This window comes from Muntiacus reevesi, chromosome 5 (genome assembly GCF_963930625.1).
Source record: "Muntiacus reevesi chromosome 5, mMunRee1.1, whole genome shotgun sequence".
Taxonomy (NCBI): Eukaryota; Metazoa; Chordata; class Mammalia; order Artiodactyla; family Cervidae; genus Muntiacus; species Muntiacus reevesi.
Genome location: NC_089253.1, coordinates 108,874,790 through 109,018,968, shown reverse-complemented (window position 1 = coordinate 109,018,968; position 144,179 = coordinate 108,874,790). Strand labels below are relative to the sequence as shown.

General features: G+C 43.9%; 3 protein-coding genes across 4 annotated transcripts; 2 read left to right on the top strand and 1 right to left on the bottom strand.

The window, feature by feature from the left end:
* The first annotated feature begins 29,197 nt into the window (after positions 1-29,197).
* On the top strand, positions 29,198-34,829 carry RGS16 (regulator of G protein signaling 16). 2 transcript variants are annotated; one of them, XM_065936169.1, is made up of 5 exons: positions 29,198-29,339; positions 30,246-30,356; positions 31,117-31,178; positions 31,470-31,636; positions 32,942-34,829. In XM_065936169.1, exons 1-5 carry the CDS (start codon positions 29,296-29,298, stop codon positions 33,161-33,163), a joined length of 606 nt encoding a protein of 201 aa, XP_065792241.1. In that variant the 5' UTR covers positions 29,198-29,295; the 3' UTR covers positions 33,164-34,829. The 2 variants fall into 2 exon arrangements, with proteins under 2 accessions (XP_065792241.1, XP_065792240.1); XM_065936168.1 differs by having other exon boundaries at positions 31,114-31,178.
* Positions 34,830-44,602: 9,773 nt separating this feature from the next.
* RNASEL (ribonuclease L) lies at positions 44,603-63,750 on the top strand. Its single transcript, XM_065936167.1, is given in 8 exon segments — positions 44,603-44,717; positions 47,269-48,930; positions 55,755-55,840; positions 57,260-57,465; positions 58,380-58,512; positions 60,622-60,776; positions 61,446-61,555; positions 61,558-63,750. Coding segments are annotated over 7 exon segments (2,196 nt in total). The 5' UTR covers positions 44,603-44,717; positions 47,269-47,456; the 3' UTR covers positions 61,590-63,750.
* A 13,261-nt stretch (positions 63,751-77,011) lies between these two features.
* RGSL1 (regulator of G protein signaling like 1) lies at positions 77,012-127,026 on the bottom strand. The gene is made up of 21 exons (XM_065936988.1): positions 127,014-127,026; positions 123,528-123,610; positions 119,083-119,157; positions 117,525-117,654; positions 114,393-114,554; positions 112,364-113,331; positions 109,569-109,631; positions 108,907-109,129; positions 105,126-105,233; positions 99,214-99,319; positions 95,494-95,687; positions 93,217-93,334; positions 92,693-92,807; positions 90,129-90,255; positions 88,319-88,490; positions 85,133-85,271; positions 84,767-84,891; positions 81,820-81,929; positions 79,546-79,638; positions 78,425-78,491; positions 77,012-77,314 (listed from the first exon to the last, which is right to left on the bottom strand). Exons 1-21 carry the CDS (start codon positions 127,024-127,026, stop codon positions 77,278-77,280), a joined length of 3,228 nt encoding a protein of 1,075 aa, XP_065793060.1. The 3' UTR covers positions 77,012-77,277.
* Between the last annotated feature and the right edge of the window lie 17,153 nt (positions 127,027-144,179).

Below are 144,179 nucleotides of genomic sequence, written 5' to 3'. Positions count from 1 at the left end.
GAATCATATATTCATGATTCCTGTGTACAAGGAACTCATAGTTCAGGAGTGGCTAAATAAAGAGGGGGGATCTTTTTGTTAAGAGAAATTTTTATTTAAAAACTGCAATACATAAAACGAGAGGGCCTGGGCTGCTTTGATTGAGGTGGGGAGAGAGGAAGGAAGGGGTGAAAGACGTGAAAAGTCAGGGGTCACGTTGGCCGGACCTCACCATGTCCCCTTGAGGCCCTTCTGGGGTTTCTCAGAGGTCTGTTCAAAAGACAATAATTTGCATAAGCTTCTAAGAGAAAACAACACTTTCATGGTTTGGAGGATAGGCAGAGATTACTCAGGACCCAAAAACTCCTAAGCATTTAAAGGAAAAAAGTGATAAATTAGACTATTTCAAGAATTAAAACTTCTACTCCTAAAATGACAATTACTAAAATAAATAGAGACCAGAGTGGAAGACGATACTTGTAATCCTTACATCTGACAGTAAATTTGTATCCAGAAAATGTGAGGAACTCCTATGTGCTGTGCTTAGTCGGTCAGTCGTGTCCAACTTTTTGTGACCTCATAGAATGTAGCCCTCCAGGCTCCCCTGTGCACGGAGATTCTTCAGGCCAGAATACTAGAGTGGGTTGCCATGCCCTTCTCCAGGGGATCTTCCCAACCCAGGGATCGAACCCAGGTCTTCCACATTGCAGGCAGATTCTTTACCATCTGAGCCACCAAGGAAGTCTGAAGAACTCCTATAACTCAATAAAAAACAATGTAAAAATTCGGTCAAAAGACTTACATAGACATGCCACAAATGAATGTATATTAATAGCCAATTAACCAAATGATAAAACTAGTTAACACCATAAATCACTTGGGGTGTGTGAATCAGTAGCTTGCCAACACTGTGTTTTTAAATAGCATAGCCACCATTTGAAATGGCTTTGTGTGTATCCTTAACAGTTCCATGGATTTCTGAGTGTTTTTTAAAATTTAAGTTGTAAAACTTGTCCTCATATCCCTTCTCTGCCTCCAAATTATTTTTATCCACAGCACTAAAACCACAAAGATACAGCTAGATGATCCGTAGGTGTCAATGGTTTTGTAATCTTTCATTAATGGCCTCTGAGGTCTCTTTCCTAAATTCAAAAATGATATATTAATATTTGTGTTTGCCGGGGAGTGGTCTCCCAACAGGCTGCAGTTACCATCCTCTGTAAACATGCAAACCCACGTTACTAGAGTATAGCACCATAATGATTTTTCTTGCCCATAAAAACAGCTGCACTTGTGAAGTACAAGTGAAACCAAAGAGAGTGCTAAGAGACTGCTGTTCAGAGTTCCAAGAGGCTCTTCCAGGAACTAGAGAACACTTGGAATAATTACGCCAAACCCACAGTGGGGTTTCACTATACTCCCACCAGATTTGTAAAATGAAAATCCTGGTCACACAAGAGCTGGCAAGGATGTGCAATAACTGGAATTCTTATATAGTGCTAGTGTGAATGCAACATGGTACAAAGTGCTTCAGAAAGAAGTTTGGCAGTTTCTTATAAAACTAACTTATAACATATATATACATATATATATATATATAATTTATCAATAGCTTATAACTTTCTTATAAAGCTAACCCTATGGCTCAGCTATGGAGAAGGAAATGGAAACCCACTCCAGTACTCTTGCCTGGAGGATTCTGTGGACAGAAGAGCCTGGTGGGCTGCTGTCCATGGGGTCGCACAGAGTCGGACACAACTGAAGTGACTTAGCAGCAGCAGCAGCATGGCTCAGCTAAGTCAACTTATAGAGTTTTCATAACTGAAAATACTTGTTCACAAAAAGACATGGACACAATCACTCATAGCAGCTGTATTCACAATAGGCAAAAACTTGAAGCAACCAAAATAAGGAGGACAAGGCAGGATCAGCAAATTGTGGTGTACTCATACACGGAAAATACTACTCAGCAGTTAAAAGGAATGCATTATTGGTACATTAAACAATTCGGATGAACCTCAAAAGCAAACTGACTTAAAGAAGGCAGACACATAATACTATATCCTGTGTGATAATGTATACATGAATTTCTACAACAGGCAAACTAATCTATGGCTTTTAAAAAATGAAAAAGAGTCTGGCTGGGGATGGATGGAGTGGGATGGTAGTGGGAAACTGGGAAGGGCCACGAGGGATCCATCTAGGGTGATGGGAATGTTCTAGATCTTAATAGCAATGTGGATAACGTGCATGAGTGCATTTGTCAATACTCCTTGAGCGAAAACAGTTACGACCTGTGTATTTTGCTGTATATGTCTCAATAAAAATATGAGACAGAGACATCAAAAGCTTCTGATTTCAATAAGGCAGAGTAAAGACCTTCTTGTCTTTCTCTTCTCTCACAGTGGGGTTTCATTATATTCCCACCAGATTTATAAAATGAAAATCCTGGTCACATGAGAGCTGGCAATGATGTGCAATAACTGGAGTTCTTATATAGTGCTAGTGTGAATGCAACATGGTACAAAGTGCTTCAGAAGGAATTTTGGCAGTTTCTTATAAAACTAACTTATAACATATATATATACATATATAATTTATCAATAACTTATAACTTTCTTATAAAGCTAACCCCAAAACAACTCACAACTAGGAGAAGAGCAAATAGCAAAATAGACTGTAGCTTCATGAAACTAGCTAACATCTGTAGCAATAAAACACAGAGACAGAGAGCAGAGAGAGCAAGTGATTGACAAGTGATTGACCAGAGAGGATAGAAATCTGAGCCCAGCAGGTAGGAGTGAAGAGTGGGGTTTTGGTTGATTGACAGGGGTCAAGTTCACATGCCTGCAGAAGTGGGGATAGGATGCTGGAGCAGGACTCATTGAGAGCCCGGGAAGAAGGGTTTGCCACATCCTCCCCACGACTTCCCTAGGACACCATCATAGGAACCCACAAACTCCTCCTCTTATTTTCTGCAATCCTGAACCCTTCTCAAGGTTTAGGGTCTGGGAAATCCAAAGTCAGGAAGATCTGAAGTTTACCTGACTGGTGAGAGGAAGCAAAAGAAGAAATTTCAGGTAGGGAAGAAAACCCCAGATTAATATTGGCAGATATCCTTTTGCTACTTACACAAGCACGTGCTTGCTCTGTTTTCTAATTTTATATCTTGTGTTGTATTTCCACTATACATGAATCTGTGAAGGGGTGCAGGCACTATTATTCCCCATTTAATTGATAAGGGAAACTGAGGCACAGAGGATAACATGACCCATCCAAGGTCACATGACATGCTACTGTCTACTCAGAACAAGGGCCCTGGTCCCTTGGCTCCTAAATGAGTATTCTTCCTAGACTATTCAGTGATGACAGTGTTCTGCTCTTCAGAAATATGGGGGGTGGGGGCGGTGGGGAAGGAGAGAATATACTGTGATTTCCTTTCTGTACAATTCTAGAAAACATAAACTAATCCATAGGGACAGACAGCAACTCAGTGGTTGCCTGGGGATAGAAGGCAGAGCGAAGTGAGAAGCAGAAATTACAAGGAGATGAAAGATTTTAGCGGGTAATGGATGTGCTCACTGATTATGATGATTTCACTGTGCTTACATGTGTCAAAACATCAGATTTTACACTTTCAACAAGAAACACTGTTGTGTTGATTACCCCTTAATAAAGCTGTTTACAAAAATACAAATAGAAATGATTCATTTGCTGGGAGGCCCGACAATGATCATTTCCACTTTTTAAATCTCTAGGAAACATTCAAAAATATGCTAGACATATGGAATAATGTAGACCCCCACCTTCCTGGGGATACACTTTAAGAAGAGGACTTCCAAGAAAGGAACCAAGTGATTAAACATTTACTGAGTATCCGGCTTGTTCGAGTCCCCTCAAATTCATATGTTGAAACTCTGACTCCTAAGGGCATTGGGTTAGGAGGTGGGGCCACTGGGAGGTGATTAGGTAAAGATGAGGTCATGAGGGTGGAGTCCCATGATAGGATTAGCTTTCTTGGGAGACGGGAAAGAGCCTGGAGACCGCTCCCTCCCTAGGCCATGTAGGGACACAATGAGAAGGCAGCTGTCTACTGGGTCTGCCAGTGCCTTGATCTTGGACTTCCCGGCCTCCTGAATTATGAGAAATACAAGTCTGTTGTCTAAGCCATCTCGGTGATGCGATTTTTGCTATAGCAGCCCCAACTGACTAAGACAATATCTAGCATACTATCTTTTAAGTCCTTGTTGGTTATCCATTTTAAATAAAGCAATGTGTACATCTAACATATTATCTTTAAAAATCTTCACTAAATCCCATGCAATGCCCATTACCATCATATCCACCTTATTGGTAAGAAATTCTCAGGCAGTAAGAGTTGGGATTTGGGGGAGCCAATAATTAATACCCCCTTTTCCCACTCAGTTTCTAAGTGCTGAACTCTTTGACTGATTCAGGAGTCAGACACACAATGACGAAAATGTCAACTTCGTTACTGATAAAATCTGGTTTGGGAGGCCTGACTGAGAAGCGCTGCTAAATGGTTCTGTTAATAGGTTCTTCTGATCCTAACTGGCACATTCCAGGCTTTCCCTCAGGCCCCACTAAACTTAGAAAAAGAGTAGGGAGTTTGGCGACAGGCCACTTAGGACGTTGCTGCTTCCATCGTAGGACTGAGTCAAGTTGGGAAGAGAGGACACGAGTATAACTTTGGGGGAATCCCTTCACATGAAAAGGCAAGGAATCAGAATTAACATTCCCCCCAACAGTCCGGAGGAGCTCAGACACAGGTCCACAGGCCAAAGCAATTACTACATCAGTGGGTTTCATTCTGAGAGATGTGGGAAAAGTCATTTCCGCGCACTGAGTCCTACGTTAACTGGACTAAGGGACATTCGATTTAAGAAAGGCAGGAATGGACTTCCATGTTGGTCCGGTGGCTAAGAATCTTCCTGCCAATGCAGGGGACACTGGCTTGAGCTCTGTCCACACTACATGGGCAACTGAAGCGTGTGTGCCACAGCTTTTGAGCCCCGCACTCTAGAGACCATGCTCCGCAACAGAGATGCCACCACAATGAGAAGCTTGAGCACCCCAACTAGAGAGTGGCCTCCCCTTGCCGCAACTAGAGAAAGCCCTAGAGCAGCAACCAACATCCAGTGCAGCCAAAAATCATTAAATTGAAAAAATAAAGAAATCCAGGGGTAAACTTTTTGGTAATGGTATAACTTCCTATATTCTTTCATTCATTTAAATACTTTCTGTGCACCTACTCTGTAGCCCTTTGAGCCCACGACCAGACAGGCTAGGATAAATGTGATGGGCTCTCTGCTCGGGAGTGATCAGCCACTGCCTCCAGTTTTCTTTTCAGTGTATCTTCCACTGATTGATTTTGTGCATTCTTTTAAAAACAAATAGGATTACTACTTGGGACTCCTATAGATGTATCCATACCCTTTCCTGCCCCTTGCCTTTACTTATGCTATTCCTTTTGCCTGGAGTCCAAATCAATAAAACATAAAATTTTGAGCATCTGCTATGTTAGTATTGTGGGAGTTGGAGTACAAAGAGAAAAACTCTCTGGCTACTGGATGTTGTAAACCTTGGCCTTTAAATCTCTAAATCCTATTTAGCCTTTAAGGTTTACTTCCTCCATGAAGGCTTCCCAGGTTTCCCTACCTGCCCTGCTCTCTGATTTTTGCCCCCTTGGAGGAATTTGGATTGTAGCTTTGAATGGTACGTCTACCTGCTGATCAAATTGCCAACATCTGTTGAATCAAAGGAAAAGCAAGAGAATTCTAGAAAAACATCTACTCCTGCTTCATTGACTATGCTAAAGTCTTTGTGTGTATCACAACAAATTGTGGAAAATTCTGAAAGAGATGGGAATACCAGACCACCTGACCTGCTTCCTGAGACATCTGTATGCAAGTCAGGAAGCAACAGTTAGACCCAGACATGGAACAATGGACTGGTTCCAAATTGGGAAAGGAGTACGTCAAGGCTGTAGATTGTCACCCTTCTTATGTAACTTATATGCAGAGTACATCATGAGAAATACTGGGCTGGATGAAGCATAAGATGGAATCAAAATTCCAGGGAGAAATATCAATAGCCTCAGATATGCAGATGACACCACCCTTAAGGCAGAAAGTGAAGAGGAACTAAAGAGCCTCCTGATGAGGGTGAAAGAGGAGAGTGAAAAAACTGGCTTAAAACTCCACATTTAAAAAACTAAGATCATGGCATCTGCTCCCATCACTTCATGCCAAATAGATGGGGAAACAATGGAAACAGGCTTTGTTTTCTTGGGCTCCAAAAATCACTGCAGATCATGACTGCAGCCGTGAAATTAAAAGACGCTTGCTCCTTGGAAGAAAGTAATGACCAATCTAGACAGCATATTAAAAAGCAGAGACATCACTTTGATGACAAAGGCCCACATAGTCAAAGCTATGGTTTTTCCATGGAAAAACCAGATGTGTGGATGTGAGAGTTGGACTGTAAAGAAAGCTGAGCACCAAAGAATTGACTCTTTTGAATTATGGTGTTGGAGAAGACTCTTGAGAGTCCCTTGGACTGCAAGAGGATCAAACCAGTCAATCCTAAAGGAGATCAGTCCTGAACATTCATTGGAAGGACTGATGCTGAAGCTGAAGATCCAATACTTTGGCCACCTGATGGGAAGAACTGATTCATTAGAAGAGACCCTGATACTGGCAAAGATTGAAGGCAAGAGGAAGAGGGGATGTCAAAGGATGAGATGGTTGGATGGCATCACTGACTCAGTGGACATGAGTTTGAGCTAGCTCCAGGAGTTGGTGATGGACAAAGAGGCCTGGTGTGCTGCAGTCCATAGGGTCGCAAAGAGTCAGGCATGACTGAGCGACTGAGCTGAGCTGAACCTGCTGATTGGAGACTTTTCAGCCACACTGACCTAAGGAAGCACAGTGGAAACACTCCTCATTCTATGACTCATCTCCATAGTAGAGTCCCCGAAGAGTTGGACTTTCATTCGCTTGTCCCCAAATGTCGCTGCCTAGCATACAATGGGCAGCAAAGAACATAGTCAATGGATGGCAAAGCCTACTAGTGATTGGCCTGGCCCTGCGTCTTGTTGGCTCACATTTCCTTTGCTCACCCCTGCCCCTCCTTCTTCACCTGGCCGTTGCCATGGCTCTCAGGTCTCTCTACCTTCCCCTCTCATCCTCTCACTGCAGACTCTGCTTTTCCAGCCTGAATGAGCCCAGCCACGGATGTCCTTGCCTCCCCCAGAGACCAGGACCTCAGCCTTTGCTGTGCACCCTCTCATCCCATCCCACGGTCCAAGTCATTCCCAGGAAGCCAGAGTCGCTCTGTCCTGGGCCCAGAGCCAGATTACATTTCAGCGCAAGTCCGGGGACTCCTTTGGGTTTTTCCAGGTTTAAACTTCCCCATGTCTCATCAGGTCAGGGAATACGATCAGATCTCCCCACGTTTTCTTCCTTCTGCCTACCTCAGGAGCAGGGGCCCAAGGAGGCCCCCCTCTATTACAGGGGAAATTTGGGTTTGTGACAGATTCACCTCAAAAAAAGTGTGAATAAAAGGGGAACTTGGTCAGAGTAGGGGGCATCCTATGGAATTTAGACAGGGATGCCACCCAGCTGGCACCAGAAACAGTGAGCAGAGCTTTAACGAACCCGGGAGCCCTGTCTCTCCTCCCCTCTGTTCCTCTCTGCACCCGCCACACCCTGTTCTCTTCTTGGTTTTCTCTGTTTCCAGTTCACATGGTAAAAATGGCTGGCGGCTCCCGTGTTTACATAGCAGTCCTAACACGAAGACATGGAGAGGAGACCATTCTGTCTTTCAGTATTGGGTCAAAAAGCTCCCAGGCTGACTGGCCCAACTTGATTTGGATATGTTCCCTTGGGTCAAGGTCGCAAGCTCACTTTATCAGAACACAGTTTTGGCTGTGACTGTGTGGAAGCCGGAAGGGAAGGGGAAATTTCTGGAGAAGAGGGTACTAGAGGCACAATCCAAAAAGTGTCCCCCAGACCCTCCCATTGTAGCACATTTTGACAAGCTCTCCTCCTGGGAATCTAGTCCCCCTGGTTCTGCATTCAGCCACCTGGACACTGGTGCTGGTAAAATGCTTATTTGTGGGTGCATCTTCTGCCCCAGTTGGTACCCTCTCCTCAAGCTCCTGGAGGGTAGGGACAGGTTTAGGGTTCTTTGTTTCCCACACTGCTTATCCAGGGCCTGCATTTGGCAAATGCACCAAGTAGCTGTTAAGAGAATATAACACTTAGATGTACTAAGAAGTGTTCCGAGCCCTTTACACTTTAACTCATTTAATCCTTGGAATAATCCTACAAGGTACAAACATTTGAGGAGACTTAAGGGGTAAGTTGCATGTCCAATATGACATAGTTGGTGGCTGAGCCAGGATTCAAATCCAGACAGAGTGACACTCAGGTTTGGGATCCTAACCAGCAGATGTTACCAACTTCTCCACAAGGGCTTGGTGTGTTTCTGCCTCGCTTGATTTTTCAAGGGAGCCACATCTGTACACACACCCTGGCACCAGTGACCCTGGATAAGGTGGGGGACAAGAAGTCAGGAATTTCTTGGCGCTCCCTTCTTAGGTAGAATTAGTTATTCTCTTTTATGCCCATGCTTCACCTGTACATAGGTAACACCTGTAACTCTTTCCAGTTCTGATCTGTTTATGTGTCTATTTCACATATGTGACCATTTGGGGCCATTTTTAATATTCACTTAATATTCTTTATATTAATAATTAATAACCTTAATATTAAGAATATTAAAATATAAAAGTATAATACTCACTTAATATAATTTTTAATAAAAAGTATACCAGGAAATGAGTTGTAAGCTATATACGTAGGAAAAAAGCACAGTTAAAAACTGCCTGTCTCTTATTCTCTTCCTCTCTGCCCCAGTTCCCTTTCCACAGAGAAAACCACCGGCAACTCAACTCTGAGTTATTTATCTGGTGGTTTCCCCTATATTTCTAACTCAAAGAGCATGTCTCTCACTCTTGATTCATCCATTTTAGACGTTAGCTATAGACTTCCCATGATGATAAGAGGATTCTAAACTCATGTACTTTCCCTTTTCTTCTAGGCCTTCCCAATTTCTGGTTAACAATGCTTTTATTATTATGATTGTATAAATATTGTTTATTTTAAGCCAATTAATATATTTAAATTACATATCCTTTCTTGTACAACCCCCCCCCCCCCCCCCCGGGATGAATCAGTTCAGTTCAGTCACTCAGTCGTGTCTGACTCTTTGCGACCCCATGAACCACATCACACCAGGTCTCCCTGTCCATCACCAACTCCTGGAGTTTACTCAAACTCATGTCCATCAAGTCAGTGATGCCATCCAACCATCTCATCCTCTGTCGTCCCCTTCTCCTCCTGCCCCCACACCCTCCCAGCATCAGGGTCTTTTCCAATGAGTCAGCTCTTTGCATCAGGTGGCCAAAGGATTGGAGTTTCAGCTTCAACATCAGTCCTTCCAATGAACACCCAGGACTGATCTCCTTTAGGATGGACTGGTTGGATCTCCTTGCAGTCTAAGGGACTCTCAAGAGTCTTCTCCAACACCACAGTTCAAAATCATCAATTTTTGGGGCTCAGCTTTCTTCACAGTCCAACTCTCACATCCATACATGACCACTGGAAAAACCATAGCTTTGACTAGATGGACCTTTGTTGGCAAAGTAATGTCTCTGTTTTTTAATACGCTATCTGGGATTAATAATCACCTTTAATTTTCAACTGCTTAGTGTTCTATCAACACCTGATTAAATCTTCCGACATGCTTCCACAGCTGTGAAACTCTACCCAGTGCTGTGGAGCCTGTCAGATAATCCACCACCCCAGATGTGTCTCCTGGAGTCCTCTGACCCCTTTATTAGGATTGGTGACTGTCTCAAGTCTACCGTTTAGATATCATAGACCTTTCACTCACTGACTTCCTGGGAACTCCTATTTTTAAAAATTTATTTATTTATTTGGCCATGCTGGGTCCTAGTTGTGGCACTCAGGATCTTTGACCTCAGTTGTGGCAGGTGGGATCTTTAGTTTAGGCGAGTAAATTCCTAGTTGCGGCATGTGGGGTCTAGTTCCCTGACCGGGGATCGAACCCTGGGCCCCCTGCGTTGGGAGGGAAGAGTTTTAGCCACCAGACCACCAGGGAAGTCCCCTGGGAATTCCTTTTACCTTTCTCTTGCCTTGTAATTCCTGACTCCCACCCCATCTTCTTTCTTGTTCTTATTTCCTTGTTTTTATTTCCACAGGGCACACATTCCAGTAGTAGCTTTCTAAGAAAGGGTACATGGAAAATAGGTTTTTGGAAACTTTTTTGACTAAAATTCTCCTCTCTGCTCACCTTTGATTTGAGTGGTATAGAATTCCAGGTTGAAAACAGTTTCCACTTAGTCCTTTGGAGGCACCACTTTGTCTTCTGTTTTCAATGTTGCTGTTGAGAAGACAGATTATTCTGATTCCTGGGCATTATTTGTGGTCTGTTCCTCATGCCCCATCACTCTGGTTTCCCAGGTTGTAGAATCTTGTTTTGTCTGTTTCAGGGTTCTGAATTTACAATGATGTGGGGCTTGATGTGGGGCTTTATCCATGCGTATGAGCACTTAATAGGCCTGGCCCATTTGGACATGACTCAGAGACTAAGCAAAAACAATATGCTTCACCTGGGTTTTCCAGGTGGCGCTAGTGGTAAAGAATCCACCCGGCAGTGCAGAAGGAAAGATATGGGCTCCATCCCTGGGTCAGGAAGATTCCCTGGAGGAGGAAATGGCAACCCACTCCAGTATTTTTGCCTGGAGAATTCCTTGGACAGAGGAGCCTGGCGAGCTACAGTCTATGGGTCACAAAGAGACGGACACGAATGAAGTAACTTAGCACGCACACACACTTCACTTCGGGGATGGTGTGCTTGTATCATTGCTTTGATAATATCTTCCCTGTTGTTTCCTCTGTTTATTTCTGGCACTCCTATTTGTTAGAAACGATACTCCTAGACTTTATCTTCTATTGGTCTTATTCTTTTTATGGGGGGGGTGGGGTGGGATTATCTTTCTCTTTTTCTTTCTATTTTCTGGGAGATTTCCACAACATTGTCTTTGGACACTTCTGTTGGTTGTTTTTTGTTTGTTTTGCTATTGTATTTTTAACTGCCAAGAGTTTGTATTTTTTCCTCTGATTAGTCCTTAAATCTTAGAAACCAAAATTCTGTTCTTGTTTATTTTTAAGTTTATTTATTTGCCTGCACTGGATCTTGGTTTCGGCAGGTGGGATCTTCGATCTTTGTTGTGGCATGTGGGATCTAGTTCCCTGACTAGGGATCAAATCCGAGACCCTGCATTAGGAGTGAGGAGTCTTAGCCACGGGACCACCAGGCAAGTCCCAGCTCTTACTTCATGATGCAATATTTTCTCCTACCTCTCTGAGTATATTAATGATGGGTCTTGTTTGTTTTTTTCTTCTCTTCCCCACATTGTTTCTGTTGCTCCTAGGTCCCAGGGTATTATTCCTTTTAGTCTCTTTCTTTCACATTTGGCACTTTGCTCTAAGGTCTGGTGATCCTTGGTTTTCACTCACATTTAAGAGCAAAACAGTGCATGACTCAACGCTCCATGCGCCTGAGTGGGGCTTTTTCTGTGGGGAACTCCACAAATTGACCTCTAAGTCTCCTCTCTGGAGTGACTTGAACTCTCCACCGGAAAGAGAGTCCCCTGGGGCTGGGGCAGGAGGGAATAGATGGCTCCTCGGTCATCAGCGCGGAGGAGACTTGGGGCCTGTTTCCCACGGCTATCCCCAGGGAGGGAGCAAAACCCTGACAGGCCTGGCTGAGAGGGCAAGGGGTCCACAGATAGTACTTCCAAAGGTTGCTGGTCAGGAAGAGAAGTTACGAAGCATGAGTCTGACTGTGGCTGGGGACTGTGGCTGTCTGAGCCAAAACCTGAGCAGTCAGAGGACCAAGGCCCTAAGAGGGCCACTCACTCCCACTGCCTGAAGCCTTGGTGTTGTATGAAGCCTCATCACCCTGGTACCATTTCAGGGAGAGGTAATTGGTAGATCTGACTTCTTGTGTTGTTTTTCCTCTCTATCACCCTGTAGAATGGCTGCTCAGATACATTGGTGCTGGTGGTTTAGTCGCTAAGTCGTGTCTGACTCTTTGCCAGCCCATGGACTGTAGCCCCATAGTCTCCTCTGTCCATGGGATTTCCCAGGCAAGAATACTGGAGTGGGTTGCCGTTTCCTTCTCCAGGGAATCTTCCTGACCCAGGGATGGAAACCCAGGTCTCCTGCATTGCAGGCAGATTCTTTAGCATCTGAGCCACCAGGGAAGCCCACCACATAATAATGACATAAAATAAATTGTCAGGCCCTAAATTCAGGAGCTCTGCATAGGCTTCTGTTAGCCCCCCTGCATCCCTCAGCCTCCATGTTGTAAGTCTAGCCTGAATCCAGCACTGGAGGAGGCTAAAGAATGATTCTACCCTGCCCCACCCTACTCATACATTACCAAGGAATCACCGACCCTCCAATGGGAACAGAAGGTCAATGCAGCTGAAACTGCTATGTATTTGGAGAGAATTTCAGTCCTTCAGCTTAGGAATCACACGGGTGTGCACACGTGTACACGTACATGCACATATGACCGGGTTCCTACCTCAAGTGACCTGGGGAGAGATGAGGAAGGTCATTTCCAGCCCGGCTCCTGCCCACAGCTCTCCAGACAGAGCTTTGGTGTCTCTGGAGATGTAATCACAGTCCCAAACTGGTGTCAGGGACAGCTGGGGGCCAAATCGACTTGGTAAGAGTCTGATAATTCCAGAAAGGCAGGGTGGAGAAGGGAGACAGTGATGGCAGGGCACAGAGGCACACAGGAGGGCGGTGATGGGGACTGGATGCCCTCCTGAGCACCGGTGAGAAACGGTGCTCCCTCCCTCCCCTCCGCCGTCTCCCTGAGAGCCCCGGTGCTGAGGCAACGTGTCACCATATTTTCAGTAATTCTGCTAAGTTGCGTCTCGGGAAAGTGAAAGACAAATCTCCAGAGGTTTGTGTGTTTGATTCACACCTAACGTGGCAGCTGTCTGCTGCCAGGGGAAATGCTGCCGAGCAGGCTTCCAGCAGCAGCCAGAGACTGAGCCTTCAACTTTACAGCCATTTTGCTGTCTTGTTGTTTGGGCCTTGGGGAAGAGGGCCAATGATGCGATGCCAACCCTCCTTGCTAGGAATGACTCAGGCGCTAGTGCTTTGGGAGAATGGAAGTCTGGCCCAGGGGAGAGCACTTAAGAAGAAGGCGCAGCAAACTCTTCATCATGCCCATAGGTGAGAGGCTGCTCTCTCAGTAGATGCAAGCAGTCACATTCTAATAATACTTTGGGCTCGTCTCAAAGGGTCTTAACCAGAGAGCTTCATTAAAATCTCATGAGAGCCTCATGAAATATATAAGGCACTCCAGGCTCTGTATTTCAAAGAGAGAAACTGAGTCCTGAATGGCTGACCCGGTGGTCCCTGAGTAACCAGTAACAAAAAGGACCAGAAATTCATCTCACTTTCACTGCCTCTCATTCTCTCTCCATTCTCTTTGACTAAATTACCTGTTTTTAAAGATTTATTAGTAAACCTCTAAGTATATACACACAATCTGATGAATAAAAATCAAGAAGGAAAAATTCAGTTCACAATTCGAATGTCTTCAAGGATGATCTTTCTTATCAAAAAGCAGCTTTTTTTTTTTTTTCAGTTTATAAGATGTTTCCTCTCGGAAATGGTGAGCTTCCCTGGTATATTTAAATATTGGCTTATAGAGTGTTGCTTGCCAAGAAAAGTGTGTGAATGCAGGGGCAATGAAAACTTTAAGCTGAAATACCCAGTTGTCAGGGCTTCCCAGGTGGCGCTACTGGTAAAGAACCCGACTGCCTGCGCAGGAGACATAAGAGACCTGGGTTTGATCCCTGGGTGGGGAAGATCCCCTGGAGGAGGGCATGGCAACTCACTCCAGTATTCTTGCCTGGAGAATCCCCATGGACAGAAGAGCCTGGCAGGCTACAGTCCGTAGGGTCACACAGAGTCATAAATGACTGAAATGACTTAGTACACATGCACGCACACAGATGTCAGTGTGTGCTGAAAGCAGCTGGAGATTAACAATGATCGCTGAAATTAGGGTGTAAGCCAATGCGTATACAGAATTGATTCACAAAGATGTAAATCACATGCAGCTTTGGGGACCATATATGTTTTATGAAAGGGAGCCCTGCCCGTAGCAATGTAACCCAGAGACATAGAACCCCAGAGAAGATTTATGCAGGCTTGCTGGGCTAAGGCTTAGTGGGGGTGGAGTGGTCTGCCTTGACAAAGAAGAAACCAGAGACTCCAGCCAAATGGTCTCACAGAGTATGGCTACCTGGGAGACTGGGATGGCTGCAGTCCTAGGGTATCAAGAAGAGATGTAGGTGATTAGGTAAAGAGCTGGTGAGCCTAAATCCAAATGGAGTTTCCTGTCCCTCTCCCACCACGGCTCATGGCTGAGATTTGGCAGCAGATGCCTCTTTTGTGCCCAAAATTTGCCTGATTTTCGACTCCCTGGGGAGACAGTGTGTGCTCCTGAGAATATAGCAGATCTGTGTTCAAATCTGGGCTCAGCCATATCCCAGGCAAAATTCCTAACCTCTAAGCCTTAAGAGACTGCATCCTAAAATGGAGAGCATTTAAAGTAGCTACCTTGCAAAGAGGTAGTAAGCCTAAGAGATGATGTCCGTAAAGGATTTGTGTATAATAGGCACTCCAAATTAGTAGCTATTATTTTTATTGGAAGAGAGGCTGGAATCTCATCAAGGGGAAAGAGAAAGGCTGCCATCAACCAAAATGGCTTTGGAGGTGGGGGCAGGCCAACTGCAATAAACAGTGGATAGATAGTCAGCCCTAAGCTCAGGTTTGCACACTCAGCAGCAACTGGACCGATGCCAGAAGCTGCCAGCATCTGCCCAGCACAGCTTGGAACTTTGCATCAGAGGCAGCAGGGCGCCAATTAGGTACCCTCATCTGGGACTCTGAGTCAGAAACTGGTGATGCAAAGAAATGGGGTGGTGGAGACTTCGCTTTGGGGTTAGTGGTGGCTGCGGCATCCGGTTTCCAGGGGCAGCAGAGCCAGCAGGGGTGTCTGGGGAGTTCCAGTGTTGGCTGTGAGCAGGCTGAGATGTCTAGCCCTCAGTCGTGGCACCTGTTAGATACCCATCAGCGTGGTTTTGTGGAGGGATTTTTGACCGCCAAGCCTCTCTGTTCTTGTCTATGTTCTGAGACTTCCTGAAAATTCTGTGGGCTATCCCACACTCCCTTCAATGATTTTTTTTTTCTCTTAAAGTCAGAGACAGTCCATTTCCATCCTTAGCTATGGAAACTTGACCAGGTCATCTTTGTGACTTGCCTTACTTAAAGTGGTTCCCTCTTTGCTTTCCATTTCTTTATTGCATTCATCACGGCTTGTCATCATTTTACTGATTTGGTGCTAGCTCATCATCTCAGATGTAAGTTGCCTGAGGGCTTCCTCTGCTGTCCTCTGGGGCCTGTCCACTGCCAGGCTCCTGGAAGCTGCTTGGCATAGCATCCTGGTTATGCCCACAGACACCAGGGTCAGCCTGCCTGGGTTTGAACCGTGGCACTGCCGGTGTGAGATTTCAGACTTCTGTGGTGTCTCAGCTTCCCCGACAGTAAAGCAGGGACAATAACAGTTCCTGTGTATACAATTACTGCGAGGATTAAATGAGGGCACATATGAGAAGATGGCCTGGCATACTGTGTTCATGGATGAACTTAGGGGAAATCCAAGTAAAAATACAACTTTTCAGGGTCTGATGATCTGTGTCTCATCGCTTTAACCTTCACTGTCAGGGGAGGATCCTTTCCCTAGGGTTAGGCTGAGAGTTTACCAGGTTGAACTCTGGAGTCTGGAACCAAGGGCTCAGCCTTCAGCATTTTCTCCTCTTCTGAGTAACAAATAACAAATGCTGCCGGCATTTTGTTATTTATGCATCCCAAACCTGGGTGCTCAGAGCCTGGGAAGCCAACCTTCTCTGAAACCACCGAGTTATGGATGCCCGTCTCTTTCCTCAGAGGCCTCTCACTGTCTTTCCCCAGCCTGCTGGGGCCAGTGGGATGGCCACTGCTTCCAGGAAGAGCTGCTCCTTTTGCGGGGTTGGGGTGGTTCCCCAGGCCTTGGATGATCCAGGAATATCATGGCAGAACATTTCACCCCAATAGCCTGGATTTTAGCCAACTAAAACATCACATTCCTGGATGACTGCTTTTCTCCAAAACCTATGTGCTACTTTTTCCATGGCCTCGGCCTTTCCGGCGCAGAGGGCTGGAGGCCAAGTGAGCCATCCACTTCTCGGAGTCTGCTGCCCAAGTCTGCTGATGGTGCCTCCGAGCCTGGGGCTAGGAGCCCAGACATTTGCTGCTCTATTTTAAGATTCCCAGTTCCGTTTCCCAGAAGTTGTCAATTGGTCAGAGGAAAGGGAAAGCGGGGGTGGGAGAAATGAGGCCCAGGCCACAGGGGCTCATTCCTTCCAACCGGGTGGAAATTCCCATCCTTCACAGAAGCGAAGCTCCACCCCGCCTTTGCCCCAAAGGGAGTGACTCAGAATTCTTCACTGGTCGTGGTCACAATAAAAAAGCCTTGCTCATTTTAATAACAGAAATGAGGAGAGCACCGCGTTATTTGTATAACTCTTAGACTTCTCAGAGCACAGTCATATACTTCTCCCCCTCTATCTGTTGAGAACACAGACTTTGTAACTCCCTGTTTGCAAGTGAGAAAACAGAGGCACAGAGAGGTTGGTGACTGCCGGCGGTCACCCAGCTGGTTAGTCATATGAACCGGCCACAGAGGTTAGGTCTCCTCAGTTTTACACTATGTTCTGCATTCAGTCAGTTAGTCAGTTCAGTTCAGTCGCTCAGTCGTGTCCAACTCTTTGTGACCCCATGGACCGCAGCACACCAGGCCTCTCTGTCCATCACCAAATCCCAGAGTTTACTCAAACTCATGTCCATTGAGTCAGTGATGCCATCCAACCGTCTCATCCTCTGTTGTCCCCTTCTCCCGCCTTCAATCTTTCCAGAATCAGGGTCAGGGGCTTTTCAAAGGAGTCAGTTTACTGCATTCAGTAAGCGACCATGTATTGGCTTTCCCAGCATCACGGCACCTTCCTGTGCTCACCGGCATCCCTGAGAGGCAGGACGAAGCCTGGGGGCTGGTTTGTGGTAATTCCCGGGACTTCCTATTCTTCTTATGGCTGATTGCTTCTCAACCTCAACCTCACAGGAGGCCGTTCATTCATGCACATGAATGCACCTACTGTGTGCAGATACCCTGCTTTTGCAGGGTCACAACTGGTGGGCAAGTTGCTAAATGCAAAATTACAATAAAATGCAGTAAGTGTAAATAAGTGTAAGTGTTAGTCGCCCAGTCATGCCTGACTCTTTGCGATGCCATGGACTGCAGCCTACTAAGCTCTTTTGTCCATGAGATTTTCCAGGCAAGGATACTGGAGTGGGTTGCCATTCCCTTCTCCAGGGGGTCTTGCCAACCCAGGGATCGAACCCGGGTCTCCTGCACTGCAGGCAGATTCTTTACCGACTGAGCTACAAGGGAAGGGCAAATACAGAATGTTAGGGGAACACAATGAAAGGGTAATTCACTTTGTTGGGGACAATGAAGGAAAAAAGGACAGATGACGTAGTTTTTCCACTCAAAAATATTATTAAAGTATGGTTGATTTACAATGTCGTGTTAGTTTCAGGTATATAGCAAAGTGATTCAGTTATACAAATACCTGTTTGTTTTTTTTTCAGATTTTCTTCCATTATAGGTTATTATAAGATACTGACTCCAGTTTCCTGTGCTATACATTAGGTCCTCATCACCCAACTGTTAATTGGGAAATTTTTCAAACATACAGAGGAATTGAAGATGATTATAACCACCACCTAGGTTCAACCATTGTTAGCATTTTCCATATTTTCTGTCTCTTTCATGATAGACAAATTGATATAGATACCTGGATAAATAAATATTTATGTAGGCCCAGATGGAACTAGTGGTAAAGAACCTGCCTGCCAATGAGGGGACATAAGAGATATGGGTTTGATCCCTGGGTTAGGAAGATCCCCTGGAGGACGGCATGGCAACTGGCTCCAGTGTTCTTACCTGGAGAATCCCATGGGCAGAGGAACCTGTCCATGGGCTATAGTCCATGGGGTCACAAAGAGTTGGACACAACTGAAGAGATTTAGCATGCTACACACAGGTAGGCATGTAGATAAATCATTTCAAAGCTGATAAGGGATGTCATGATGCTCACTCCTAAATGTTCATGTGTCTTTGAAGAATTAAGGGCATTTGGAGAGGTGAATTTTGAATTGGGTCTTGTTGGATTAATAGTTCATCAGACAAAAGGAGAAGGTCATTCCAGGCAATGGCAAACAGTGAAAGGTGTGGAACATTTATGGGGAAAGTTTATGGAATGTGACCAGAGCTGAAGTTGTTGGGGAGCAGGTAGAAGAGGAGGCTGGAGCAACTGATTGGAACCAACTGTGGAGGAAGGGGAATATCCCACTAAGGATTTCAGTGTGGGGCCCCGGGGAGTGGGCAGGTACAGGTGGGAGGTACTAGAGGTTTTAAGAGGGTGAGGACATGCTCTGATTTTTTTTAAAATCTGGCCCCAGAGTAGGCAGGATGGGTAGGATGTGAGAAGATGGTTTAGGATTCGAGAAGGTGGACAGTGGCTATGAGGATGGAAAAGGAGAATCCAGAGATCAGATGATAGTAGACAGGGACTTGGAGGCTGACTGGAAACAGGAAGGGCACTTCGCTGGTGGTCCAGTGGTCAAGACTTTGCTTTTCAATTCAGGGGGAACAGGCTCGATTCCCAGGTGGGGAGCTAACATCCCACATGCCTCCTAGCCAAAAAAACCCCTAGAATGTGAACAACAGAAGCAATATTTTAACAGTTTCAAGAAAGACTTTTAAAATGGCCCCTATTTTTAAAATCTTTAAAGGAAAGAAAGGAAGAAGGATGAAAGTGAGAGATCATTGATGGTGAGTGAGAGTTTTAAAATGGCCTGTATTTAAAAAATCTTTTTAAAAAAGGAAGAAGGATGAAAGTGAGAGATCATTGATGGTGAGTGAGATTTTTCTGAAGACCAACTGAACAGATGTTTTACTGCCATTCATCCATGCCATTCATCTAGTCACATCTGTAAATATAATGGTGCACATACTGAATGAGTTTTGGACAAGTATGAAGACACCTAGTATGCAGGTGGAAATATGGATTTTGAATGCTAGAAAGAGCCAGAGAGATAGGTTTGGGTCCAGGGGTGCAGCAGCATATAGACGGTTGAAGCAAAACAACTTAACTCTGGTAGAGGCTAAAGTACAAGGAGAGAGGCTGACCAGGGCACAAGCTTGGGCAGCACCTCTACGGAAGGACAGATGGAAGACAAGAGGGACAGCTACGGAGGCGGGAGACCAGAGAGGGGCCTGTCCACCTTGTAGGTTCCCAGTGAGCATTAAATGAGCTCGTGTGTGTGGGATTCCAAACTCCAGGCTAGGACAGGTAGTCGCTGCGTAAGTGAAAGTACCATGCTTAAAGGGGAGGAAGGTTCTATCTAGGTGATGCGTGAGACTCCAGGGTCAAAAGGTGCCAGGATTGATCAGGCTGGTCCTCCTAACCTGTGCCTTGGAAGCTGAAAGTCGTGTTCCTGTTGCCAAGAAGGGAAGACCAGATTGAACTAAGAGAGGGAAGGTAAACCTTCATTGTGAGAATCCTCTTGAAGCTGGGGATGTGAACATTTGGAAAGCAGGGAAGAGCTTTCTGCAGCTCTGAAAGTGGCAGTGATGGGGCCGTCTACGCAGTGAGTGGCAGCATCACTGCATGGATGCAGGAGTCAGATGTGTGTGTGCTAAGTCACTTCAGCGGTGTTCGACTCTTTTGTGACCTTATAGACTGCAGCCCTCCAGGATCCTTTGTCCAGGAGATTCTCCAGGCAAGAATACTGGAGTGAGCTGCCATGACCTCCTCCAAGGGATCTTCCTGACCCAGGGATCGAACCTGCGCCTGTCTCCTGCATTGACAGGCGGGTTCTTTACCACTAGCATGACCTGGGAAGCCCTGGGGTCAGATGACCTGGTATCAAATCATGGCTCTGCCCTCTTGTCCTTTCTTCAGCTAGCCTGTCTATGCCTCGGTTGCCTCATCTGTGAAACAACAACAGCAAGCGTACCTTCTGCATAGGTTAGCATGGGGATGAGATGAGAAGAACCATAAATGTAGGGCACAGAGAACACTCGCTTCACATTAGTGATTGTCATCACCATCGCTGCAGTCGGGGGCTTCAGGAAGCTTGGGGCTGTGGCTCCAGCAGATTCTCCTGTGGCCCACACTGAAACAACCCAGCCAACAGGCGAGTGGAAGGGGAGTGACTCTCCAGGGCTCGGTCACACAGCTCTGCGCGTGTCTCTCCTGCTCAGATGTGGCCGGCCCATTAGGCAGAGCTCATTTCTTTCTCTGTCAAACATCATGCACCCCCCCTGCTGCGCTCTTCCCTCGGTCCACCTGGGCCTGTTTCTAGGACATCTGCTATGTCAGGGGCTGACGGCCGGGGAGCTTGTGGAAGGACCACCTGTTCCCACGGCTCCCCCCTCCCTCCCCTCCCACCCTGCCGCTGCCGGCCCCAGCCTCCAGCGGCTCACACAGCCCGCCACGTTCCTCCCTCTGTGCAAGCGGGCCGCAGGCACAGTGTAAGAGGCACGTTTCCTCCCAGCTTGTTATGGTGCTCACAGCAAGTGTTGATGCTTTGTCAAGCCTCCCACTTGGCTACAAGATTGCTTTTCCTCTGAGCTCCTGTATCAGCCCTCCCTGCCCCACCCACCCCCACTCTCCCTTTGGAAATGGGGGTTCGGGGACAGTGACTCAAAGGAAGGCAGGTTCCCTGACTCCCAGGAGATGGCAACCCCCTGCTGTAGCTCTGACCTGACATCTCTGCACGTGCGTGAGACAGTCACACGCCGGGGCTTGCTGTGTGACCGGTCCTCATGTGTGTCTGTGGCCTGCGTGCTCTGCTTCGTGGCTCAGTCATTGCGACCCCATGGACTGTAGCCCACCAGGCTCCTCTGTCCATGGGGATTCTCCAGGCAAGAATGGAATCAGTTGCCATGCCCTTTCTCCAGGGGAGCTTCCCAACCCAGGGATCAAACCCGGTCTCCTGCATGGGCAGGTGGATTCTTTATCACTGAGCCACCAAGAAAGACCCCTGGGTTATGGAGGGCTCTGCAAATGGCACAGCCCTGCCTGCAACACAAGGTCAGGTGTTAGCTGGCTGCAACCAGCTGAAATCTGCTCTTCCTACCAAACCCAGCACCTCCCTAGCACCTGCCTCTCTGGAACACCTAGGAGCAGGGGAAGGGGATAGAGTGTGTAGTGGCTTTCCTCACTGAAGACCTTCAGAGGGATGGTATGACATGGCACATCTCCATGTGTTTGGAGCCCTGTTTCCGGCTCAAGCTGGGCTCTGGAATCACTGATGTCAGCTAGACATTCCCCGACTTTGGGCTGGTTTCCCTGCATTAGGGGATTCTACAAGCCCCAGAGTGGGTCACGTTTGGGAGGCACATAATAATAAATGTCATTGTGTAAGCCAGCCTGTCTGCGACCCATTTCCAGAAAGTCCTCTGGCTGAAGTTCAGCCAAGAATGCTTGTGATCCCAAGAGCCTGGGGAGGCTGGGTTGACAGTGGATCTCTGAGACATCCACCGAGTCCAGTGGGATGCATTCCTCCCTTCCCCATCCAGCATTTCATGACTATACTTATATTAGGCCAGACACTGCGCTAAGCACAAGTTCAAGGTTCCAGGCCACCTTGAAGTAGTGTCTGAGGTGAGCACCCATGTCTCAAAGGCAGCTTTCCAACCGAGGAGGGCACTCACAGTGTCCCTAGAACCAGGGAGGGCCCGGTGTGCTGAACTTTCCTGAGAGATGAGGGTGGGTGGGCTGGTAGTTAAGCTGCTACTTGTAGAGGTTTCTGTCTATGGGAGTCTCTCAGTCCTCTGCCCCTACACACACACACACACACACACACACACACACACACCCTGCTGCAGCTCTGACCTGACATCTCTGCACGTGTGTGAGATGGTCACATGCCGGGGCTAGATGTGTGAGCAGTCCTTGTGTATCATCTGTGGCCTGCGTGCTCTGCTTAGTTGCTCAGTCATGTCTGACTCTGCAACCCCATGGACTGTAGCCCGCCAGGCTCCTCTGTCCATGGGGATTCTCCAGGCAAGAATACCAGAGTCGGTTGCTATGCCCTCCTCCAGGGGATCTTCCCTGGAGGGAAGACACACACAGACACGATTTGAGAGTAAAACAGTGTTTCACGTAGGCTGTTTGCAGAGTCTTCCCAGACAGCAGGGCACCTTCTTGCCCAGAACATTACCTACTAGCAGTGGTGGTCATTCTGGATGGAGGATACAATAGAGGAACCAGTCGGTCAGGACCGCCCTCTCCTCCCCAACCAGGTATCTTTTAGATTCCCTCAGTGCTTGTTTCCTGCCTGGAGTGATGCTCAAGCCAGCCTCACATCCTGTACCTGCCTCACATCCCAGGTCTGGAATCCAAGTCTTCACTCCTCAGCCCAGAAAAGAACAGGGAATTGGACTATAAACCTCCCTTTTCAGCCATTTGGAAATCCCAGACCTCACTTTTTTCCACCTTCAAATCTTTTATTATTTAGATAATACTACTCTAATGGCAGAAAGTGAAGAACAACTAAAGAGCCACTTGATGAGAGTGAAAGAAGAGAGTGAAAAGCTGGTTTGAAACTCAACATTCAAAAAACTAAGATCATGGCATCTGCTCCCATCACTTCATGCCAAACAGATGGAGAAAAAATGGAAATAGTGACGGATTTTATTTTCTTGGGCTCCAATATCAGTGCAGATGGTGACTGTAACCATGAAATTAAAAGATGTTTGATCCTTGGAGGTAAAGCTATGGCCAAACTAGACAGCATATTAAAAAGCAGAGACATCATTTTGCCCACAAAGGTCTGTGTAGCCAAAGCTATGGTTTTTCCAGTAGTCATGTACAGATGTGAGAGTTGGACAATAAAGAAGGCTGAGCACTGAAGAATTGATGCTTTCAAACTGTGGTTCTGGAGGGGACTCTTGAGAGTCCTTTGGACTGCAAGGAGAGCAAAGCAGTCAATTCTGAGGGATATCAACCCTGAATATTCATTGGAAGGACTGATGCTAAAGCTGAAGCTCCAATCCTTTGGCCACCTGATGAGAATATTAGAAAAGACCCTGATGCTGGGAAAGATTGAGGGCAAAAGGGGATGACAGAGAATAGATGGTGAGGTAGCATCACTGACTCAGTGGACATGAATTTGAGCAAATTCCAGGAGATAGTGGACAGAGGTGCCTGCAGTCCATGGGGTTGCAAAGAGTTGGATACGAATTAGAGACGAAACAGCAACAACAATTCTTTTATTCTAAGTGGTTTCTTAGGGCCTTGGAAAATTATAAAGTGAGAACAATCCAGATTTTTATAAAACTTTGTTTCTAAGATTCAGTGAGTGGAAGTGAGATGCTCTCAGAAAAAATGACACTTGTGACAAAAGTGCAAAGGGGAAGGGTGAGAAAGGGGAAGACAGAAACCCAGGGTGCCTAAGGAACTCTCCTGTTTTGGAACTGGTAGTAGCAGGGTCAGGTGGGGCTCATTCATGGCCACTGATTTATTTGGTACTTTAGGGAAAGCATCAACATGCAAGCATAGGCACCACAGGGAGGGGTCTAGAACAGCACACTGCAGGGGGACCCGGGACTCTGGGAGAGTTCAGGATTCAGAGACAGGCAGGCAGTCTGGTAGAAGTGTGGGGTAAAGCAAATCGTCACAGCCAGGCAGCCAGGCCCATCTGAGTGCAGCACACCACACAACGGCAAGCGCAGGGCCTGTGAAGGGCCCCGGGCCACATGCAACCACCCAGAAATCATCTACCAGGGGCTCCATCTACCAGCAGGAGGGCGAAGAGGAACAAAGGCCTCCCAGGGCCCCACAGACCCCAAAGGCTTTCAGAACTGGAGATCTGCCTCCCTTGAAAGCCGCCCCTGGTTTCTTTCCAAGGTAGGAGCCAGGGTTCTCATGAGCAAAGAGGGCTGGGGAGGCATCGCTGGGAAGAGAGGCGGGGCAAAGCAGCTGAAATGAGTTTTCCTGAAAAGAAAATAAAAGCCCAGACGTTAGCTGAGGGACTTAGCAGAGAAAGGGCCCTCGGCAATCACACATGAGAATCGCACACACAAGGGACAGAAGAAGCAGACAAGTCCAGGGCCAGTGATGACACACAGTTGAGGGCAAAAAAAAAAAAAAGTGGGAAGTGTGAATGGTGGGAGGGATGGGGAGCAAGGAAGAGGGGTAGGAGGTGGATACAGGAGAGAAAACTACGGAAGACAGAAGATGAAGGGTAACGTTCTTCCCAAGCCTCTGCTTCATTCATCTCACAGTGATGAATTCTGAGCTCTAGAAAACATCACACACAGACGGGATGGTGTATGTTAGGAACTCAGGCTCTGGACTTGAGCTGAGATCGAAACCCAACTTGACCACTTGCTAGCTGTGTGATGGCGGGCAAGTGACTTAACGCACCTCTGCCAGGGTTTACTCAAATGTAAAATGAGGACAAATATAGTACCTGCCTTACGGGGGAATTATGAGAACTGAAAGAATCCGGGGGAAAGAAAACACACAGAACAGAGCCTGGCACACAGGTAGTGTTCAACAAATGTTAGCTCCTGTGACCTTTGTTGAAACAGAAGCTAGCCAGCCAACATTCAAAGAATACACACAAAACCAGGCATGCTGCCAGGGGCTGGAGCTAAAAAGAGGACCAAGACCGTGATCCCTGCCTTCCAGGAGTTCACAAAGCAAACAGGCTGGGAATCAATTCTGAGTTCAGGGCAACATAGGGAGGAGCAAGTTCCAGAGATGAGAGAGCACTTGAGCCTGGCCTCAAAAATAACAAACTCTAGTGAACACAAGTCCTGTGGCTGTAGGACTCAGATAAGTGTTTGCCTCTATTATGGGGTGGGGTGGGAAGTTGGCTGGAAGAAGCATGAAGGTTTCTAGGATGATGGAAGTATTCCATAACTTGATTGTCTCTTAGGTAAAATGCCATCCAGCAAGCTGGTATGGTGTATGATGGCTATGTGGGTGTCTATATTCATCAAAACTCATTGAGCTGAACACTTAAGATCTGTGCATTTACTATATGCTAGCTGTATCTCAACCTATGTAAACTAGTTTACTGAAAATAAATTTTAAAGTGAGAACTGGCCTTAGTCATTAAAAGAAATGACATAGTATCATTTGCGGCAACATGGATGAACCTAGACAGCGTCATCCTGAGTGAAGTAAGTTAGAGGAGAAATATCGTATGGCATCCCTTATATGTGGAATCTGAAACAAGAAATGATACAAATGAACTTACAAATAAGAAGGAGACTCACAGACTTGGAAGGGGAACTTATGGTTGCCAGGGGGAAGGGATAGTTAGGGAGTTTGGGAAGGTCATGTACACTCTGCTGCATTTAAAATGGGTAACCAACAAGGACCTACTGTATAGCACATGGAACTCTGCTGTGTTATGTGCCAGCCTGGATGGGTGTGTGTGGGGGTGGTGGTGGTTGGGGTAGAATGGATCCATGTACACGTATGGCTGAGTCCCTTTGCTGTTCACCTGAAATTATCATTAATTAATTATCATTAATGTGATATCATAATGATATCACAATATCATTAATCTGCTATACCCCAATACAAAGTGAAAAGTTTGAAAAAAAAAAAAGAGTAAAATGAGTAGAACTGGGATTGGAGGGTCCTTAAGAAATCAAGAAAGTGCTTTCATTTCCTCTAACCACTTCCAGTAGACAAAGGTCCTATCTAGACCTCAGTCTCCATGGAAAGAATGGTCAGGGAGAGCTGAAAGAGATGGACGGCCATGTGGCTGGGGCCTTGTGGATGTTGAATCCTGACCCCAGATGACCCAGGTGCAGAGCTGTGTCTGCACAGTCTCCATTAAAGAGGGCGCATCTGCTCTGGGCTCTCGGGGCAAAAATGAGGTCACGTTCTGTCAAAGCCAGTGCGATTCACGGGCAAGCTCAACTTGCTGGATTGACAGCAACTGTTTAGTCATTACTGAAATTGCAGACATGAACCGACCTACCTGCTGGGAAGAGAATTTCGGATAAACCGTGAACTTCAAAAACTTTCTGCCTGGAAACTGAAGGGGTAACCATGGCAACCTGAGGCAGGTTGAGCTAGAAGAGGGCTCTTCATTTTGAGCAGGGAGCTTTGTGCTCCTGGATTCGCCCATCTGTGCACCATGCATCAATCCCTTTGTCTCTTTCGCTTTCTTTGCTGAATGAAAAAGTACTAGCTCAGGAATCTGGAGACTGGGCCCAGCGTTCAGCTGTTTTCAGCTCCAGTGCCCTTAACTAAGTGCCTTAACCACTGCCGTTTTGCTGTCTGCAGAATGGACACTTAAAAGTTCCTTTGGCTTATTCACGGGGATACAGAAAGAACAGGAAGGTTTGAGAAGGTTTTCTGCCTAACCACTATTCTTGTTGTCATGTGACCATATCCAGGCTGATTCCAATGTGGCACCACCGAGGGTAAGACCAAGGGTTCAATCCACCCATAAACTCGCCTTTATTGCTTGGAGAAAAGGTATCCCAGACCCCACCCATGTCCGCATTTGGCAGCTGTGTGCATTGGGGCAGGGGCGGCACCAGGTGAAAAAATAGCCATCATCCCAGTTAATGTGTCATAGTGTGGACCAAGGACCATGCTGAGCAGCAGACATTCAAAAAGGCCTCCTTCCGTGGCTTCCTGTCATGCCTTGCCCATCGCGCTGTCCCACACCAGACCGGCCCCGGACTTGTGAGCAAGGCAGAACAAGAGCCAAGGTGGGCGAGACTGGGTGCAGGTGGATCCGGCACCTAGGATGACACTGCTGCCTCTAACCCTGTCCTCCATGAGCCAACCCTCTAACGGGCTGGGGCGCTGGGAAAGTCTCAGCTCTGGCTTCAGAGTACATTAGCCTTTGACTTCCTGGGTCAGCTCCCGCAGGCGCTGCCTTAAAAAAGGAACCTGCTCTGACAGAAGATCCCCCACGCGGTTCTGATTTGGGCATCATTTCCTGTAGTGATGCCTCAACGACTGTTTCACAGCCTTCCTCCCCTCTTCCCCTCTGTGGTTTTTCCCTTTCCCTCCCTGACCAGCTTTTCTGGGCCTTCTCACTAAGTTTTGTCAGGGGAGATCTCTTCTGTGTCCTCTTTTCCAACCCTTTACTTCTAAACCTCACTGAGAAATAGCAACTCTCAAATGCCCCTCGTGAAATAAACACCTAAACTCCCAGAGTCACAAAAAACGTGCCATTGAGCTTTATCTTTTTTGTCTAGCAACCCTTGTATCCCTAATAAGTAAGTCTGAGAGTGAAGGCTGACTGAGTGCTGACTGAGAGTTGAGCGCTGTCCCAAGCACCTTCTGGGTGTGGTCATGGCTGCTGCATCTCCCAGATTTTCTTCTGGGACCAGACCCCCATCCCCCAGGGTGCTGGCTATTACAGGCTCACAGCAGTCTCTCTCAGTTGCTGCCTTGACAGAGGGAATTGCCTGGTTTAAAATGAGGTTGTCCAATGAAGCGGTGACAAGGGGTGCAAAGGCCCGCCCCTTGCTTCAGTGGGGGAATGCTCAGAAGGGCCATCCCACTCCAGAGCATCCCCTGGGGCCCACTTCGGCATTGCTTCCTCCTTCTGCCCAGCCCTGTTTCCCTCCCACCTTCTTAGTTCCCAGAACTCTCCCCAGTGAGTCTCTGCCTCAGAGGAACCGAGTTTCCTGTTTCTTGGGGGAATTCAAACTAAGAATTAAATGTATTTAGTCCTCACAACAACTTTATGAAATAAGTGCATCATTTATTCTACAGACAAGGAAACAGAGGCATGGAATGGTTAAGCAGCTCACCTAAGGTCTCCCGTTAGTAAATGGAGGAGCCCAGATTTGAAACCGAAAAAAATCTAGATCTTAACTCAGGTGCAGCCTCTTTTGCATTGCATTTGCAGGTGGATTCTTTACCACTGAGCCACCAGGGAAGCCCTCACGTGCAGCCTCTTAATAGCAATCCCAAGGGGAAGCATCAAGAAGTGGGGAAACTGGGGAGAGAGGCAGGGCATTTATTACCTGTATCTCAGAGATGAAGATGCTGAACTAGCTAACAACTGCTTAAAGGCAGGATCATTCATTAATTACCGAAGTGTTGGTATTCGGAGAGGAGCAGCGGAAAAAAGTATGGTAAATTCATATCTGAATTCTTGCAGAACACTCACTGTATGACTTTGATCAAATTATTCAACCTGAGTCTTAGTAACAAGTACATAGTAGATGCTCAATAACAGTAGATGCCCACCTCCACCCAAACACACACACTCTGTCTGCTGTTGCTAACTCTGATCTTGGGCAAATCTCTTTAACGTTCTGACTCAAGTTTTTTCCATCCATAGAATGAGGTGATGATGACAAAGGGCTTACTTGGTTGACCCGAGGCCATCTGGGTAAGAACACAGTAAATGGAAGTTATCAGTATAACCATGATGCTGTGCTGTCGGGCTTGCACCGTGTGCTCGCGTCCTTAGGGCCGAACAGGCTCAGGCCTGAGCTGTGATGGACACCAGGTGTACCTCCCCTCTCCACCACCCCCACGCAAATTCTCCTGGCATCGCTGAGTTGGTTTCCTGCTTTTACTAGCTGCCGGCGGTTTTTTTTTTCCTACTAAACGGTGCGCGCATCTCATCTCCGTGTGACTTCTCTGCCGCTTCACCCTCGCCACGCCGGCGTCCGCTCGGAGGAGGGGGGAGCCCCGTGAGCACCCCCGCGGGGCGAAGGTTGCACCGGGCGAGGGCAAACCCTGGGCCGGGCGCCCCGCCCCGTCGCGCTCCAGGCCCCGCCTCCGCATTCGCCCGCGCTTAGTACCGCTCTCCGATTGGTCGGCGGCGCGCAGCCTCTCCGCCCCCTACAAGGGAATAAAAGCCGCTGGCTCCGCGCATCCCGTTTAGTAAACCCAGACAGGCGCTTGCCGTCCTTTCTCTGTGTATTCGTGTTCTGCGGCGCCCGCTGGAGCCCGCTACCATCGTCCCCAAGACGTGCTGCCCTGCATCCGTAGCCATGTGTCGGACCCTGGCCGCCTTCCCCACCTCCTGCCTGGAGAGGTAAGAGCAGTTTGTCCAGATGCCTGGGGGAAGAAGAACAAGTTCCACCAACCTTAGGGAGTGAAGCGGCAGGCTTGCAGACCTGGGTGGTCTGGAGAACGGGATGAAAGTGACTTGAGAGGCAGAGGTCAACTTGGTTTCACGTTTTCGGATGCCTCTCTTAGAGCCTCAGGGAAGGATAGGTGATGGGAACCGAGAAGGCAAAGCCAAGGGAAGCAGGGAGACCACTGTTTACTGCCGTTCCCCATCATTCCCCTGACAAGTGGCAGTCCTACCCAGGTGACCTGCTGCAGGAAGACCGCGGTGGCATCACCAGGCAAAACTGAGTCTTCCCCAGTTTCTTAAGCACTTGGTTTTCATTCTAAGTTATAGATCTAGGGGCTAGTTATAGTTATAGATCCTTCCTCTGATCCTGGAAATACAGGGAACTGTTTTTCAGGCCCTCAGCGAGGGATGTCCTCACTTCCCAGGGAGCTACACACCCACTCCAGTCCTAGCTGGAGCCAGTGGTTGGGAAGGAAAAAGTAAAGATGAAGGTAGAATCAGCTTCCACACAGCTCCGAAAATATTTGTGACAAACCTAGAGAGTACTGAATTGCCTTGTGCTAAATCAACAGGAACAAAAAGTATGACGTAAGTAGGGACAAAGCCCATGTGTGCTATACTGCAGACCCCCAAACTGTAAGACAACCAAGTCACGGCTCAAATGTTGCTTTCATTGTTTCTGGGCTCATGATGCTGATGAGAGAGGTGAAGTATAGGCCCTGGGAACAGCTATGGGTTCCCAGGAACCCTCAGGCTTGGAATTTGAGTGACACAAACCTGTGCTTTTCTGGGACTTCATGAATCTCTTTGCCCTGGCTGAGCAAGGGGAGAATCCTCATGCGCTCATGCTTTGCCTTGCAGAGCCAAAGAATTCAAAACACGGCTGGGGATCTTTCTTCACAAGTCAGAACTGGGCTCCGATACCGGGAGTGTTGGCAAGTTCGAGTGGGGCAGTAAACACAGCAAAGAGGGGTAAGTCCTGCTGACCAGCCCGGAGCCCCTAGAGGGAAGGAGCCAGATTTAGGAAGGGAGTCCTGAGAAGGAAAATACTAGGAGAAATTAGGACAGACCATCGTGGACCTTGGTGACCTCTTCCTAGAGATTGTAATGAAACTTCTTGCTGGTGTGCTATGGCTGTCTGGCTCATGGGTGGCTGGGTAGATGGCTCCAGCCTTCTAAGTCCACCAAAGAATGAAGATACCCAGGGTTGGAATGTCTAGTTACCAGATTCTCCCATCTGGAGATGCCATTGCATGTGTGACCAGGGCAAGGGCAGGGCCCAAGGCCACTGGACCCTGCTTCTCCTTGCATGCAGTTTCCCGGGAAGCCCGGTTATATTGACTGTGGCAGGTGCTATGCTGGGCTCTGGGGTTGTGGGTAGGCATAATCTCTATTCAGGAGACCCTTATTTCCTTGAGAAAGTGTACAAAACAGAGAGTTAGGGGGAATCGGAGGCATTTTGGACAGCAAAAACACAGTCTTAAATATTTACTGAGGGCCGGAAGGTCCCTGCTTTGGTTTCTGATTACTAGATTGTCCACTAGAAAACACAACCATTTCCCTAAACCTCAGTAAAAAGTTGGGGAGTTTGAGGAGTCAGCTCTGATAATTTTACTGAGCAAGCCTCTGTGTGAATTATACAACTTCAGAGTTCTAGGCTAGGATTTATACTATGTATTAGTTTGTTGTTTTTTTAAATTAAAATCTTGCCTCCCCCCCCCTTTTTTAGCAGAAACTTCTCAGAAGATGTGCTGGGATGGAAAGAGTCATTTGACTTGCTGCTGAGCAGTAAAAGTGAGTTGTGTCTGTTGTGTCTGTCTGTGGATGGCACACGGGGCACATGGGTACCCATGTGCTGCAGAGCCAGCCTGAAGATGCTGGGAACGTGGGCAAAATAATAGTAATAGTAATAATAATCCCCTAGTGTGTCAGCCTCTATCCAGAATACAAAGGCAGGTCCTTGTTCGAGAAAATTACATCCCCAAAATAGAGCCATTAACTACAATTGCTGTCTTTTCTTCTTTTATTCCCGGCTGGCTGTCTCCACTGTCTGACCTGCCTCTTCCTCTCTCCCTGCAACCCCAGATGGAGTGGCCGCCTTTCACGCCTTCCTGAAGACAGAGTTCAGCGAGGAGAACCTGGAGTTCTGGCTGGCCTGTGAGGAGTTCAAGAAGCTCCGGTCTGCTACCAAGCTGGCCTCCCGGGCTCACCGGATCTTTGAGGAGTTCATCTGCAGTGAAGCCCCCAAAGAGGTCAGAGCCATGACCCATTTCTAGGGATCGTGCAGACTCTGCCTGCTCCTTCCCCGCTGAGAGTTGGGGATGGTCAGGGGCCAGTAAGGGAAGGGCTGAGTTTAGAAGTGGAGTGGCCTTATCTGACACAGGAGGCTGGAGATCAAAAAAGACAGGCTCCAGGCCACCCCTGGGTACCGTTACCCTCAGAGTCATCAATGGGACTGGAGGGGTTGGCAAGGGTTTTGGCTTCTGTCCACACCCACTTTTGTAAACTAAGCCCTTTTTAGAGACTCAGAATACTTAACACAACCGTGGAGACAGGTTATCGTAGGATAACCTGACTCAGTCCCCCAGCTGACCCGCCTCCCTCACTCAGGTCTGTTGGTTGGTGACCCTTTCAACCTTCCCCTGGCCTCCACCGTGTTTGATAGGGAATATGACGCCACCTTGTGGAGAGAGAGTAGTAATGGCTTGCTTTTGTATCTGTATTTTCTGAGCATTTTTATTTCACTCATCAAGATATGTTGGGCCCCAGTTACATGCAAGGCACATTTATAGTCATCGAGAATATGACAGTGAACACAAAGCCTCTACCCCAGTGAGAGAAGATAACAATAACCAATTAAATAAATATTGCCAGGGGGTGATCTGTGCTCTGATAAGAAGAAAGCAGGCTATGAGGGAAGAGTACCAGGGTACAGGGTTGGAGGATGTGACACAGGAAACAGGAAATGCAAAGACCAGAGAGTGCCTTTGTGATCACCGGCCAGCAGGTGGGCCCACGTGGAGCGGGAAGTGAGGGAGAGAGTGGGAGGTGATGTCACACAGGTGGCAGGAGGCCAGGTGCTGGCCCAGGTAGCCTTGAGGGCTCAGCACCCATGTCGGCCTTTTCTCGGAGTGATGGGGAACAACAGAACTGCTGGCAAACTGACTTGTGTTTTATAAGGCTCTCTTTGCTGCTAGGTGGAGAACAGGGTTCAGGGGAGGAGAGAGAGACCCGATAGGTGCTGGCACTAGCCTGGGAGAGAGGTGGTGATGACTTGAACCTGGGTTGTCACAGAGAAACAGGTGAAAAGAGGGTGGCTCTGTACCCATTCTTAACATCTCCTGGGTTGTTCTGAGGGAGTAGAGGGTAGAAGTGAGGACAGGCCCAGAGCTGAAAAGCCCATTGATGGTCGACTCAGCAGACCCCCAGTTCCTGGTTCAGAATCCAGTGCTCCTTCCATTGCCCCCCCCCTCCGCCAGGCCTGCCAGCCCCCTCACCTTGCCATCCCTGGCCCTGACCCCCCCAACTCACCCAAGTGCTTGTCCTCCTTCCCATAGGTGAACATAGACCATGAGACCAGGGAACTGACTAGGACGAATCTGCAGGCCGCCACGGCCGCGTGTTTCGACGTGGCTCAGGGGAAGACGCGAACCCTAATGGAGAAGGACTCCTACCCGCGCTTCCTGAAGTCCCCTGCTTACCGGGACCTGGCCACCCAAGCCATGGCCGCCTCTGCCTCCCCGTCCAGCAGCAGCCCAGCTGAGCCCTCACACACCTGAGCCTCAGGGCCTGGAAGGAGCCAGCCGGGCAGAGAGATTGAGTCACCCACCCCCGAGGTGCTGTCCCCGTGGGGGAGGCAGGTTCTGCAAAGCAAGAGAGGACAGCAAAGGAAAAAGCTGACGTGGTGACACCCTCACCTCCAAATTCTTGGGACTGAATTCCATGCATGAGAGGGTCACCCCTCTTCTAGGACCTGTGGACCAGGGCTGAAGATGAGGGTTGTTTGGGGCTCTCGAGGGGGGAAGAATGATGGTGCAAGAGTCATCATTGGCTCTGGCCATTCTCAACAGGACAAGGGATATTCCCGGGGGGCTTTGCGAAGTGCATGGATAAAGGGGAACTTGAAAATGAGGGAGAGAAAGACAACCAGGTTAGCCAGTTTTGCCTGTCGAATGGTTGGCCTGTTTTCCTAATTTCCAGACTGTCCTGGGCATGAAGGGAGCCATGGATGTGGAGTCTTCCCATCCTGTCCTCCTCACCTGCCTCTGGGCTACTGGGAGGGGGAGTCCTCTCGCTTGCACTTCTCAACACTTCTGTGTCCAGCCTGGCAGTCTTGTCAAGGCCAGAGAACCAATGTGATGCTTGTCCCGAATGAGATATTTACCTCAAAAACTGGCTTTCAAACCCCTCTCCAAATAGATAGAGAGCCCTGAAAACAGGCCATCTTGCTCATGCGAAATGAACCTTGGTGCTCTTGGTGGGCTCTTGCGGGGGCCCCTGACTCCATCTGTGCCGCCGGCTCCACCTGTGAGCAGGACCTGCTGAGAGCCTCTTGCTGGGATGTGCCCCCTCTTAGCTCTGAGCTGCCCAGAGGAAGGCGTGGGGCCTCTTGGTGAGTGGCTAGTCCAGCCCTTATGCTGGGCAGGGTGGAACAAGGGAGAAAGGGCTCCTGGGAAACAAAACCTCATGGCAGTTCCAGAAAGTCCGGTTTAAATCAAGCTAATATTTTATTTTTGTGAGGATGAGAACAGGGAAAAAGAGGTTCCCCAGGATGGAAGGGGAACCTTGTGTTTCTTTCCTGTGGATTGCGGGGGGTGTACTCACTGGGGTGTCAGTGAGAAATGAGGCAGGGACCTTGATGAACTTGGATGGCCCGTAGAAACTGGGAATGAAACGGGGGCGGAGAGAGGCTGCTGGCAAGAGCAGGACTAGGGAAAATCAGAACCTGCTTGTCACCCCAGGGCATCACCAAACACCCATTCCCTGGTGGGACTTCTGCCCCGGCCGGGCTGGGGAGGTGAATTAACCAGGCAGCCCCCTCTGGCCCCCAGGGAAATCCACACTGTTCTCTCTGCACTAGGAGCTCCTCCAGGAGAAAAGTATTTAAGCCTAACATATTGTTGGTTTTGTGACAGTGGTCATGGCACATTATTTTTTATTGCTGTTGTTGTGTTGTTGCTATTGTTATTTATTGCCATTTGCGTGTCTGCCTCTTCTGGAGAATCCACAGGAGCTGGTAGCCTGGCTGGCTCCCTCTTTCCAGCGGACGCTACCTCTTGAAGTGCTGGGAACCTCTTAGCGCCTGTCAGGAATTCATGGCCATTTAAATATTTATTTATTGTTGACAACGGGAGCTGGTTTCCTAGATGTGAACGATGTACTTATTCAACCCCCGTTTTCCTATTTGAGCATGTTATTTTATTGTGAAATAAAGATAAAACCCAGACATGAGATCTGTCTGCAAGGGCCGTGTGGTCAGGGGAAGAGGGAAGGGAAGTGCTCGGGGCAGGGGGTGCCTTGTGGGAGAGCTGGTCTCCGGAGATGTCACAGGACGCATGGGGAAGCTTGCTGGTGTATGGGCAGAGGCGCACGTCCAAGGCCTGTCTGCCTGGTGACTGGTTCTAACGTGGCCACCAGGATGGTAACCTCCTTTCAGCTGGTGACGGCCCAGCTCACGTCAAGCCGTTGTGTCCTGTTGGCGGTGAGCCTGGCCTGGGACCTGGGACCCGGGACCCTTTGCTGCAAGGCTGCAATGCTTGCACCTGGATACACGTCTCCTCCAGCAGCAAAATACAAAGGAGCTGTGGGACTCAAAAGAACTGCGTGCATGCGCAGCTGGGGCAAATTCTGGCCCCAAAAGATACAAAGAGACCAAAAAACACAACTGCCACTTTGGAGCAGCCTAGAGCAAAAATAGGGTACTGCGCAAGGGCCCTGCACACACCACCACCTAAGGGGTGGACAGAACACCTAGACAGAACACCTCCTGCCTAACCCCTGAACAACACTCCCACCCTCACCTCATAAAGGAACCAGCTCCCCGCTCCTCAGGGAGCGAGCAAGCAAGGGAACCTGTTGTTTGCTCTCGCTCCCCGCTGCTGCAGCAGGGGCCCTAGTTGAGCCATGTCTGAATTTCTTGTCTGGCCTCCAGTCAATTTCTATTGATTGGGGAAGGCCAAGAACCCTGGCTGGTAACAGGTGGACCCGGCTCAGCTGTCATTTCAGAGCCCATCTCCTCTGTCCATCTGAGCCAGCATGAGCCATTCCCGGTTCTTGGAACATCAAGGGGTGGTTTCCCCTGGCCAAGTAGCCACACATTGTCAGTTGGGGGCTGGAGACTTCTGTGGTATCTTCACCTTTGCCCATTTCCAATTTGCATTAGTGTACTTTTGGGCTTCCCTCATGGCTCAGTTGGTAAAGAATCCACCCGCAATGCGGGAGACCTGGGTTCAATCCCTGGGTTGGGAAGATCCCCTGGAGAAGGGAAAGGCTCCGCACTCCAGTATTCTGACCTGGAGAATTCCATGGACTATATAGTCCATGGGGTCACAAAGAATTGGACACGACTGAGCGACTTTCACTTCACTATGAATTCAAGGAATTAGCATTCCTTATAATTTCATAGACATCTTTGAGATGAACTTTGGGAAGCCACTTGATGCTTGGGACTGCTCCATTCCCAGGGAAGAGAATGAGTTTGTGCTGGGCTAGAAAGAACTTGGCGTTAGGCTTGCAAGGATCAAATCTGCTCTTCCTCTGCCAGTCACCTCCTTGTTCTCCCCAAATTCTTCTCTAAGTTGAATTATCTGTTTAGATACAAATCTAGGCCTTATATTGACTTACTTCCCCTCATTGTTAGTCTGTGGAGAAGGCAATGGCAACTGACTCCAGTAATCTTGCCTGGAAAATCCCATGGATGGAGGAGGCTGATAGGCTCCAGTCCACGAGGTCGCTAAGAGTCGGACTTGACTGAGTGACTTCACTTTCACTTTTCACTTTCCTGCATTGGAGAAGGAAATGGCAACCCCCTCCAGTGTTCTTGCCTGGAGAATCCTGGGGACGGGGGAGCCTGAGGGGCTGCCGTCCATGGGGTCGCACAGAGTCGGACAGACTGAAGCGACTTAGCAGCAGCAGCATTGTTAGTCTGAGTAAAGTGACCGGACTTCAGGTACATTAATTAGAAAAGCCCATGAACTCACATTCGAAGCCCAGATCTAACGGGCAGTTGTGTGTGTGATGCCAGGAGGGATTCTGAGGTTAAAAGCCAGGAAGGAAGATGGGAACAAACACCAGGGCAGGCCCTATCTCGTTTAGTCCAACGACAGCTCTGTGAGGTAGGTGTGATAACCCTATGATACAGGCAGGGAAACTGAAGCTCCCAGGGGTGGAGCCTGGGGGACCATGCCCAGGGAAGCTGGTTTGAGAGCGGGGCAGAGGTGAGATCTGAATACAATTACCCCAATGGGGGGTGAGGAGTCCAGTCTGTGAGAGATGGTCAAGGGATATGATGCTTGAGAGAAGAAAAAAGATGGCACCCAGAGAGTCAGGAATCTTGTCCTCATTACTTTCCTTCCACCTTTTTGTCTTTTTTTTTTAACATGCATTTATTGCATCTAGTGCATCCTGCATGCCTGGTAGAAAACCAAAAATAGCTGTACCATCAACTGCAGGCAGCCTCAGTTAATGGTGGATGGTGATTCTGGGTAAGTTCAGACAAGGGTACAAATGTGTATTTTCTGATGCAGTATAGGCTTCCCAGATGGCTCAATGGTAAAGCATCTGCCTACCAATGCAGGAGACTTGGGTTGAGATCCTGGGTTGGGAAGATCCCATGGAGGAGGAAATGGAAACCCACTCTAGTATTCTTGCCTGGGAAATCCCATGGACAGTGGAGATTTGTGGGCTACCATGCATGGGGTTGCAGAGAGTCAGACTCGAGTGAAATGACCAAGCATGCATGTATGGGTGCCAGTAGGAAATGGTGGGTGTGGTTGGCAAATGGTAGAGAAATGAATGGGGGGAGATGGACTTCCAGGGACGAGGTGGGTACTGGCAGGCTCGTCATCCAGTAAGTTCATCCTCAAGGCTTATTGCCCTCTCCTAGCCCTTCTTCACATCCTGGGTGGTCTCGAAGCCCATGGTGTAGCCTCAAGGTGGTAGATACTAGAGATAAAGAAGACTCTTGGCTGACCTTGGAGACCAATGGCTCTTGGTCTTTCAGGTATCAGACTCAGACCAAACACAGGACCCCTGTTGTATTGGTTCTCAGAGTGTTTAAGACATTTCCTGAAAAACTTGGAGCCAGCAAGACGTCTCCAGCATCTTTAAACTCACCAACTCAGTTCCTCCCCACAGCACTTCAGGCTTTGGCTTAGCACCCAGAGCCCTTCTTGAGTGGGCCGCCTATGCTTCTCTGGCCTCTGCTCCTCTGGCCTCTGCTCCCTCACCTGCCCCTTGAAAACAAATCGTTCACAGTTCCCACACTCACCCTACTGTTCAAGCCTCCTTGCTTCTGCCTCCTGGCCCACCTCCCTGCTGTGTTGCCTGCTCTCATCACAGCAAGCCACGGCCTCCTTCATCAGCCTAGGGGAGCAACTTTCAAAAGCTGGCCCCAGGGTCTTTCTGGGGCACCGTCCCTGAGCCTTTGGGTCTGATCACGGATGCCTGTGCTTCACCTGTCCCTGCTGTGCCAGTCTTTAGCCATAAAGCAGTGATCAGAGCACTCCATGCCTGCATTCAAGCCCTTTAGTGGCTCTCCTTTGACCCCGAGAGAGTTCAGATCTTAGGACAACATGCAAGGCTCACTCTGACCCGAGACAAGTCCCTCTTATGACTTACCCCCTGCCCAGGCGGCCCTTACCCACCTGCTGTTTTTCTCTGCTTGGAATGTCTTTTTCTTTTTATTTGTTTTTAAAAATTAGGGCTTGGGAGCTGTGGAGGAGAATGCCCTCCTCAAAAAGCCTCTTGAAAGTCTAGCAAAACCATCATCTTCTTAAGTGAAGCCTTCCCAGACATCCATTTCCTGGAATCTCTCTGACACTTCTATGATTCTAGGACAGCCTTGCCAACTAAAAAAACAACAACAAAACTCATAACCTGAAAGTTGAGAATTGTGTTTATTCGGTGGGGATTTTTAGGACTTCAAGCCCAGGAGGCAGCATCTCAGGTAGCCCTTGAGAAACTGCTCTGGGGGTGGGGGTGGGAGTGAGGGTGTGGAGGGGGCATGGGAAGTAGGGGAGGTGGGGGGAGGGGGTGGGGAAGGGAGTCAGGTTATATAGAAGTTTGTAACAAAGGAGGCAGATAGTCTGAACACTGAAGATTATTGTTAATTAAGCAAAATCAGCTATCTCAAATTAAGGAATTTAGGGCTCTTTTATGTATTGGAAGATGCAAGAGTCAGGGCTCACTGAACTCATTCCTTTCATATGCATCTCTGCTATCTGGGGCCTGTATCCTATTTTTTTTAAAAATTTTGTTGCATCCTTAGTTACTGTAGGGAGTGGTGGGAGCTGACAGCTGCTGGATTGCAAGCACTGTTCTCCCTTTTGGGGGCCCTCGGGGTTCAGATATTCACATTTGGAGGGTAGAATCTCAAACCGATGGCTGTGACATCCTTGTTTATAGATGTGGCAGGAGATATTCCTTTTCACACCCTCTTCTTACCTTGACTACTTCATGTAAGACATGACACTGTCACTTACTTCTTCACAGCTCTTTTCTTTCACTAAACCACTCTCTTCAAGATTGGGAGCCATATTATTTGATACAATGGGACAGAACAGAACATGGCAGAGTGCAACCCAGCCTGTAGAGTTGGAATGTTGGAGGAGAAACTGGTTCATTCATTGTATGACCTGGGGGAGTTATTAAGCCTCTCCAAAGGTCTAGGTCTCTCCTCTGTAAATGAGGACAACCATGCACTCTTCATAGAGCATGGAATGAAAAAGTATTTGGCACAACATTGATGTCTCATGAATATTAAACTGTAATTATTATCTGATTCCAGGTACTCAGCATGGTCAATAACTATTTATTGACTTTTTGAAAAGAATGGAAGGGTCACAATTCAAAGCCAGGATTCCAAGCCTACTTTTCTAATACTGTATTTTATTTGATATGAAGGGCATTTCAGAATTCCAGGAGAGGGAATCAAGTGTTGAGTCATTAATCCAGATAGTATTCACTTAAAGCCAGGTTGGCTGATGCTATTTCCAAATCAGTCCGGTTGTTTCTTGTGACTGTGGAGGCCTGGCGCATCCCTCAGCAGGCCATTCCTCACCCTCTGCTGCCTCCCTGTGGCTATGTCAAGTCAGGCTATATAAACTTTTTCCTTGGAATGCCTGTTCAGTCGCTGTCATGTCTGACTCTTTGCAACCTCATGGACTGTAGCACACCAGGCTCCTCTGTCCTCCACTATCTCCTAGAGTTCTCTCAGTTTCATGACCACTGAGTCAGTGATGCTACCTAACCATTGTATCCTCTACCATCGCTTTCTTCTGTTGTCTTCAATCTTTCCCAGGATCAGGGTCTTTTCCAAAGAGTTGGTTCTTCGCATCAGATGGCCAAAATATTGGAGCTTCAGCATTAGTAATAGTCCTTCCAATGAATATTCAGGGTTGATTTCCTTTAGGATTGACTGGTTTGATCTCCTTGCTGTCCAAGGGACTCTCAAGAGTCTTCTCCAGCACCACAATTCGAAAGCATCAGTTCTTTGGCCCTCAGCCTCCTTTACAGTCCAACTCCTACATCCACAGATGACTTACTGGAAAAACCATAGTTTCAACTATATGGTCCTTTGTCGCCAAAGTGATGTCTCTACTTTTTAATACCCTGTCTAGGTTTGTCATAGCTTTTCTTCCAAGAAGCAAGCATTTTTTTCACGGCGCAGTCACCATCCTCAGTGATTTTGGAGCCCAAGAAAATAAAATCTGCCACTGCTTCCACTTTTTCTTCTTCCATTTGCCATGAAGCGATGGGACCAGATGTCAGGATCTTAGTTTTTTGAATGTTGAGTTTCAAGCCAACTTTTTCACTCTCCTCTTTCACCCTCATCAAAAGACTCCCTAGTTCTTCACTTCCTGCCATTAGAGTCGTATCATCTGTGTATCGGAGGTTGTTGATATTTCTCCCAGCAATCTTGATTCCAGCTTGTGATTCATCCAGCCTGGCATTTTTCATGATGTACTCTGCATATAAGTTAAATAAGCAGGGTGACAATATATAGCTTTGTTGTACTCCTTTTCTAATTTTGAGCCACTCAGTTGTTCCATGACCAGTTCTAACTTTTGCTTCTTGACCTGCATTCAGGTTTCTCAGAAGACAGGTAAGATGGTCTGGTATTCCCATTTCTTTAAGAATTTTCTACAGTTTCTTGTGCTCCACACAATCAAAGGCTTTAACATTGTCCAAAGGGCAGAAGTAGATATTTTTCTGGAACTCTCTAGCTTTCTCCTTAATCTAATGAATATTGGCAGTTTGATCTCTGGATCCTCGGCCTTTTCTAAACCCAGTTTGAACATGTGGAAGTTCTTGATTCATGTACTGCTGAAGCCTAGCTTGAAAGATTTTGAGCATAACCTTGCTAGTGTGTGAAATAAGTGCAGTCGTGTAGTAGTTTGAACACTCTTTGTATTGCCCTTCTTTGGGACTGACTTTTTCCAGTCCTGTGGCCACTGCTGAGTTTTCCAAATTTTTGGCATATTGAGTGCAGCACTTTCACAGCATCATCTTTTAGGATTTGAAATAGCTCAGCTGGAATTCTGTCAGCTCCACTATCTTTGTTTATAGTAATGCTTCTTAAGGCACACTTAACATTATACTCTAGGATGTCTGGCTCTAGGTGGGTGACCACACCATTGTGGTTATCTGAAGAAATCTCTAATCTTTCCAACACTATTGTTTTCCTCTATTTCTTTGCACTATTCATTTAAAAAGGCCTTCTTATCTCTCCTTGCTATTCTCTGGAACTCTTTATTCAGTTGGGTATATCTTTTCCTTTCTCCCTTGCTTTTTGCTTCTCTTATCTCCTCAGCTATTTGTAAGGCCTCCTCAGACAACCATTTGGCCTTCTTGCATTTCTTTTCCTTTTGGGATAGTTTTGGTCACTGCCTCCTATACAATGTTATAAACCTCCATGCATAGTTCTTCAGACACTGTCTAGCAGATCTAATCCTGTTTGTTACTTCCACTGTATAATCATAAGAGGTTTAATTTGGGTCATACCTGAATGGCCTAGCAGTTTCCCCTACTTTCTTCAATTTAAGCCTGAATTTTGCAATAAGGAGCTGATGATCTAAGCCACACTCAGCTCCAGGTCTTGTTTTTGCTAACTCTACAGAGCTTTTCCATCTTTGGCTGCAAAGAACATAATCAATCTGATTTTGGTATTGATCATCAGTTGATGAGCATGTGTAGAGTCATCTCTCATGCTGTTGGAAGAGGGTTTTTGCTATGACCAGTGTGTTCTCTTGGCAAAACTCTCTCAGTATTTTCCCTGCTTCATTTTGTATTCCAAGGCCAAATTAGCCAGTTATTCTGGATATCTCTTGACTTCCTGCTTTTGCATTTTGATCCTCTATGATGAAAAGGTGGAGAAGGCAATGGCAACCCACTCCAGTACTCTTGCCTGGAAAAATCCCATGGACGGAGGAGCCTGGTAGGCTGCAGTCCATGGGGTCACTAAAAGTCAGACACGACTGAGCAACTTCACTTTCTTTCACTTTCATGCATTGGAGAAGGAAATGGCAACCCACTCCAGTGTTCTTCCCTGGAGAATCCCAGGGACAGGAGAGCCTGGTGGGTTGCTGTCTATGGGGTCGCACAGAGTCGGACACGATTGAAGCGACTTAGCACCAGCAGCATGATGAAAAGGACATCTTTTTTTTAAAATGTTAGTTCTAGAAGGTGTCATAGGTCTTCATAAAACTGGTCAACTTCAGCTTCTTCAGCATCAGTGGTTGGGGCAAAAACTTGGACGACTGTTATATTGAATGGTTTGCCTTGGAAATGAATGAAAATCATACTGTCATTTTTGAGACTGTGCCTAAGTACTGCATTTCAGACTCTTTTGTTGATGATGAAGGCTACTTCATTTCTTCTAAGGGACTGCCTAATTTTCCTCTTATTTAAGTTTGACTCTTTCCTTTGGAATTATATCCAAGAGATATAACCTTTAGTTTTTGTTTATTAATGCAGTTTAATAATGTTGTGAAACATTAATTGAATTGAAAATTATTAGCATAATTGTTAAGATAGCTCAGTAGGTACAGGGGTTACAGTAAGAATTCTTTCATCAACAGGGCTGAACTTAACTTTAAAAAGTGAAGCTCTTGGTGTGGATGTGGAGAAAAGGGAACCCTTGGTCTCAGTTCATGAGATTGTAAATTGTAAATTTCTCAAGACAGAAAACAGTATGGAGCCTCTTCAGAAAATTAAAAATGGAACTGTCATATGAGCTACTAATTCCCCTTCTTTTCTTTTATTGTAGCTATATGGGATAATGGGTGTTAACTAAACCTATTGTGATAATTACTTCATAGTATATGTGAACCAATACATCGTGCTATATGACTTTAATTTCCAGAATGACTTATGTCAGCTATTTCTCAGTAAAACTAGAGGGAATTCCCTGGCAGGTAGGACTTGGCGCTTTCACTGCCGGGGCCTGGGTTTGATTCCTGGGCCACGTGGCATGGACCAAAAAAATCAAAATAAAAAAGTAAAATAAAACTAGAAAAAAAATTTTAATGGACGCTCTTAGGTAACAAGAACAAGGTGTTCAGGGCATATTAAGTGCTGATCACAAGGTAATTCACTGTTACCGAACCTTTTAAATTGGCTCAGCTGTTCAAATTGCTTTCTGAGGAGAAGAAAGATTTAAAACTTAAATAATTGAGGAATGATCCTAAGGGTAAGGAATGTAATGTAGTTAGGTGCTAGATAATGGAGTTTCAGTTTTCATTATTTAGAAAATATCTCTCTTGACTCATACTCCCTATTCTGCTGTTTTCAACCTTCCTCATTCTACTTATTATTCTCTGTAGGATTTCCCCATAAAGCGTTTTATTTATAATTTACTTATTTTGTTTATTTTCTGGCTTCTCCCACAAGAGTGAGGGTAGGCATCTTTCTCTATGCTGTTCGTTGAGGTAGCTCAAATCTCTAGAAGAACTGAATTCACTTAATCACTTTGTGCCTCGTTTTCTCCATCTGTACAATGGGGTCAAAATAGCATCTATCTCAGGACTTAAGTGACTGAACAACAACAAAAATGTGTATTTTTTATTGGCTCAGAATAGTTCCTACAGCATACTAAAGAGCTACATAAATGCTTGCTACTACCATCATTATTATTAGTTCAGATAGCAAAAGCAGCGTGTGCAGAGACAAGGAGGTGGGAAGCAGTATGATGTGATGGGGGACTGGATGGTAGTAGTGATGATGCCCATAAGGAACTGGGATGGTCAGGGTCATGATATCATGACCTAAAATCATGTTACATATTGCATTTCTCGATGATTAATGGTCTATTTCTCCCTACTAAGATGCAAGCTCCAGGAAGACCCCCACGAGGCATTTGTGTGATTAATCACTGTATCCCAACATCATTTAACCACCTGCCTGAGGTCACCCAGCAGAACAGCCACAGCTCTGGACTGCCAGCCTGGTGCCGTTTCCAGAGTGCCCAGGCGGGTGAGGGAGCTTGGGCTTTGCGCTCACCTAGCTTTCCTGAGCCTCGGTTTCATCATCAGCAGGATTGTTAAGGGTTGACTGGGTGCATATCTCTTGTGAAGCAATGAACAAACTGCCGGGCACCCAGTCAGTGCTCAATAAATGTGTATTTACCGTTCATTTCCCTTGAGAAGATAAGGGATTTGGAACAACGTGGTCGGGATGGAACTGGATGCTGTGACCTGAACTGCCGCAGGCCTGGGGGCAGGATGCAGGCGGCCTCCCTGCCCCCTCCCGGCCCCGGGCTCCTTGGTCCATGGGATTCTCCAGGCAAGGATACTGGGGTGAGTGGCCATTTCTTCCTCCAGGGGATCTTCCCGACCCAGCGATCGAACCCAGGGCTCCTGCATTGCAGGCGGATTCTTTACTGTTTGAGCCCCTGGGGAAGCCCAAAGATGCTACTAGCTCAGGCCACCGCTGCCCAGTGTGGGCGTGGCCAGCTCAGGCCTTCGCGGTCGAGTGTGGGCGTGGCCAACGTTCCCGCCTCTTCCTGCCACTCTCCGGGTTCCGCCCCGCGGGCTCGGTCCCCAGGAGGGCCTGCTTTCTTGCTAGGTTAGATGCCGCCAGAGGAATGACTGAGGAGAAGGCATCTGCGTTTAGAAGGTAGGACACGCAGAGGGAGGAGAGCTGGGAAAGCCTGAGAAGGTGTTTTCTTTGAAGGATTCCTCGGGCTTTGGGGGACTGGAGGTGAAGTGGGTGTGGAACCTGGGGAGAGGAAGGAGCACACGGAGCCAGCCGGCCAGTCCCAGGGGATCCTTTGCTCCTGAGTCCTTCTGAGATTTCCAGGGTTCTGTCATAATCCACACATTATTTCTTCAAGGCATCTCTGTTTATCAGGCTCCTCTGGTCCTGTGGGGAAAATGAAACTGAAAGCAAGCCTCTCCTTTTGCAGGGCTTTTGTTGAGCTCTTTTTATTTTCCACTCTGATGTTTTACTCGGGTTTCTTTTATTATTGTTGTTATTATTATTCCCTGGAGCAGGAAATGGCAACCCAGTACTCTTGCCTGGAAAGTTCCACGGACAGAGAAGCCTGGTGGGCTACAGGCCGTGGAGTCTTACTACTATCTTTTTTTTTTTTTTTTTTGCATTTCCTCATAAGTTAGTCCAAGGTGTGGTGTTCTTAAATGATTGTATTACTTCGAAGCTAGCAGCTGGAGGAAGTGCCTGGAATAAATAAGGAGGCAGAGAGGAAAAGAAGTTTGAAGAAACCCTGAATCCTCCAGGTTTCTTTGAGCTTCTTTCTCTCCTTGATCTTTTCCAGCCCACCTCACACTCATTGTCACTAAAGTTGTTTACATAAACATTTGATCCAAAGAGTTCACTGCTGGGTGACTGTGCTTTCGCTGCACATTTGGTTAGCTCTCTGAGGGTAGAGGCTTTGAGATTGTCAGGCAGGTGGGACTGCTGAAAAATAGTTGCTTTGTGATTTTTGTAGCAGAAGCAGTTATAAACATTCAGGTAAGTTTGCTGCCCTCTGCCCTCTGAATTGCATCTAAATGGCTCAGATCTGATGGAGGGCAGTTGGACTAAATTGACATCTCCTAGGTTCCCTATTTGTGTAGCATGTAAAGCACTGGGTGGGAAGAATGGGATGTGTTAAGGTTTTTTTTTTCTTTTCATAAAGTGATGTAATTAGCTCTACCGTTTACTGAAGGCCTAATATTTCCCCCCCCTCCTTCCTTCAGTGCACTTTATATGGGGGGCTGTATTTATTGTTGTCCCCATTTGAGGGAACAGAAAATTCAGACTCAATAATCTAAGGTTACACAATTAGGAAGAGTCTAGAGTTACACAACGAGGGGCCAAACTTAGATCTTGCAGAGGTGGGAGTTCAAGTTGTTTCCCCTACTCCAGGAGTCCCCAGCCTCTGGGATCTAATGCCAGATGACTTGAGTTGGAGCTGATGTAATAATAATAAAAATAAAGTGCACAATAAATGTAATGCTCTTGAATCATCTCCAAACCCACCCCTTCCCCACCCCCAGTCCATGGAAAAATTGTCTTCCACGAAACCGGTCCCTGGTGCCAAAAAGGTTGTGGACTGCTGCTTACTCTACACTACTTTGAATAGGAGTGCACACTTTTGCACTTGCAAAGAGCCAGGAATGGACTGAGCATGCTCAACCAGAAATGCAGACTGTCAAAAAACACGTATCTTCTTATTAAATAAGGATTCTGATTTTTTAAAGAGGTCATTTATTTCTAGTAAGAGTGTGTTTATATGGCATTGGAAAAAAATATATTAATATAGGTTGAGAATCCTAAAAACAATCATAGCCTTTGACTAGTCATTCAGTTCTTTGAAATTAATTGTAAGAAATCTATTATAATATTATAAGATCTCTCATAAGAAAACATAAAATAAGCTAAATTTGCTTCAACATTATTTAGAATTGTGAAAAAAATCTAATTTTGAAACTCTGGTTTAAAAGTTACTTTAAAAATCTGCTCAGTATTAGGGAACTGAAACACCTCTCTAATGGTCTATTGCAGATATTAAAATATTTTAAAATACTTTGTAATAACACAGGACATTATTTATAGTAAGGTATTAAATGAAAGGAAGCTGAATACAAAGTTACAGATCATGAGCCCAACTATTTTTAAAAATAATTTATAGACTATACTAAAATATTAACTACTCCTGTTTCTAAGCAGAGGGAGAATAGAGTAATAGGTTTTTTGTTTAAAATTTACATATATTTATGTTGTTGTTGCTGTTCAGTTGCTAAGTTGTGGCTGACTCTTTGTGACACCCTGGAATGCACACCATGCTCCTCTGTCCTTCTCTGTCTCCCGGAGCTTGCTCAAATTCACGTCCATTGAGTTGGTGATGCTGTCTAACCATCTCATCCTCTGTTGCCCCCTTCTCCTCCTGCCCTCATTCTTTTCCAACATCAGAGTCTTTTCCAGTGAGTCAGCTTTTCACATCAGGTTGCCAAAGTATTGGAGCTTCAGCTTCAGCATCATTGCTTCCAATGAATATTCAGGCTTGAACCCCATGGGCAGTATGAAAAGATATATATTTATAATATTCTCTAATAAAAAATTCTATGATAGATGTATTTTGAAAACATTGCTAGTGAAATTAATTTCTCTAATTCAAATGTTTTCTCACTCTGGTAACACTACAAATTACCTCTCTCATCTCCAGGTGAAAAGTCAGAAGACCCCAAGAGTATTGGTGCCTTCTCACACTGATGGCCTGTAGCCAGACAATTCCTATTTCCCCTGACAGGAGTTTCTAACAGTTCCATGTCTCTTTGATCAAATCCCAAGGAGATAAGTTTTCATTTTCTCAAAGAGAAGGCAAGAAAGTTGTAGCCAGTGGTATATACCATCATGGAGAGTGAGAGCCATAACAACCCTCAGGAAAGACCCACACCCTCTAGTAATGGAAGGGCTTCAAGGGAAGACAATCATTTGTTGATTAAAGCTGTGAAAGATGAAAAGATTGAGTTGGTCCAGCAATTGCTAGAAAGAGGGGCTGATGTCAATTTCCAGGAAGAATGGGGCTGGTCACCTCTGCATAATGCAGTACAAGTTGGCAGGGAGGACATCGTGGATCTTCTGCTTAGTCATGGTGCTGACCCTTGTCTGCGGAAGAAGAATGGGGCCACTCCCTTCATCATTGCTGGGATTGTCGGAGACGTGAAGTTGCTCAAACTATTACTTCCCAAAGTAGCAGATGTCAATGAGTGCGATGTTAATGGCTTCACAGCTTTCATGGAAGCTGCTGTGTATGGCCAAGTCGAAGCCTTAAGGTTCCTGTATAACAGCGGAGCAGAGGTGAATTTGCACAGAAAGACCGTGGAGGATCAAGAGAGGATCAGGAAAGGAGGGGCCACTGCCCTCATGGATGCCGCTGAAGGAGGGCATGTAGAGGTCGTGGAGATCCTCCTTCACGAGATGGGGGCGGATGTCAATGCCCGGGACAATAGGGGCAGAAATGCTTTGGTCTGTGCTCTTCTGAACTCCGATGTTGAGAAGGTGAAAGCCGTTACTCGCCTTCTGCTGGACTGTAAGGTTGATGTCAACGTGAGGGGGGAAGGAAGGAAGACGCCACTGATCTTGGCAGTGGAAAAGAAGAACCTGGATCTGGTGCAGATGCTTCTGGAACAAACAGCTATAGAGATTAATGACACAGACAGTGAGGGTAAAACAGCACTGCTGCTTGCTGTCGAACTCAGACTGAAGGAAATTGCCCGGTTGCTGTGTCTCAAAGGAGCCAGCACAAAATGCGGGGACCTTGTCACAATCGCGAAGCGCAATTATGACTCTGACCTTGCAAAGTTTCTTCGCCAGCATGGAGCTGTAGAAGACGTTCGCCCTCCCGATAAAGCCTGGAAGCCTCAGAGCTCACGTTGGGGGGAGGCCCTGAAACGTCTCCGCAGGATATCCCGCCCTATGATAGGCAAACTCAAGATCTTTCTTGATAAAGAATATAAAATCGCTGACACTTCTGAAGGGGGTGTCTACCTGGGGTTCTATGAGGAGCAAGAGGTAGCCGTGAAGCGGTTCTCTGAAGGCAGCACACGGGGACGAAATGAAGTCTCCTGTTTGCGGAGCAACCGAGCCAGCAGTCACGTGGTGACATTCTATGGCAGTGAGAGGGACGGGGGCTGTCTGTATGTGTGCCTCGCCCTATGTGAGCACACGCTGGAGAAGCACTTGGCCGACCGCAGAGGAGAGGCCATGCAAAACAAGGAAGATGAATTTGCCCGAAACATCCTCTCATCTCTGTTTAAGGCTGTTGAGGAACTGCACCTGTCTGGATACACTCATCAGGATCTGCAACCACAGAACATCTTAATAGGTGAGTCCCCCGTCTTCTCTTAGAAATGTGGGCTCTTTATTTATCAGAGGAACGGATTTTCATGGCAGAATAGGAAAGAACTAGAGTCGGTGTGGATTGTTCAATTTGAGGATGCATGTAGGAAATCCGTAGTTACAGTGCAGCTCCTCCTGCTACCAGGTAGAACCTGTATTATTCCATGTAGAGGTGAGGGAAGCTCATGGAATACCAGGCTAACCTTATGCTGCCCTTGGCAAATACAAATATGAATGTAGGTTTTGGATGGAGCCAACTCCAAGAAGTTTGAATTCTTAGAGTAGTCTGTGAGTAAGAGACTCTAGAAAGTGTGTCCCTTCAGACAAGGTGGCAGTTAACGGTGAATGATGCGTGTGTGCTCAGTTACCGTGAAACTTAACGGCAAAACTGAGTCAAACTTGGGATCCAGGATAAGATGTGAGACAAGTGAAACACACTGCGAGCAGGCTGAGCAAATCAGCGTGAACTCTTGTAAACCAAAACCATACGCTAAAGCAACATTCAAGGAAACAGGCAGAGCTGAGTGTAAAGTCCCAGGGAGCAAGGCAGTGCAGTAGTAAGAGCCTCAGCTTGGACTTCCCTGGTGGTCCAGTGGTTGAGAATTGGCAGCGGATGCCTGCCAATGCAGGGGGCACAGATTTGATCCCTGGTCCAGGAAGATTCCACATGTCGCCAGGCAACTAAGCCCATGTGCCACAACTACTGAAGCCCTTACTCTAGAGCCCGTACTCCACAGCAGGAGAAGTCACCGAAATGAGAAGCCCATGAAGCAAAACTAGAGAGTAACTGCTGCTGTCCACAGCTAGAGAAAGCCCTCTTGCAGCAATGAAGACCCAGTGCAGCCAAACATAACTAATAATTTAGAAAGATCCTCAGCTTCAGCCAGGTTTAGGGAACCTTGCAACCTAGTCCCACCACTTTGTAGTTTTGTAACCTCAAGGAAGTTGCTTAATTCTGTGAGTGTTGGTTTCCTCACTTGGGACTGATAATACCTCCTTCAAAAGGTTGTTACACAGTCTTAAGTGCTCTGTGTCATATGGACAAGTCACCTGTACATTGTACGTGCCCAACAAAGGCCAGGTACTTGTCTAGAGGGCTAAAGCAGATGTGGATACCTAACCTACAGGTATGCACTGAGGTTAAACACGGTGTGAGGGACCAGGGCAAAAAGAAGGTGTGGGCATTTAGAGGCAGAGAGCAGTATATAAGGTGCTGGAAGAGAGACGCAGGTACACATAAGATCTGGCTTTAGTTTGAGGACAGGTACTCATGGCACTCCCTCCTGGTTTTAAGCACCGTTGCTGGGGAGACGGACAAGGGCCAGAAGTGTGAACAACTCTACCTGGTGAGAAAGAGTCTTAGGTTCATTCAGGGGTGGGAACCTTCCCAATTCTACCTGCCGATCTTGATGCGAAAGGGTCACACATCACATTCTAAAGAAAAATAATTTCGGAATACCTATTCTTCGAAATTTCTAGCACCGCTTCTTCCATTCCTAAGCTTGAACAATAAAGAATTGATTATATCTATGCATCAAGGTGGTGAACCTAGCACATACTGCAGACTCTTCCCTGTATTAAATTCTTCAAATGATGGGAAAACATTTTTAAGTGAATTTGTAATTAAAATCAGCATTAAAAAAAGAATTCTTAGAGGACAAAATCCTTGAGGAATCATGGAGAGACTGAACATAGATAGGATGGGATTGAAGAATGGCACAGGAGCCCAGGACAAATGCAGAATGCCACAGAAAAACATTACTCATGAAAGTGGGAAGAGTACAGAAGAGCACCACTCAAAAGCGATGGAAGCCAGAGACAGGAGAGAACCAAGGACTGGAGAGCAGGCAGACTGCCACCTCAGTAGAAATTCGGAAGATCAAACCCTGGACTTGCCCTCTCCCCTAGGGACCAAGCATCTATGACAGGCCTTTCTGTCTGCAGACAGGGGGACTGCTTGAGACATTGAGTCACTGTTGATTTTAAGAGAAAGACTCAAATGTGTTCCTTTATATGGCTGAGAAATATTCCATTATATATATGTACCACAACTTCTTTATCTGTTCATCTGTTGGTGGACATTAGGTTGCTTCCATGTCCAAGCTATTGTAAATAGTGCTGTGATGAACTTTGGGGTGCATGTGTCTTTTTCAGTTATGGCTTCCTCACGGTATGTGTCCAGTAGTGGGATTACTGGGTTATATGGTAGTTTTATTCCTAGTTTTTAAAGGAATCTCCATACTGTTCTCCATTGTGACTGTATCAATTTACATTCCCACCAACAGTGCAAGAGGATTCCCTTTCCTCCACACGCTCTTCAGCATTTATTGTTTGAAGTGGAGGCGGGGGGTGGCAAGGAGAGGGTGGGACGAATGGAGAGAGTAGCACATAACATTACCGTGAATAAAAGAGCGAGCTAACGGGAAGTTGCTGTATAACAGAGGGAGCTCAGCACAGTGCTCTGTGACAAGCCAGAGGGGTGGATGGGTAAGATTCAAGAGCAAGGGATATAGCTATACTTATGACTGATTCATGTTGTTTTATGGCAGAAGCCAAACAATAGTGTAAAGCAATTATCTTCCAATTAAAAATAAATTTAAAAAAACTCAAAAGAATTCAGGAAAAAAAAGAGAGAGAGAGAAACAAAGAGCTGTTATCACACAGGATGTCTGCCAAAGCAACTATTAAGTGGCATGGCCTACTTACCCCAGAGCTTCACTGAAAAAATTGCAAAGCAGAAGCTCTTTGACAGTGCTCTCATCCCTCCTCTGTGTTGGGTGGCATTAACAGAAGCGATGCACAGGATGTCAGGGAGTCTCAACTGTAATGTAAAACATACATCAAAAATCACCTAAGATGTTTAGAGTTGCTGGTAGACTTCCCTGGTGGTTCAGTGGCTGGGACTCCCTGCTTCCACTGCAGGGGGCTGGGGGTTCATTCCTGGTTGGGGAACTAAAATCCCACACACCACACAATGTGGCAAAAAAAAAAGAAAGTTATAAGAGTTGCTGATACTGAAAGGTTGTTGCTGAACCACGAAAGACGCCAGGATTCTTGGCCTCCGGAGGAGAAGAATTCAATCCGGGGCCAGTGACGAGGCTGGATCACTTAGAGCTTTTGTGTAATAAAGCTTTATTAAAGTATAAGAGATAGAGAAAGCTTCTGACATAGACATCAAAAGGGGGCAGAAGGAGTGCCCCCCCACTAGTCTTTAGCCAGATGTTATATAGCTACTAGCATTCTGCTAATTAGAGAAAGGAGATGTCTCAAAACTCAGAGACTGGCACCAGGCCCCTCACCCACAACATGCATTTTCAGATAACATTGGCTCCAGGTGAGTCATCCCGGGTCATAAAACAATTGACATGAATCCTGAAGAAAGGCAGGTTTCCAAGTAAATATAGAGTTTCATTAAATGAGTAAAACATACTGGTTTGTCAAGTGGGTTCTGAGTCTTAGGCGAACTGACTTGAAGACAGAGTCTAGGGTAAATACATAGTTCATTAACATAGCTTAAGGCAAATATTTCCATAAGAAAAATGCATTGGTTAGCTCAAGGTTTGAGAAAAGTTAAGTTCAGAAATGCTGGGCTGGATGAAGCACAGCTGGAATCAAGATTGCCAGGAGATATATCAATAATCTCAGATATGCAGATGACACCACCCTTATGGCAGAAAGCAAAGAACTGAAGAACCTCTGGATGAAAGTGAAAGAGGAGAGTGAGAAAGTTGGCTTAAAACTCAACATTCAGAAAACTAAGATCATGGCTTCTGGGCCCATCACTTCATAGCAAATAGATGGGAAAACAGTGGAAACAGTGGCAGACTTTATTTTTTGGGCTCCAAAATCACTGCAGATGGTGACTGCGGCCATGGAAGAAAAGTTATGACCAACCTAGACAGCATATTAAAAAGCAGAGACATTACTTTGCCAACAAAGATCCGTCTAGTCAAGGCTATGGTTTTTCCAGTAGTCATGTATGGATGTGAGAGTTTAACTATAAAGAAAGCTGAGCGCCGAAGAATTGATGCTTTTGAACTGTGGTGTTGGAGAAGACTCTTAAGAGTCCCTTGGACTGCAGGGAGATCCAACCAGTCCATCCTAAAGGAAATCAGTCCTGAATATTCATTAGGACTGATGCTGAAGCTGAAACTCCAACACTTTGGCCACTTGATGCAAAGAACTGACTCATTTGAAAAGACCCTGATGCTGGGAAAAATTGAAGGCAGGAGGAGAAGGGGACAACAGAGGATGAGATGGTTGGATGGCATCACTGACTCAGTGGATGTGGGTTTGGGTAGACTTCAGTAGTTGGTGATGGACAGGGAGGCCTGGCGTGCTGCAGTCCATGGGGTCGCAAAGAGTTGGACACGACTGAGCAACTAAACTGAACTGAACTGAACTGAAGTTCAGGTGGAGCTAGGTATCGTCATGGCAATACAGAATTGTAAGAGAAACCTCTTTTTAAATTTGTATAGAGAAGGGGAAAAAAATCTTAACACTTGTTTGTTTCCTTCTGCCACTTAAGAGAGATAAAAAATGTCTGACACTTGCAGCCTATTTCCTCCGTTTGGAAACCCCTGGCCCTCCTGCCTTCCTTCTCATGCCTCTCATGAAAGAGAGGCATGAAACAGGAGAATTTACACCCAAAGAAACATAACTATAACCAAGTGTATAAATTTCCCATGGCTGTTGAAAGAAATTGTCACAAACTCGGTGCCTTAAAACAATAGGAATTTAATTTCCCATGGTTCTGGAGGCCAGAAGTGTGAAACCAGTTCCACTGGCACCAAGTCAGGTGTCAGCAGGGCCAAAGCCCCTCTTGATGTTGTATACAGACACTAGGTGTAAGCTTTAAAATTTTAATAGCACTTTAACCATGTCTATTGAAACTAAAAATAAAAAGTTGGGCTCAGATGGTAAAGAAACTGCCTGTGATGCAGGAGAACCGGGTTCGATCCCTGGATCGGGAAGATTCCCTTGGAGAAGGAAATGGCACCCCACTCCACTATTCTTGCCTGGAAAACTCCATGGACAGAGTAGGCTTGATGGGCTACCATCCATGGGATCACAAAGAGTCACACTTGACTGAGTGACTAACACTTTCACTTTTCATGGGGAAAAAAAAATCAAATGTTAGAAGAGATGTGAAGTGTTCCGTTAAACACTTTCAAATTTCAGTAGCAGAAAACACAAAGTGGCTTAAATAAGTGAAGGGAATTATTGAAATAATTGAAAACAGTCTGTGATTTATGATGTATACCCTATTTGCTCCTTCAATCTCATTACAGGCTGTCCTGCCACCCCAGGCATTCTCCATGAATTCCTATCTGGAATTCTCTCTTCCCGTTCTTCCCAATTCCACTCACCTATCCAATTTCTACTCACCTTTTCTCTCTAGGCATCTCTTCCTTTTTTTTTTTTTTTTTTTTTTTTGCCTCACCCCAAGGCTTGTGGGATCTTAGTTCCCTGACCAGGGATTGAACCCATGCCCCTTACACTGGAAGCATGGGGTCCTAACCACCGGGTCTCCAGGAAATCCCCTAGGCATCTCTTCCTTGATGAAAACTTCTCCCCCTCTCTGCAGCCATGTAGCTCTTCTCATGGTACACTTTTAGAGCATCCTGAACTTTTGACCAGCATTTTCAAAACTGCAATTAATGTTTAGCCATGTATTTATTCCTTTACTATCGGCCTCCTTGCCCAGAGACTCTAAACTCTGTAGAGCCAGGACTGTGTTCTCCTTCCTCACCATCATTTTTTCTCTCACTAAACATTTGTTGAACAATTTGATGGGTTCATTTTTGTTAGACTCTGGATTTCCCTACAATGCTGAGGTCCAGATTCATAATGAAAGGGCTCTGAGTAACAGTTGTACTGGTTGGTATCTGCGGTTACTCAGCCTTCCTTCTCAGATTCCTTTGAGCCACGTCTTTGAGGACAAATCATCTTTGACTTTGTTCCCCACCTCTCTTATCCCTCTTTCTGAGGACTCAGTGGCTTCCTTCAAAGGAGGAAGATGCTGAAGGGGGGAGGGAGGCATCGACTCATTAGAAGCACGTGGTTGACTCGTGGTCACAGATGACAATGTCAGAGTGGGCAGTGGCGAGTGGGCTTGATTTGGTGGAATGCTATGCTAAGGTGGTCTTGGATTTGGACCCTTCAGCTCTAGGGTCCAGTTGTTCTTCAGCTATAGGACGTAACCTTAACTCCTGCCAGCAGCTTCTTTACAAATCTGTGCTCTTTGACCCCAAGAATTGCATGAAGGGGGAGCTGGCTATACTTATCCTCATACTTCCCCAACCCCTGGCTTGGGATGAATAAAATGTAAATCCTGCTCTTAGCAGATACCAGCAGGTCAAAGAACACAGTGCACATGACTGTTTTGAAAAGTAAATAAGGCAGATATGACTTCATCATTGTCTTCCTCAGTGATGATGGATTGTACATTGATTGAGTTACAGATTTATGTAAATTAATTATAACATGGGGATTGAGGATTTTCTTTTTTAAAGATATATTTACATATTTTTAATTGAAGGATAATTGCTTTACAGTATTGTGTTGGTTTCTGCCGAACGTCAACATGAATCAGCCACAGTATACATGTCCCCTCCCTCTTGAACCCCCCTTCCACCTCCCACCCCTCTAGGTTGTTACAGAGCCCCAGTGTGAGTTCCCTGAGCCATACAGCAAATTCCCATTGGCCATCTGTTTTACATATGGTAATGTAAGTTTCCATGTTACTCTCTCCATACATCCCCCCCAAGAATAAGCAATTTCAATGCCTCTCCACAAACTCTCCTTTAGATTCCAAGAATGCTGCTTGCCTGGCAGATTTTGATGAAAGCATCAAGGGGACTGGAGATCCACAGGAAATCAAGAGAGATCTAGAGGTAATTTCTAGAAACAGTTTACTTTTCCATCTCTCTACTTCCTTGTTCGTTCATTATCTTACTTCCTGTGGCCAATTAAAGGATGTTCCTATTTCGCCTAGGAAAGAAAGACGTTTCAAGGCATTTCCCTGGTATGCATGGCCCCCACTCCCTTGCAGACAACAGCATCTCTCTGGGTGGGTGTGGAGTTGGTCCTTGCTGTGGCTGTTTCTGCATCTCTTTGGATGTCTCTCTACCCTCACAGGCTAAATAGAAAATACATTGAGCATGCCACATTTCTTGAAGAATTACCTCCAGGAGATTTCTCCAGAATAATTCCACAATTCCTGTAGGAGGTATTTGATGCCTGAAGACAAAGTAAATGAGATTTCTTTTCCCACTCTATTCAAATGCATGTGCTAAACTCCTAGGAGGGCCAGGTACTAAGGCCCTCTGAAGCACATGGGAACGACGGGATTGATCCCTAGCTCAAAAGAGACTATAGTTGGCCCCACGGGTTAAGATCCTCAATAACTGTTTCCCCAGAGAGGTGACAAACCAGGAGACATATAACCTCTGTAGACCACAGCTCCTGGATAGACTGACCCGTTAGGGCAGCCCGCCCCCCCTGGAGCTCTCCAGGGTGCTGAATTTCCAACCTAATTGGTAAGAACTCTCCATCCACGCCTGGCCTTTCTGGCTCAGTGGCTCCAGACCTGAGCCCCTTCCCTGACTGGTGTCTTAGTGCAGAAGTTCCTGTGCTGGTCTCCTCCCTAGTCTTTCCTCCCTGCTGTGTCCTGACTCCTAGGGTGTTCACTGTGTTCTTCTGGACCTGGTCTGGCTCTTTAATCTCCTGCCTGACACAGGCCCAGCCCACAGTCCCTGTTCCTAGCCGGACTCTGAGCACCCCCTGCCCCTTGTTTAAAACCTCTCCCTTTCCCTGGTTTATCTAAAAATTCTATCTGTACTTTGAGGTCTAGCTCAAATTCCTCTTCCTCTAAGCAGTCTGCTCTGACAGCTCTGGCCTGGGATTATCTTTTGCTCCTTATAAAACTAAACTACACTTTCTTGAAGCGTTCTCCATGCCCAGGCTCATGCCCAACCTGTGGGCTCCTTGAGATTCTGCCCATTTTCCATTTGCTCATAGCCTGTGCCCACCCTCCAAAGTTCCCCAAATAGAGTACTAATTCATAAGCACTTTTGACTTGATTTATGGGTTTCCCTGGTGGCTTAGATGGTAAAGAATATGCCTACAATGCAGGAGACCCGGGTTTGATCCCTGGGTGGGGAAGATCCCCTGGAGAAGGGAATGGCAACCCACTCCAGTATTCTTTCCTGGAGAATCCCATGGACAGAGGAGCCTGGTGGGCTACAGTGCATGGGGTTGAAAAGAGTCAGACATGACTGAGTGACTTTCATTCACTCATGGCTTCTGTGCAGGCCCTGGGACTGCTGGTCCTGTATGTGGTAAACAAGGGAAACATTTCTTTTGAGATGCTGAAGGATCTAAGAACTGAAGAGTTGGTTGAGCGTTCTCCAGATAAGGAAACTCAGGACCTCATTCAGCATCTCTTAGTTCCTGGGGACAATGTGAAGGGCCATCTGAGTGGCCTGCTGGCTCATCCCTTCTTTTGGAGTTGGAAGAGGTAAGGAAAACAGTGTCTATTACAGGCCTCTAGGATGGAGATGGTGAGTGTATTAGTCAGGGCTCTTTATATTGGGTTGGCCAAAAAGTTCATTTGGATTTTTCCATAAGATGTTACTACAGAAGAACCCCAAAGAACTTTTCTTTCTTTTTTTTTTCCCCAAAGAACTTTTCAACCAACCCGATATATATATACAAAATAAGGAAATGCCTCATGCAATACTGGGTCTGAGAAGTTCTACCATCTGCCCTCTTCAAGCTGGTGACCCAGGAAATTCAGTTGTATAATTTAGTCTGAATTCAAAGGCATGGGAACCAGGAGAGCTGAAGATGCAGATTCCAGTAAAGGGCTGAAGGCCTGAGAACTTGGAGAACTGAGGGCAGGAGTAGAACCATGTCCCAGCCAAAGTGATCAGCAGGGAGGGCAAATTTCCCCTTTCATTCTGTTCAGGCCGCCCATAGATTGGATGATGCCCACTCACACTGGGAAGGGCTGTCTGCTTCACTGGTTCAAATGCTAATCTCCTCTGGAAACATCCCCACAGACACACCCAGAGTAATATTTAATCTGAGTGCTGTGTGCGTGGTTGGTGAAATTAACAGATGAAATTAACCATCATGGTGAGGTGGGCAGGAGTCAGGCTGGGAATCAGCAGACCCAGGCTTTTCTCTCAGCTTGGAATTTCCTGGGTGAGTGTCATCGGAGGAGTGACTTAACTTCTCTGGATCTGATTTTTTTCCATTGAAGAATAGAAAAATGATTCAGGCAAAAAGAGAGAGCAAGAGCTCTCCTATTGTGCAGATTGTTTAGAGACATGCTTTTACTACTCTTATCAAATACCAAAATCGAATAGTTTTCTCTCTCTGGGAAAAGTGGGAAGGGTGGAATGATCACGATCATTCTGTCATTCTCAGCCGCTACCGGACCCTCCGGGATGTGGGAAACGAATCTGACATCAAAGCACAAAATACTGATGGCAAGATCCTCCAGCTTCTGCAACCTGAAACATCTGAACTTCCCACAAGTTTTTCCCAGTGGACAAATGAGGTATGAACAACTTCTATGTTCTGGGAGTTATTCCAGGAATAAGAACCTGTTACGCTGGTTTTCCTAACTTTTTTATACTATGAGCCTGGTTCAACGAAGGAGTAAGAGGGGTTTTCCTTGCCCTCCTCCCATCCCAGACCCCCTCAGCTCTTCTGGATCTCTGCTCCAGGCCAGGTCCTCCTGAGATACTTATCTAGGCTCCTCTTTAGAATGGACTTGTCACAGCCCAAAAGCCTTTTCCTCTTCTGTGACTCTTTCTCTCAAGCCTTATTTTCTGACTGAGGTCTGACTAATAATTCTATTTCCATTGTGACAGGAGTAGCTGATTAAATGGAGTTTAGTCCAAGGGAGTTACTTCCACAGGGGGATTTCCATCCAGGGAGATTGACTGCCTCTGATGCCGGTGAACAGCCCAGCACTGAGCACCCACACACCCACACCTACTTTCTGGATGAGAAAACAGAAAGACAAAGAACAATCATCTTTCAAATTCCTTCTCTTCTAGAGAAGGTCTACCCAACTTGAACTCAATATAGTGGAACATGGGCTTCCCAGGTAGCACTAGTGGTAAAGAACCCACCTGCCAATGCAGGAGACACAAGGGACGTGGGTTTGATCCCCGGGTTGGGAAGATCCTCTGAAGGAAGGCACGGCAGCCTACTTCAATATTCTTGCCTGGAGAATCCCATGGACAGAGGAGCCTGGCAGGCTATAGTCCATGGGGTCGTACAGAGTCAGACATGGCTGAAGCAACTCAGTACACATGCACTTATAGTGGAGCACAATAATTAATCACTCATTCAGTCTAACTGGCACTATCAGAACTTTCACTATTATGAATTAGCAGACATCTGTCAAATACCAGTATGTGTTAGGACCGTGCAAGGTCATGGATATACAAAGCAGAGTATGGCATCCAAGTGGGGCTGAGAGACCTACAGAAGGGATGGCTGTGGGATACTTGCTGGGTACCCCTGAGATATAAGCAGAGCATTATGGGAAAATCCACAACTCTCAAGTCTTTGAGTGGGACCAACAGCTTCCGTATCTTAGGCCTGAGGTAGGACTCTGCTTCTCCCATACCTCCTCGTTTCTGGGTCTCATTTTGCTTTCCTTGCCTTGTCTGCCTCTAGACCACACATCACACTCATAATTGTTGGCTTGACATCTGTCTTTCCTGCTACCCAGTAAGTTCTGTAAGGAACTGATAGTACCACCTGGGCAGCCTTCTAGTCACCAGTTACTCTAAGGGGCCCGCTGGCTTCATGGTTGTTGCATCTTATTCTCTTACTCCAAACTATTTCTAAATATCTGAACTATCTACAAAGAGTGTGAGCACAAATAGATAGTCAGTGGGAATTTGCTGTATGATGCAGGGAGCTCAAACCAGGTGCTCCGTGACAACCTAGAGGGGTGGAGGTGGGAGGGAGGCTCACGAGGGAGGGGACATATGTATATACTTATGGCTGATTCATGTTGCTATATGGCAGAAACTAACACAATATTATAAAGCAATCATCCTCCAATTAAAAATTAAAAAAATAAATGAAAAAAAACAGTGAGAGCACAAAGAAGAAGGCATTACTAATACGAGAGCAGCTGCCCCGGGACACTTAGGGACAAGGAGAAATATGTAACCTTTGGAAACATAACTACAAACAAAACAAAGAACAACCACACTCACTATGGCAGTGGCTGCAAGGCCTGGTCTCAGTCAGGACAACCCTCTTTAAAGAGGAGATGTAATTAGGTATGAATTTGGAAAGGTGGCCACAAGGTTAGCAGTACTGTATAGTATAATGGGCAAATTTCCTCATGTAGTAGCCAATGATTTCCTAAACCATGTTTTACCACAGTTAATTTCTATGAAAACAGTTCTCTTGGAAAATAGATACACAAATTTAAAGTTATTTATAGTTCCACATCCAAATACAACCACAATTGGCACTATGGTGTACAGTGTTTACTTCCATTCTTTTCTATTAATTTGCTTTATTAATTAGTTGCAATTTTGGCATATATTCAAATTTGTATTCTGCCTTTTTGTATTAACATTCTATCAGGACTTATTTTGTGTTGTTACCACATTTTTGTGTAATTTTTCTTTAGATTGATAAATCTGTGATGAAAAAAATGAATGCGTTTTATGAGAAAAGGAAACAGAACAAAACGTATCAGAACAAAACGTATCAGAACACTGTAGGTGACCTGCTGAGGTTCATCCGGAATTTGGGAGAGCACATTGATGAACAAAAGAATACAAAGTAAGAACTGTTTTCGCTCTTATAGGTCATATATGAGATGAGAATAATTTAAAAATTCCGGTTCTAAGTTTACATCTGCTATTCGATGGAAAGAAGAAAACTTATTTTGATGAAGGGAAAGTCATTCCTCCCTTCTGTTTGGAAAGGCCCACCACAAGGGTCTTATAGTCAATGATGGACATTCCCATCAGGTTCTCATCTTCCTTTTCAGTTTTTGTTGAGCCTGCTTGAACAGAAGGCTAGCGACTCTTGTGAGAAGAAACACAGGGGACTGGGTGGCCGGGCAGAACGAATGTACATTATAAGTGTAGCCCCATGTTAATTCAGTTAGCTTTTGCTGCCAAAACCCTCAGTTGCAGACTCACCCAAAATTTGCAGTTTTCAGGGCTCTTTTGGATTTCAGCATTGTAGATAAGAGATTGTAGAATTGTACTATGTCCATTTTATAGATAATAAAACTGAGGTGCAAAAAAACTCAAGTTGATGAAAGTTACTGTTAGTTGAACAGTCAGGAGATTAATCTTGCTCTGTCAGATTCCAAAGTCTTTGTTTATTCTGCTATAGACACCAGGGGAGCAAAAAAAAAAAAAATCTCCAGGGCCATATACTTTAAAAGGGAGGATGCAGAGTTTGGGGTAGGCATATGAAAATATTTCTGTTTCATTTCAGGATGAAATCAAAAATTGGAGAACCTTCCCAGTATTTTCAGGAGAAGTTTCCTGACCTGGTCATGTATGTCTATAAGAAACTACAGAACACAGAATATGCAAAGCATTTTCCAAAAATCTCAGTCCGAACAAAGCCGACGTGTGATGGAATTGGTGGTGGCGAGCAGGCTGGCCAGCCCTAGTTAGTGCCTTTTGACCTCAGGGAGGTACAGTTTTGCTGTGTGAGTCACAACTCTCTGGGACTCTTGATTTTTTATTTTTATTTTCTGGCCATGCCATGCAGCACATGGGATCTTGTTTCCCCCACCAGGGACTGAACCTGGGCTCTCTGCCGTGGAAGTATGGAGTCCCAGCCATTGGACCGCCAGGGAATTCCCTGGGCCTTTTGACTAACCTCGTTGCTTGTGAGTGATGAATTGGGTAGCCGATGTGTCAGTTCCCGGTGCAGTGCTCAACATTCTCCACGTTTACAACAACAACAAAAAGTGTATGCTCAAACTACTTTGGTCCTTAGTGAAGCTTAGTGGCAGGAGCTGAGACGGCATCCTGCTAAGATGGCATCCTCTTGTCAACTGCACCAAAGGAGTGAGTTCCGAGACCTCTAGTGCTTTATTTTTACATCAATTATCTCATGTAATTCTTTCAACAATCTTGCAAGATAGGATTAATGTCCCCATTTAGGAACTGAAGAGCCTGACAGACTCAGTGAGTTTGAACAACTTGACCCAGATTACACAGCCTGCACAGAGTGCCGTATAAATGGATGTGGTGTTATTGTTAACTCACTCGGTCACCTTAGAACTTCATGACTAGCTCAGAGCTCTTCTGCATGAGACCCAAAAAGAATAGGTCAAAGGGACTCTAGGTGGCTACATTCATTCCATTCATTCATTCATTAATATTTGTTGAGCACTAAGTAATATGTCTAAGCAACAATTATATGAACTGTGCTCCTTCTAGAATCACTTGTGCTGGTTTCCTATGACCCAAGGCAGTATTTTTGAACTGTTGACAATCTTGCCCTTCAGAGGCCATTTGGCAGTTAAAATGGCTGTCCAAGCAGAGGGTAGGGGGTGGTACTGGCGTTCTAGTAGATAGAGGTCAGGGATGCTGCTGAATGCTCTATGATATGCGCAGGACAGCACCCCCCAAACAGAATTATCTAGCCTAAAGTATCAGTGGCTCCGAGGATGAGAAACTCTGCCTTAAGAGGCTGTGACACCTCTGAACTGGCTGGGAGCCCAGGACTGTGGAGAGTGTGGCCCACCTCACAAAGGAGTGACCAGAGTCTGATGTCTTGCTTTAGGATCTGTAGTGAGACAGCGCCCAGGTCGCCTCCTCAGGAAGTCCTCTGAAGCCCCTCACTTTCCACACTGCCATCTGAGTGTCCTGTCTGCTCCCCAGCACCACAGCCACCCCAGAGCATGCTTCTCTCCACCCAGAGCATGGCTCTTCCTCCCTGGAAGCTGAGCTCCTTAGGGCCTATGATATATTGATGTGTGTCATTAGAGTCTAGCAAAATGTCTGCCATTGTCTGGCAATGATCAATAATTATTCATTGAAAAATGAACAATCCATCTTCATAGATGAGTAATATTTGTAGGCGACATTTTGATGGTGTTTTATAATTTATAAATTACACCTGCATATTTTATCTTTTAGTTTTGTAAATAATCCTGTAAGGTAAGCGTTATGATCCTCATTTCGCAGATGAGGAAACTAAGGTTAGAGATGCGTTGATTTACTCTAATGCATAGGAAGTGTCACTGTCTCGATCTGAAAAGATTTTCTGGCTTGGAGTCTGATTTCTTTCCATTTATCCTCACTGTGGTGGTGAAGATGTAGCTTTGTAGTGAGAGGAGCTGGGGAAGAACATGTGTCTTAGGTTCTTTTTAAAAAAGGAGGTGGGGACTTCCCTGGTGGTCCAGTGGTTAAGAATCTGCCTGCCAGTGCTGGGAACAGGGGTTTGATCCCTGGGCCAGGAAGATTCCACAAGCCGAGGGGCAACTAAGCCCCTCATTGTTGTATGCAACAACGGCTGAGCCTGTGCTCCAAAGCCCATGCCATAACTAGAGGAAGCCCGCATGCAGCAGTGAATCCAGCACAGCCATAAGCAAAGATAAATAAACATTTACACATAAATAAATAAAAAGAAGGTGGTCTCCGTATAGCTCAGAGAACTCTACTCAGTGCTCTGTGGTGATCTAAATGGAAGGAAATCCAAGGAAGAGGGGATATGTGTGTATACATATAGCTGACCTGCTTTGCTCAACTATACACCAATAAAAATAAATAAAAAATGAAAAGGAGATGGTATTGACTTCACGGTTGTCCAGTGGTTAAAACTCTGCGCTTCCAGTGCAGGGGGCACAGGTTTGATCCCTGGTCAGGGAACTAAGGTCTTACATGCCTCATGGCACAGCCAATAGATAAATAAAAAATATTTAAAAGGAGGTGGTCTAAAACAGGTATTATGGAATGAAATTAACAAGTGCTGGAAGAAACTTAAGACTTTTCTTTAAGGTTTCAGGAGCAGTTTTAAAAGTAAGATTTGATTTTCTGATTTGTAGTGAGTGCCTAGATATGACAATCAAATGTCCATTAGTAAAATTCAGTAAAACTTTGAATTACCTGAATGTCTGATTTTCTGAGTGACATTTCCACTTTAGAGAGTGGTGATATCTACAGTAGGAAATGCTCAATGATTAACTCCTGGGTAAATTTTAAGAAAGTCATTCTGCCCTTTAGTAATGGGAAAAGGAACCTAATTTTAGCCCTCCATTAATCTGGGACACCCTGGATGTCCTTGTAGAAAAAGATCTGATCATTTTTCTCCCTGCTTTAATCCTCTAAGGGTTTCTGTGGATATGCTGCAAATATTTCTGATTCAGTTGCCATTATCACAAACATTTAATTGAGCTTGTAGTTCATGTTAGATACTGTGTTAGGCACCGTGATTCTGTGCATGGACTTGTCAAGCAGATGTGCCAGTTACACAGAGATGAGGGGAGCTTGCCTGTCTAGAATGCACTAAACAAGCAACATAAGAGAGAAAATTATGTTAAGAATAATCATTACCACCTCTTGAGCACCTACCGCTTTCTAGAGCCAAATAATTTTACATATGACATCCCGAAACACACATGACATTGCCATAGATGCAATTATTCCCATTTTTGTAGAAGATGCAACTAATGCTCAGAAAGGATTGTGAAGTATGGGTAGTAAGTGGATAAGCCAAGGTGCAAACCCAGTTCTGCAAGTCTATAGAGTGTGGTTTTTCTGGACAGCCAAAGATGTCTTTTCATCATCCTTTTCATCATCTAATCCTCAGCTACAGGAGTTCAGGTAGCTGGGTGGTCACTGTGAGGATGTGTCTCGGGGCTTTTCATCCATTCCTTCGTTAAGCCTAGGAGGGCAAAATTACCCATGACTTTCAGAGCAACCAAATCCAATGGTCCTTCTCTGTCTTCATCAAGCTTACACCACAGCTGATTCAGATAACTATTCTTTTGCCCATGCCCTTGTCTTCTTTAGCACCCTCAGGCTCACACTCACCTGCTCTTCCTCCCCACTGGTTGTTCCTCCACACTGTCCTTTGCCAGCTAGCTCCTCCTCTGCTCAAATGCTAACCACCGAGTGTCCCCAAATTAATCCCCAAGCAAGTCACTCTTTTCTCTTTCCCTGTAGTGTTCTTTTCAAGAGCCATGACTAGTATCATCATAAACAGGCAGATATCCATGTTCTGAAATTTATCCACCTAACTGCCTACAAATTATCCGTCTTTTGCTTTTTTCCCCCATGTCCCCACACCCAATCTATTAACAGGTCCAGTAGGTTCTCACACCAAAATAAATTCTAAATCTGTTCACAGCCATTTGTGTCTGCTATACTCTGACCATCATCATTTCTTGTGTGGACTGAAACGTGAGCCTTGAAATTGGCTATTGTGCTTTCGTCCTCATGCTCCAATAATCTTTTATCCACAAAGTGATCTTGAAAAAACATGGATCACATTGGGTCACTTCCCTGATGAAAATCCTTCAGTGACTTTCCCTGGCAGTTAGGATAAAACCCAACTGTTGCCACCATACGCAGGGCCTTATGTGAGCTGGCGGCATCTATATTATTGTGCTCATTGCTTTGCTTTCTTACCTGCCAGGCTCAAGTCCTCCCATACTGGCCTTATCTCTGTTCCTCAAGAATGCTGAGACCTTTGCCTCCTGGAGGTTGTGGCTCTTGTTTGCCCCTCTACCTGGATCTAGTTCCCTTTCATCATTTAATTCTCAGGTACAGTGTCTGTACTTTGATGGACCTTCCCCTTATCCAAAGTTGTTCATAACTGTCATTATTTTTGAGGACACCATAGCACTATCTGAATGTTATCTGAGATTATCAAATTTTTTTCACATTAAAAAAAACTTTCTTCTTCATGATGATGATAACATAAGCTCCGTGATAGCAGTACTACTGTCATATTCACCATTATATTCCATCTCTGACACTTAGTACAGTGCCTGGAACAAATTAAATTTTGATATATTTTTACTGGATAGAGAAATAAATGCTTCTATAGTGTAATATGTCACCATTAAGTTAGAATTATCTCATTATAAGCCTTTCTTTAATATATAAACGTCTAGAAGTTTGAGGTTTTTTTCTTGTTCATTGTGTTTGGCACTGAACAGGTGGTTTGGTAGAATTTGTTGTGTTTGGTTGATCCTGGAAGTCAAGAAACACGTGGAGTAACAGGCAAATTTGGCCTTGGAGTATGGAATGAAGCAGGGCAAAGGCAAATAGAGTTCTGCCAAGAGAACGCACTGGTCATAGCAAACACCCTCTTCCAACAACACAAGAGAAAACTTTATACATGGGCATCACCAGATGGTCAACACTGAAATCAGATTGATTATATTCTTTGCAGCCAAAGATGGAGAAGCTCTATACAGTCAGTAAAAACAAGACCAGGAGCTGACTGTGGCTCAGATCATGAACTCCTTATTGCCAAATTCAGACTTAAATTGAAGAAAGTATGGAAAACCACTAGACCATTCACGTATGACCTAAATCAAATCCCTTATGACTATACAGTGGAAGTGAGAAATAGATTTAAGGGACTAGATCTGATAGAGTGCCTGATGAACTATGGACGGAGGTTCATGACATTGTACAGGAGACAGGGATCAAGACCATCCCCATGGAAAAGAAATACAAAAAGGCAAAATGGTTGTCTGAGGAGGCCTTACAAATAGCTGTGAAAAGAAGAGAAGTGAAAAGCAAAGGAGAAAAGGAAAGATATTCCCATTTGAATTCAGAGTTCCAAAGAATAGCAAGGAGAGAAAAGAAGGCCTTCCTCAGTGATCAATGGAAAAATAGAGGAAAACAACAGAATGGGAAAGACTAGAGATCTCTTCAAGAAAATTAGAGATACCAAGGGAACATTCCACTTAAAGATGAGTTCAATAAAGGACAGAGATGGTATGGACCTAAGAGAAGCAGAAGATATTAAGAAGAGGTGGCAAGAATACACAGAAGAAGTGTACAAAAAAGATCTTCATGACCCAGATAATCACAATGGTGTGATCACTCACCTAGAGCCAGGCATCCTGGAGTGTGAAGTCAAGTGGGCCTTAGAAAGCATCACTATGAACAAAGCTAGTGGAGGTGATGGAATTCCAGTTGAGCTATTTCAAATCCTGAAAGATGATGCTGTGAAAGTGCTGCACTCAATATGCCAGCAAATTTGGAAAACTTAGCAGTGGCCACAGGACTAGAAAAGGTCAGTTTTCATTCCAATCCCAAAGAAAGGCAATCCCAAGGAATTCTCAAACTCCCGCACAATTGCACTCATCTCACATGCTAGTAAAGTAATGCTCAAAATTCTCCAAGCCAGGCTTCAGCAATATGTGAACTGTGAACTTCCAGATGTTCAAGCTGGTTTTAGAAAAGGCAGAGGAACCAGAAATCAAATTGCCAATATCCGCTGGATCATCAAAAAAGCAAGAGAGTTCCAGAAAAACATCTATTTCTGCTTGATTGACTATGCCAAAGCCCTTGACTGTGTGGATCACAATAAACTGTGGAAAATTCTGAAAGAGATGGGAATACCAGACTACTTGACCTGCATCTTGAGAAACCTATATGCAGGTCAGGAAGCAACACTTAGAACTGGACATGGAACAACAGACTGGTTCCAAATAGGAAAAGGAAGTACATCAAGGCTGTATATTGCCACCCTGCTTATTTAACTTATATGCAGAGTACATCATGAGAAATGCTGGGCTGGATGAAGCACAAGCTTGAATCAAGATTGCTGGGAGAAATATCAATAACCTCAGATATGCAGATGATACCATTCTTATGGCAGAAAGTGAAGAGGAACTAAAAAGCCTCTTGATGAAAGTGAAAGAGTAGAGTGAAAAAGTTGGCTTAAAGCTCAACATTCAGAAAACTAAGATCATGGCATCTGGTCCCATCACTTCATGGGAAATAGATGGGGAAACAGTGGAAACAGTGGCTGACTTTATTTTTCTGAGCTCCAAAATCACTGCAGATGGTGACTGCAGCCATGAAATTAAAAGACGCTTGCTCCCTGGAAGGAAAGTCATGACTAACACAGACAGCATGTTAAAAAGCAGAGACATTACTTTGCCAACAAAGGTCCATCTAGTCAAAGCTATGATTTTTCCAGTGGTCATGTATGGATGTGAGAGCTGGAATGTGAAGAAAGCTGAGTGCCAAAAAATTGATGCTTTTGAACTGTGGTGTTGGAGAAGACTCTGAGAATCCCTTGGACTGCAAGGAGATCCAACCAGTCCATTCTAAAGGAGATCAGTCCTGGATGTTCGTTGGAAGGACTGATGCTGAAGCTGAAACTCCAATACTTTGGCCACCTCATGCGAAGAGTTGACTCACTGGAAAAGACCCTGATGCTGGGAGGGATTGGGGGGAGGAGGAGAAGGGGACGACAGAGGATGAGATGGCTGGACGGCATCACCAACTCTATGGACATGAGTTTGAGTAAACTCCAGGAGTTGGTGGTGGACAGGGAGGCCTGGCAAAGAGCTAGACACAACTGAGCGACTGAACTGAACTCTGCCCCCAGAGGGCTCTGTCGTGTTTGTATGGGTCTCTCTCTTTTTTTTTTTTAATTTTATTTTATTAGTTGGAGGCCAATTACTTCACAATGAATGCGGAGGCCCGAAAAGTATACAATTGAAAGGTGCGACAGCAGGTGGGGAGGTAGGGAAGCAGATTAAGATGCTTTCTGGTGTCTCTCAAACTGTTTCAAGACATTTGCCTATAAGAGAAGCAGATGTCAGGTCCCTAACTTCCCCTGGCCTGTGGAATAACCAAGTAGTAGTAGAGTCAGGCTCATGGACTCTCAGTCTGTCATCCCTCCCACCAGCCCAGCTTCCTCTGAAGTTTGTTTGCAGATGAAACTTTCTTTGGTGTTAACTTGCACACACTTAAGGCAACAACTCTACCCCATGTGCTGTATTCAGGTGGCGTTTATGCCTGTTTCCCTGGAGCCTGGTATGGTGTCTGACATGTTATAGGTGCATAGGAGATGCTTCTTAAATTCACTATAATTGATTTTTGAAGGGTTACTCCTGCAGCCTGGGAAACTGGTAAGTCATGGGGCTCACTCCAAGGGCAGCTTCTTCTCATTGCCTACTCGCCTCCACTTTAGGACAGTGAGGTTTCAAGATGCTTTGGATAAAGTGCAGCAGAACCTCCCTCCAGAGGAAATGTTGGGAAATCCAACTTTCCCTTTGGGCTCTCAGGGTTGCCAACACAGCCAGCACAGTGCCTGACATATAGTAGGCACCTAATACCAGTTGCTGCTATTGTTAATCACCTAGCTCATGACAGGCTTGCAGCAAACCTGTCATGCTCCTTCTCTCTTCTCCTATTGCAGGAAATAGAAATATCAAGGGAAAAAAGTGTCACAATGTCTCATTTCTTCCAGTGTTTTTCACTGGAGTCATGGTTTAATTGCTTTATGGACTGTACGCTTAGCTTAAGAAAGGCTGAGGACATGGAAGCAACCTAGATGCCCATCAGCAGATGAATGGATAAGGAAGCTGTGGTACATATACACCATGGAATATTACTCAGCCATTAAAAAGAATTCATTTGAATCAGTTCTAATGAGATGGATGAAACTGGAGCCCATTATACAGAGTGAAGTAAGCCAGAGAGATAAAGAACATTACAGTATACTAACACATATATATGCAATTTAGAAAGATGGCAACGATGGCCCTATATGCAGGGCAGAAGAAGAGACGCAGAAGTACAGAACAGACTTTTGAACTCTGTGGGAGAAGGTGAGGGTGGGATGTTTCGAAAGAACAGCATGTATATTATCTGTGGTGAAACAGACCACCAGCCCAGGTGGGATGCATGAGTCAAGTGCTCGGGCCTGGTGGGCTGGGAAGACCCAGAGGAATTGGGTGGAGAGGGAGGTGGGATGGGGGACCGGGATGGGGAATACGTGTAACTCTATGACTGATTCATATCAATGTATGACAAAACCCACTGAAAAATAAAAAATTAAAAAAATTAAAAAAAATTTAAAAAAAAAAGGCTGATAACAAATAGAGAGAAGTGAGTGGAATAAAACAGGGGGATTGGATTTTCAGAGGCTCTAGAGAAACATTAACAGGATTAGATGTTAATCAATTTATTTTTATTGTTTTTAAAGATTAGTGTGTGCCTATCACTATGTTTATCCCTAATAGAAGCCTGTGAAAGCTTAACACAAGAATCCTAAAATGATTTCTTGCCTCCAAGAGGGATGCACTCCAGCAGAGATAACTATCAATCCAGAGGCTTTCATTCTCTTTCTCTCCTGAAAATTCTCTCTTCTTCTGGAGTATTAGGTGGGATTCTGTTTTTGTGATTTTGTAAAATTGAGATAATCAAGTAGGATTTTACTTAGTAACTCTTTTAATAAAGCCCAAATGAAAGCGAGTGAAGTATGATAGCTTTGTGTTTCTTTCATGATAAAGCCTCAGTGGCCAGAAGTCCAGGAAGTAGGTGATTATGCCCCATGAGTCAAGGCGAGAACAGTGTTTTGCTATCTTCAGTGATTAAAGAACAAGAAACACTACAGTGAACAAACCAAGATCTCTGTCCTCACAGAGAATTAGCGAGGTGGAAGACAGAATTAAGCATTAATATAGGTATAGAGGGATTTCCCTGGTGGTCCTGTGGTTAAGACTCTGAACTCTCTATACAGGGTTCGATCCCTGGTTAGGGAACTAGATCTTGCATGTTACAACTAAGATTCAGCATGGTCAAATACATAAACAATAAAATACAAAAAGTGATATGGCACACTAAAAGGTGATAATGACCAGGAATGAAAGTACGGTCGATTAAGAGGTTGGAAATCAGGGGGAATAAGTGAAATTAAAATAGGGTGACCAGAAGAAAAAGCCCTCTGTGCTCATTCTCATTATTATCTTCCTCTCTTCTTTGGGCTTCCTGGTGACTCAGCCGCAATGAATCCGCCTGCAATGTGGGAGACCCCGGTTTGATCCCTGAGTTGGGAAGATCTGCTGGAGAAGGGATAGGCTACCCACTCCAGTATTTTTGGGCTTCCCTGGTGGTTCAGCTGGTAAAGAATCCACCTGCAATGTGGGAGACCTGGGTTTGATTCCTGGGTTGGGAAGATCCCCTGGAGAAGGGAACGGCTACCCACTCCAGTATTCTGGCCTGGGGAACTCCATGGACTACAGTCCATGGGGTCGCAAAGAGTTGGAGACGACTGAGTGACTCTCACTCACTCACTTTTCTTCTCTAGCAATAAACTATATATAGCACATATCATTAGTTCTTGAAACTAGCTCTGTAAGAATCATCTGGGGCCCATCCTAGACTAATTAAGTCAGAACTTTGGTGGGGCCCAGGCTTAACCTTTTCAAAAAAAGAAATCTGGAAACTTCAGGTTTCTTTCTGATCCAACACATAAGGAGCTTAGAAATTATCACTCTGCTCTCACGGTAAGTAAAAAGTTGAACTGAAAAATCAGCTCCTCTTCTATCTGTCAGAGAAATGAAGTCACAGAACAAACGACTACTCCCCAGGCGAGAGAGGTGAACATGCAGAGAATCCTAACTTCCAGAGCAAAAACCCACCTCGGCGAGAACCAGTAACAGAATAGGAAAACCTAAGTTGTCAGTTCAGTTTAGTTCAGTCGCTCAGTCGTGTCTGACTCTTTGCGACCCCATGGACTGCAGCACGCCAGGCCTCCCTGTCTATCACCAACTCCTGGAGTTTACCCAAACTCATGTCCATTGAGTCAGTGATGCCATCCAACCATCATCCTCTGTCGTCCCCTTCTCCTCCTGCCCCCAATCCCTCCCAGCATCAGGGTCTTTTCCAATGAGTCAATTCTTCGCATGAGGTGGCCAAAGTACTGGAGTTTCAGCTTCAGCATCAGTCCTTCCAATGAACACCCAGGACTGATCTCCTTTAGAATGGACTGGTTGGATCTCCTTGCAGTCCAAGGGACTCTCAAGAGTCTTCTCCAACACCACAGTTCAAAAGCATCAATTCTTTGGTGCTCAGCTTTCTTTATAGTCCAACTCTCACATTCATACATGACTACTGGAAAAACCATAGCCTTGACTAGATGGACCTTTGTTGACCAAGTAATGTCTCTGCTTTTTAATATGCTGTCTGTGTTGGTCATAATTTTTCTTCCAAGGAGTAAGTGTCTTTTAATTTCACGGCTGCAATCACCATCTGCAGTGATTTTGGAGCCCCCCAAAATAAAGTGTCACTGTTTCCACTGTTTCCCCATCTACTTGCCATGAAGTGATAGGGCTGGATGCCATGATCTTAGTTTTCTGAATGTTAAGCTTTAAGCCAAATTTTTCACTCTCCTCTTTCACTTTCATCCAGAGGCTCTTTGGGGTGGTATCATCTGCATATCTGAGGTTATTGACATTTCTCTTGGCAGTCTTGATTCCAGCTTGTGCTTCATCCAGCCCAGCATTTCTCATGAAGTACTCTGTATGTAAGATAAATAAGCAGGGTAACGAATGAATCTCTGGAGGCTCAGTGTGGACAAGTCTGAGAGATGGAAACTCCAGAGGGACTCCGCTGTTAAAGGGGTGGTAAAGGCTCACACCTCCATGGACCATGTATATTATTGGAGGAAGTCCTTTTAGAATTTTCTCAGGATTTAGCTCTTGAACTATACCACTCCTGGTCAATCACTTTCTTCACGTTCTGAGAAGTTAGGGGAAAAGGTGGAAAGAGGGAACCAGCAACTAATGTCCCCGCCCCCAACTTGGCGCCTGGTCCCTGTGGTGTGCACTTGGCCTACAAGACTTGAGGTTAGTCTCCACACAACCCTATGAGCGTAGACATTTCACAGAGAAGGGTGTTGGGAATTCAGGGAGGTTGAGTAATTTGCTGATGATCGCAGAGTTACTAAGGAATGGAGAGGAAACCAGCCTGCTTCAGGGAAAAACTGGAACTCTGAAGGGAAGGCAGCAGGGCCTCCTGGTTGGACTCTACTGGTCAGGGGAGGACCCATGTGCCAGGGACTCTGGACGACAATGGCTGGCCCCTGGTTTTGATCCAGAATGGGGAGTAGTATTTCTACTAACGTCTTCAATTGGAAGTGACCTTAGGAGTCTTCTGGGAAGTATCATCCCTGTGCCCTTTAGTGAGAACATGGGGGGCCCACGATTGTAAACATGGCCGTCTTCTATTCTGGTTAATGATATGTGGAGCTGGCTGAGGAGTAGGGGTGAGGACTGGCCCCCCGAGGTGCTGCACAGGAGAGCGCCTCTCTTCCCCAGTGACTCCTGGGTCATTTGGAGGCACTCATGATGAGGGACTACTGCTACAGAAAGAGGCGCGATTTATATTACTTCTAGGCCCACAAAACTGAAAAGCCTCCGGAAGGTGGAAGACAGATCTCTTCCAGGCTCTTTTGCTCTGTTTTCCTCTGTTTCTATCAACCTTTAGTCTGAATGGGTTATATGAGCTTCCTTTAAAAAACAGAAAGTTCTGAAAGCATCAAGCATTACTGGAATATGAAAATGTTTCATAAGGAAATTTGGACATTTCTAACACCATACACAAAAATAAACTCAAAATGGATTAAAGATCTAAATGTAAGACCAGAAACTATAAAATTCCTAGAGGAGAACATAGGCAAAACACTCTCCGACATAAATCACAGCAAGATTCTCTATGACCCACCTCCCAGAATATTGGAAATAAAAGCAAAACTAAACAAATGGGACCTAATGAAACTTAAAAACTTTTGCACAACAAAGGAAACTATATGCAAGGTGAAAAAACAGCCTGCAGAATGGGAGAAAATAATAGCAAATGAAGCAACAGACAAAGGATTAATCTTAAAAATATACAAGCAACTCCTGAAGCTCAATCCCAGAAAAATGAATGACCCAATCAAAAAATGGGCCAAAGAACTAAACAGACATTTCTCCAAAGAAGACATACAGATGGCTAACAAACACATGAAAAGATGCTCAACATCACTCATTATCAGAGAAATGCAAATCAAAACCACAATGAGGTACCATTACACGCCAGTCAGGATGGCTGCTATCCAAAAGTCTACAAGCAATAAATGCTGGAGAGGGTGTGGAGAAAAGGGAACCCTCTTACACTGTTGTTAGGAATGCAAACTAGTACAGCCGTTATGGAGAACAGTGTGGAGATTTCTTAAAAAACTGGAAATAGAACTGCCACATGGCCCAGCAATCCCACTTCTGGGCATACACACTGAGGAAACCAGATCTGAAAGAGACACGTGCACCCCAATGTTCATCACAGCACTGTTTATAACAGCCAGAACATGGAAGCAACCTAGATGCCCATCAGCAGATGAATGGATAAGGAAGCTGTGGTATATATACACCATGGAATATTACTCAGCCATTAAAAAGAATTCATTTGAATCAGTTCTAATGAGATGGATGAAACTGGAGTCCATTATACAGAGTGAAGTAAGCCAGAAAGATAAAGACCAATACAGTATACTAACACATATATATGGAATTTAGAAAGATGGTAACAATAACCCTATATGCAAAACAGAAAAAGAGACACAGATGTACAGAACAGACTTTTGAACTCTGTGGGAGAAGGCGAGGGTGGGATATTTTGAGAAAACAGCATCAAAACATGTATACTATCAAGGGTGAAACAGATCACCAGCCCAGGTTGGATGCATGAGATAAGTGCTCGGGGCTGGTGCACTGGGAAGACCCAGAGGGAAGGGGTGGGGAGGGAGGCGGAAGGGGGGATCGGGATGGGAAATACATGTAAATCCATGGCTGATTCATGTCAATGTATGGTAAAAACCACTGCAATATTATAAAGTAATTAGCCTCCAACTAATAAAAATAAATGGAAAAAAATAAATAAAAGCATACAAATATAAATATAAAAAAAATACAAGGGACAAAAGTAGAGCAGCTTCCTTACCTGTCTCTTCTGCCTCAGCCCTTTCCTTAGAGGTCCATGGCCCCTGTAGGTCTATTGTGGGCACAAGTCTTCCTCCATTCTGATGACCCAGGACCCAAACATAATTTCATAGGGAAAGAAATAGCTCAAAGCAAAAACTGCAGCTCACTGGGCTGTGGACCAAGCTGGCCCACAGCCAGGTTTTGCTTAACCTGCACATGTTATAAACATTCTAGACATCTCATTCTTTTTTTTCTTTTTCCTTCCTTCCTGTTTTTCTCCCCCTCTTCCTTCTCTCCCCTTCACTTCCTCCTTCCTTTTCTTTCTTTCATTTTTTTTCCCAAGTAAAGAACTCTGACAGCACTGGGTTGGCAGCTCGAGCTGATTGTCAATGTCCCCTTTGAGCTGTGTTATCCAGCTCATCACAGCCTCTGCCACCTTGTTATCTCTTGGGGGTTACTTTACCCTCTTACATAACCTACCTGCATCCTACAGGTGATTGACTTTGGGACATTTATCTACTTCTGGTGTTATCTCTAACACCAGATCTCTGAGGATCTGAAGTTTCTTATTCTCTCACTTCAGGGATCTCTGACGTGAGAGAATAAGAAACCGTGGGGAGTAATCAGTGAGACTCAATAGAAGCACAGTTTTTTCCTACTCAGAGAGGTCCTCCTAAGTGGCCTTTTAAATAACTTTTTTGTATATGCTTGCATACCTGTGCATGAATACACCTATGAGTGAGTGTGCAGAGAGAGAAAGAGAACTGAAAAACAAGTAAAGATCACAGTTTTGAATAAGCCCACTGAACAAGCTTTCTTTTCCTTCAGTGGGACCCACTTACTGCCAGCCTATGGGTCCAGCCTTGCCTTAGACCACTGCAAGGGTAGGCAGGCAATGGCCCTGAGTAGGTGTTTTATTAGATCCTCATCCGTCACCTTGTTGCTGGCCTGACATCTTCTCTGGTTCCACGTTCTGATTCCTGTCCTTTTGGATCAAGTTCATTCCTGGCACCTCAGTTCCAGTAACAGGGTTCTTCTCCATCCTTTTCCTGGCATCTTGCCTTAGTTTCTTGCCTGAGTTTTGGGAACTGGAATTGTGTCTCATGCTGTCTGCTGCTTCTGTTAACTGACGTCCTTTTCTGGAGCCCTGGCCCTGTTGGGGGAGGAGGCCTTCCTCCCTTCCTCTGGGTCCCCTTATGTTGAATGCTTGCTCTGCTGAACTTTGTCCCAGTGCCCAAGAGGCTCCCCACTCGTTGCCTATATCCAGACCTGCCCTAGTCATATTTGCGTACAGTATTCCTGGACCTGTCATAGTCACAGCCCCACGCAGATGATTCTACAGTCCTGGCTGGGCATGAGCCCTGCTGTCCTCACATCTCAACACTTATCATCTTGAGAAAAGTCTAGGGAATAAAGGTCATCAGCATAGCAGGATACTTTGTCTGGAAATTAGACCAGATTCTTCCAATAAGCTTTCTAGTTTTTCATTGTCCTGCAACCCACGGAATCAATGAGCCACGTGGAGGGCTTATTTAGAATCTTCTGACCCACTTTGCTCCCAATTGTCTTCAAAGGACAGAAAATGGGCCTGGCCACTCTGATGACAGTAATTTGGCTTATAGGCTAGACATTTCCCTGAGTCTCTTTATCAATTAATTTGGCAAAAGGACAGAATTCCAGGGAAGGACTCTTCCTTTGGTGTGGAAAGTTGGGCAGATGGTCACCATGCAATAACTGGCCAGAGAATCAGAAGTGGTGTGTTCTGGTTCAGGCTCTGCCACTTACTACTTAGTGATCTTGAGAAATTCATTAACCTTCTCTGTGTGCCAGTTCTTCATCTATTTAAAAATAAATGATCTCAGACATGGTCACTCACAGGGTTGTGAGGATCTGCTGAGACAACAGGGGTGTGAGTCATTGTCCGAACGGGAGGATCCTAGCAACAAAAGATCCAATCTGATAAAACAGTACATTGCTTCCTAGAGTGTTTAATGCCATCTGCACATAGGTCTCCTGGGATTCTTCAACCACCTTGCATCAAGGATTTGCTCAACGCCATGTGGCTGCAGAGTGCAACAGGTGTCCGGACCCCGAGGGTAGGTGTTCTGTTGCACAGCCACCATGGAAAGACTGTCTCTGACTCCAGGACGGGATGGGGTGGGGGGCAGAGGTGCTTCTGTCCGTGCTCTCCACTCCCATCTTAGCCACTGCAGTCTGGTCCCGCCACGTCCGGGCCGCTCCCCCACTGATCTTTCAGGGGGCAGATGGCGTCAGGGCATTTCATTTCTGACCAGAAAAGGTTCTGTCAGTGGGAGGAGGCTTCTGAGAGATTATGTGCCTCTGTTGGGGGTCTGACTTGATTATTGGTTACTTCTTCTCCTTTTTGGTGCTGGGTAATTTTGGCCTGAAGGAAGAGAGAAGAGTGGCCAGTTATCACATTGGCATTGAGGTAGCTAGCACTGTACTCTCTGCTAGTTGGTTGCTGTCCTCCCCTTTAAGTGTGGCGATGGCCAAAACTGAAACCCTTTTACCCCCCACATTCTTATCCTCATCTTCCTCTTAAAGAACTTGTAACTCTGAAGCAACGCATTGCCTTTCTGTGCAAAGAGCCCCCAAGTCTCTGGCTTGTCTTCCAGGTACCAGCACCGGCCAATGATATTTGGGCAACTCCAAGCCCCTGTTGGACTTACAGTAGCTCTGAGAAGGTGGGATGACTGGTGAGAAGCCAGGCCTGCCATTCATAGAGCCTACTGTCTATAACCTTGACCTTCCAGTAGCTCTTTGGCACTGTTTCCATGACGCCCACAGGGATTCTCCTATAGCCCTAACTTACCATCAGTCCTGCTCTGATGCTTGTACAGAAGTGAATTAGGCTAAATCAGATTTTGACAGTCTCAAATCCTTTCCATCCTTATTGCAATATCTGGCCATGCAGAAGAATAGCTCCTTTCCTGTCTTATTCATTATACCCTGGAGGACTGGAGTATTAATGTGCTATGTTGGTTCAGTCAAGTCCGACTCTTCGCAACCCTATGGACTGTAGCCTGCCAGGCTCCTCTGCCCATGGGATTTCTTCAGGCAAGAATACTGGAGTGGGTTACCATGCCCTCCTCCATGGGATCTTCCCGACCCAGGGATGGAACTCATGTCTCTTACATCTCCTGCATGACAGGCGAGTGCTTTACCCACTAGCGCCACCTGGGAAGCCCCCAGAGTATTAGGGCAGCCAGCAACAAAAGATCTGGGACACTTCCCCGGACAATAGCATTCTACTGGGAGGTGGGTCAGGGGCTCCAATTTCTTAAAAGTGTCCGTTTTGATGGAGGTGGGCATCAACCCATAGAGAAACCCTTCCCTCACTAGCCTGACTATAAGCCTCGTGAGCAGCTCAGCTTCTCGGTTCTGTATCCCGGTGTCGGGATGTGAAGCTAGGTTTCTGCCCCCTCTCCCATCATCTACTTGGACAAAGCAACTTCTCCTGGACCAAAGAAGAGGACTTCCGGCTCTTGCCTACCCTGGGACAGGACACAGCTGGATGGCAGAGATCGTGTGTCTTGACTGAGTAAAGATGCTAGATGAAGCTAAAGACAAATACAGAGAAAAATACATCAGCGCTAATGGCACAGGCACTCATCGGAAGGTCATTCCAGGACAGCCTCCAGGGAAGGAGTCGGGAAAGGGAGGGGGAAGCAGTGGTGCTCCAGGGACATTTAGGAGCCTCATTTCTGGGCTGCAATATATATATTTTTTGTCTTAGGAGACATTTCATTTGGATGAAGAGGTCATGATGCCAACCTCATAGACCCAAGGAAGTAAAATAAGGAGATTAATCTGCCAGATGAGCACTAGAATCACAAGACTTTAGGGCTGTTTGGATTTTACAGATCATGGCAATGTTCTGTAGCTGCCTCCCTCATTAAGCAACAAGGGGACATAAACGAACAAGCAGGTAGGGCAAGCTGGCATCTCATGCCTTCAGGAAGCAGAGAAGCAGTATTTCCCGACCTGGAAACAAATGCTGACAACTGGGATAGGAAGGAAAGGCTGGTTGGGAGAGACCATGTAGACCACAGAGGCAGGTTTAGTGCTTGGGGGTGGAACTGACTCGAGGCTGAAGATGGGGAAGAAAAAAGGATATAACAAGGACCCCAAAATGTGAAGCTAGAGCCAGAGAGTTTATTACAGGGTAAGAAGATCAGTAGCAGGAGCCTCTGGAAAGGAGAAGGTGTGGGGCAGAGGTCCTGTTTCAGTCAGCAGGTACTCTCAGTGGGAGGAAAATGTTCCCATTGGGATGTTACAATTGTCTCCTAATAAAGATCACACACCACGCCTGGAAATGTTCGAGAGACAGGAGAGAGACAGAGAAGCTTAAGGCATTCCCCTTCAAGGGTCTATACCAGGAGCCATCATCAGGAAGATATAATTATTCAAATGAGAGCTGTGCATGGAGCCCTGGAAGGGTGGTCAGGAGACCTGGTTCTCACCCTCCATCCCTTGTGAGTGGCAGTCACTTCACATTTTGGGGGTCTCAGTCTTTTCCTGGTCAGTAAGGAGACTTGGCTGAGTTGGCCTTACCATCACCCTCTAAATGAGCAGTGCACTTTTGATATCAGTGGACTTCCACCTCCAACTCACAGTTTTGGATTGGACTTCCTGGTGCATCCCGAGGTTGAGGCTGCAACCACTCAATACCTCTGCACAAGGTGAACCTTAGGACGGCTTGGTCTCCTGGGGAAGGAAGAAGGGGCACAGTACAGTGATGCCCAACAGAGTAAGTGTGTGTAAGTCAGCAAGAAAGGCCCTGTTTACATTCTTCAGATGATAGGATGTGAGCGATAGAACACTGCCTGCACCCACACCTCTGCAGCTGAGATCAGGGGTGTGAGGCTGAGACAGGGGAAGAAGAGGGTCCAGGGCGCTCCAGGCTGAGAACCCAAGCGGCCTGTCCCTTGCCAGGCACCCTGCTGCCCTCTTCAGACATCAGAAAAAATCTGGGCATTTGCCTCCTGGGAACTCAGCAGGAGGAAGGGAGCCACCCCCAAGGGACACTTTCTGGCTCTTCTGAGTGAGCAGCATTTGCCCTTCCTGCCTGCCCTGCTCCCTCTCCTTTTCCTCTTACTGCTCCTCTCCTCCCCTACCCCACCGGCATCCCAAATAAGCCCTTGCACCCCCAGGGACATTCTGCCCCACATCCTAAATAGATTGCTGATTTCCGTCTGCTGGTGTGACACTTCCATCTGCTGAGACAAGGATGACGAGCAATATTCACTGACCCTTGGGGTGACTGCAGTGGGAAAGGTAGGTGATGCGTTTCGGACTGAGGTGAGGACACTCTCAGAGGGGCAGGACACTCTACACCAGCCGGCCTTGCTTCCCTTCCCATTTGGGGGGTCAGCCAGAGATGGACTGAGGTTTCAAGGACCCTTGTTTGCACTCCAGGAAGCAGGTGGGGTGCTTGTTTGTGGGGATTGGAATGGGGCAGGGGTGGGTATCCGGGGAAGTGGACGTGAGAATGGGACGGGTTTGGCAGAAACGACAGAATGCTCAGCTCCTGTTGTCTCAGGACAGTTAGCTGCCATTTTTAAGTTTCTTGTCCTGTCTCTGTGTTTTGTCCCAATGCTGGTACAGTTCACAGACCTGTTTGTTATCTTTGTTCCCTGAAATTTCTACTGCAGAGACATCCAGCCTTACTCTCGCCAGGCACTTCCCTGTGAACCCGCCTCCCTCTCTTTAAAATTCCCTTTTTTGCTCAAGTACTGATCTCACAGCAGGTATCTGGGAAGAGGCTGACTTTAACTGCTCTGCATTAAGAAAACATACATATGTATATATTTATTGATTAATATATGTTAATAATAACTGTATAAGCCTCTCATAATCACACTACCCAGAGATAATTCTATTGATTCTTTATTTCTAAGTTCTTTCCTGTGTTTCATAAAAATTACATAAATACATATTTATATATACTTACCATGCTAAAATCATACTCTCCCTCCACTTCCTAATTTTCTCACTTAACACTATAAAATAGATGCGCTTCTCTGGTGGCTCAGACAGTAAAAGATCTGCCAGCAATGTGGGAGACCCAGGTTTGATCCCTGGGTCAGGAAGATCCCCTAGGAGGGCATGGCAGTCCACTGGAGAATCCTAGAGAATCCCATGGACAGAGGAGCAAGGTGGGCTGCAGTCCACGGGGTCAAAAAGCATCGGACACAACTGAGTGACTAACACTTTTGCTCTTTCAAATGGTGGGTTGGATGGAGAGAGTTGGAGCAGGAACTTTCATCCATGGTAGTGAAGTAGCTTGCCACCTCCGTTACTGACCACGGAGTGTGAGACCTATGTTCCCAGAGGCGCCCTGGGAGGTACTGCCGGGGAGCAGTGTGTGGGTGGGGTACCGTTTTGCTAGCACTGAGAGCCACAGATAAAATAAGGTGTTACAGAAGTACAGAACAGACTTTTGAACTCCGTGGGAGAAGGTGAGGGTGGGATGTTTCAAAAGAACAGCATGTATATTATCTATGGTGAATCAGATCACTAGCCCAGGTGGGATGCATGAGACGAGTGCTCGGGCCTGGTGCACTGGGAGGACCCAGAGGAGTCGGGTGGAGAGGGAGGTGGGAGGGGGGATCGGGATGGGGAATACGTGTAACTCAATGGCTGATTCGTGTCAATGTATGACAAAACCCACTGAAATGTTGTGAAGTAATTGGCCTCCAACTAATAAAATAAAATTAAAAAAAAAAAAAAAAAGGTGTTAATGCTTCTCTGAGGGCCAAGTTAATAAGATGGCCACCTCCCAGCAAACGCCCTCTGAAGTCTTAGCGCTGGTCCTTCCAGGCTTTGCTCTCCCTTTGTAAGTCTCATCTGCTAGAGAATGGGGCTGCGGGTCACGCTGAAGCTTACCTCCACTCCAAGGAGGGTACTTGCACACATGTTTGGGAGAAATTATTGTGTCCTTGAACTTCTTTCCCATGTACTGGAAGTAAGAGTGGATTGCCTTCCAGGCACAAAACCTGTGAGAAAAATGGCTTTGGGTCACAGAGAGAAAACCACCCACTGAAAGGGCTGGACCACTGAGCACAGAGGAAGTGGGTGGGGACCAGTCCTCACAGAGACGGGGTGGTGTCCTACAGGGAGGAGGAGAGCCCTGGGCCCCAGAGGGCTGCCTGTCAGAGGCCCTACTGAGGCCGCCTCTTTATCCAGGCCCTGCTCCAGTGAATGCCTGGCCTGGGCGCGATGTGAGGACTTTCTTCTGGAATCCCAGTGAATGGAGACTAAAGAATGTGCAGCACTGAGGCCTGGGTGGGGCTAACTGTCGGGATGCTGACTTCAGCCTTAGACTGGGGGCGTGAAATCACTATCTATAACCCTACCTGGAACAGTCAGAGTGTCTGACTGGCCTCCTCTAGGGGTCTGATTCTTAGTTTCCAACCTGTCCCTTAACTGGGGGCTGTGATCCCCTCAGCTCATTCCCTAGAGCCTTTTCCCTGGAGTAGACCCTGGTTCCTCATGCAGACTCACTGCAACCTGGGAACTCTCGCTCCCGAGAAACCCTGGAACACTCCCCACCCCTTTCTCCCAGGCCTCTAACCCTTTGTTCTCTGTCAGCCTGCCCTTGGATGGCGACCTCTTGGAGGTCGGTCTTGACCTCCACCCTTCCTCCTCCTCCCAGAAGGGTACTCTACTCATTCAGAGTTGGCTTTTCCCATTCCACTTACTGAACTGGGTGTCCCTGTCATCATGAACCACCCACTATGCCACAAATGCATTATTTATGGTGCTTAAGAGACCAAGAGACCTGGTTTCTGGTCCTGGTTTTACTACTTACCAGGTGATCCTGGGCGAGTCCCTTAATCACTCTGAACCTCAGTTTCCTCATCTATAAAATAGTGACAGGAAGATTTTGCCCCACCCACCTCACGGTGTTGATGAGAGGCCATCTATGGTAAAGTGCATGAACACTGTTTGCACAACATGAAGCTCTTTGTAAGTGCATAGGAAAGGGAGTAGAGAACCGGCTCCATGAGGATTAGGGATTCAAAGCCTGCCTGAAGCACCTCTATACTTCCTCAACAGGTCTGAGGAAGAGCTGAGGACTGACTCCAACCAGGAACAGCATGTATTTCTCAGGGGCTTCTAAACATCTGGAAAGTTTCAGGAAGAGTTTCCATTGAGTCCTGGTTTGGAGAACTAGAATCAAGTCCAGATTTAAGTGCTAGATAAAAATTGGTGTTCAAAAGGCTAACATGGGGGCTTCCCTGTTGGTCTAATGGTTAAGACTCTGTGCTTTTGCTGCAAGGGGCATGGCTTCGATCTCTGGTTGGGGAACGAAGATTCTGCATGCCACATGGTGTGGTCACACACACAAAATAATAATAATAAAAAATAAAACAAAAGGCTAAACTGATTATCTTGATCCTAGATTTTTTGTATTTTTTAAATTCTATATTAAATAATTTACTATGTTAGTGATTTTAAAGTAAAGGCTAATGATGGGTAAACAACCTGTGGTTTAGTTGCTGAGTCATGTCCAACTCTTATGACCCCATGGACTATAGCCTGCCATGCTCCTCTGTCCATGGGATTCTCCAGGCAAGAATATTGAAGTGGAGCCATTCCCTACTCCAGGGGCTCTTCCTGACCCAGGGATTGAACCCAGGTCTCCTGCATTGCGGGCAGATTCTTTACTGACTGAGCTACGAGAGAAGTGTAAACAAACTTTACACTTCTATTTTAATAAACAACATTTTTTTTTTTTTTGTAGGAGAGGGAAGCCCTTAAGAGTCAGAATCACATAATAGTCTAAATGTCCAAATCAGCCCAGTCTGGGAACACTTCAGCTAGCTGTCGTCTGGTCACTGTCCCCTAGGGCACTGCCAGTCACCATGTCGATGGCACGAGCTGGAGCTGGAGTAGATGACTGGAGTTAATAACTGGCTGGGAAGACTGTGAGGACCTGGGTTAGTCTCACAGCCCAAACCATGACAAGTAGGCTCTGAAACCAGTGGGCCTCATGTCGTATCTGTCATGCAGCCATTTGGTTAGTTTAATGTTTGTATTTTGACCTTCACAGTTTCCTCACCATGTTTTCATTTTGAGTTAATGGCCACATTTGCTACTTTAATCTTGAGAGATATGGCATGCAAATCTGATTGTCTATCTCCTTTAAAAATGGAAATATCTAATAGCCATGCCCTTAGTGATAATTATGGGATTTGAGCCCAACAGAGCAACGGTTTTCTGGTTATTGCCTCCATGAGGATCCTTAAGCACAAATACAATTGTGTTAGTCTTGACAGAATTCCCCCCCAAGTAGTTGCAGTCCACTCTTATCCCTGGGGCTTTCCCAGATGGGGATAATGGTAAAGAACCTGCTTGCCAATGCAGGAGATGTAAGAGATGCATTGATCCAGTGATCCCTGGGTCAGGAAGATCCCCTGGAGGAGGAAATGGCAACCCACTCCAGTATTCTTGCCTGGAGAATTCCCATGGAGAGAGGAGCCTGGTGGGCTGCAGTCCATGGGGTGGCAAAAAGTCAGACATGACTAAAGTAACTAAGCACACACGTACCCTCATCTTTAGGTGAGGAACCGAAACCTAAGAAAACCTAACACCTCTTCCAAGCAAGCCCAGAAGAGGGGGAGCCAGTTACCCACCCTGCATGGCCTTCCAACCTCTGATTCAGTGTTCAGTGTGAGGGATAGAGTGGGTGAGCAGGATAAGGATATACCACTGTAGCTCCCACGAAAGTAGAAAGTGAAACAGGGGCCTAAAGGAAGACAGAAAGGTCTCTCAAAAGTCAAACATGTTTTTCTGACCTCATGGTCCTCAGATGAAGGGAGATAGTTACCTTTTCCAGAAGTACATAATGATGGGGAAGAGAGACATGATAGCCCCGTGGAAGATGCTCCGATCCAGGTGGCCGTCTGAAATGGCAGCAAGGATTGTGTCCTTCTGGGCATCAGAGATGTTCACCTACCCACAGAGTAGGAACCTGTCACTGCAGAGTTTGCAGGGAAGGCAGGAAACCTCTTTTGGACCTCAGGACTTTCATGACCATCCCCTCCCTGAAGGCAGAAGTTTTTAATGGGACTGCTAGGTAAAGGTTATCGGGTTGACCCAGACTTAGGAGGTGCCTTATGAAAGCTTTCAGGATTCTTGTAGTGGGAAATGCTTCTTGGCAAAAGGCCAGAGAGGAGTGGGGGGTCCTCCTTACTCTCAGCCTTGGCGGGACATCTGCATGCAGGTACAGCTTTAGGATGATACTAATTTTGGATTTCATTAAGGCCACATCATTTTCATTGTATGCCCGGTTGACCTGTAGCACACGAGCTGAACTCACCAAATCATTAAATCTAAAAAGAAGTAGTAAAGAGGAAATTAGCAAGGAGAAAATGCAAGATTAAACAGTGTTTCTGGCCTAGATCTATTTCTGTCCTCAAAGCATAAGAGTTAGTCCTGGGCCAGGTCATTCATTCAATCATAATTCATCCATTGGCAAATGTTGAGCACCTACCACATGTCACAGGTTAATGCAAGTGCTTCTTCAAGTTTATTTCTTCACTGCAAACTCCCTTATTTATCCCATCCTCCCTTCTTTACCCATCCTGGACCTTTCATCAGTTTTGCCTGAAATTATTTCAAGAGCTAAGTCTTATCTTCCTCTTTTTTCACCTCCTGTGCTGACCCTCTCACAATTACCACCACTCTCTGAGGCAACATATTCCTTTCCTTAAATGTTTTTATTATAGTAAAATATGCAGGACATAAGATTTCCAGTTTAATCATTTCTAAGTGTAGAGGTCAGTGACATTAAGTACATCCACATAAACTGTGAAGTCATCACCATCATCTGACTCCAAAACTTTTTTCATCTTCCCAAACTAAAACTCCATACGCAATAAGCACTAACTCCCATTTCGCCTTTCCTCCAGTCCCTGGCAGCAACTACTTTTTGTCTTCTAGCAGCATATTCTTTTACTAACCAAAATATCTGTCAGTTATACCTTATGTACACAGCATACTTCTCTCAGGCCATTTTAAATCTTAACTGTTTAAAATCTTCCTAAGAGTAGAGTACCATGGGCCTTCCATTATAAGCTAAGCCTATTCTGCATGTCCATTCATATACTTGATCAGTGGATAGTTAATAAGGTTTTACTCTGTGCAGGTGCAGTTCCAGGAGCAGTGGTTCAGCAGTGAACACAGTAAACAATATCCTGCTTTCCAGGAGCTCATAATCAGTGAGAGGAAGAAGACAGATTTAAGTAAACAGATGAATAATTCAATATGCAGTAGAATGCTAAGGAGACAACAAAAGGGGATGAGTGATAGGAAACAGGGTAGGCACTGAGACTTGTACAATGAAAAAGAAAAAGACAGTCATCTGATGTTCGGAGGGCAGGGGCTTCTTCCCGCCAAGAGGGCAGGGGTGCAAGGGCTCTGAGGCAGGCACCATCCTGGGAGGGCACTGGGAGGACAGAGCAGAGACCCTCCTTGCTAGAGCATGGGGCGAGTGGCAGGTAGCGTGTGGTAAGCTCCAAGATACAGGCAGGCTCTGTTCATCAAGGCTCTTTAGGCAGTGAGAGGATGTCTGGACTTCATCCCAGTGGGAATGGGAAGCTGCTGGCACGCTTTAAACAGGAGAGTGATACAATTGGTCTACACTGAGAAAAGGCTGCTCTGGCTGCTGTGTGGACAAGTTTGTAGAGGGCAAGTGAGAAAGCAGAGACGATGGTGGCAGGACTTGGAGCACCAGGGAGGGCTGTTCATGCTGGTATTATTTTTCTGCCCCTCAGTCGCCTCCCCCTTGAACGCTTAGAAAAAAACCTCACTATCCGCTACTCATCCTTCAAAGTTCAGCTTAGGTGACCTGTCTCCCAAGAAACCACTCCTAAGCACTCAGTTATCTAAATGTACTTCCTGGGCTTGACTTGACAACTATCATCCTACTTCTTAACTTCCATTTGTGTTTTTTTGTCTGCCATCCCATTAGTTGGTGGGGTCTTGGAGAACAGAGAACATCCCTTAGCAGGTTTTTTTTTTTTTTTTTTTTTAAATATTTGCAACGTTAAATTCAGTGCTTAAGAAATAATAAACAATCAATAAATATATATGGAACTGAGCCAAACTCTTCCTTGGGGTACCAGTGGAAGATCTCTTAACCAAACACCCTTAACTGGTGTGCTGAGTTACCAGGTAGGCGCCCTGCACGTCTAAAGAACAAATTGCCTAATACCAATAGCACACCCACCATGTACATTGCTGGGACCGTTTCATGAACTCTCTCACTTTTCTGTAACTAACTGAGGCAAATAGTTACAGAGAGTTATTCATATCTCTTCCCAAATATTTTTGCCTGTTGTTACTTTAATTTGTAATTTATGAAAATTGACAAACTATGAACATAAAAAGAAAAGGAATTTGTTGTTTTTGTGAAAACAAATTTGAATGCTTTGGGATGTTCCAAGAAAGGCAAGTTTCTATTTAAAAAATTGCTATTGGGACTTCCCTGAGGCCTAATGGCTAAGACTCCCCACTTCCAATGCAGTGGATGAGGGTTCAATCCCTGGTGGGGGAACTAAGATCCCATATGATAACATAAATTTTAAAAACTATATTTAAAAATGGCTAATGAGATGGGAGACCGGGATGGGGAATTCGTGTAACTCTATGGCTGATTCACATCAATGTATGACAAAACCCACTGAAAAAAAAAAAAAAAATGGCTAATGAGATCAGCTAGACTCCAATTTTTAAAAATTAAAAATTACTACTGAGTTAGATAGGTGTGGAAGGCAATTTTAAATGTTGAAAAAGCAAGTATAAAAACTCCAGAAGGATTAAATTGCTTTGCAGTAACTATAGTTTCTCCCTCCACTACAGAAGAGAAAAATTAGAAATAGTAGATCGCATTTTGGGTATGGTTTACACAAAAAAAATATGTAGACCTCCAATTAGTGGAATGGCTTTGGCTTTACTTCAAGTTTTACAGGTAAATTTACATGAATATGTTTTAACTTAAAAATTTATCTGCTTCATGTCATACATTCACACACACACATTTTATAATACCTTGCTTTAACGAAAGAACTATTGGTCCAGTTATGCAACATAAGTGGACATCTATCATATTAACAAATAATAGGGGAAAAGTGCTCCACTTCCTGGGTATAAATAAGTGCATTTCAACATTGGGAACTGCAGAATATGGAGGAGCTTTTAAGATCGAGAGGAAAGAATGGTGGGCATGGATTCAGGGACCTTACGCAGTGGGATTTCCAGGTGGAGGCTGCTGCCTGGCAGAGCTGAAGTTCCCGTGTCACTTCCAGGCCACTGCAGTCTGTGCTGGGAGGAACTAAGTGTGAAAAGCTGTGAGGCGAAGGAGAGATAGGAAACTTACTTTTCCATTTCAGAAAAGAAATAGAAATCATTGACGGCATAGTTGATGATGATAATCCTGTGACCAAATACCCGGCGCTTCATAAGGACTATGTCTTCATTTTCAAGATCTATGCTCCGGGCACTGGGATGTGGTATTGGGCGTCCTGATATGTGTGGGGCTGTGGAGAAATCTGAGAGAGGGGGAGAGGGAGAGAGAGAGAGAGAGGAATTAACATTTATCAACGGGATCATTCATCACAATTCTATAAAAACAGCAATACTGACTAAACCTTTTATGTGTGCATGCTGTGTGCTGTTGCCTCAGTCGTGTCTAACTCTTTGCAACCCTCTGGACTGTAGCCCTCCAGGTTCCTCTGGGCCTGGGATTCTCCAGGCTGGAGTGGGCTGCCAGGCCCTCCTCCAGGGGATCTTCCCCATCCAAGGATCAAACCCATGTCTCTTACATCTCCTGCATTGGCAGGTGGGTTCTTTACCACTAATGCCACCTGAGAAGCCCCTACCCTTTTATAGCACTTACTATTGCCAAGAATAGTTCTAAGAGGCTTTACATGTATTAACTCATTTAATTCTTACAACAACACAATTATTATTTCCATTCTACAGATGAGGCACAAAGTCACTCATGCAGGATCCTCCAGTTAAAAAGTGGCAGATTCAAATTTAGGCAATCTGACTCCAATATCTGTGACTCTCATTTTCTGTCTTGCCCTAAAAACGGGAAGCCATAAGGGCTGATCATATGCTGCAAATTCATTACTATATCTCCAGCGCCTGGAAAAGTGCTGGCCATACTGTGGATTCTCAAAAAGTGCACTGAATGAACAAATGAACTAATGAATGAGGTAGTTGAATAAACCTACACAAACAACATGAGGAAGTAGTTTTGTAACATGTGAGAATTCAAAGTTCTTGAGACTGATCATTACCTTTCTTTCCTGGCTTCTGAAACAGAATGCACTGGGCTCACATCCTCATTATGTGGAACTAGGCTTGCCTTCATACCCAGGACCTGGAGTTCTTGCTAGACCTCAGGCTAATGCAAGCATTGAAAGCAAACAGGACCCTGCAGGGCCTTCCCAGGGACAGACACCCCCACCTCCACCCCCTAAGTCCCCTGCCTCTTGTTTGTAGAAAAGCTTTAGCCTCCTGGGCCTTCTCTGAGTTCCAAAGAACAGAAGTGAGAAAATGCAGCAGCAACTAAGGAAAAGAGTCAAGCAAGACAAAATAATAATAGTTATCCGTAGTTTATCCAACCAAGGACCTTTGGTTTCTCTTCAAAGGCTATAGATGATAATCTATATGAGCTATATTCTTGAGTTGTTTTATGAACACTAAAACCCCAATCAGGTGAAAGAAGTTAATTGCATGCTGACCACCAGCATGTAGATCCCAGACCAATTTGAACCAGAAGGTCGATGAAGTTGACCCCCAGTTATCTCACCACCAACCAGTCAGAAGAATGTCAATGAGCTAATCAGGTACCCTGTAACCCTCTGCCTCATCTTGCCTTTAAAAATCCTTCCCTAAAAGGTAACACGAGTTCGGGTCTTTTGAGCATGAGCTGCCCATGCTCCTTGCTTGCTTGGCTCTGTGTTGGATGCCTTGCAAACAATGCTATACCTTTCTTCACCACAACTCAGTGTTGGAAGACTGGCTGTACTGCAGGTAAGTGAGTGAACCCAGCTGTGGTTCTGCAATAGCATGACATAAAGCAACAAGCTCTGTAGCTTCTTACTTGGGTTAACCCTTGTAGCTTGTATCAACGCTTGCATCAACAGGGAAGAGGAATAAATAGAGAAGTGACTTACTTTCCTTGCTGTATACCTCCTGGTGAAGATAGTCTTCAAGTTCCTGGCGCTTATGGGGATGAGACATAAATCTGCGGTAATTACAAAAGCTCCTGATAAAGCTGATCATCTTCAGCCAACCTCTCTTCTGGGGAAAGAGAAAGGAGTGCCACATATTCATTAGCACAGTCTGCTGTTTACTGAGTCCACGATGTGCCAGAAACTTGACATTCATTACATTGAATCCTCACAACACCTCCTTTAAAAAGAGTAAGTTTTAGCTTCAATTTAAAAGTAAGGAAACTCAGGTCAAAGAACTTATATAACCTTCCCCAGAATAAGCCAGAATCACCCAGGCATGGTTGAGGCCACTGACAATGTTCTTTATACCATGGTCTTCCTACAGTGAAGATTTGAGATGCCATGAATGGGAAAGGGCATGTGAGAGCTAAAAACAGAAAGAGACAGAGGACAGAGATAAGTGTGACTCACAGGAAGGGGAGTAATAGCTCAAGCAGATTTTGAAATGATGAAGAAATAAGGAAATGAGTAAATCATTTCTAAGCATTATAAAAGAAAAATATAACTACACGTGCACATATTCATACACTCCCTCCCCACCAACACACAGGGACATGTTAAAAATGCATGTTACATTTCTTCACCTGTTTCTTAATAGATTCCCAGTGACAGTTCTCTAGTTTATTTGCCCCTTGATAAGCTGATGTTTAGAGCCAGAAAGAATCTTGGTCAACTAGTTCAGTTGTCTCATTTCATAGAGAGGAAACCTCAATGTAAGCTGGCTTTAGAGAGCCAGTGAATGAATGAATTTTAGTCACTAATTTGTGTCCACCTCTTTTATGACCCCATGGACTGTAGCCTGCCAGGCTCCTCTGTCCATAGGATTTCCCCGGCAAGAATATTGGAGTGGGTTGCCATTTCCTCCTCCAGGGTACCTTCCTGGAGATCCCTCCAGGGATCAAACCCGCCGTCACCTGCAGGCAGATTCTTTAATGCTGAGCCACCTGGGAAGCCCATAGAGAGTCAGTGGCAAAGCATATAAACTACTGGATTTAGTGTCAGAAGTTTTTAGTCTGGAGCCTATTTTCACCTTAATTGGGTAATTTGGGTCAACTTCCTAAATGTATGTCTCAATGTCTCCATGTGTAAAAAAGAAACAATAGCCTTCAGGGTTATGGTGAAGGTTAGTCATAATATATGTACATCAATCACTATGTGCAATGCTCGGCAAAAAGCAGGCACTAAGGACATGCTGAACCCTTTTTTTACACCTTCTTAACTAACAGCAACTGAAAGACCTGAAATTTAAAAAAACTCAGTATCCTGGTGTTGGATGCAGTATTCTTTTCACTCTCCCAAATGATCCTTCATGGTACCCTGACATAGAGTTGAGTTGATTCACATATGGAGGAAATAAAAAGGAGAAAGAAGGGAGCAGCATGTTATCATACCTGGGATTCTGCATCAGTGGGCATAGGCATTATTTTTTCACTATTCTAATATAATTGTTTTTATTTCACCCAGTGGGTATATAATTTGATATAGTTGTGATTATAATACATATACAATTTGGAGTTCTGTTGGGTTAAAAAATTTCTTTGTCACATCTTTTTTTTTTTAAATTGAATGAAAACTTCTTTAAACTGTACTCTACAATTTTCAAAAACTTCACACATATGATTTCATATAGTCCCATAATAACTCTTCCTTCCTGACCCTTATCTTGTCCCTCCCTACTTTTATCTCCTCACTGGTAACCATAATTTCTTCCTTATATCTGTGAGTGGCATAGGCATTCTTTTCAGAGATTCTTTGGCATGATCTTTAGTGTCAGATAGAGTTGGGTGCAAATCTTTCTGATGACCAGTTCTACAACATGCTGATCAAGTGATTATTTAAGAGGAGTATGTACTTTTTTTCTCAAACCCTAGGAAGAGACTTTCCTGAATCACATCCCTGTCTCCTCTTTCTTTCCTTCTTCTGTCCTCCCATGGAAGAAAGAATGAGTTTGATAGTTGATGACCTGGCAGCAGGAAAAGGGCAGGCTTTGTTCTCTAGCGTCCTGAGTTCTCTCTGGGAGCTGCTGGTCTGCAGACACCTGTGTTCAGGCCTGCCTTTTGTCATACAGTAGGGAGCTCACCCGGTTAAGTGGGGGTCTCACTGTTTCTCTTTGTTAGTGACTGGACATGTAAGTAAGTAAGGGAACAGAGAGGATTATTTAACCCACTTGACTTCACAGCCAATCCATGCCCTCCAAATCAGCTTTCAGTAGTCAAAAACAAGCAAACTGACATGTTGATCTCCATATGACCAGTCTCTGTGCCTGTCATTCAACTGGTTCTAATCACAAATAGTGAAGACAGGGGTTTCTTGAAATTCCCTCTGTAACAATTGCTCTGAGCCTCAAATTCTTCCGTTGTAAATGGGGATTTGAAAACCTATCCCGAAGTGTAGCTGCTTTGGTGAATAAATAAGCAAAGAGTGAAACTCTTCCGTGTGGTTGGCAATGCCTAGGCAGTGGTTTCCTGGTCCCCAGTCTTGTCTTTGCCAGCTTCCCCACTGACCTGGGATTCCTGCAGGTAAACTGCTGTCTTTGAGGGTTTCTTGGGTGAAGCTAGTGGTATTTCAACTTCCTTCTCCAAAGGAAGAGGTGGAAACAGTTCTTGGTAATCTTTAAACCTGCCAACAGGAGACCAGGAATATTAAGGAAGGCAAAAACATGGTACATAAAAGACACAGTCCAGGCAAACCTCTCTCAGCTTTTGGAGGAAGGGGAATTTGGTGAATGGTGAGATATTCAAAAATACTTCTGTAACCATTCCAATCCTTTGCTCATGTCAGTCTGTTCTTCCTGACCAAAACTGTAGTGTTCCTTGCTCAGGTAGGTGAACAGAAATGTGTGTGTGTGTGTGTGTGTGTGTGTGTGTGTGTGCAGGTAGGCAGGTAAGAGGGTTCAGAGCAAGTTCAGCTTTTATTTTGTAAGGATGCTCTGGCAGTGAACCGTGAGAGTAGACTCTGAGACTAATGTGGCTTTCAGAAGTCAACGAGCAGCTTCAGAGAATCACTGCCTTCACCCAGCAACACTCACCACTTTTCTTCCAGAGATTTCATGACATAGCCCTGGACCATTAACAACGTTGTTGTGCTGACATGATGCATGAGAGAGACTTCCTTGATAATAGGGACATTACACTGCAGCATTTGTTCTAAAAAATGCAAGAGAGAAGAAAAGTCATCATTTTCTTAGGTACCATTTCTGAGGCAGCTAGGATTTTTCTCATCCAAGAGCCTCATGGTTCCTTGTTCTCAATCTGGCCAGATTCGGCTCTCCACAATCTGGCTGAAAATCTCAAAAGTACATTTGGAATGCTATGTGTGCACGTATTTGTAGAGCAGATACTTCCTGGTTTAGTCCATCCCAAATTTCAAAGGTAAGTGCATAAGGGGAAAGCAGTGTTTAAAGGACTCCATTTCTGCAGCTAGTTTGAAGTTTTCAGTTAAGGAAGAGAATAGAGGAATAAAGGATTAAAGTTAAGTGGCTGAGGCAGATGGGAAATCCAAGATTACCAATAAATATTCTAAGGTCAGTATGATTCTCCAGGTGTTCAAAGACTACTGTGTTCATTAAAAAGATTTAAAAGCTTATTAAGGACAGGGTCTGCATATTCTGCTTTCTCTTCTAGCTCATTCAAAATGATGCACAAAACTTAATATCTTGAGACTCAATAAATAAATATTACTTACGAGTAAAGACCTGCCCCTTTTGCTGCTTTTTCTGCTTTCATAATTTATAACCTTATCTTGGTTTAACACAAGCAACACACACACACAAGCCTATCTGTTCATCTGTGCCAAAACAGGAGGCTTCTTCTTTGCTTTGCAAGATTTGTTTACTTCCAGGATGGGATCATGCTCACCCCCTTTTGTTTTCCTCTAGAATTATAGGTCAGTATTTTACTTGCAGTTTCTGCTTCTGGACAAGATGAATTTACATGGATCAGATTTACCCTCCTGCCTTAGGCAAGAAAACAAGACAAAACTTATGCAACAAAGATTTTCAGGGAGACAGTTCTTCTCAGCACCTTTCAATACTCTTTACATCCCATGGATGGTGGACACTCTAGCTTTGCATCCTGCTAACACATGATTTTGGATCTAACGCCAGTCTACTTGATGTGAAGGATCAAATGACTGGAGTTTGAATTCAAATTTTACTAACTGGACAAGTTAGTTAACTTCTCCATGTTTTACTTTCCTCATTAGAAAAATGGAGCTATTTATCCCTACCTTCTAAGTTATTTGTACCTATCTCTTAAGGATTAAATTAAATCCTACTTTCAGGGTTGAGAGGATATATTTCACATACAAGCACAAGTGTTGTCTTTTATTTGTGGTATTATGTTTTGGATTTATTATTGTATTATTATTTTAGTTTTTCAATAGCAATTTTCCTATTTAGAAAAACTAAATACTAACACATGTTAAGAATTTAAATAAAACTCCTGCTTCAAGCACATTCTGATTTTAACCCACTATCCATTCTGTCTTATCAATATTATATCAATATTATATATACATATAAAAGAACAACAATGCATGTAGTTTTTTGGGCCTATGTGTCTTTCTTTCAGTTTTATCTTTAAGAAAAAGAATGATAGATTTGATTTGTTTTTTCTTTTTTGAAACACTTCATGTTATCACTTATATGTGGAATCTAGAAAACGTAGAAAATGAATGTAACAGAACATAAACAGACTCACAGATATAGAGGATAAGCTAGTGGTTATCAGTGGGAAGAGGGGAGCAAGGTGGCACAAGATAGGAGGAGGGGATGAAGAGATATGACCTATGTATGAGATAAATAAGATATAAGGATACGTTGTTGGATAAGGAAATGGCAAAACCCACTCCAATTATCTTGCCTGGAAAAATTGCGTGGACAGAGGAGCCTGGTGGGCTAGTGTTCATGGGGTTGCGTGAGTCGGACATGATTTTGTGACTTCACCACCACCACCAAGGATGTATTGTATAGCACAGGGAATATAATCTTATATTAACTTTATATAATATATGGTATTATATAATACGATATAGTAATTTATAATAACTTTAAGTGGATTATACTCTATAAAAATACTGAATCACTATGCTTTATATCTGAGATGAATATAATGGAAATTAACTATACTTCAGTTTTTAAAAGTGCATTTATTATTATTCTCTCCTTTCACGGTCTTCGGCTTTGTCTCAATACTGCCCCATGTGGCCGCTGCTCTGTTCTGCTTTCTCAGGGAGAGAGCAGTCTCTTTCCCAAACAAGATTCTAAAGGGTAAAGGAAACAATTTCAGGAGAGGAGAATGCATACCAGGAGAGATTTTGCCGTGGAAGAAAGTCTTGATTATGTTTTCAAAGAGAGACTTATAAATCTTTTCATTTGTCTCAACGCTGATCTTCTGTATGGCTACCAGGAACTGCAAAGGGGTTTCAGCCCCCCGTTCTCTGAGGAACTCCCTGAAGAACTCCAAGTGCTGTGTGTTTAGGAGGACTTCTGTCAAGTTTCTGGAAAACAAGAAAGCATCATTGGCGGAAAGAAAGAGATGGTGACCCTGGATTCTGCTCCAGTTAGGGAATGGGGAAGGATCTCTCCCAGACTTCAGGGCTTTAAACTGTGATTGAAGAGCAGAGTGGATAAACTGGTTACTCTGCTTATTTCCACGGAGATGAACTTAATGTACCCATCCTAAGCTTGGTCTTATCATTTGACAACCCCAATGGAAGAAGAGAAGGAGTATTTTAAAGGTGGCTTTTTTTGTTGTTGTTCAAAGAAAACTTCTTCCATTTTGGATTCATTGGCAGTCATTTCAGCAAGACAGAGCATGAGTGATCAGCAATTGTTATAGATCAATATTTCTAAATTTCCACTGCTGATTTCTTCTTTCACTGTTTCTTGTGTACAGGTGTTGCCCTGTTTCAACTCAATTCTCTTGACTCTTGCCTTATGATTTTTTTCTGCTAGGTAATCTCTACATCCTCTGTGGTTTCAGTTTTCGTTGATATGAGAAAGTGATTTCAACTTTCACTGTTACTGTGAAGCTATATCTCTAGCTTCTGTGAACTCCACAATTTCAGCTGCCCATTGAACCTTATCTTTATGTCATTTGTCATTGGTAGAACCTCTCCATACAAATTCACGAGTTGTCCAACTTGTTCTTCTCCTATTACATACTTGTCTTGTTAAGAATGATGCTAGCTATAGGTTTTTTTTTCTTATTTATTTATTTATTTATCTGAAGGATGATTGCTTTACAATATTGGTTTGATTTCTCTCATTCATCAACATGAAGTAGCCATGCATTAGGCTCCTCTGTGTATGGGATTCTCCCAGCAAGAACACTGGAGTAGTTGCCATTTCCTTCTCCAGGGGATCTTACGAAACCAGGGATCAACCCGGGGCTTCCGGCAACTCCTGCCTTGGCAGGCAGATTCTTTTACCAGTGAGCCATGGGGGAAGCCCATGAATCAGCCACCCGTGTACACAGGGCCTCTCCCTCTTGAACCTCCCTCACATTTCCCACCCTTCCCACCCCTTCAGGTTGTTCCAGAGCCCCAGTTCGAGTTCCCTGAGTCAACCAGCAAATTTCCACTGGCTGTCTATTTAATATATGGTAATGTATATGCTTTCACGCTACTCTCTCCATTCATCTCACCCTCTCATAAATGTACTTTTTAAGGGTGAGATGATTCCCTTCTAAGTTTATGAGAATTTTTATCATAAATGGATGTTAGATTTTATAAAATGCTTTTAATGCATCAATTGAGATACTTGTGTGAAGTTTTTTCCCTTATTTTATTAACATGATGCATTCTATTAATTTATTTTCAGATGCATTATTTCCATTCCTGGAATAAATCCCACTGGGTTATGGTATATAATCCTTTTTAAATGTGGATGAATTTGGTTTGCTAATATTTTATTGAGGATTTTCACATCTAGGTTTTAGAGGGATATTGGTCTGTAGTTTTCTTATGATAATTTTGTTTGGCTTTGGGATCAGGATAATACTTGCTGGCCTCATAAACATATTAGAAGTGTTCCTTTTTCCTCTATTTCCTCAAAGAGTTTGTAGACTATTGGTAGCATTTATTCTTTAACTATTTCATAGCTTTCTCCAGTGAAGTTGTCTGTCTAGACTTTTATCTGTGAGATTTAAAATTATTAATCCAATTTCTTCTCTTGTTATAGAGATTTACTCACATTTTCTATTTCTTGAGTCAGTTTCAGAAATTTGGGTATTTCTAGAACTTTCTCTATTTCATCTAATTGTCATTGTCATACTCCTTGCATTTTCTTACAAACAGGTTAGTTTCTTTAGGGTCAGTGGTCCTCTCTTTTGGTCCAGGTTTTGAAAATCTGTGTCATCTCACTTTTTCCCTTTTGTCAGTATAGTTAATGGTTTATCAATTTTGTTAATCTTTACAAAAAACCTATTTGTGCTTGGATTTTCTCATTTTTCTTCTCTTCATATTATTGATTTCCACTCATGTTTATTATTTACTTCCTTCTACTTCCCCTGAGTTTAGTCTGAATATATCATCCCACCACCTTTAATCTCCAATGTTTTTTTATTGAAGTATGGCTGATTTATAATATTATATTAGTTTCAGATATATAACATAGTATTTAAAGACTTGAAAATACTAAATTTTCAAATAGATTTGAAAATCTGTTAAAACACAGAATACACAGGGTGAAGGGACATAGAACATAATAGTAGAAAGCTAGATTGGGGGAATTCCTGGGTGGTCTAGTGGTTAGGATTCCACACTTTCACTGCCAAGGGTGCAGGTTCAATCCCTAGTCAGAGAATTAAGTTCACACAAGCTGCATGGAGTGATCAAAAAAAAAAAAAAAAAAAAAAGAAAGAGAAAAAAAAAAAAAAAAAAAAAAAGAAAAGAAAGAGAGAGAGAGAAGGAAAAGAAAAGACTTCTTTTATATTCAACTAAACTGGGAACTACATATTTCTGTAGACATAGTGGAGAGTGAATAGTATAAACTGGAACAGCAAAAGGAATAAATGATTGAATTTCAGGGAATAATTCCAGTTCCTTAAAAAGGATGAATGATTGAACTTCAGGGAATAATTTTAGTTCCTTGAAGAGGAAGAAGCTCCATCTAGAGAATTTAGAAGAGACAGAGGACTTATAACTCTCAATGAACATTATCAGTAACTGAAAACATACTTCTGGAAGCTTTCTCTATACAAAATGTTCTTCCAGTGACACTGACTAACAAATTTGTATGTGTTAATATATCTCTATCATCTATAAGAGAACTTTTCATACAGCCAGTCATTAGTAGATAATAATAAATTAAAAAATAAGTGCTTCAATGAATGGCATGGATAAGAAAATTATCGTCAAGTTGAGAAGGTAGAAAACATACTTAAAAAATTAAAAAGTAGTAGAAAATAGAAAATGGTAAGTTGTTGTATTTTAAAGGTTTATTACTTCAGAGGAGGTGGAAGTCACAGCAGACATACAACTGGAGGACTTTATTTTATAGAGATGGAACTTGGGCTAAGGTGAGTGGAAAGAAAGAGTGGGCATTTCTGAAAGAAAAGATCACAGACTCTTTTTCTAGCATTGGGAACTTATCAGAGGCTGACTCTAAGATTGATCATAAAGGGGAGAGACAAGAAGTAAGGAGCTAGTTAGGAGACTACTACAGCTGTATGCAATCCACAAAAACACAAACTGGCAAGGACATGCATACAAAAATGTTTCTTGGCATATTATTCATAGCAATGAAAAAGTAAAGATAATATACATGTTCATTAAAAATATATAATTAAATAAACCATGCAATATCCATAGTATGGAAGAAGGTAAATCTATTTATATTGACATGAAAGGATATCCATGATAGTTTGTTAAGTTTTAAAAAGTTATTGTATAATATATATTGCCTGGTGTGAATTTTAGAAAATAAATACTGATTTAAAATAAAGTATCCCTGTGCATGTGCAGTATGATTAAGGAGAGCTTGTGTCTGGACATATTGTTGTGACCAGATCCTATGTCTTACCTGGGTCTCATTGAAGGCTTCCTCACATTAGCCCTTTTAAAGAATGACATTCTCCTTTTCGAGGGTAAAATCATCTTTGGTTCTCGGACAATTTCTACAGTAAAATCTAAAAATAAAATTACAAAAGTGTGAAACATCATATTATAAAGAACACTGAAGACAGTGAGAAAGAACAGAGTGTGAAGGATATTATCATACATTGAATGCGTGTAGAAAAACCAAAGTCCCCAATGACCAATGGCCTGAGATAGCAGCTGTTATGGGCACTTGCTCCCTAAAACTCCCCTTCATGGATCACAGTCTTGTCGTGGCAAAGGGATTTATATAACTCAATGAAGCTATGAGCCATGCTGTGCATGGCCACCCAAGATGGATGGGTATTAGTGAAGAGTTCTGACAAAACCTGGTCCCCTAGAAAAGGAAATGGTAACCCATTCCAGTATTCTTGACTGAACTAACCCATGAACAGTATAAAAAGGCAAAAAGATATGACACCGGAATATGAGCCCCCAGGTTGGAAGGTGTCCAGTACGCTACTGAAGAAGAGCAGAGGATAATTACTAATAGTTCCAGTAACAGTGAAGCAGCTGGGCCAATGTGGAAACAATGCTCAGTTGTGGACATGTCTGGTGGTAAGAGGCTGATGCTATAAAGAACAATATTGCGTAGGGACCTGGAATATTAGGTTCATGAATCAAGGTAAATAGGACATGGTCAAGCAGGAGATGGCAAGAGTGAACATCGACATCTTAGGTATCAGTGAACTAAAATGGATGGGAATGGGCAAATTTAATTCAGAAGATCATTATATCTACTACTGTGGGCAAGAATCCCTTAGAAGAAACAGAGTAGCCCTTATAGTCAACAAAAGAGTCTGAAATACAGTACTTGGGTGCAATCTCAAAAACAACAGAATGATCTTAGTTCATTTCCAAGGCAAACCATTCAACATCACAGTCATCCAAGTCTATGCTCTTACCACTGAAGCAAAAGCAGCTGAAGTTGACCAGTTCTATGAAGACCTACAAGATATCCCGGAACTAACACCAAAAAAGATGTAGCTTTCATCATAAGGGATTGGAATGCAAAAGTAGGAAATCAAGAAATACTCAGAATAACAGGTAAGTTTGCCCCTGAAGTACAAAATGAAGCAGGGAAAAGGCTAAGAGAATTTTGTCAAGAAAATAAGCTGGTCACAGCAAACATCCTTTTCCAACAATGCAAGAGATGACTTTACACATGGACATCACCTGATGGTCAATACAGTAATCAGATTATGTTCTTTGCAGCCAAAGATGGAGAAGCTCCATACAGTCAGCAAACACAAGATCTGGAGCTGATGGTGGCTCATGAGTTCCTTAGTGTAAAATTAAGATTTAAATTGAAGAAAGTAGGGAAAACCAGTAGGCCATTCAGGTATAACCTAAATCAAATCCTTTGTGATTATACAGTGGAGGTGACGAATAGATTCAAGGGATTAGATCTGATAGACAGAGTGCCTGAAGAACTATGGACAGAGGTTTGTAACACTGTATAGGAGGCAGTGACCAAAACCATCCCAAAGAAAAAGACATGCAAGAAGGCAAAATGATTGTCTGAGGAGGCCTTACAAATAGCTGAAAAAAAGAAGAGAGGTGAAATGCAAAGGAGGAAGGGAAAGATACAGTCAACTGAATTCAGAGTTTCAAAGAAGAGCAAGGAAATAAGAAAGATAAGCAAGATAAGAAAGCCTTCTTAAGTGAACAATGCAAAGAAATAGAGGAAAACAATAGAATGGGAAAGACTAGAGATCTCTTCAAGAAAATTGGAGATACCAAGGGAACATTTCATGCAAAGATGGGCACAATAAAGGAAAGAAATGGCAAGTACTAAACAGAAGTAGAAGATATTAAGAAGAGGTGGCAAGAATGCACAGAAGAATTGTACAAAATAGGTCTTAATGATCCGGAAAACCATGATGGTGTGGTCACTCTTAGAGCCAGACATCCTGGAGTGTGAAGTCAAGTGGGCCCTAGGAAACATACTACAAACAAAGCTAGTGGAGGTGATGAAATTCCAGCTGAGCTATTTCAAATCCTAAAAGATGATGCTGTTAAAGTGCTGCACTAAGCACTATATATTAGCTACTAATATACTGACTTTACATACAACAACACATATAGATTATAAGTAAATGGATAGAGAAAAATATACTATTCTAACACTAATCAAAAGAAAGGAAGAGGACCTCCCTGGTAGTTCAGTGGTTAAGAATCTGCTTGCCAATGCAGGGGACACAGGTTCTATCCCTGGTTGGGGAAGATTCCACATGTAACTAAGCCCATGCAACATAACCACTGAACCCACACTCTAGAGCTCATGCTTTGTGACAAGAGAAATCATGGCAATGAGAAGCCCACAGGCCACAACTAGACAGTAGTCCTCACTAGCCTCAACTAGAGAAAGCCCATGTACAGCAATGAAGACCCAGCATAGACAAAAATAAATTTTTTTTAAAAAGAAGAGTATTAATTTTATACAGAACAGTCTTCAGAGAAAGGAGTGATATCAGAGATAAACAAAAAGTATTACATAATGATAAAGGGGTCAACTCTCTAAGACAATACAACCATTTTTAACATACATGTGCCTAATGGAGTATCAAACTATGTGAACAAAACAAGAGTTCTACGTGCGACAGAACTACAAGGAGGAAAATGTAAATCCACTTTCAAAGTTGGACACTTCAACACCCCTCTGTCACAGATGGAAAGATCCAGCAGGCACAGTATCAATAAGGATCTAGTTAAAATCAACAACACCATCAATCAACTAGAGCAATCAACTAGATAGCTACAAACCACTCTATCAAACAGCAGTAGAATACAACTTGGCTGAAGCTCACATGAAACATTTACCAATGCTGAACACATTCTGGGCCATACACATACCTTAAAAAAATTTAAATGAATAGAAACCATATACTGCTGTCAGACCACAATGCAGTTAAACTAGAACTCAATGACAGAAAGATAGCTGGAAAATCTCAAAACACATGGAGATTTAAAAACATACTTCTAATAACACATGGGTCAAAGAAGAAATTTTTAAAGTATTTTAAATTAAATAAAAATGAAAACACAACTTATCAAAATTTGGGAGATGAGCAAAAGTAGCAATTAGAGGAAAATTTATAGCATTTCATGCATATGTAAAAATAGAAAGAAAGATCATCTAAATCAATCATCTAAGTTTCTACCTTAGGAAAGTGAAAAAAGAAGAGCAAATAAAATCCAAAGTAAGCAGAAGAGAAGAAATAATAGAACTTGGAGCAGAATTCAATGAAATTGTAAGGAAATCAATAGAGAAAATCAAAGAAGACAAAACATGTTTCTTTGAAAAGATCAATAATATCAATAAGTCTCTGGCTAGACTAAGAAAAACAGAGAGAGGACACAGATTACTTGTATCAGAAATGAAAGCAAGAATATCACTATAGATACCATAGACATAAAAAGGGTAAGAAAAGAATACTAAGAACAACTCCATGTCCCAATTTGAAAACATAGATGAAATGGATCAATTCCTTGAAAGGCACAATTTACCAAAGTCATACAAAAAGAAATAGATGATCAGAATATATATATATATATATATATATATATATATATATATATATATATATTTGAAATATGAAGATCTTTGTATTGTATCTCAAAGCCCATCAATAAACAACCACTAAAGAGGTACTAAGGGATCAAGAAGACGGAGGGACTTAGCCAGTTGATATCAGCAAGTCTGATATCACAGTCCATCTGAAATCACTGTCTGTCACAGTTCATCCTAGCATTGGCACAATGAGCTCATGAACAGAGTAGGTAGGTGGAAGGGATGGAGGCTGTGTATGAACCCAGAAGCATGGGCCCCATACTCATTAAGGCTGATTTTAGCTACCAATGCTGCCAAATGTTCAACTTGCCAGCAAGAGACAAACACTAAAACTCACATATTTCAACATCTTTCATGGAAAACCAGCTACCCACTTGGTGGCAATCTGGTGACATTGGACCTTTTTATTCTGGAAGGGGCAGCTGTATTGGACTGGAACTGACATGTATTCCTAACTGTGAGGTTTTAGTTAGCATTGATATTTGGGGGCTTACAAGTGTTTGATCCCCTGAATAGGATCCCCCATAACATTGCCTCTGATCAAGAGATATAGTAAAGGGGATTGGCAAAGGGCATACAATAGTTGGATCCACTAGTTTTGTCACCTATGAGAGCTGCTGGCCTGGTAGAGTAACAAAGCTATTTTTTGAAGGTCTAGCCGTCATGCCAGCTTGGAGATGATACCTTTTGAAAAATGAGGTATCATCCTCCAGGAAAAACCGAAGACCACAATATGGTGCTGTGGCCCCCAGTGAGTCGAATATTGAGTATGAGCATCAAGGGATGACAGTAGAAGAGATCCATTTACCGTTAGTATTGGTGACTTACTTAGGAAAATTTTAATCCTTACAACTTTAGGTTCTGTGGATCGGGACCAGTGCTGTCCAATAGAAATATAACGGGAGCCACATATATTATATAAATTTAAATTTTCCAGCAGTCAAATTAAAAAAACTAAAAGGAAAAGAGTGAAATTAATTTTAATAATGTGCTTTATTTAACCTATTGGTACCAACTATATTTCAAGAGCTCAATGGCCACAATGGGGCTAGTGGCTCCTATATTGGACTGTGCCAACTTGGAGGTCCAGGATCCCAGAGTGGGAATGCTACTACTAGAGACCCAGTAGGAGCTCAATCACTTCAAGTTCCTTACGCCAGAAGGCTAGCAGGGAGGCAAAGGAGTCACTGGACTGGCAGGGCCATTGACTATAACCATCAGAGTCATCAGTTATGTAGCAGGGGCTGTGCAGAATTCACTTGGCACTCTTGGTATTCCCTTGTCCAAGTGTGATGATAAATCAACAGGGGAGCAGCCACAGCCTGAGAAGTCATGATGATCAAGGGCTCATGTCCCTCAGCGGGGGAAGTCTAGGTTATCTTGCCAAGTAAGTCCCCCGAGAGCAGCAGAACCACAAGCAGGACCACAGAAGGAATCTGTCATGAGCAGAAAAGCAAGGAGAAAAGGAGTATTTGTTGTGATCTCCAGACAAGCCGTAATAGCGCGTGTCAGCATTTCCTATGTAAGTTCCCTAGGAAAAGAAGCCACCAGATTCCTGGAAGAACTGTTCCAAGATGGGGTAAAATTTCCTTACAAAGTAAGTGGACAATGCTGAGTGCTCTGGTGCATGCCTTAGCTCATTTCTTTAGGAGCAAAGCACTCACTGTCCCAGCTGCCTGGAGTTATTGACTGCTGCCACAGGTGAGGTCCCCTCTGGAAGTGTCTTTGGCCAAAGGGCACTGCCTGACCCAAGGTATGTCCTCCCAAAGTCAGTCACATCCCATTTGAGTCAGTGAGGAGTTTCTTGCCTCAGTGAGTGACAACTCTGAAGGGCTATCTTAGCTTTAGAGCTTCCTATAGGATCTGTTGATGTTTATCACAACTACCTCACAGTTCAGCATCTACCTCTGCCCAGTTCTGCTTTCCTCATCCCCAGATGGGTGTTATTACTAAGAACATACTCCCCAACAAATCTCCTTCCACAAAACTATGACTCCAGAAATCTTGGCAGGAGACAAGTCTGCATTGTTGAAAACCTCAGAGTGATAACTAGGTAAGAAGGTAGGAATTAACAATTTCATCGTCATCTTCATTCATTTACAATTGCATCTGACTTTCATGATGCCCTTCTTTGGCTTTGTAGGAGGAAAGACAGACATGGTCATTCTCTGCTGACCATCCTTCTTTTGGTTTATGCCTCTTGAGGTTTTGAGATTCTCTCTTACCTGGTTGTCTCATATCTATCCTTGAGTTTAAACACTTACCTATATGAGGTACTTTTTCACAGTATATTTTGTAGTCATCACTGATCTTCTCTATGGCCACCTTTGGATACTTATAACAGAGTTCCTCAAAGGCCATTTTCTCTATGTCTGTCAAATAGTGAAAAATAAAAATGGAGTCTTATTGTCTACTCTGGTTTCAAAGATTCACTCATTATTTTTTTTTGCAAGTATAGTCTTTAAAATGCTATTTAAGTAGGACAATAGTGTTTTACTGGAATGTTTATATAGGAAATACAAGTTTCCTAGGCCAAATTAGAAGCAAGAAAATACTGCTTCTCCTGCCCTCTAGAATGGAGGCTTTTGCCCTTCTTGGGGAGACCTGACCCATGGAAATTTTCTGCTTAAGGGTAACTGATATGACTTTGAAAGAGGCACTAAGTGTTAAAATATATACTAGAAGTAATTCATCCAAATGAATATGGACCCCTTCAAACCCCATCTGGTATAGGGAGGAGCTGTAAATGCATTTAAACATTCTGTTATTGCACCAAAACATTTGATGCATTTACCTTCAGAATTGACAACTCATATCTCTGAATATCATCAATAGTTGTGAACCACTGTTCTTTGAGAGTGAATTACTTTTTTCTAAAGGTAGCTATATATCATGTCTAGTCATGCATGGTGAATTGGGAGGGAATGACTTTCTGTATTCAAAATGAGATGGGACTGTAAGGCTGAGGCAGCAAGAGAAGTTTTAATGAGGTATTAGGCAATCCTAAAGGAAATCAGCCCTGAATATTCATTGGAAGGATATTCATTGGAAGGATGAATATGAACAGATGCTGAAGTTGAAACTCCAATATTTTGGCCACCTGACGTGAAGAACTGACTCCCTTGGAAAAGACACTGATGCTGGGAAAGATTGAAGGTGGGAGGAGAAGGGGACGACAGAGGATGAGATGGTTGGATGGCATCACTGACTTGATGGACATGAGTTTGAGTAAGCTCCAGGAGATGGTGATGGACAGGGAAGTCTGGCGTGCTGCAGTCCATGGGGTCACAAAGAGTTGGACACAACTGAGCATCTTAACTGATACTAACAGGCAATGGCAGAAGAGCAGCACTGTGCCTACCAAGGTCAAAACACTCATTTGTGCTATGAGCTCTGAGATTTGGGGTAAATTTCATCATCCACAGTTTTCCTGAAACTCTCCAGGGCAGTCCAGGACTTTTTCAGGTTATACTGGTGGAATCTAGAAGGAATATGGGGTGTGGCCCTCTGAATGTCAGTTGTCTTATGTCAACATAGTCATTGTCATCATTACCATCTCTCAATCAGAAGACTCTGTAGTGGTAAAAGCAGTGGATTATTGCTCCTATCGATTCAGTTTTCTAGTCTTTCATCAATCCCTCCCTTGCTGAGAAACCTTGGACAAGACTCTTACCTCAGCTTAGTTTCTCTGCAAGATATATGAGAGTATTCTAGCTCTGATGCTCAGAGACTTTATGGTATAGTCTGAGTGGAGGCATCAGCCTACTTGGGGAGCCAGGGCCCGGACTTGGACAAATGCATGGGAGGCCCTTCATTGGGGTAGATTTGCATTTCAAGAAAGCAATGGCGGAGGGTATGCTGAAGGGAGAGAGGGGGCATCTCCATGGAGGTGATTACCACTCTTCCTGGCCCCTCCTGGCATTTCATGGCCATCAAGGGGAATGCCCCTTGCCCAGCATGTATAGGGTCAAATTTATCCGCCATCCTTTCACTTTTCTCTTGATTCCTGGGAAAGGATTTGGAATGTTTGGGATTTAGAGAAGGGGAAATCCTAAGGTAAACCAGATGTGTCCTGTTCATGCTAGCTTTTAATAACTCATGCCCGAGTATGCTCCAAAGGGCAAGCACCCAAAGCAACCTGCTTTGTACACAGAGTGCACATCAAAGTTTTAAAAGAGGTAAGGGTTACATTTTTTAGTGGAATCTAACAAGTACTACTTGTTGAGGACCTACTTGCTATGCAAATGCATTACCGCCTATCCTTTCAACAATGCCATCATCCCCATTCTATAGATGAGAAAATGAGACTCAGGGAGATACAGTGGCTGGCCAAGTAAGCTCACAGAGCAAAGGAGTGGTGGAAATGAATTTTCAAAGCTCTTGATTACTAATTCCATGGCTGCAGTCACCATCTGCAGTGATTTTGGAGCCCAAAGTCAGCCACTGTTTCCACTGTTTCCCCATCTATTTGCCATGAAGTGGGCTCCAAAATCACTGCAGATGGTGATCGTAGCCATGAAATTAAAAGATGCTTACTCCTTGGAAGGAAAGTTATGACCAACATAGACAGCATATTAAAAAGCAGAGACATTACTTTGCCAACAAAGGTCCGTCTAGTCAAGGCGATGGTTTTTCTAGTAGTCATATATGGATGTGAGAGTTGGACTATAAAGAAAGCTGAGCGCCGAAGAATTGATGCTTTTGAACTGTGGTGTTGGAGAAGACTCTGAGAGTCCCTTGGACTGCAAGAAGATCCAACCAGTCCATCCTAAAGGAGATCAGTCCTGGATGTTCATTGGAAGGACTGATGTTGAAGCTGAAACTCCAATACTTTGACCACCTGATGTGAAGAGCTGACTCATTTGAAAAGACCCTGATGCTGGGAAAGATTGAGGGCAGGAGGAGAAGGGGACGACAGAGGATGAGATGGTTGAATGGCATCACCAACTCAATGGGCATGGGTTTGGGTAGATTCTGGCAGTTGGTGATTGACAGGGAGGCCTGGCGTGCTGCAGTTCATGGGTCGCAGAGTCAGACATGACAGAGCGACTGAACTGATTACTAATTTGTATGTCATGATTCAATAGAATGTCAAAAAACAGTTATTACCAGCTTTTACAAAATGAAATGGAATAATATAGAGAGTATGAGAGCATATAATCTTATGTAATAAGGACAAGCACTGCTTTGTGAAAAAATTTTAATATATATTTATACACACACACATACTTATACAGGTATATATTTCCCAAAGTGAAGTCAAAAGTACTTATCGTGCTTTGAAGTTTGAGAAACACTGCAGTACTCTGACTGCCTCAGCACTGATAATTAAAGCAGTTTGTTCAATTTGAACAATACTGGCTACTCTTACCACTGCCAAATGTTGTGTTAATAGCTTTCATGGATGGTCTTGGGTTATCTTCACAACAAGCCTATTATTCCCATTTTACAGTTGAGAGAAACGGGGCTTGAAGATAGGTTAAATACATTGTTCAGGTTCACACAGTCACTAGCAGAGCTAGGATATAACCCAGATCTGTGAGACAGCAGAGCCTTGTGTTCCCACCACGGCTCTCCACTGCCTGAGTGGCTGGTGTGTTATATTGAGGGAAGCAAGTGGCTGTTAAAAATATATCCACAGAAATGTCTTAGACCTAATTCTGGGGAGGTATGGCACATGTTTTTCAGATGCATGAAATGGAGTAATCAGTATAACTGTGGTGATGTCTTGGTGTGCATGAGCCTGGTCAAACTTGAGTTCTCTGGTTCCCTTTCAGAGCCAGTGGGGGCCTCTGCAGTCAGTCAGTGTGGATTCAGATCTTGACTCTGCCACTTACTGTGTGACCTTGGAAATGTAACTTGTCCTTTCTGTGCCTCAGTTACCCTGTACTTATCTCACATGTTATTTGGAAGATCAAATGAGGTCCTCTTTATCACCTTTGCATTGCATAGTGCTGACACATAGTAAATACTTGATGTTAAAATACTAATATTTCACAGCTGCTTGTATGTAGGATAAAAAAAAATTATGGTGACTGACCTTACCTGCCAGAAACACTGGAGGCTTCCTTTCTACCTGGAGAGACCCACCTTGCTTCAGGTTCTCAGTAGCTACCTTTTGCCATTGCATAGATTCCATTTCTTCCATGTTAGCCAAACCCTGGCTTAACTCCAGTGATTCCTCAAATCTCTTGTAAAGAAGAATGATCTCTTCTTTGCTTACAGATTCTTTTTTATGCCACCTGGTGCCGATGAGCCTGTTCTGAGTCTAAGAGAAGGAGATGGTGGCAGACAGCATTTGCTATAGGAACTAGGCCAGAAGTAAGATTTTTACAGCTTGGTCCTTCTTTGCCTCCCTGTCACATGGACTCTAATTACTTTCAGTTTGTTAAGAACTATTGTTCTTTTACAGATACACACACACACACACACACACACACACACCATACATACCACACATCTTCAAATCAAACTTTCTCTATAAGAGAGAAATTCTATATGAATGTGACTTCTTCAAAGCCAGCTTATGCCCTTGAATCTTTTTCTTTCAGAGGTTTCTCTTTAGAACATCAGAGACCATCAACCCCAGTTGATAGAAAAATACTCAACATTTCATTGACTTTGGCAAAGGGCACTTCTGAAAGAGCAGTAACTCCCTTTTCTTCCCTCAACCTCATGATTCCTCCCCAACTCAAAGTCCCTCCTACTGTAAAAACGAGAAACCAGTAGTCCTCTTCATCCAGGAACTCAGTATACCAGGGGCTGAGGATCTGAAATCCAAATACAACATAAGCATTATAAGGAGATGCTTGCTGCCTCTGTCCTGCTAGTACTCACATGGGAGAAGAGAAGGCTGCAGATTCTGGATTCTCTAACTTGGAGATATGGAATAGCAAACATCAGCCGTGACCAACCAGGAAGTATTCCTTTGCCTCTCTGAATATGACAGCTTCCATCACAGCCTCTCTCTGAATTTCAGAGAACAGTGATTGGTATTTATTTAAGAAGAGGCTTCCCTATTCCCTAGTAGCTCAGATGGTAAAAAGTTTGCCTATAGTGCAGGAGACCAGGGTTCAATTCCTGGGTCAGAAAGATCCCCTGGAGAAGGGAATGGCAATCCACTCCAGTGTTCTTGCCTGGCGAATTCCATGGACAGAGGAGCCTGGCAGGCTACAGTCCATGGGGTTGCAAACAGTCGGACACAACTGAGTGACTAACATGTTCACTTTCGCTTTAAGAGAAACAACAAATCCTTTACTGAAGGGCAATTATTTGACATCTACATACTTATTTGTTCCTTTGTAAAGTACTATCTCATTTAATTCTTAAAAGGGTCCTGGAAACCAACCACCTAGCCAAATGGTGATAAAACCAGGATTTAAAAGCTTTTTCCTATATTCCACATGGATTCTGTTTTCACTTAAGTGAATCAGAAGTTAGGAAACAGACATATATTAGCTGGCATGCTATCAGTATTCAACAAAAGGTAACTGGATAACTGGAGAATGGTTGAACAGATGGGTGAAAATGAGAGTTCTTATAGAAACAAGTGTCTCAAACCAGAAAATATTGTCCTGAGCAAAGCCCAAAGTAAGGGTCATCTCCAGTTGGGATTAATTGATTCAACAAATGTCTGCTGAATGCACTATTGAGCACAACACTATACTGCCAGTAGCTTTCTAGATGCTGGGAGACTAGTGACAAAACATAAAAACCTCTGCCCTCATAAGGAGAAGGAAAAGAAGCAAAATAAGTTAAAAAAAAATCTATCTATATAACACACATACATAAAACATATATACATATTATGTATTTATTTAAAATATAATACAAGTATATGTGTATATAACAGATTTACACTTTACACACAGATGCATACATGTACATTATAAGGATTATACATGCATTATACATGCATACACACAAAGTGTGTGTATGTCTGTGTGGAAGGATACATACATGGATCCAGATCATGGTAAGTGCTAAGGAAAAAAGTAAAATGGGGAGTAAAAGTTTTATGTAAAGTGGGCAAGTAAGGCCTCACTGAGATGACTTGAGCAAAAACCTGAGGGAGGCAGGACTCAGTCGTACGGGGATCCACACATTACACACAGTAGGAGCAGCACGGCTGAGCTGGCCATGTGTCTGGCATGACCAAAGTGATGAGCATGGGGGCAGAGGAAGATGAAGCCAGAGAGGAGAGGCAGAGGACAGACAGTGTAGGCCTTGTTGGTTTTAGCAAGGACTTGGCTTTTACTGGAGACAGCCATCTCTCTTCAATGTCCTCACTTTTATTTTCAGTTAAATCACACAACTTATGTTGTGGCCAGTGCAGAAGTAGATCTGCTGAGGGTCAAGAGTAGATCCAGAGGCATCAGCTAGAAAGCCATTGCAGTGATCCAGGTGAATCTGGACAGAGCTTGGATAAGAGTGGTTATAACAGGTGAAGGGAGGAACATCAGATTCTGCATATTTTTAGGATTGGACCAACTGAATTCACCCATAGACTAGACATGAGTGTGAGACAAAGAGGTAAGTCATAAATGATATCAAAATTTTTAATCTTAGAAACTGTGATAGCCCAGCATTGTATAATAATATAAATACCTTTAATATCTTTGCAGCAGACCAAAGGCCAAGGGAGGGAGCTTTGCTGTGTGGATTTGCTGATGCAGGAAACACAGCCTATCTAAGCCTCCATCTAGTTCCAAATGCCTCCACAAAGGGTGAGGCAGGTAGGGAGGAGGGCTCTGGAACTTCTACTCGGGAACTGTGCAGACAACTTTGACTTTGTACCCCCTGGACAGATCTCATCCAACATTGCCCAGATGTGCAATCCTGGATAATTAAGGTGCAGTGGAAATTGTGCTGGACTTACAGCCAAGAACTCCTGGGTTCTAACCCTGGTTCCTCTACTAGTCCAGCACAACTTCCAATGCACCTTACTGGCCCTGTGGTTTCCCTACCCTTCTTTGTAAGTAGTCACTTTTTATTGAGCCCTCTCTTCAATTTGGCTCAGTCACTTGTTTTCTGCCAAGATTTTGACAATAGTCAACCTTTTACTTCCTGTGGGTGTCTAGGATAGCCCCATGCTTTTATCTAATGTTTTGGGATAAGAATAAATCCTCCCACTTGGCCATTTCCATGATGGCTAGGCTAGGAAAGGGAGACCCTGTATTTTGATTCATGACATTTAGCTCAGAGTTCTTAAAACATCCCTCAGTAGAAAAGTCTGAGGTTGGGAGACTCCATATCAGGGGGAACTGAGGGAGAAATAAAAGGTGGGTAGTGACTACTCTTCCACCTTTATCCTACTTTGGGATTCTGGCTACTTCTTGGGAATTTATATAACTTACTCATAAGAGATCAACCAACTCATCAATAGATATTGTGTGTGTAGTTATATCATTAAGTTAGTCAGTATAGATGGCCAGGTAGGATTTTTGGTCAGTCTTGACCTAATCTTCCAGATACCAACCCATTTCTGTGATGCATGGCCTACCTTGCAGATCTCCTTCTGGGTTCTGGGAATCCAGGGGTTCACATCCCCACAAGGCAGCATCTCCTTCAGGCCTTCAATGGTTTGGGATTTGAGCGGCAGGCGTGGACCAATCTGCTCATTCAGGTAGAGCTCACAGATCCTGTTGCCCAGCATGTGCCGAAAGATGGCTTTCCCAGTCTTCCTGTTACTCATCAGGACACTGAGGAAATGGTGCAGGTCCTGCCAGAGGTCCAAGAGTTGGATCTCCACTTTCAAATTTAGCTTCTTTAGGTGGTCCCGGAAGGGACTCCCTGCACAGGCGTCCGCACACAGGGCCCAGTGGATGTACCCCAAGGAGAGGTTCTGCTTCACGGCCTTCTTGATGGTCACATGGGAGGAGTAATTGATGATGGGGGTGACAGTCCTCAGGTGGGTTGAGAACGCTGTCTCAAAGATGCCCTCCATGTGGAGGTGGCTCTTGGCCTTCTTCTTCACATTGGACTTCCTGGCATAGAGAACATCCTTTTCCAGGGAACTAATGATTCTGTCCTTTGAAGAGGCCTCTTTTAGGAAAGGCTTTTGTATAACCACCTTGTCTTGAGAACCCAGTTCCTGGGGGGACAGTATATTGGTATCTGGATTGGTATCCATTTCCAGAGACCAAGAGCCACAGTCTATCAAGTGCCACATCTTCCTCTTGATCTTCCTGCTTGAGTACTGCTTCTGGGGTCGGTGGGCCTTCTTGATGTTCATATTCAGAGGGAGCCCTCCTTCATGGGTATAGCAGATACTGTACAGGCGAGTCTCGTATTCCTGCATCAGAGCCTGGCATGATTCCTCCTTGGCCATGACTGTCTTGGCGTGGGTGTAAAAGTTGGGGAGCCAATAGCTCTGGAGTTTGAACAGGGCCACTTTTTGCATGTGGCTCAGGATCTCCCTCCTGGTGGTTGACTGGTTGGGATGCCAGATGGACAGGTTCAGGAGGGCCTCTGGAAAGAATAAAGAGAGATAGAGGATGAAAATGATGTGGGGATAGTTAGGTTTATTAATTTTTCCAAACGTTTTTGTGTATAGCATTTCATTCATTCCTCATGCAACCCTAGACAAGTCAGAGATAAAGTGAACATGATTTTAGGGTTTGTTCAGCACACAATGACCCCTTATTACTCTGATCACCTTGCTTCTTCCCCAGAGAAATAACCATTTTGTGAAATTCCTCAAGGTACTTTTTAGACTACTGAACATTATTTAAAGAAAAGCAAGTGGTACCAGCAAATATGTTTAAGAACAGGAAATATGTACCTCTGAACGGAATTTCTCAAAGTTAGATATGACCAAAGGAAGGAGCTTGGACTGGATAATTTGTTAAAGTCCTGACTAGCCCTGATTTTAATATCATCAATTCCCAATTATCTATATAAATAGAAAGGAGTGTGACTAATTTCAAACAGTGCAGCTTCTGGAGCACATCAGTTGTATTTGGGTTAGGAATGCCTCCTCATTTAATAAATACATACATTTGAATGAATTTGATGTTCTAGAGAAGGAGTGGGCAAACTTTTTTTCTATAAAGAGTTAAATAGTAAATATTTTAGGCTTTGTGAACCATTTATAGTCTCTGTTGTACAGTCTTAAACTTTAAAAAATACAAAAACAGTCTTAGCTCATAGGCCACATGTACTGCATTTGGCCTGTGGAATGTAGTTAGTTCTAGAGAATCCTAATTGAAAACAAAACAAAACAACAGAAAAACACAAAACAAGCCATGCAGGCTTAGAAAGTGCAGGAACTGTTCAATTACCTTGTCCCAATTCCCCTTCACTCTTTGCAGCTAAACTTCACTAACAAACATCATCTCAGGAAGAGGCACATACCAGCTTAAGAACAACTGTCTCTCTCAACCATTCCCTGTTAAGGGTTGGGGTTCCCACTGGCATCCCTAATGGAGAGAGGAGTAGTCTGCAAGGCAAGAGACTGAGGAGTATCAGACATTGGATTGATTTTTTCTTCTCCCAGGGATTTCACCTCAGATACGCTTTATGATTCTTACTGATGTTCATGTTGCAGAGAGTCAGCACCCGTGAGCTCTCCTGCAGATGGGTGGCTTTCAGCACAAAGAGGAGGGAAAGGTAGTGGTCTCTCACTTCCAGGTCCATCTCATCTATGCTCAGGATCTTCTCAACAAGAATCCAGAAATCCAGCAGTTCTTCACCTATGGATCAGACAGGACAACCTATGGATCAGACAGCAGACTGAGCTGCACCCCAAGCTTGCCCCTTCAGCGGCTGCATCTGAGTGTGGCAGCTGACACCCCCAACCCCATCTCCACCCCCAGCCTGCTCTACTGCCTCCAACATCACCCTGAGCCACTCCTTTTGCTTAAGGTATCATTTCTAGAAACGTTCTAATGTAGGAGCTAATGGGAGACATAGAGAAAAGGGACATAATGGGTAAGACTCTTTCATGATGTTTTTTTTTGGGGGGGTGGTTTGTTAGAGAAACTGTCAGTTTAGGAAAAACCACATAAGAATAGATCATTAGACATTCAAGTTTTGTTCAAAAAATAAAGATCAGGGTAAAACGAACAATTCCTAGATCATGAACCCAGAGCAGCCTGCAGAAGGACCCTGGAGCCCAAAGGTGCCAAAGACTACATTCCCTGTGTTATAGCTTTGCCAGGGCTGAAGTCTGAAGGACAAAATATAAGACAATCTGTCTAGTTCTTCCCTGCCTGACCCCTGGAAATCCAGAGTTTCACCTTTATACTAAGATTTGTTCCTGTGTCAAAGTTAATGATGCTGAACTGGAAGGTCAGCTAGTATTCACTGCCAGCCTCCTAGAACTCATCACCTACTGGACCCAGCAGAACAGAAAGCACTTTTGCTACAGGGATTTGTGTACATACTTGTTGCCTGTCGGTCTCCCCACTGTCATGTCAGCTTCAGGGAGCAGGGACTTAGGGCTCTTGTTCACATTTGTATCCCCGCCTGCAAGCACTGTGGCTGCCATACAGTGGTGCTCAATAAACACTGTTAAATGAATGAATGAATGAAAGGGACTCTGAGTGCTTTTGCCATAACCTACACAATAGACCCCAGTTTCCAAAGACTTCTACCCAAGCTGTATTATAAAACACCTTTTGTATCCACCATAGATACACAGAACTGTTAGTAGCAACAGTAGAACTGCTCCAGGGTATCCCGGAAGCTGTTAAGAACTTGCAAAGGCCCCAGGAACAACTCCAAGAACCCACCTGCACTGCTTTTGAGGTAGGTATAGAAGCGCCACATCCCTCTGACCCCGCCAATGCATTTCTGGAGTAGCCATTGGTCTGCCTTTTGCCATCTCATCATCTTGGCTGCCAGGAAAAGTCCATGATAAGAGACTGAGAATAAGTTCTTCCCCCAGCCCCTCTCTCAGTATGGCACATGGCCAGACTCCCATTCACTCAGCGGGAGTGAGGAGAAATGATGGCCAGTGAGATGAGCAGGGCTCTGACTACGTGGCGCTTTCGAAGCCAGACCCAGGCCCTCTAGTGACACGTGTCACGTGACATGGGGCAGGGGAGTGGTGTACCTACAAGCATACATACAATCCACAGATCAAAATCACCCTCCAAACGAGGCCCCTGGCCTTCCATCGTCCCTACCTGATAGCAAGTTTTCCAATACGTATGTTGAAGGAGGGAGATGAGTATAATGGGCGATTTGTTAAATTTTACTCAATGGGATTTCCCCAACTGTCACTTTCCCTAGTTTCCTTTGGCTAGTTGAGCTGAGTCAAGTTATCAATTCAACCCTAGGTGAAAATTTTATTCATTCATTCTTTCAACGAGCATTTATTATAGGCCTATTAAATGCTGGGTACCATTCTAGGTGTTTGGGATACATCTGCAAACAGAACAAAAATCCCCACCCTCAATGAGGTTATATTCTAGCAAAGGAGACAGACAATAAATGATAAGCATAATAAATACATTTTCTAGTAAGGCTGAAGGTTATAAGCACTATAGGAAGAAATGAAGAAGGAAAGGAGGGTATAGGTAAAGCTGGGCAGGGGCTGGATGGGTGGGCAGTGGGCTTCCAGGGTAGCTTTCATTGAGGAGGTAAGAAGGGCACAGAAATTTAAGGTGAAGGGCGGGGGCACCAATGTGAACATATTAGAGGAGCAGCACCCCAGGCAGAGTGAATAGCAGGTGCAAAGCCTTGAAATGCAAATGTGCCCAGCATGTGTGAGGAACTGCAGAGGCCAAGGTGGTTGGAATGGAATGAACGATGGAGAAATAGGAAAAGATGAGATCAGAAAGGAAATGGGGCCAGGTCTCTAGGACCTAGAAAGGCATTTCAGGGGCTCTGGATTTCAGATTGAAATGGGAACCATTGGTGGTGGTGGTGGTGGTGGGAAGGGACAGCGAGCAGAGGAGTGACATGATTTAAAGGAAGTTTTAAAAGGCTCACCCTGGCTGCTGGGAGAAGAGAACAAGAGCACAGGCAAGGAGACTGATTCAGAGATGATGTCAATAGCCAGGTGAGACAGGCAGAAGAGGAACTTATGGCTGCCAGTGCAGAAGGATGGAGGGAAGGGATAGTTAGGGAATTTGGGATGGACATGCACACACTGCTATATTTAAAATGGATTACCAACAAGGACCTAATATACAGTACATGGAACTCTGTTTAATGTTATGTGACAACCTAGATGGGAGGAGAGCTTGGAGGGGAATGAATACATGTATATGTATGACTGAGGCCCTCTGCTGTCCACCGGAAACTATCACAACATTATTAATCGACTATATCCCAATATAAAATAAAAAGTAAAAAAAAACCCAAAAAACAGTCAGGTGAGAAATGTTGGTGGCATAGGCCAGGTGATAGCAATGAAGGTGGTGAGCTACCTTTGATTCTGAGCGTATTATAGGCATTTTGGCCATCATTACTTCTCTCATTTCTAGCTGCAGTGAGACAAATAGCCCAGTCCAACTAACTCCAGTTTCTTGTTCTTGGTACCAATTTTTCAGCCTAGGATATCACCTATTGCCACAATACAGGCTAAGCCACCCACACAACTAAGGCTGTAAAGGCAGCCAGTATTTGTACCTATACTGTAGGACTGAGAGACGTAGGATGGTTTGCAATCTGGCTTCCCATGTTTCTATACACACATGCCCCCACATGCTTACCTCCTTCTGGGGACTTAATGAAACTGATGAACTCCTGACAGAGAATGTAATGGAAACATAAGTTGGCTTTACAGAAGAAAGGTAATCGATATTTTTCCAACCAGGTCAATAATCCTTTGTACTTTGCAATCTAGAGTCCAAACAAAATAGGAACAGAAAGGAGAAATGGAATTGAATTGCTAAGAAATGCAGCTTAGCAAGGAGCAATTAGATAACCTTATGCTTGTAATATTTGGCCCAGAGGTATGTTGATTAAAAATAGTATCTAAGAGGCTCTCAAAGGAGTGAATGGATTGGTAGGAGAGAAAAGACTTTTTCCTTCATCAAAAAAATCTTATTCCTGAGTGAGGTAAAGAAAAGACCTAAGTAAAAAACAAAAAAGAGTAATGACACAATCCTAAGCTTTGCTTGATAGAGGAGAAGCAGAAGAGATTTTGGTCTGTGGTGTCAAGTCCTAACTCTACTCAATTTGCTTCTTGCTTACAAGCACACTTACAACTTTTCACAAGCTCCCAAACCATATCAACTGCACAACATGCACAAAAACACACAAAGACTGACACATACCACATAAGTAAGGGAGGAATACCCAAAGGATCCAATCCCTGGAGATGGGATAAGAAGATAAAATTTTTAAGTGTTGGGACTCTCCTTGGGAAACCAAACACATGCATAGGAATCAGAGTGCAGTGTCTTCCTCAGCAAACCAGATCCCGGAGAAAAATAGAACTTTGCTGTGAGAATGGCTTAGTGCTTAGTGTGATTGTTCTGATCCCACCTGTCACAAAAAAGGGCATGAGGGAGGCACAGCTGAGTCCAAGGTCTACAGAGTGGAAAAGGAGAACAGGAAGGGGGAAGAAAGAAAGACAGTCGACAAGGACAAGGAAAAAACATATAAAAAGAAGAAAAGACTGGGGGCAAAGATATGCCCTGTGGTCAAGTAGTCTTTAGGAACTGTCAAGCGTCATCTTGACTTGAGCTACACTCATTGGGAAGGTACCCTGGAGGAGGGAATGGCTACTCCCTCCAGTGTTCTTGTTTGGGAAATCCCAAGGACAGAGGAGCCTGGCAGGCTACAGTCCCTGGACTTGCAAAGAGTCAGACACGACTGAGTGACTAACACTTACTTTACAATGCAAATAATTGCTATGGGCCCGTGGGCTGCACTTCCTTTCCCACACCCATGCAGGCATTGCCCATCAATTCCCAGACTCTTTCTGGCTTAGGTGTGGCCTGCAGAGTTCTTCTCAACACAGTGCTCCAGGCATCGACTACCCAACCATCACAGTGGACATGAGAGGTTAACTTCTTTTGCTAACCATGGACTAAAATACAGAGGAAAGAACTCAGCAGCAACTGCCTGCCTAAGCGATAAGAATGCAAAAAGGAGAAACGTCTACCTGGCTTGATTCTGTTTGTCCTACTCACCCACTTTAAAGTTTCTTCCATAGTCATCCTGTCATGAGCTCCTGTCCCTTCCCCTCTCCCAATCCACACTTCAAATCCATCTGCCTCTTCCCCCATCCCAAACCACCCACCATTCAAGAATCATGCTCACCAAGTCATGGGGTATTTCTGGCCACAAGCTCCACTGAGAATTTTCAACAGTGTAAAATGGTGTCTGGCCAAAGACCTGAAAAAGAAAGCTAAGAAACAGCCAAAGGGGTCTTGAGCATCTTTTCGTGAAAGTGTCATGGTCCATCTGTAGTCACAGGGGAAGAGAGGTTCCACTGCTTTCCTATTTCAAGGGACATTAATTCTTAAAATTTATTCCAGTGAATCAACTTGCTTTGCACAAAACAGCAAAGAAAGATTAAATCACAAGATTCATTTATCTTTTGGCTCCATCCCGCCCCAACCTGGGAGTTATCTTGCCTGTATGCAAAGGCCAAAGCTCATGACTTTAAAAGGTGTTTACTTTGTGTATTGCATTATTCATTTCTCCAGAACCTAGAAAGTTAGAGCAAAGACTTAAAGCCTTTTCATAAAGAGAACTATCTTTGGATTTGCCTAACCTGTTGAACTGGAGAAAGCAGAGAGGACTGAGAAGGTGAGGAATAAGGGTACAAATTATTGATACTTAGGGGGGCATTAAGAATATCCAAAATCATATAGAAAATTCTAGGCTACTGTCCTCTTTTGTCACAGAGAAGGGACTGAGACTTAGGCAACCAGCTTTGAGATTAATGGGAAATGGCTTCTCTGTTTACAGGTATCTATGCTTCTAGAACTAACACCCAGAAAAGATGTCCTTTTCATTATAGGGGACTGGAATGCAAAAGTATGAAGTCAAGAAACACCTGGAGTAACAGGCAAATTTGGCCTTGGAGTATGGAATGAAGCAGGGCAAAGGCTAATAGAGTTTTGCCAAGAGAACGCACTGGTCATAGCAAACACCCTCTTCCAACAACACAAGAGAAGACTCTACACATGGACATCACCAGATGGTCAACACTGAAATCAGATTGATTATATTCTTTGCAGCCAAAGATGGAGAAGCTCTATATAGTCAGCAAAAACAAGACCGGGAGCTGACTGTGGCTCAGATCATGAACTCCTTATTGCCAAATTCAGACTTAAACTGAAGAAAGTAGGGGAAACCAATAGACCATTCAAGTATGACCCAAATCAAATCCCTTATGACTATGCAGTGGAAGTGAGAAATAGATTTAAGGGACTAGATCTGATAGACAGAGAGCCTGATGAACTATGGACAGAGGTTCGTGACATTGTACAGGAGACAGGGATCAAGACCATCCCCATGGAAAAGAAATACAAAAAGGCAAAATGATTGTCTGAGGAGGGCTTACAAATAGCTGTGAAAAGAAGAGAAGTGAAAAGCAAAGGAGAAAAGGAAAGATATTCCCATTTGAATGCAGAGTTTCAAAGAATAGCCAGGAGAGATGAGAAAGACTTCCTCAGTGATCAATGCAAAGAAATAGAGGAAAACAACAGAATGGGAAAGACTAGAAATCTCTTCAAGAAAATTAGAGATACCAAGGGAACATTTCATTTAAAGATGGGTTCAATAAAGGACAGAAATGGTATGGACCTAAGAGAAGCAGAAGATATTAAGAAGAGGTGGCATGAATACACAGAACTGTACAAAAAAGATCTTCATGACCCAGATAATCACAATGGTGTGATCACTCACCTAGAGCCAGACATCCTGGAATGTGAAGTCAAGTGGACCTTAGAAAGCATTACTACGAACCAAGTTAGTGGATGTGATGGAATTCCAGTTGAGCTATTTCAAATCCTGAAAGATGATGCTGTGAAAGTGCTGCACTCAATATGCCAGCAAATTTGGAAAACTCAACAGTGGCCACAGGACTGGAAAAGGTCCATTTTCATTCCAATCCCTAAGAAAGGAAATCCCAAGGAATGCTCAAACTACTGCACAATTGCACTCATCTCACAAACTAGTAAAGTAATGCTCAAAATTCTCCAAGCCAGGCTTCAGCAATACGTGAACCGTGCACTTCCAGATGTCCAAGCTGGTTTTAGAAAAGGCAGAGGAACCAGAGGTCAAATTGCCAACATCCACTGGGTCATCAGAAAAGCAAAAGAGTTCCAGAAAAACATCTATTTCTGCTTGATTGACTATGCTCACAATAAACTGTGGAAAATTCTGAAAGAGATGGGAATACCAGACCACCTGACCTTTCTCTTGAGAAACCTACATGCAGGTCAAGAAGCAACACTTAGAACTGGACATGGAACAACAGACTGGTTCCAAATAGGAAAAGGAGTACGTCAAGGCTGTATATTGTCACCCTGCTTATTTAACTTATATGCAGAGTACATCATGAGAAATGCTGGGCTGGATGAAGCACAAGCTTGAATCAAGATTGCTAGGAGAAATATCAATAACCTCAGATATGCAGATGATACCACCCTTATGGGAGAAAGTAAAGAGGAACTAAAAAGTCTTTTGATGAAAGTGAAAGAGGAGAGTGAAAAAGTTGGCTTAAAGCTTAACATTCAGAAAACAGATCATGGCATCTGGTCCCATCACCTCATGACAAATAGATGGGAAGACAGTGAAAACAGTGGCAGACTTTATTTTTCTGAGCTCCAAATTCACTGCAGATGGTGCTGTAGACATGAAATTAAAAGACGCTTACTCCCTGGAAGGAAAATTATGACCAACCTAGATAGCATATTAAAAAGCAGAGACATTACTTTGCCAACAAAGGTCCATCTAGTCAAGGCTATGGTTTTTCCAGTGGTCATGTATGGATGTGAGAGTTGGACTGTGAAGAAAGCTGAGCGCCGAAGGATTGATGCTTTTGAACTGTGGTGTTGAAGAAGACTCTTGAAAGTCCCTTGGACTGCAAGGAGATCCAACCAGTCCATCCTAAAGGAGATCAGTCCTGGGTGTTCTTTGGAAGGACTGATGCTGAACCTGAAACTCCAGTACTTTGGCCACCTCATGCGAAGAGTTGACTCATTGAAAAAGACCCTGACGCTGGGAGGGATTGGGGGCAGGAGGAAAAGGGGATGACAGAGGATGAGATGGTTGGATGGCATCACCGACTCGATGGGCATGGGTTTGGGTAGACTCCAGGAGTTTGTGATGGACAGGGAGGCCTGGCGTGCTGCGATTCATGGGGTCGCAAGAATTCGGACACGACGGAGCGACTGAACTGAACTGATGCTTCTGTTTCTGTGTTTACAGGTATCTATCTCACCATGGTCATCAAAATGTCTCGAAGTAGTCCCAAAGCATATAATAAACTAGAGTCTAAAGCTCCAATTTCTGGCTGAACTCTTGGCATATCACATTTCTAAGGCATCTTCTCCTCTTGGTACTCAGTCCTCCAGTCATTTTTTCTTGCTTCTTTATCCACCCTTCCCTCCCTATCTTCACCCTCAGCCAATCATCAAATACCTAGTTGTTTTTTCAAGACTTGGTTTGTGTCACCTCTTCATTGGTCCCTTTCTGACTCTCCCAAGTAGGAATGGCCTGTTCTTCCAGTGTAACCACCTCCTAGAGATGTCAGTCATGTTACGCGCAACCCTTTTTTGCACTCACCTTAAATACTGGTCTCTCACATTAGACTGGGAATTCCTTGAAGACACGATGGTATATAATTAATATCCATGTCCCCAGTACTAAGCCTAGCATCTGGCACAAAGTGACCACCCAATAGGTATTTGTGGAATAATAGTGTTTCTTCCTAGTTGTATGAAATTTCAATGAGGTAGCATTCCATGGAAAAAGGTGCACTGAGATGAGCAACTATTTATAAGGCACCAGCATTCAGATGTAACCAAAGATTCAAACCAAAAAAAAAAAAAAAAAAAATGCAGGATTGGTGTAGGTCTGGGTTTAAAAATATTTTGATGTATGAGGTTTGTTTTGGTTGCATAGATTAAGAAGCTATATAGATTTGCTTCCAGTTAACAACTCAGCAATTGCTATGTGTTAAACAGCCAGTGAGGGGAGTAGAGCAGAGTGAATAATCCATGGTTCTTGTCCTGGAGGAGTTCACAATTTCACAGTCCAGTGGAGGAAACACACACACACAACACAAGAGAGTAGCAAAGTGTGGGCGAGATAAGTTCTGATTGGGAGATCTAGGAACTCCTTAAGGAGAGCAGGATTTAAGTAGCTATCTGAAAAATGATTAAGAGTTTGGTGGGTGAAAATTTGGAAACTAAGAACCCAGGCAGGGAGAGGCATGGAGGGAGAGAATGCCAGGTGAATACCCTCTGCAGGGTAAAGATGGATCACGGGAGCACTGGGTACCAGCAAAGGGTGTGAGGAGAGAGAATCATGGACAGGTAAGGAGGCTGGGGATTGGGATTTTATTATATCAGTAATGGGAACTCCTGGAGATTTTAGAGGATTTTCTGATTCACATTTATTTGCTCAAATTGAAATAGTTTTGATTTGATATGAAGTTTTTATTTATTTTTTAAAAAGGCACTCAGCTCAGTGATATTCACTATTTGGCTGTTGTTGAAACATTTGGATTTAAGTCTGAGAATCCTTACCGGGAGAGAAAGAAATGTGTTGAAAAAATCGGCAAAGATTTCATCCTCTAGCAGAATTATAAGGTTTGTTGAACCAATTATCTCTATAAGGGAAGAAGAAAAAAACTCATAAGCAGGATTGCATTTAGGATGAGAAAATGAAGCAATTGAATGGGTCATTTCACAAGGGCAAATTTCCACATGATGATGACCTTTAAGGTCATCCAACTCAATTTCCCCCCCTTTTCAGAATCCTCCTCTGCAACCCTGCTTAAACACTCCCAGCTGTGGGAAGCTTGCCACCTTACAGGGCTGCCCATTCCATTTATGAAGAAATAAAATAGTTTTTTTTCATTCTGTTCATGGGGTTCTCAAGGCAAGAATACTGAAGTGGTCTGCCATTCCCTTCTCCAGTGAAACTCCAATACTTTGGCCACCTGATGTGAAGAATTGACTGATTGGAAAAGACCCTGAGGCTGGGAAAGATTGAAGGCAGGAGAAGGGGATGACAGAGGATGAGATGGTTGGATGGCATCACCGATTTGATGGACATGAGTATGAGCAAGCTCTGAGAGTTGGTGATGGACAGGGAAACCTGGAGTGTTGCAGTCCATGGGGTCACAAAGAGTCAGACAGGACTGAGCGACTGAACTGAAATGAACTGAAAATAGTTTAGTAATATCTTTCCTATTGTGAACTGCCTTCCTTTATTTTCTTTCCATTTGTTGAAATTCTGCCCTCTGAAGCTTGACCAAATTCACCTAAGTTCTCTTTTAAAGGGCAATGCTCCATATTTATAAAGACATCACAACATTTTGCTTACTTCTGCCCACTCTGGCTAGTCACTAAGCATTTCTTCAGTACTTCCTTGTGTGGCCTTCTTTCCATTTGGCTCCCCTGTCATTGGCTGGAGAGGCACCCATAAATCAAGCAGTTCACATTCTTCCCAGGGAAGAGCATAAGACAACTATTGCCCATCTTCTAAGTTATACTAGTGTGGCCAGAAATGAGGTTAGCTCTGGGCACTCTCACATTACACTATTCACTCCACCATCTTTAATTTATGCAGTCACTTTACAGAAACCAAGTCAAATTTCAACTAGTTGGTTTGGGTCCAACATTAAAACTCCCAGAGAGCTTTTTTTGGGAAAAATATTGGTTATATAACATATTTATTATTTCTCTCAAGCTTGATTATTGTGCTGCCCAAATTAATACAAGGAAAAAATGCTGACTGTCTCAAAGCCAAGCATAGAGACCACTGGTGGCCTCTCTAAGTTTACTCTAATTCACCATCTATGCTTTTTAGTGTCTAATGTTAACTAGTGAATAGTAAATTAACTGTCCTATTAGCAGCCCAGCATTTTTCTATCATACTTAAAATTTATAATGAGAGGCTTATAAAATGAGAAACCTAAATATTAGACACTAGACCTATCTCTCAGTCTAGCTAAATGTCTGATGAGAAGAGTAAGTGTCACTCCACTAGGGTGAAGTTACAATAATATAAGAAAACTAAGCAATTCCCTTCATTGCTTTTCCTAATGATACTTTGGTGGTTATTCTTTTCTTTTTTTTATATTTTATTATTTTTTTATATTTTATTTATTTATTTTTTATTTTTTTATATTATTTTCTTGTAATAGAAAGAGAAACCCAGACAATCAAACACTATTATAATAGAGCAGATGCCAATTTTTGCCCTCTGTTCCACAGATGTCTTTTTTGCTATCTAGTGTAAATTTTTATGTTTTTCTGTCTCTCTCTTCAGCCCTCTGCACATCTTTTTATAATTCCCTGATTTACTTAATCTATTCCACATAGATAACTTAAAAATCTATGTTCTCAGTCCAGACTTCTTTCTTCAACTCTAGGTTCAGTATTCAATGAACTATGGGATGTTTCTACATGATACCCATCAGGCACTTTCATCTCCACATTTTCAAAGCTGATCTGATAGTTTTTTTTTTTTTTTTTCCCAACCTGCTCCTTTCCCTGTATTCCCAGTCTCAGTTACTGGAACCACCATCCAACTGTCTGAACCAGAAACCTGAAAATCATCTTTGATTTCTCCTGCTCTCTTTTTTTCTCTCTCAATACTCCCACATGCAGTGGAGCGGCATGTGCTTTCGCCTTTTATGTATCTGTGGCATCTATTCTTGCATCTCCATCCATAAAAAGTCACTTTCTTATTTCAGGCCTCTATCATTTCTCATCTAGACTGTTGCATCAGTTTCTTCAAATGTTCCTGCTATTTCTAATCACTGCCATCATATTATTGTTAAAACTCTTCAGCTATTCTTCATTGTCCTACAAGATGAAGACTAAATTCCTTAGTACAGTATCTGAGGCTTCACCCAATCTGGTTTTTGTGTTCCTTCCAAGCCTCACCTGGGAGGCTCCACTCCATGTTACCTCCTGTTGACCTGCCAAGATACTGCTCTTTCCTGCAGAAGCTAATGCACTCTCACATCCAACCTCTGTATCTTTGTTCCCACATTTCCATCCCCTGAAACATCCTCTCAACCCCAGGCTGCTTCGCAAATTGTAGAAATGGTTTACATGTAATCTCCCTGGTGAACCAAGAATGGCAGAATGTACCACAATAGTAAAATTGATCACTACTCTCTGTCACCTCACATGGTCATGTACAACTTCCATCACAACAATCAACAAGTCATTGTTTTCACTCACTGATGCATGTATCTTCCTCACCAGATTGAGCTCTCCATGAGAGGAAAGACGTCTGTCTGTTCATTGTTTTTCCTCTAGACACTGTTTGCAAAGTGTTCTGTAGTGTTGAGTGAATTGTTCTTTCAAGAGAAGATCTTCAATTTTTTGGACTTTTGTTCACTTGTTTGTCATTCATAAAGCCTGGTATGGATTTGTTGAACAGATTATTGAGAGGATCTGACTGCAGGAAAGTGATGTTTGGAAGAAACCTCTCCATCGATTGTTTTTGCAGCCACACATACACTGATGGTGACGAGGGGCTGGACTGTGACAGAGCTTGGCATTAACAATACAGTCTCCATGGGGTGTAGGAAGAAGGCTGTCCATATACTCCCCATCCCCATCCTGTTTCTGCATTCCTGTTTCTCCATTCTTACCTGTTCTGCCTTCAAACTTCAGAATAATCTGAGGCTTTCAACATTCATCCTATACAATAGTGATGCTGATTTGGTAATAAATAAATTGTTGGATAGCCCCAAACCTCATGCCAGCCTTCTCCCTGGAGGAGGTATGACACGCAATGACTGATATGCATGTTAATCCTTCCCTTTAAGGTATTCCTCCGAGTTGCCTTGGTTGTGTTATCAATGGGACCCTATCTGATCTTCAAAGATCTGATGGCATGAGTTGGGGGAAGGGGAGGAGAGAGAAGAATAACACAGAGTCTACATGTGGTGCCCCTGACTGACTCATTCCTGTTAACACCGCGAAGGTGAGTGGTTTGCCTTACTTGGGGTGCTCAAAGCTGCTGAGACATCCCTCTCAGAGACTCACCAGCATTGCTCATGTTGCCTTGCTCTTCCTGCTACTGTGATTATTTAGGAGCGGAATCAGCCCCCAGTCAACAGAACCCTGCCCCTTATGAGTGCACAGTGACACCTCCTGCTAAGGGTTCCAGATTCTATACCTCTGGTATAGAACTCAATCTGAAGATAAATCTTATGTTAACTGAGCTCCTGAATTCCCTTAACTATACAGACTCTTTCTATGCCTAGGGTTTTAGTCCATACTGTTTGGTGTGCATTGACGGTTTCCTTTTAATTATTGTCTAATTATAGATCCTGAGTTGAAGTTCTGTCTCTTGAACTTGACTTCATTCTTTGAGGCAGTAGGAATCTGTTAATTTCTGATGTGTCTTTTGGATCTAATATCCTTCTAGAAACTTAACCAGTATTCAATGAATATTTAATGACTTGACTCTCAGATCTAAGCTGGAAAATTCAACCTAATATCCATGCTGTTTTCTACCCCTTCTCTTCTTTTCCAGATAGCTTCCTCTGGTTGGTTGTGGGTTTGTAAAGAGATTGAACAAACATTAGCTTTCATGTAGGAGAATTAGACTAGGTGTTTGTACTTTATTCTCATTCAATTCTTAGTCATGCAAAATAGGGATTATCATCACCTCCTTTTCAATGCAAAATAGTAAATGCAACACTGAGATTGGACTCTGCCTATCTGATTCAAGAGCTTGTGTTATTTCAAATATGCCAGTAAATCAAACCTTCCTTTCACATGAAAAACATACTTTAATGGGGTTAGAAATAACTCTCCTGGACTTTCTCACAATAATGTATTTTTCTGTATAATTTCTTCCACTACTTCTTATGTATATCCTTATATGTTTAATTAGACTTTCCCACAGATGTTATAAAGTAAGATGTAAAGAATATCTGTATGGAAAGGAGCTACTTAGAAAAAGGTATCCCGCATATCTAAGAAATTAACCGTAAGACTGAAACAAAGCTATTCAACATTTTCATCAAATCACAGCATACAAATGAACTGAAGATTTTCTCTGTCCAGTTTTGACCAAGAATGTTCTATTCCTGACCAATTCCTCATTTGTTTAGACCAATTACTCCAAGAAAACAGAGGATGAAAGAGGCAATCTGGGAAAGAAGTTATAATTCTTTCGTTTAAAGTTTTCTCAGGATGGTATGTGTATGTTTAGTCTCTCACTTGTGTCCAACTCTTTGCGACCCCATGGACCGTAGCCCACCAGGCTCCTCTGTTCATGGGGATTCTCCAGGCACGAATACTGGAGTGGGTTGCCATGCCCTCTTCCAGGGGGTCTTCCCAACACAGGGATCGAACCCAGGTCTCCTGAACTGCAGGCAGATTCTTTACCAACTGAGACCCCAGGGAACCCCAAGGATGGTATAAATGGTATAATGTTTTTTCAATGGTAAACTGGGCCAGGCCTACTTCTGGGGTTATGAGCAACTCAAAGACAAGAGCAGAAAGTTTTTTGTCCACATGGAAAGAGTCTTAGAGATGAAGAAGAATAATAAATGATGAGAAAATAGAAGTTTCTAACATAGTCCCAACGTACCAAGGTCTAAAACATTTGTCACAAGTTGGAGATTTGGAACTCAGCATTTTACTCACAGAGATGACTTGTTGTAAGACAAGTGTTCAGAATATCTTAATGTGGAAATTAACTTTTGTTACTCATTTTTTATTGCCTTCAAATGGGTTTGAAGACTAAGCGCATGTTCACTTGAAGGAGAGGCAAATCATTTTGAGAAGTCCCAGCTTTGGGTCTGATTTGCCACATTTAGATCCCTCCTCACACTGTCCTGGGATACACATAAATTAGCCCAAAGAGGATCGTGAACACCAAAGGGGTCAAGAATAAGTGCATTGATTAGGCTTTTGTGGAGTTTTGTTTTGGTCAGTCAGTCTCTGACCATTCTCCTTATTTGAGATGAAAAATTGTGTGAGTCTTGGAGGGACTGTCTCCCATTATAAATGCCTCAGGGGCCAGACAGCACTTTGGCTGTCCTGGCACCTAAGACTTGGACACCTGTCCTAGATTCAGCAATCAGATCCTCCATCCAGAACTTTCCATTTTTAAGGGGTGACTCAAAGACTCAGGGCCAAGGAGAGATAACGCATGGTGGTGCCTGTGACAGCAAACGCTCACTGGTGATGGCGCCAGCAGTAGTGGCAGACTGGAGATGGCCACAAAGGCTGGAAGAAGATGCTGTGGTTGCAGATTAGCTTTGATTTTGTTGGAGCAAAAACAGAAATGAGTGAATGGCCTTTGGCACATACCAACCAAATAAGCCTGCAAGAGTTAAACAATCTTGGTTATTCTTTAGCTGTTACTGCTGATAAACACTTGTAACTAGACATGTCCTTCACAAAGCTTCACAAAGCTAATTACTCTCTGATTCCATATAGATTATACTCTGCACCTGGCATTCTTCTCCCCCTACACTGTCTTCTAGCATTCTGCATTTCAGAAAGGTCAAGGGCCAATAACTTCAGGCCTAGTTGCTGAGTTGCCTGATGCTAGCTGTGGTCATTTTGAAACTTTGCAGGAGAAAAAAAATGCAAGACCTTCATAAGGATATAAAACCTTTCCCTATTCCTGAGAGATGGGGGCACAGTTATTGAGGTGCTAGCCTGTTGTGTTTCAGTTTTGCCTGGCAAAAACAATAAAGATACTCTTTTCTATTTCCTCCAAATTCTGTCTCTGTATTTCTATTTGGCATCAGTGGACTGGGAGCCAAGATTTTGGCAACAATTTTAATGGGAGGTGCTGCTAACCACCAAAGATAAAGTATATGTTGATATCATAATAGTAACTATGGGGACTTTCCTGGTGGTCCAGTGGCTAAGACTCTGCTCCCAGTTTAGGGGCTCTAGTTGGATCCCTGGTCAGGGGACTAGATCCCACATGCCACAACTAAGAGTTTGCACGCCAAAACTAAAGATCCTGTATGCTGCAATGAAGATTGAAGATCCTGTGTGCCACACTAGAACCCAGCACAACCAAATAAATAAATAAAATAGTAGTAGCTATGGCATGTGGATATCAGAATGATCCACCCACAGGTTCTTGGTGATGGCTATTGATTATAGAGTCCTTTGGAAAAAAAAATGTGGCAACTTGCTCAAATTTTAGGTGAGAACATAAACTCCATGGTGGCAGGAATTTTTTTTTAATTGTTTTATTTAATGATGCATCCCAAACATCTAGAGCAGTTTCTTTCACATGGAAGAACTCAAATATTTGAGTGAAAGAAATAATATAAATACGAACCAAAAATGAGCTGTCCTGTAGAATTCTAGACCCCTCATCCAATTTTCAATCCTGAGTTCAGACCTAGAAGCTCTTAAATAAAAGAAAGTATTTTGCCGTTTAGGAAGAACCTTGCATTATCTTTCCAAGTATTCACTGAGCTTCTCCCAAACTTTCGTCAAAGAGATTACTGGAGTAAAGTAGATGCCCAGAGCTTTGGGAAATCATTGTTAAGCTGGATCTGATCCAACACACAACTGGGAAGTGTTAGAGCTGAGATGTGAACTCAGGTATAGTTTTTAAAAAATAATCTATTTTATATTTGCCTGATAATAATAACCATCTGGGAACTTGTAAAATATACAAAACTCTTGTGCCTCACCCAGGCTTTTCTACCAGAGCAGGGACCTGGTAATATCTGTGTTTAATGAATACCTTGGGTGATTCTTATCATCACACAACTTGGGGAGACATCTGGCACCCTTTTACTTGGGGAATTCTAAGGTCTTGAAAGGGTCAGGAATCTAACTGCACGTAATTCATTGTTGGCTTTCAGTCCTTGCTATTACTGGGGTGACAGCACTCTATTTGGTTGCTAGTAGCTCCAGTAGTCAGACTCCTTGAGCTTCAGGGAAGACACTAGGGCAGTGATTCAGAGTAGAGAGTGGCTTTACATAGCTTTATTGAAGACAAGTCTAAAAACATAGTGTCTTAAGGAATGTGGGTATAGATCAGTGCTGAATAGGCCACTTTTTTAGGAGGAGAACTAAAAGAATTTCTTTTGCCCAGGTTATGCTAGCTCTTTTCCAAAGAAGTGATAATCTAAGGAATAAATGTGATTATTAAACTATCAAGAGTTCACCCTGAATTCTCTTAAGATGAGTGGGCATATATACTTGTTAAGCTGATTAATAAATGAGGTAACTGATGATTGAAGAAACATGGTAGGCTACAACCATCTTGGAATACATAAAACATCAAGAAACACATGCAAACATACTTTTTAAAAAGGTGTGCTATGTTGTGAATGTTGTTTTTTACATAATAAAATGCTAAATTTTTGTTTTGTATTTATTTAAAAGTCTGACATTAAATTTACAAGAGCCTTTTAAAGTTCTTAGGAGAATTTTCTTTGTTAGGTTTGTAAATCTACCTGGTATTTAAATTTTTTTTGAAATCATATTTTCAACTCAAAATATGAAATGTCTAAGAAATTTTAGTTAACAAAATATGGAAGTGGTATCCGTTTAGGAAAATTTATCCAAAGTATGATTTTGTTGAAAAATGAAGAACAAGTGAAAGCAATTTAAAGTAAAATTATATTTATAACTAATTTTGTATGCCAAGTTTAAAAGTTTACTAATTAGTTTATTAAATATGTACCATAAAATATTGAATATTTATTATGACACAAGCAATAGCAAACATTTTGTTCTTGTTGGCATCATGCTCCCTTGTAACAGCCTATTAATAACTTTCTGCCTTTAACCTGAAAAGCAAATTATCAAGCTTTCCATAAAACAATTCGCAGGTTTCTTCCTTAACTACCTTTCTTAGGGGGGGCAGGAACTCAGTAGTTTTCTCTGGTACTATCGGGCCATGAAATTCCATCACTGGAACCGTACCACCAGGCTGATGAGTACAGGAATGTACCATCTCAGCATGCCTGCCCTGAACTCCGCTAACAAACTCCTGCTTATCCCTCAAAACCCAGATCAGAACTAAACTGACATTTCATCCATGTTACACCTACACTAGATATTTATTTAGACATTCAGTCAACTATTCATTGTATGCCTATTCTGTGATGAGCTAAACAAGCATTTTGATTATTTTTATAGAGTTGCTTAAAAAAGTCATTTTAGCTCAAGCGTTTTGACACTGCTATGTTTTTGAGACACACACACATATATATCTATATATTTATGTGTATATAGCTACCTGTATCTATATATGTCTACATAGATATTCATGTCTATATATCCATCTACCTATGCATCTAGGTATATAAATCTATATTACATATGCCCTACATCTATGTTGAATCTGTGCTTATTCATGTCCACACATTTAAGTTTAATAGGAAACAAACAAACCTTCATTATGCTTACTAGATGCTTGGAAAACACTCGCTTATACATTTTTTTACCTTCTTCTTTACACCTCCCTCGTTTCTTTTAAATTGATGAGTGTGTTAGTCACTCAGTCGTGTCCGACTCTTTGTGACCCCATGGACTGTAACCCGCCAGACTTCTCTGTTCATGGGGTTCTCCAGGCAAGAATACTGGAGTAGGTTGCCATTCCAGTACAAACGAAGAGCAAGTGTCCCGTTCCCAGCTCATGGAAAGATGGTGCCCTCTGGTGGACAATGGTAAAGATTACACCTTTCTCTTCAAAATTCTATTTGAGGTTTTTATTTGTTTTTTCCAGATTTCTCTTCAGTTGATTTTGCATCCCACCGTGATCAGGGTTACTGTCAGAGTGCTCGTACCTACCGTGATATGAGGAATACAGAAAGTTTCTTATCACCTGAATAGCAGGCCTACCCATTCCATTTTATCAGGCCTCAGTAATAATCCTTTGTGGTTTGAAGGCCCCTGCTAAATATTTATTATTTCACCTCAGAGATACATGTTGTTGAGACATAATAATATTTGAGGCATTAATTTACTATAAGAAACGAGCTCATCAGTATCTGACCTCTAAAGTACTCAGAAGAGAAACATCTGAGAAGCTCAGAAGAGAGACATCAAAACGTGGTTTTGGTATCTCTCCACCTTTTATATTTATATAGATAAAATTTTTATATTTGTATAGAGAAAAATACCTTAACATATTAATATTTGGGATTTTCTTGTCTGCCCTTATATATAACTTTTCTCCTAATTAGTGAAAGACATTGCTGCAAGATGAGGTCATATTGTAATGGCAAAAAAAATAATAATAATTTTTAGGTTAAAAAAATCCAAAATACACTTGCAATATGAAAAAAAGAGCAGGCCTAAGTGAAGTAGAAAATGGAGTTTTGCCAAATCACTAGGAAGGAGACTAGGAAGGATGAAAAGCAGACTCCCTACTAACCCCACCCCAAGGCACTGAAGGAGTATGAGCTAGGCCATGGGAAAGAGGAGCTGCAGGGCTGGACAAGGCCTGAAAAGGTACCCAAGGTTGTGGGTGAGAAAGAAAGAGAAGGGACCCAGAGGTGACAACCAGGAAGACGGTAGAACCTCTAGGGGAAAGTGCGGAGCTCCACGGTCACCAGGAGCAAGGAGAAGCACAAAACTGGACTAGTGCCTGGAGAATATTTTATTTCCACCTGGTAGGGGGGCTGGGAATCATGGCTCATCTCTCGTGTGGTGCAACATGGTTACCAGATCATCCCACCCGTGCGAGGTGTGAGCTTCTGATGGAGAGTTAGTCCCTACTTGCACAGTGGATGCTCAGCACATGCATACCAGCCCTCCCCCTCATTCTGAGACAGCGCTGAGCCCCCTGTAAATAACACTGAAAGTACCCCCTTCTTTGCAATTCTCAGAATGCTCACAAGCCCCTAAAACCAGAGGGCAGAAGCTTATAACAGCCAGACAATTTACCCCTGCTACACCTTAACTTTTTTTTTAAGACTTTATTGAATTTGTTACACTATTGTTTCTGGGTTTTTTTTTTTTTTTTTTTGGTGGCAAGGCATGCGCCATTACTTTCCTCCCCAGGGATCCAACTGCATCCCCTGCACTGGAAGGTGAAGTTCTAACCACTGGGCTGCCAGGGGAGTCCTTACACCTTAACTTTTGAACAAGAAAATTAAGGAAGAATAAGGCAGAACCAAAGGAAAAAGGCTCCATCTAGTTTTCCTAGGAATTGGAAGCAAGGGGGAACTGGAAGGATAATGACTCTCTAGAATCCTTGCCCCAACCTCACTCCACCTAAGCATAGATATTTTAATCATGACCACGAATGAGGGAAGCTTAGATTCTCCACACTCTGGGGACGGGAGGGAGAGCTCTGAATGGGTGGGCTAAAGACATTCTTTTACAAGTTCCTAATAATTTAACTCTACTCCTCAGAATTCCATTCCCTTTGACATGCAGCTACTGGCATTATGTGACATGTTTAAATGTCTAGCTACCTTAAGACAGCTTGTTAAGACTTCTGAGTTTTAGGTTATCATCTATAAGCCTACATCATACAATATTTGTGAGGATTAAAAAGAAAAGTGGGGGGGGGGGAGTGGGTAGAATAAACAAGCCATTGGATTTCATTTTATAGGAGACGACCCCAAAAGGAGTGGGTCCTGGTGAGTCTTACTTGGAAATCGGTTGAGGTGTGTATGGAGCAATGGGTTGATCTACCCAGGTAGAAGAATCCGGCAGACACTACACTGGGTGAGATGGGGGTGGAGAAATTCTGGAAGCAGGCCCTCCTGAGCCCTCACTGCATGCAGGCTTCTGCTCTGTTCTACTAGACCCTGCAGAGGAAACTGCCTTGATGGACCTTGGTGATGGTGGTGGTGGTTTAGTTGCTATGTCCAACTCTTGTGATCCCATAGACTACAGCCCTCCAGGCTCCTCTGTCCATGAGATTTCCCAGGCAAGGATACTGGAGTGGGTTGCCATTGGATGGTATCACAATGTACTTATGTCAAACTCATCAAAATGTATACATTATGTCCAATTTTTTTTTTTTTTGGTATATTAAGTACATCTCAACAAAGCTTAAAAAAAAAGCATCTGGCTTTCTGTTTGATAAACCATAAAGTAATCAAAAGAAAGGCCTCAATAACAGTTCTGTGAGTTCTAGATGGTCAAAATATCAGCTCAGATTTAGTATGAGTATTGAAGCAATCGAGAAAGAGAAAGGATGAGGGGGTAGCTGAAGGGGTAGTTTTATGATAGGTAAATTATTATGTTGCACTGAAGACTGTAAATCATTTTAATTACTAAATGCCAGTGGCCAGTGGTAGGTATTCTATGTAGTGGGTGAGGGATATTTATAAAAACCCAAAGGCAGGATAGAGTACATTTATTTTCACATTCTATTGTGTTGCAGGGGGTAAGGAATACAGAGAGGAGCACAGCAAGCAGACGCTTTGGCTGAAGCTGAGGTGAGATGGAGGAAATACTTGGGGAGTTGAAGGTGTAGGTCACAGCAACAGGCCTCTTGGGCTTCATTTGCCTTTTCTCTGCTCACTGCTTAGCAAACAAGACTGAGAGAAGCCTAAAGAGGAGAGAGAGTCATACGCCCTTGGCCCTTCAGAAGGAAAGACACCTGGCCTTCCTCTCTGACAGCTTCTCTTCCCTCAACTTCTCTTCCAGATGTTCCAGAATGTGCAGGTGACAGGAACCAATCCAGGCTCACCTTATTTGGGCATCAGCAAACGTAATGATACCACCAAAAGGAAAAGCCATAGATCCAGATCATCAGCATGGCAAGGGAAGCCACGTGCCAGCAGAAGAAGGTGGTAACAAATAGAATATCATTTTTGTCATCATCCATCCATTTGTAGCCAGAGATTGGTTTGAACAGCATAAAGCCTATCTGAATCAGCCAAGAGCCTGCAATCATATACAAAAGAGCCTTCATCACCCAGAACCGTAGTGAGTTGGGAGCCCACAGCTCTGCGATCCCCACCAGGAGCAACAGGAACAAGACCTGGATGAAAAGGATGTGACTCTGTAGCTCCACTCCTTCTGAGTCCTTCAAGTGAGACACCATCAGGGTCAGAATCAGAAACATGCTCAGTGCTTGGGTGCCTTGCTCCAGGGCAGGAGCTCTTTGGGGCAACACGTTCTGGCTCACCACGTCTACACATCCACTCAGGAAAAAGGTCGCATACAGAGTAAGATGCTGCCACTCTTTGTGGTACAAAAAGTCTCTCTGATGATATATCTTGCTGATAAGTACAAACTGCCCTTGAATGTTATGCAGTTCTTGGGCCACTAAAATAAAGCTGCTCAATATCTTCACCAGCCCCACATAGTGTATTTGCTGCAGCCTTGCCCATCTTCCTTGGCTCCAGGGATAGCGTGGCGGATACTGGACAGGGCAGTTGCATATCAAGGCCCTGGAGATGAGCTGTGCATGATAAAGTCCATAGAAGAAGATAGACAGTCCTGGGAACAGATGACCCTCGAAGCCTCCCATGAAACTGAAGGTAGGTCTGATCACAGGCAGAGACAAGAGGCTCAGGTGTGGTCACGTCAGGCTCTAGAGTCTGCAGCGAGCCTGTAGACTTTTTGAAGTCTACTTATATTCTCTATTCAGCTCATAGCATCCACATACAGAAGGAAAATGGTCTTGGAAAAAACCCAATCTCATGGTAGGGTGGGTGTCATGGTTTCCGTTCTTGTCTTCTGCTCTGGTTCACTGATAGCTAATCAACCATTGTCAGATGAAGAAATAAACACATTATCCAGCACAATGCTTGGGCAACTTCCCTTCTCAGAGACTACGCTTCAGATTTCTCACTTCTACCTTCCTTCCTTCCTTCCCCAATTCACAGAATGTCAGGAAGTACTCAGAGAAAGCAGGGAGAACACACAATATAGGTAAACATCCTCATATATAAATTCATACATATACTAGGAACAAATGTACTCTTCTGGGTATAAATAGTTAAGACTCACAAGTAAACATACACAGCCCAATTATTTTGATATTACTTGAGGATGACCAGAAAAATGCTCACTCCTGAGAATCTCTTTTGCTCATCTCCAGATAGACCTAAAGTGCCACCACTTGAGGTTCCTTCCTTTGAGTTTCAGTGTTTTTTCAAATTATTTGGGCAAATAGCTTCTATGTAGAGGTTTTGTTGTTGTTGCTCAGTTGCTCAGTCATGTCCGACTCTTTGTGACCCCATGGACTGCAGCACGCCAGGTTTCCCAGTCCTTCACCATCTCCCAGAACTTGCTCAACTCATATCCATTGAGTCGGTGATGCCATCCAACCATCTCATCCTCTGTTAACCCCTTCTCTTCCTGCCTTCAATCGTTCCCACCATCAGGGTCTTTTCTAATGATTTGGCTCTTTGCATTAGGTGGCCAAAGTATTGGAGCTTCAACTGCAGCGTCAGTCCTTCCAAAGAATATTCAGGGTTGATCTCCTTTAGGATTGACTGGTTTGATCTCCTTGCTGTCCAAGGGACTCTCAAGAATCTTTCCCAGTACCACAGTTCGAAGGCATCAGTTCTTCAACACTCAGTATTTTTTATTGTCCAGCTCTCACATCTGTACATGACTACTGGAAAAACCATAGATTTGACTATACAGACCTTTGCAGGCTAAGTGATGTCTCTGCTTTTTAATACACCATCTAGGTTTGTCATTGCTTTTCTTCCAAGGAGCAAGTGCCTTTTAATTTCATGGCTGCAGTCACCATCTGCAGTGATTTTGGAGCCCAAGAAAATAAAGTCTGTCACTGTTTCCATTGTTTCCCCATCTATTTGCCATGAAGTGATGGGACTGGATGCCATGATCATAGTTTTTTGAAGGTTGAGTTTTAAGCCAGCCTTTTCACTTTCCTTTTTCACTTTCATCAAGAGGCTCTTCAGTTCCTCTTCACTTTCCGTCATAAGAGTGGTGTCATCTATGTATCTGAGGTTAATATTTCTCCCTGCATGCTTGATTCCAGCCTGTGCTTCATCCAACCTGCCAGTTCACATGATGTACTCTGCATACAACTAAATAAGCAGGGTGACAATATACAGCTTTACCATACTCCTTTTGACATACTCCTTTCCCAATTTTGAACCAGTCTGTTATTTCATGTCTGGTTCTAACTGTTGCTTCTAGACCTGCATAGAGGTTTCACAGGAGGCTGGTAAGGTGGTCTCATATTCCCATCTCTTTAAGAATTTTCCACAATTTGTTGTGATCAACACAGTCAAAAGCTTTAGTGTAGTCAATGAGGCAGATGTTTTTCTGGAATTCTGTAGCTTTTTCTACGATCCAACTGATGTTTGCAATTTGATCTCTGGTTCCTCTGCCTCTTCTAAATCCAGCTTGTTGTATATCTGGAAATTCTCAGTTCACACACTGTTGAAGCCTACCTTGATGGATTTTGAGCATCACTTTGCTAGCATGTGAAATGAAACTAACCTTTTCCAGTCCTGTGGCCACTGCTGAGTTTTTCAAATTTGCTGGCATATTGAGTGCAGCACTTAACTATGCAGAGGTACTGATTTGAAATCTCTTGGGATTATGTCTTGCAAAAAGCATTTCAGTAAAAATTCCTAGGTAATTCTCTTTTTCAAAATAATTTTTATTCATTTATTTGTTTTTGGCCATGCTGGGTTTTTGTTGCCATTAAGGCTTTTTTCTTTTTTTTTTGGTAACACAGACACAATTTAATGATTCTGATTTTTTTGTTTTTTGTTTTTTTACAAATCAGGTGCCATAAACATTCAAATAATCCATCTTTTAGAAAGTACGTTTACAGCATCAAAAGAATTAAGATGAAATATAAATCTTTCTACTTACAATTTTTATACAGGTTAACCAAATCACAAATACCACAAATAAATGTTAAGTTGTAACGATATAATGAGTAAACATTCAGATTCTTAATAAAATCTTCCTTTAACATTTGTTTTTAACTCACCATTATACTAAGTAATCTATGCAGAATTTTGAGGTACAATACCAAGAAGGCACCAACAGTACAGAGCAGATAGGAAGCAGGTTTGGACCTTTCTTGGGTGCTCCATGCAGAGAAAGCGCAGGGAAGCCCACGTGCTCCAACGGAGCCCGTGCAGGCCTGGGCCAGCCCTGGGTTTCCCGTCTCTGACCTGCAACGCCGTGCGGCCACTGTGCAGGAGGCCCTGGGTTCCTCTGCTGGACACACCTCTCGTCTGCGCTAAGAGGGTCACATTTCAAACACCAGCACAATTTTAAAGCACGAGCGCTTTAATATGTATAAGCAGAAGGACCATGCAGGCTTTTTTCTGGTTGGAGAGAGCAGGGACTTCTCTCTAGTTGCAGTGCGCACGCTTCTCATTGAAACGACTTGTGGAGCCAGGCTCTAGAGCATGCAGGCTTCAATGCTGCAGCACATTGCTCATTAGTTGAGACGCCTGTGCTCCTGGGGTGCATGGGCTTAGTTCCTCCACGGCATGTTCCCAGACCAGGGAGCAAACCCATGTCTCCTGCACTGGCAGCTGGATTCTTTCCACTGAGCCACCAGGGAAGCCCAGGTAATTTTCTCATGCATACTAAATTTTGAGAATCACTGAATAAAATATAAGTACTTATAACAAAGAAGATCCTATGAAGTTAGTAACCTTCATGTGAATTAATCATCAAATATTTTTTCTCATAGGGAATCCTTCTACACTGTTGGTGGGAATGTAAATTGGCACAGCCACTATGGAGATCTGTACGGAGGTTCCTTAAAAAACTACAAATAGAACTACCATAAGACCCTCCAATTCCTCTTGTGGGCATATATCCGGAGAAAAACATGATCCGAAAGCATACATGCACCCTAGTGTTCATTGCAACATTGTTTACAATAGCCAAGACATGGAAGCAACCGAAATGTCCATCGACAGAGGAATGGATAAAGAAGATGTGGTACATATATACAATGGAATATTATTCAGCCATTAAAAAGAATGAAGTAATGACATTTGTAGCAACACGGATGGACCTATAAAGAGTGTCATACTGAATGAAGTAAGACAGACAGAGGGGGAATATCATGTGAGATTCTTTAAATGTGGACTCTAAAAAGAAATGACACAAATGAATTTACTTACAGAGCAGAAAGAGACTCAGACTTAGAAGATGACTTAATGGTTGTCAAGGGGAAGGGGTAGGGAGATTGGTATGGTCATGTAACACACTGCTATATTTAAAATGGATAACCAACAAGGACCTATTGTGTAGCACATGCAACTCTGGTCAATGTTATGTGGCAGCCTGGATGTAAGAGATATTTGGGGGGAAATGGATACATGTGTATTTATGGCTGAGTCCCTTCACTGTTCACCGGAAACTATCAGAGCATTGATAATTGGCTATGTGTGCATGCCAAGTCACTTCAGTCATGTCCGATTCTTGTCAACCTGATGGACTGTAGCCTATCAGTCTCCTCTGTCCATGGGAGTCTCCAAGCAAGAATACTGGAGTGGATTGCCATGCCCTCCTCCAGGGGATCTTCCCCACCCAGGGACTGAACCCGTGTTTCTTATGCCTCCTGCACTGGCAGGTGGGTTCTTTACCACTAGTGCCACCTGAGAAAGTGAAAGTGAAGTCGCTCAGTCTTGTCCGACTCTTTGTGACCTTGTGGTCTGGAGCCTACTAAGCTCCTCCGTCCATGGGATTCTCCAGGCAAGAATACTGGAGTGGGTTACCATTTCCTTCTCCAGGGGATCTTCCTGACTCAGGGATCGAACCCAGGTCTCCCCCAGTGGAGGCAGATGCTTTAACCTCTGAGCCACCAGGGAAGCCCACCTGAGAAGCCCATGTTAATTGGCTATACCCTGATACAAAATAAAAAGTTCACAAAACATATTTTCTCTCATGAAATAGCATTCATTTAGAGTGGTGATGGTCATATTATCCTTCATAACAGTCAATCAAATACAAGGAATGTCTCAAATTAATGACATTTTATATTGATCCTGTAGATTTCCATATTGGTTTATTTATCTTTTGTTGCTACTATGAATAGATCTTCCATTTTACTTTTACTGATATAAGAAACTATAATATTATATTGATCTTTATATTAATCATTTTGTTGCATTTACATACTGTTCTTACTAATTTCCAAATGCTCTTATGTCATCATATCTGTAAATAATGAAAAAATTATGTCCTTTTAGATATATTTTTGTCTTTTCTAAATGCCTTTCCTAACTGAGTTGGCATGGTATAAAATCTGTTGCTGTTTTGTTTATGAAAGCTTCCCTCTTCTGAGAAGTGTCCTCCTCAAACCATCTCCGTTAAGTGGGAGCTGTCATCTATTAATAGATTCTGCTTTCCTAGTAACAGATCAGTCAAGGAATGGGCACTTGATCCAGGGGACACGGGTTTGATCCCTGGTCTATGAAGATTCCATATGCCATGGGGCCAACTAGGCCCATGGCCCACAACTACCAAGTCCACAAGCCACAACTGCTGAACCGCAACTATTGAAGCCTGGGTGCCCTAGGGCCTGTGCTCTGCAACAAGAGAAGCCACTGTAATGAGAAGTCTGCATGCCTCAACTAGAGAGTAGCTCTTGCTTGCTGCAACTAGAGAAAGTCCATGTGCACCTACAAAGACCCAGTGCAGCCAAAAATTAACTAATTTATTAAAAAAAACACATAATGCTGAGAAGCTATTTTTCTTTAGGGTAGATAACCACAAATGACTTTCTGAGTCATAGACAAGTATTCCCTTTCTTGGTTTTAAGAGTGATAAATGTCCCTTCAAAGTGGTGGTATCAATTTTCATTCAACCCAAATTAATCAACAAGTTCTCTAGATTCTCCTTCCTAAGTAACTTTTCCGGTCTGTTCCTTCTAGTCCAAAATTACCCACCACATTTGTTCAGGGATCACCAACCCTGCATTGTTGCAGTATCTCTTGAGCAGGTTCCAATTCTCATCAATTTCTATCTACATTGCAACCACAGTGAGGCTTGGGGAATAAAGACCAAATCATGCACTGGTTACTTTGAATTCTCTAGTGGCATCCCATGACTTGTGGATAAAATCCATGCCCTTAGAATGGGCTTCAAGGCCCCTCAAGTTTTGCCTTGGCCTCATTTCCAGTCTCTTCTCACATGTGCCATTGTCTCCAGGCATATCAGAAGATTTCAGTTCAGTCTAGAATGGACTTCCTATTACATATTTTTTCTCTATCTGAGAAACTCTGCCTTTCCTTCAAGATTCAACTCAAACACTGCCTCCTCTCAGCTGGGAAGGATACCACTCATGCAGCATCTCTATAGTTAACGCTTCTCATCTCTATAGTTAACGCTTGTCACTCTATTTCACCAGTCCTTATTTCCTGGGAAGTCTTTGAAGTCAGAAACCATGTCCTATTTTGTCTCTTTATTTTTTTTTTAATTTTTATTATTTATTTACTTATCTTTGGTTGTGCTGGGTCTTCACTCTTACACACATGCTTTCTCTAGTTGTGGCAAGTGGGGGCTACTCTCTAGTTGTGGTGCAGGGGTTTCTCACTGCAGTGGCTTCGCTTGATGCACAGCATGGGCTCGAGGTGTGCAGACTTCAGTGGTTTCAGCTCACAAGCTCAGAAGTTGCAGTGCACAGACTTGTGCGTGTCTGAGCTGCCCCTCAGAAAGTGGGATCTCCCTAGGCCAGGAAGAGTCCCTTGCGTTGGCAGGTGGATTCTTTAACCACTGGACCACCTGGGAAGTCCTGTTTTGTCTCTTTAGAATCTAGCTCTATGCCTAAAGATACTCAATGGCTGTTTGATGGATAAATGAATACATGAATAAATTATCACATAAACACATGGTCTCTACCATAAAATGCTTATAATTTAGTTATAAAGACAGAATGGATACATACAAATGATACATACTAGGTTACTAATGCTAAGAGTGAAATATCAAATGAGTGAACAAATGACCAGAGTATGCAATTAGAAGAGAGAGCTCACTCCAGCTGTAGAAGTCAGGGCAAATGGGATCATTCCCAATGAAGGACTAGAGAGACTGACTTTTGTGAGCTCCATTTGTCCTTAATTAAACACAGAAGAGGGAGAATGAAGGGACGTGGATGACATGGCATAATCATAACTTCTCAGAGATATAGACTCCTTTTGTACAAACCAATGTTTTTCAACCATTTTCTTTTTTTTGTCCTCCCTAAGAAAGCTTTTCAACATATGTTCCCTTATAATCTCTTCATGAAAATTTAATACCTAGATATACTGTCTGTATTTTTATGTCCATGGCCCTTTGGAAAGCCACAAACCATTGTAACATCTATAATCACACATTTGTAATTCCTCTGGGCTGACAGTGCATCCTTTGTGAGCACATGGTGTAAATCAAGGGCGGAGTATGATCCAGCAAAGAATCTGCAGTCTATACTCTGATGCAGTACAGAGCTCACCTTCAAAAAATGTTTATCTTCAAAAAATGTTTTCTTTCAACAGTAGGCAGTAAGGGCTCCTTAGTGAGAGGTAGATGAGATGGCCTCAAAGAGTCTTCCAAATTTTGGCTGTCAGAACTTAGAGATCTCTGGGGGAATGTCCTGGTATTTAACTAGAAAACTAAGTTAATTAGTAAACTAAACCCATTAGGAAACTCATGTTCTATTAGAGTGATGTGAGTGAAAATTGCTTTCCTCTTATTCCTCTCTAGTCAATAACAGGGTGACAACTGTAAGAGAGAAGGAAGTGTCATCAAAAAGTATATCTCTGGTTTGGAGGTTTTTAGCCAAAAATAGATGAAATGCAAATCAGGAGACTCAGTTTGTCCAAGTGTGGTAGAAACCATGAGCTCCCCTCTATTAAGCCAGACATAGCACTGATGGGGCACCCACCAACAATGAGGAAAAAGCAGATGCAAGACTCACTCACTGATGCTCTGTGACCCCACAAGCAAAGACCTCTGCAAAACACTCCTGGAACTACTGTGGACGCTTGGCTACTTGATGGTTTGCCCCAGGGGCGGCGTCTAATGGGCACAGGTCTCAACAGTAGAGCATGCATCTTGGTACACATCAGAATCACTAAAGAAGAGCTTTATTGAAATGTAGAGTACTAGGCTTTTTTAAAAATATATAGAGAGTATTCAGGGCTTCCCTAGTGGCTCAGAGGTAAAGAATCCACCTGCCAATGCAGGAGAAACATGAGTTTGATCCCTGATCTGGGAAGATAACCATATTCCAGCGAGCAACTAAGCCCATGTGCCACAGCTATTGAACCTGTACTCTCAAGAGCCCAGGAGCCA

Bases quoted from the DNA above. Each gene is read 5' to 3' on its own strand.
- RGS16 (XM_065936168.1), top strand. From the start codon at position 29,296: ATGTGTCGGACCCTGGCCGCCTTCCCCACCTCCTGCCTGGAGAG. The intron at 30,357-31,113 runs GTAAGTCCTGCT...CCCCTTTTTTAG, and splicing joins AGTAAACACAGCAAAGAGGG to CAGAAACTTCTCAGAAGATG. The intron at 31,637-32,941 runs GTCAGAGCCATG...TCCTTCCCATAG, and splicing joins GCAGTGAAGCCCCCAAAGAG to GTGAACATAGACCATGAGAC.
- RGSL1 (XM_065936988.1), bottom strand. The intron at 117,655-119,082 runs GTGAGCATGATT...TTTGGACTCTAG, and splicing joins CAGAAATACCCCATGACTTG to ATTGCAAAGTACAAAGGATT. The intron at 109,130-109,568 runs GTAGGAGGGACT...TCCTTCTCTTAG, and splicing joins ACTGGTTTCTCGTTTTTACA to ACTCAGAACAGGCTCATCGG.